Raw genomic sequence first — 144,179 nt, forward strand, 5'->3', positions numbered from 1 at the left:
GGAGTTTCAGACCGAGTCAAAGTTGGCTAAGTACCGCGTTGGGAATATTTTAGTTTTTCTTGCCTCAGTGGTTTACCGGATGTCAGAAAAAGTGAATAACTGTATTTCTTGTGGGAAGCAGATACCGCATAGAGATTATCATACTTTGTGTATTCCTTGTTTGGGGCCTGAGCACGACGTTGTTGGGTGTCGCTTTTGTGCTAGGTTCAATAAGCGCACTATTAGCGAAGGTTAGATTGTGCCAGGTTGGTCTTCGAAGCGGTGCAATTATAATATGCCGCCGGATGCTCCGGCCGCTTCTTCAAGAAGCGCAAAGACAAAGCAGCTAAACCCAGGCAAGAAGAGTCGTCCTGCATCGACGCCGGTTCTTTAGAGGTCAGTGGAACCGGTGGTTCCAGGGGAGGCTTCTCTGGAGTCCCAGGGGGGGACTTTGATATTGCAGGATGTGGCCTCTCAGGAAGCAGGTCAGGCTGAAGGGGCTTCTCAGGTTACTGTACTCCCTCCCTTCCTAGGGTGGTTAGGCCCTCTCCTTCTGTTTCCAAGGCTTCTCCCAGAGGCAGGCCAGGTTTAGCTTCTGTTGGTGTCACTCCTAGTTCAACAGGATCTGTGCCCAAGAAGCACATGCTTAAAATGGCAGAAGATTTAATTACTTTGATTAGAGGTTCTTTGCCCCTCCTGATAAGAGGCCTAGGGTGGAACCAGAGTTGGGGAGTTTTGAGCAGGCTTGATGTTTCAGAGTCTTGCTGAAGACTTGCAGGAGTACTCTCCTTATTCTGATTCTGATGCAGATGATTCCACTCCTTCTGCTTCTCCTCCAGAGGATTTTTCTTTTCAGAGACTCTTCATTCCATGAGGGAACATTTTAAGTGGGAAGGTCAGGACTTCTCTGATTCCAGGAAAAGGCTTAGGGAATTTTTGCTTTTACCCCAGCATAGGCCTTTGGCTATACCACCTGTTCTGGATGTTGTGGAAGATGTGTTTGCAGAGGCTTCACTTAATCCTGATTCTTTGCCTCCTGCTCCTGTTAAACCGGATAGGTATTACAGGGTGCCTGAGGCTCATAAATATCTTTATAAGAGTCCTAGGGCGGACCCAGAAACTGTTAGTCAGGGACCTAAGGGTGTCAAGGCCTCTGTTGTAAAAATCCGGTTCCTCCAGATAAAGAGGCCAGAGCTTTGGATAGATGGGGAAAGAAAGTCTATACTTCTTCCACCTTAGCTATGAGGGCTTTGAATTGCCAGTTTCACATGTTGAAATATCAAAACTGTCTTCTTTCTCAATTGAAGTCTAAGGTAGATGCTCTGGCGGAAGGCATTGAGTGTAAAGAATTACAAGATTTGGTGCATGTCTCGGAACAGGTGGGTAAGCATTCTTTGCAATGTGGTTTTGATGCTGTACAGGCCTCGTCTAGGGTGGCTGCCACTGGTTCAGTTCTTCGCAGGCACGCCTGGCTGAGGGATCAGAATTTATCTGACCATGTTAAGACAAGGATTTTGGATGCTCTTTTACAGTCTGATGTGTTGTTTGGTTCACCTGTGGAGTCAGTCTTGAAGAAAATGGAAGACAAGGCTAAGTCTATGCAGGCTGTTAAGGATTTTTGCAAGTTCAGCCTCCAAGTTTAGTAGGAATTGGCCTGCTAAGGGGTGGACGTATCCTTCTTATGATTCTCAGTCTAGGGGTAGATCTAGACGTGGTAGGGGCAGAGCTCAGGGTTCCTTCAGACCTAGAACTGGGAGTTCACCTGCACAGTCTTCGGGTGAGGGCAGGGGCCAGTCCTTTCGTAAACAGGCCCAATGACCTACCTTTTCAGCTGCCAGATCCTTCTTGCCTGGCAGCACCTTTGGGAGGAAGATTGGCACTCTTCAAGGAAAATTGGAGTTTGATTACTCAAGACAGATGGGTATTGGATATCATACATCAAGGTTACAAGTTTTATTTCCATACCTTGCCTCCTTTCAAAGGCATGCCAGACGTTCCTCCTCAGCAAAGACTAGAGGCTCACAAACAAATTTCTCTGCTACTTCAAATAGGGGCCATACAACCGGTCCCTCTATCAGAAGTGGGCCTAGGATTTTATTCTCGCCTGTTCCTAGTACCAAAGAAGGGGAACACGTGGAGACCAATTTTGGATTTATCTATCCTCAACACATATCTGGACATTCCCAAGTTCAAAATGTTGACGTTACAACAGCTTTTGCCTCTGCTGGGCAAAGATCACTGGATGGTGACTCTGGATCTCAAGGAGGCTTACCTTCATGTTCCTGTCAGGCCCAGTTGCAGGAAGTATCTGCGTTTTCGGGCTGGGACTTCTCATTATCAGTTCTCTGCATTGCCCTTTGGCTTATCTACTGCGCCCAGAGTGTTCACGAAAGTTCTGGCTCCAGTGATAGCTTTCTTCAGGCTAAAAGGAATACAGATCTATCCTTATTTGGACGATTGCCTGATTCTGGCCCAAGAAAAGGACGAACTTCTTCATCATTTACAGTATGTGATAGCAGTGCTAAGATGCCTGGGGTATTCTGTGAACGAAATAAAGTCCAGTCTAGTACCCTCTCAGGACATGTGCTTTCTGGGTGTGAGACTGAATACAGCATCCCAGATGGCCTTTTGACCCCGGACAAACAAAAGAATCTTTCTCTTTACTTCCATCAATTGTCTCATCAGTCCAGGCTGACTGCAAGGACAGTCCTTCAAGCCTTGGGGTTCATGGCATCTTGTATTCTGGTGCTTCCCAATGCCAAACTGCATATGAGGAAGCTACAATGGTATCTCAAAAATGTATGGACACAGCACTGCCAAGATATGGACACTGTCATTCAGATAATACCTTGCATTCAAAAGGAGTTTTTGTGGTGGGCTCAGGAATGTCACCAAAACAAGGGACTCTCTGTGACCCGACCAGAGGCGAGTCAGATTCTAACGACAGATGCCTCGGACAAAGCTTGGGGAGCTCATCTAAATGGAAAGTGGGTACAAGACACGTGGCCTGCCAGACTTCAACATCTACATATCAACTTGAAGGAGATGTTAGCAGTCCAATTTGCATTAATAGCTTTCAAGGATTTACTTCTTCCAGGGCAGGTGTTGGTTCTAACAGACAACACAACTGTCATGTGGTACATCAACAAGCAAGGGGGAACGCATTCTTATCCTCTATGCAGACAAGCAATGATTTTGTGGGAGACTGCTCTCAGTTTACAGCTGAATCTTCAGGCAAGGTTTCTGCCGGGAGCACAAAACTCCTTAGCAGATGTGTTGAGCAGACAAATTATGGATCCCCACGAGTGGAAATTGGATCCTCATGTATTTCAGAAACTGACAGTGTCATGGGGAACTCCAGACATAGATCTGTTCGCTTCTCCACTAAATTACCAGCTGCCAAAGTTTTGCACAAAAAGGTTTCATCCCACAGCTTGGAAAGTGGATGCTCTTTCATTCAATTGGAGCAATCTTCATGTATATGCCTTTCCACCTCTGCCTCTCCTCCCAAAGGTACTCCTGAAGGTCAGACAGGACAAGCCAAAGATGATTTTAATAGCTCCAGATTGGCCTCGACAGCACTGGTACCCATTACTGAGAAGTCTGTCACGGGAGCCTCCATGGCCTTTGCCTTCGATTCCACACCTGCTGTCTCAGGAGAACAGTCATTTACTCAATGTCAAACTTCACTCTCTTCACCTAACAGCCTGGCATATTCTGTTTTAAACCCTGGAGGGTCTCAGCTTCCACAGCAAGTTTTGAATGTTATTTTGGAGGCCAGAAGGCCTAGTACAAGGAAAGTGTACGCAGATAAATGGAAGAGATTTTTATTTTGGAGTACAGCAAAGGAATTTGATGTTTCTCAGCCTAATTTAAGTGTGGTTCTTCAATATCTTACTGAGTTACTGGACAAAGGTTTGTCCTTCTCTTCTATTAAGGTTCATGCTGCAGCAATTTCTGCTCACTATGACTGTGACCCACCATTGTTTTCTCATCCTTTGTTTAAGCAATTTCTTAGAGGGGCAAAGAATATAAGACCCCCACGTAGAGCTCCTACTCCTGTTTGGGATCTCAATTTTGTGTTGGAGAAACTCACTCTACAACCTTTTGAGCCTGCAGCTACTGCCGAGTTGAAATATTTATCATGGAAGACTGCTTTTTTGTTGGCCATTACCTCTGCGAGAAGGGTTTCTGAATTACAGGCCCTTATGGCGGTTGAGCCTTTCTTAATTTTCCATAAGGATAGGGTATCTTTGCGTACTAATCCTTCCTTTATGCCTAAAGTGGTTTCTAGTGTGGCTTTAAACCAAACTATTCATTTGCCTACTTTTTATGCAAACCCCAAAATAAAGGGAAAAGATTTTGCACACTTTGGATATACACAGGCAGTTGCGATATTATTTGAGCAGAACTAAAGGATTCAGGCAGTCTCAGCAGTTATTTGTTTCTTTTGCTTTGGGTTCTCAGGGCAAGCCTGTGTCAAAACAAACCATTTCTAAGTGGATTGGGTTTTGTATTGCTTTCTGTTATTCCCATCATGGTAAGGAGATTCCAGCTGGGATTAGGCCTCATTCCAGTAGGGCTACTGCCACTTCTACAGCTTTTTTGAGGGGGGTGGCAACTAAAGATATTTTGGAGGCAGCTACTTGGAGTTCAGTGCATACTTTCTCTAAGCATTACCACCTTCCACTTTACTCTAAATCTAGGGCTGGTTTTGCCACTGCAATTTTACAGGGCATTTTGGCAGCTCCTACTGCTTTATAGTTTTTGCCATCCTCCCTTACCTCTGCTTTGGGATTCTACCCAAGTATAAGGACTGCAGCAATGTGAGATGAAGAACATAGTACAGTTTTGTACCTACCATAAATGTAGATGTTCGAAGATCCACATTGCTGCAGTCCAATTTACCCTCCCTCCTTCCCCTCTGTAGTTAGAGGCAGTTGTGTGGATAGTGTATATTTTGTACATATGATTAGTGCAAGGGTGGTTGGTTGTTTTTTTGCTGTCTTTTGGTTTTGACCTTTCTTTTTAGGGTCTTCTGACATCTGGGGCAAGAAAAGACTGAGGATTTGACGTCGGTCATGCGCATTTGTACCCTGACGTCCTGATGTCAGTCTTAAGCGCCTTGACCGACGTCAGCCTAATACTTTGATATTCGGGCCGACCGAGGACAGCGGACTACCCAAGTGTAAGGACTGCAGCAATGTGGATCTTCGAACATCTACATTTATGGTAGGTACAAAACTGTACTCTACCATAACTCCTTCCGATATCTCTCTTTCCAAAAACGTTCAAGAGATCTTACTGGAAGCACGCAGACCTTCCACCAGAAAAACCTATTCAGCCAAGTGGAAGAGATTCATCATCTGGAATGCCAACAGGGGTCAGGATACAACAGTATTGAGTATACCTCAGATATTGGAATACTTGACAGAAATGTTTCATACTGGTCTCTCATATTCTTCCATAAAGATTCATGCCTCAGCAATCTCAGCAAACTACAATTGTGATCCACCTGTGTTTTCACATCCTTTGCTAAGACAGTTCCTAAGAGGGATAAAGAATATCAAACCTCCCAGGAAACCGCCAGTACCTGCATGGGACCTCAATTTCGTGTTAGAAAAATTAACTCTTCCTCCCTTTGAACCAGCAGCAACTTCAGAAATGCAATTTCTCTCATGGAAAACGGTTTTCCTATTGGCAGTGACATCAGCAAGAAGAGTCTCGGAGATACAGGCACTCATGGCAGTACCTCCTTTTCTCATTTTTCATCAGGACAGAGTCTCTGTAAGAACCAATCCTTCATTCATGCCAAAAGTAATTTCCAGGGTGTGTCTAAATCAAGCCATTCACCTGCCTACTTTCTTCCCCAATCCTCAAAACAGGGGGGAAAAACTGCTGCATACTTTGGACATACACAGGCAACTTCGCTACTACTTGGACAGAACTAAGGCCACCAAAAAGTCTGACCAGCTGTTTGTAGCATATGCTGCTGGAGTACAAGGAAAAGCAAACTCCAAACAAACAATTTCAAAATGGATTGGACACTGCATCAGATTCTGCTATTCTTTTCATGGAAAAGGTGTGCCAGCCAATATTAGGCCACACTCCACCAGAGCTATAGCCACATCCACAGCTTTCCTAAGAGGAGTGGCTACAAAGGACATTCTAGAGGCTGCTACATGGAGCTCCATGCATACATTTACCAAACACTACAACCTGCCTTTATACTCCAGATCCCGAGCAGGCTTTGCTTCAGCAGTCCTGCAGGGCATTTTAGCTACACCATCCCTTCCTTAGTTCCATCCACCCCCAGCTTGGCTATGGTATTCAACCCATATGTTATGACTGCAGTTGCATTCTTGAAGGACATAGTACAGTTTTGTACCTACCATAAATGTAGATGTCCGATAGATATACAACTGCAGTTGGATTTTCCCACCCTCCTACCCCTCTGCAACTTTCTTTATGGGTCCACTACCCCTATTCCTATTAGCTGGGGGTATCTCCTATGGTGTATCTGTTTATTACTGTTGTGCATGTCTGGAATTGTTTATCCATTCATCAACTTTAGCCTTCCTAGGAGGGCACCTGGCATCTGGGGCAAGAAACACTGAAGAAGATGGCGTCGGCCGATGCCTTTATACTCCAGCCGTTCTGACGTCGGAGAGGAGGCGACACCGGCCGACGCCGGACCCAGACTTTGGAATCCGGCCGACCGAGGACTGCCTGAGGCAGGACAGCCCATATGTTATGACTGCAGTTGCATATCTATCGAACATCTACATTTATGGTAGGTACAAAACTGTACTTTATCTGGAGCACTCAAGTGTACTCCAGTCAGATTTATTATTTTCTTTTTAATGTATAGATAGTGCCTTTAATGCAAGATGTGATAATGTCCTTTTCATTCTTCCTTACTATTGGGTTACGGATCTGAATTGGCCACATTTTTTAGACTGGGATTCCTAGACTCCAATAAGTAAGACGACTTTTTCTGTGTAAACAAACAGGAACCCATTCTTAATTATGCAGAGAGGCAGTGAGGCTGTGGAAATAGGTGATATATTCAGACCACTTTCTAGCTGCAACATATATACTAGGGAAAACCAACATTCTGGCAGGCAAGCTCAGCAGGTCCATTCTGACTCCTCATGAGTGGTCCCTCAATCAGTCAGTGGCAAATCTGATTTCCGGCCATTAGGGTCAACCTTGCTGCAAGCTCTTTGCTTCCCCCCCAAAAGAACAAGTGCAGTGAGTACTTCACTCTGATCCCTCCTCTGGGGGAGTCCCTGAGGGATGCTGTAGTTTACGATTTGCCCTCCGGTCTCCTTTATGCCTGTCCCCCTCTACCATTGATCCTGAAGTTTCTGCAGAAAGCTGAAAGAGTTCAGAAATCCTCATTGCCCCCTACTGTCCTCAACAGGTATGGTTCTCCTTTCTCTGGTCTCATCTCAAATATCCCCCATGGATTCTGGAGCCCAGACAGGACCGTCCTCTCTTATACATCAGGGAATCAACATCCCAATCTTCCCACCCTGAAACTGACTGCTTGGTATCTCCATTTCCACTAATCCTGCAAAGGTCCAGGCTTGATTCCCTTGTTTGAGACATTATTTAGCTTCCCAAAAAGCTCTTACTAAAAAAGGGTACCAAAGCAAATGGAAAAGATTTGCCATTTGGGCTTCCAAAGAGAATATCAATCCTTTCTCAACCCTGGTTTCAGCCATCCTTCTCTTTCTTACTTCTCTCTTCAGGGAAGGGGCTAGTTTTTCACTATAAAATTTCAGCTGGCAGCCATTTTCCAGTTTTCATGCTGGAGATGTTTCTGGCTCCCTTGCTACATCTAAATTATGTAAGGTTTTCATGAAAATGATTTTTCTGCTTAGACCCCCTATAAAAGATCCTGCTCCACCATGGGATCTGTTATTGTTCAAGGACTAACTCAAAAACCCTTTGAACCAGTGAATGTGAAATGAAATTCCTTTCTTAGAAAACCATTTTTTTTGGTAGCCATCACATCATGGAACTTCAGGCCTCATCGAAATTGCCTTACATCATTATTCATAAAGCTAGAGTTTCTCTCCGTACTAACCCATCTTTTATGCCTAAAGTAGCCATAGAGACTAATATAAACCAGTCTGTACAGTTGCCAGTATTCTTTCCAATTTTTTCTAACAAATGCAAATATACTTTGCATCTGCTTAATGTCCATAGACAACTGCAGTTCTACCTTCATAGAACAAAACAGTGTAGAAAGTCTGACCAGCTTTTTGTTTCTCTCTTACCAAACTGTCTAGGTTAAGTAGTCTGCACAATTACATTGGCTAAATGCATTACTGACTGTATTTCACTAATTTATTAAAAAATGGATTCATCTTGCCTCGCACTCTTAAAGCTCATTCTGCTAGATCTATGGGTACGTCATTAGTTTTCTCCTCCAGAGTGTCAATTGACAGTATTTGTACTGCAGCCACTTGGTTAAAGACTCCTATCTTTGTGTCACATTATAAATTAGACATTGTTTCCGGAAGTACAGCTTTTTTTAGTTCTACAGTGCATATCTTTCCTTGAGGCCACCCGAGAGTAATGTAGCTGGGGACTCTCTTCCAATAGTGAGGAAGATTGAAAAGGACATCAGATTTAGAAGTAATGCACTTACAATAACTTGAAATCTGTGTCGTTCATTTTCATTCTTCCTCACCTTACCTCCCAGCCATCCCTCCAACCTATTGTATCCTAAAGGATCTATTCAATTTATAGGAATCTTTGGGTTCCTGGTTTGAGTCTCTGATTTATTGCTGTTTAAACTGTCTCTCTTTATTCGGTAGGCAGTAAGGCAGCAAACTCGATCTGAGGAAGCTACAGAGTGTGTAGGGCATTATGGGTAGATGTAGCTTGAGACTAGGATCCAAGTCTAAAAACTGCAGCCAAGTCTGATCTGAGGGTCAGATCCATAACCCAGTAATGAGGAAGAATAAAAATGGACAACACAGATGCCAAGTTATGGTAAGCATATGACTTTTTTAATTTCACTCTCTTAGCTAGGTTTTGACTTTGCGCCACACTTGCCTCCTTTTGTTTTCTTTTATTTCTTACCTCTTTAACTTTTATGATTAGAATATCAGAAGCTTAACATGTTTCTTTCTGCACTTGGTACCTTTCTAGAAACCCATCACAGTCCTTTTGTGCCCTGTCGTAATCCTAACCATTCTTTAGACCACCCATCCAACTGTCTTTGAAAGCTTTGTCCCCTCAAGCGTACTGTGCTATAATTTCACAGATTTTATCCATGTGTCCCCCCCACTCTAAACCACAGTATGTTTCAGTTGTCATATTATGGAATGGTTAAATCTGGATACTGTTGAACCTTTTTAATATAAACCAAAAATTGCACAGAGCTGAACTAACTGAAAGCTATGCACAGTACTTGTATATTACATACTTGACAAAATTGTTTGAGTGAAACGCTTCTAACAAATGGAAAAATTCAAGTTTGTTTAGCCCAGTAGTATAGAATCAGTCGCATGGATAATGTATCCTTTGCACTCAGCAATTACATTCCAACTTCATTTTAGCACGTTTCAACTTCATTTTAGCTTTCTACTTAGTATGTAACATTTGGAATACCATTCAACACTTCATACAAAATAGTTGCACTGAGTGCAGATGAGCTTTCCTTTGATACATACATATATAAAAAAAAGTCCTCTGTAAACCCTTTCAGGGCTAGTTTCTGCATCATTAATGAAATCAAGGCAGAGCTCAAAGCAAAAGCAAAAATTGTAAATATATATATATAAACACTTTGCATGCCATTTGTCAAGTTGTTGATTGCTTGGTGAACTGAAAATGCATTTTCCCGTAACTGGTTCTTCCTTCCCTTAGTCTGTGCTCTGGCACAAGGACAGCAGTTCTAACAAGGCTTGGTGCAAGCATGCCCACATGTAGTTTTGCAGCACTTTTCCTCTCCAGGACACTGGCCATCATGGTAGCAAAATTCGGCACACATCAAAGTCCCTTTAGGAGGTGGACATCTTCCCAGCTTCACTACAAAAAAAAAAAAAAAAAAGTACATAAAACAGATAGTGATGTCTTGATGTGTCACTGTCTAGGCGATTAACTTGGTTCTAAAAAAAGTAATTGGATGAGAAAACAAATCACTGTCCATCTGTTTTCAGCAGGTATTCCAGAAAACAATGTGGTGAAACCCTGGGGAGATTAAGCTACAATAGAACCAGCCTGAGTGCATGGAGGAAAAGTGTCTTTCATTAGGTCACACTTTCAAACAGTTGTCACCCTTTAGGGATTACTAAACAAATGTCTTTTGTTAACTCTTAATGATTAACGTAACAGCATCTACTCTTCAAATAATTTTTAAGCAGTGGCGCTTTCACTGTTAATGTTCCACCCAAGATTCTGTGCTGTTGTACGAGAGAGATCCTGAAGCAGAGAAAGCTACTTATCGAAGATCCTTGCACAAACAAGGGGTACTTAGAAAAAAGGAATAATACAATGGAAGATGTAATAAGCCTATTACATTTTTATGTAGTTGTGCTGCTTCGCTGGTGAATATTTCATTCTTCAAGTCACATGTTTAATAAATCCTAAACACTATTACCTGAGTAAGGTGATGGATGTCAAAACATACCCATCCTGCTAAAGTCATTATCTAGAAAATTCCAGAAATGGGTTCAATAAATGAATTTGGAAAGATGAAACATGGCACTGTTACTGTGGAAAGGCTGGTACATGTCAAAAAAGGAAGCTCTAAAATTACTGTCTGCAAATCATGAAAATAAGATCAGAGTAATTACAGACAAAATAGTGCTTGATTACTTACCTTGAATGCCTTGACATAAAAGTACATCTTGAAAAAATGTGAGCAGACTGAGTGGAGATGTGGTCAGTTCCTCCCAACCTTAAGTGTTCAGGTTTTGAACCAAAGAGAAATAATGCAATTGGAATCCTCAAATGAATATATTGTGGAAAAGGAGGAGCTGGTTTCAGGTAGGTCACAAGGTAGTCTGTGACAAACATGGAATGTTGAGATAATTAACCGGATTCATAAATGCATATGTAATGCCCTTTGTATAGGCCATGGTCAATTTGCAACTGCTTGAAGAAAAAGTATTAAGACTTGTACTTATCACATTGGTCGAAGAAGACATTTTACATCACCTACCATATTGTTTATTTACTACTATAGGAATCTGTTGCGGTTTTAGATCACTGTGCCTTTCAATGATTCCTAAGATCCGCCCCATGGTATTAAGTGCTGAAATTATTACCTTGTGTAGAACCTTTTTTTTATCCAATATATAAAACAGATGTTCTTAGTGTTTCACTGTTGCAGTCCTGACTGTTGGGATTTCCTGCTGTGAAAGCCCTTGGCTGGCCCGACTACCAGAGAAAACTCTGTTGGCCTCCCAGGCTGGCAGACTCCCCCCACCAAGAGCCAGCCTGCGTCATCACTTCAATCTTTTCTTGCTTCAGGATCCCAAAGCAGTGTACAAGTGCATCTGTCGGTCCTCATCAGAGAAAAGTTATCAGAAAGATAAGGTCCCCATTGGGAACGCCTTTCTTTTTTCTTTAACCCATGTCAGATAAAGTAAATAATTGTCTCTGCTGTGGTAAACAGATCCCATACAGAGACTTCTATGCACTTTGTGTCACTTATTTAGGCCCAGACCACGACATCCCAAATTGCTGTTTCTGTGCTAGGTTTAAAACTGGAAGTATTAGGCATAGGGCCGAATTCCTAGCATGATGTTCATCGTGTTTCACTGTTGCAGTCATTACTCTTGGGTTATCCTGCTGACAGGCTACCCTCAGTCTGCCAGAATTCCAAAGTCTAGGTCTGGCGTCGGTTGCTGTCGCCTCTTCCCTGATGTTAGTGCACCAGCGGTATAAAAGATGCAGCCAACGCCATTTTCTTCAGTCTTTCTTGCCACGCGGTGCCTGAAGCAAAAGCAATTCGCAAGTGCCAGTCGTCCGACTCCTGAGATTTTCAAATCTGAATTTCAGAACCAAAGTCTTCATTAAAGCTAAGTACCCCATTGGGGAAACTTTTTTCTTCCTCCAGACCAATGTCAGAAAAAGTTAACAATTGTATTTCTTGTGGGAAGCAAATACCTCATAAGGATTTTCACTCTTACTGTATTCCTTGCCTAGGCCCTGATCACAACGTTGCTAGCTGTCGGTTTTGTGCTAGATTTAACCAATGCACTATTAAGCATCGGTACGATTTTGCATTTCATTACTTTGGCTAAAGATTTAACTATATAATGCCGTCGGTTTTGTGCTAGATTTAACCAACGCACTATTAAGCGTCGGTACGATTTTGCATTTCATTACTTTGGCCAAAGATTTAACTATATAATGCCGTCGGACCAGCCAGCAACCGGAGTTTACAACAAATGCAATGACAAAGATAAGGATAGGCATCCGAGGTCCAAAACCGACGACGAGGCCTCTGCTAGGCCAGTCGCCGGTTCTCAGTGAGGCGCTTTTGCAGCCCCTGGCGCCCGCTACCACAGAGCCACAGACCACTTCCGACTCCCACATGGAGCCGACTGGGCCTCTGGATACTCAAGGCATTGGACACTCTGAAATCATTCCCTCAGATGGGTCCGGAGCCGCTGAGCAGGCATCGGCTTCTGCGGGTGTCTTCAGACCTACACAACTATATATTAAGCCATCTTCAGCTTCAAAGACAAAGACTAAAGCAGCTCTAAAGACAAAGAAACAAGTACAGCATTCTCCTACTCAGACTTCCATGCCTAAAAAATAGATGCTCAAAATGGCTGAAGACCTAATTACTTTGATCAGGGGCTCCCATCCCCCTCCTGATAAGAGACCTAGGCAAGAGACAGAGTATGATTCTTCTGATCAGGTTTCTATTTCCTCTGATTCCTCTTCTGAACAGGATTACTCCATGCTTCCCTATGAGGATTCTGATGCTGAAGAATCCATTCCTTCAGTCTCTCCTCCTGAGGATTATTCTTTTGAGGAAACCCTGCATACCATGAGGGAGCACGTCCACTGGGTGAGCCAGGATTATTCTGAATCTAAGAAAAGGCTCAGAGACTTTCTGCTACTTCCTCAGCACAGACCCCTTGCTATTCCACCTGTTCTAGACATTGTAGATGATGTATTTTCATAGCCCGGCCTGTCCCCTGACTCTTTACCCCCTGCACCTGCTAAGCCAAACAGATACTACAGGGTTCCGGATTCTCATAAATTTCTATATAAAAACCCCGCTGCTGACCCAGAAACTATATCTCAGGGTCCCAAAGGGGTTAAAGCTTCCACTGCAAAAAAACCTGTCCCCTCTGATAGGGATTCTAGGGCTCTGGACAGATGGGGGAAAAAAAGTCTACACTTCTGCTACCCTGGCTGTAAGGGCTTTAAATTGTCAGTTTCATATGCTCAAATATCAGCAATATTTAATGTCACTGCTTAAACGGAAATTGTTAACAAATACTGAATGTTCAGAGAACAAGGAATTGCAGGATTTATTGCATGCAGCTGAACAAGTGGGAAAGCATACTTTGCAATATGGTTATGATTCACTGGAGGCCTCTTGCAGGACCGCTGTTACAGGTTCTGTTATTAGAAGGCATGCTTGGTTAAAGGAACAGAATCTGCCTGATCATGTTAAAGCAAAATTATTAGATGCACCATTACAGCATGATATTTTGGTACTAAAGCAGAAGAGGTGTTGAAAAAATGGAGGATAAAGCAAAATCCATGCAGACAGTCAAGGGTTTCTTACAGGTACAGCCACCCAGGTTTAGCAGGAACTGGCCTTCTAAAAATTGGTCCTTTCCAGTGTCAGATAGACCACAAAGAGGCAGATACAGGCGTCCCAGAGGCAGATCTCAGCCCCAAGGCTCATACAGGCCTAAACAATGGGGTGCTCCAACCTCCAAAAGCAGAGAAGACAGATCACAGCCTTACAGGAAACAGTCCGAATGACTTTCCTCTACCAGATGCAAGCACTTTTCTTTTGGCAGCCCCGTTAGGGGGAAAACTAGCACTTTTTTCATCAAATTGGCAAATGGTTACCCAAGACACATGGGTCCTGAACATAGTGTCCCAAGGCTACAGGTTCCATTTTCACACTCTACCAAGGTCAAAAGGTATGCCAGACCTGCCAAACAATCAATGGGCAGAGGCACAAAAACAAATTACAGCCCTCATGGACATGAGGGCCATTCAGCAGGTACCACAACGAGAGCAGGAGCAAGGATTTTACTCCAGACTTTTCCTAGTACCCAGAAAGGACAAAACCTGGAGACCAATACTGGACCTGTCTATACTAAATACATTTCTGGAAGTTCCAAAATTCAAGATGTTGACTCTACAGCAGCTACTGCCCATGCTGGGCAAGAAGGCTTGGCTTGTAACTTTGGACCTAAAAGAGGCATACCTGCATGTCCCAATCAGTCAGTCTTGCAGAAGATACCTCAGATTCATACCTGGCTCAATGCATTACCAATTCTCTGCACTGCCCTTTGGCTTATCTACTGCGCCCAGGGTCTTCACAAAATACCTGGCACCAGTAATTGCGTTTTGCAGACAAAAAGGAATTCAGATATATCCCTACTTGGACGACTGCCTAATTCAAGCAGAGAACAAAGACATTCTTCTAAAGCATCTGGCATTTGTAAAAAGATTACTAAATGGCATAAGGTACACAGTAAACGAAAATAAATCAAAACTAGTGCCCTCTCCAGAGATAATATTCCTGGGTGCAAGCTTAAATACAACTGCCCAGATGGCTTATCTCACACCAGACAAACAAAAGCAATTGTACTTACTTCAAGAAATTGGCAACAAAAACCCACTTATCTGCAAGGAAAATCCTGCAGGCCTTGGGTTTCATGGCATCCTGCATTCTACTAATTCCATATGCCAGACTGCATATGAGGAAACTACAATGGTATCTAAAAAGTGTTTGGACTCAGCATTGCTACAGCCTGGAGACAGTAATTGCACTCATTCCCTGCCTGCAACAGGAGTTTTGATGGTGGGCAGAAGCCTGTCACCACAACAAGGGTCTGCCATTCAGTTTACCCACAGCCAGACAGACACTGGCAACGGATGCATCAGGCTATGCCTGGGGGGCCCATATGGCAGGAAAATGTATTCAGGGCACATGGCCTGCAAACCAGATGCATCTTCACATCAATCAAAAAGATGCTAGCTGTTCAAAATGCCCTGACAGCTTTCAAGGACCTGCTTTATCCAGGACAGTTACTGATAAAGACAGACAACACTACGGTCATGTGGTACATAAACAAGCAGGGATGTACACACTCCTACCCCCTCTGCAGACAAGCAATGACCTTATGGGACACAGCATTGGCTTTTCAAGTTTACCTACAAGCACAATTCCTGCCAGGCAAAACAAATACTCTGGCAGACGAACTAAGCAGAAACCTCATGGATCCCCACGAATGGAAATTGGATCCACAAGTCTTCAGCTTGATAATAAGGAAATGGGGATGCCCAGACCTGGATCTATTTGCCTCCCCTCACAACTGCCAATTGCAGATATTTTGCACAAGGATTTATCACAAGCAAGCATGGAAAGTGGGTGCCCTATCCTTTAGCTGGAAAAATCTAACAGTATATGCCTTTCCTCCACTGCCTCTCCTTCCCAGGGTACTCCTAAAGGTCAGACAAGAAAAGCCAAAAATGATCCTGATTGCACCAGACTGGCCACGCCAGCACTGGTACCCAGTCCTAAAGAGCTTATCTCAAGGTCCAGCATGAATATTGCCTCAAACTTCTCACTTGCTGACCCAACAAAACAATCGGATCCTGCACAGCCAACTCAGGACCTTAAATCTGGCAGCATGGTGGATAATGTAGCCATTCAGAACACTCCTCTTTCAAAAGCTGTTATGGATGTTATCTTGGAGGCCAGGAGGCCCAGTACCATAAAATCTTATGCAGAAAAATGGAAGAGCTTCTGTGCTTGGAATCGGGAACAAGGCATGGACACGTGTGTACCACAATCGGATCCTGCACAGCCAACTCAGGACCTTAAATCTGGCAGCATGGTGGATAATGTAGCCATTCAGAACACTCCTCTTTCAAAAGCTGTTATGGATGTTATCTTGGAGGCCAGGAGGCCCAGTACCATAAAATCGTATGCAGAAAAATGGAAGAGATTCTGTGCTTGGAATCTGGAACAAGGCATGGACATGTGTGTACCAAATATCCCTCAGATTTTACAATACCTAACTGAGATGCTGAACAAAGGCCTTTCCTTCTCATCAATTAAGATTCATGTCTCTGCCATTTCAGCCCATTACAATACGGAACCACCTGTCTTATTTCATCCTTTAATAAGGCAGTACCTCAGAGGGGCCAAAAATATTAGGCCTCCAAGGAGAGCACCAATTCTGGCCTGGGACCTCAATTATGTTCTGGAAAAATTCACACCGTCTCCTTTCGAGCCAGCATCAACAGCAGATATAAAATTCTTATCCTGGAAAACCGCTCTGCTCCTAGCAATAACCTCTGTACGGCGAGTCTCAGAGTTACAAGCACTCATGGCTGTGGAATCTTTCATTTTTCATCCAGACAGGGTTTCTCTGAGGGCAAACTCTACATTTATGCCTAAGGTGGTGTCCAGTGTGGCCCTCAACCAAACCATTCACTTGCCTACCTTTTATCCAAATCCACAGAACAAGGGTGAGAAAATTCTGCATTCTTTGGACATACACAGGCAGTTACGCTTCTTCTTGGACAGAACTAAAGCTTTTAGAAAGACTGAGCAACTTTTAGTGTCATATGCTGCAGGATCACAAGGAAAGGCTTTCTCAAAACAGACTGTTTCTAAATGGATAGGCCATTGCATCCGTTTCTGCTATTCTCAACATGACAAATCAGTGCCTAAGGGCATTAGGCCTCATTCCACCAGAGCAGCAGCCACTTCAGCCTTCCTCAGAGGAGTACCAACCAAAGATATTTTAGAGGCTGCAACCTGGAGTTCAGTGCACACCTTCACAAAGCACTGCCACTTACCTCTTTACTCTAAGTCCAGAGCAGGCTTTGCCACTGCAGTTCTGCAGGGCCTCATAGCCTCTCCTAATCCTATTTAGCCCAGCCACCCAACCTCAGCTTTGGGATTCAACCCAAGAGTAATGACTGCAACAGTGAAAAACGATGAACATAGTACAGTTGTGTACCTCCCATAAATGTAGATATTCAAGTGTATTCACTGTTGCAGTACAGGTTACCCACCCACCATCCCCCTTTTCTTTGCTGGGACTTATCTGCACTTCTCTATCCTATACAATCTTTTTGGTGTATTTGCTTGTAGATGAAGGAAATTTTATTTTTGTGCATGCATTTTTATTGGCATATTTTTCAGCCTACTAATTTGGGGGCACCTGACATCTGGGGCAAGAAAAACTGAAGAAAATAGCGTCTGCTGCATCTTTTATACCCCTGGCACACTGATGTCAGGGAAGAGGTGACAGCAACCGACGCCGGACCTAGACTTTGGAATTCTGGCCGACTGAGGGTAGCCTGCCAGCAGGATAACCCAAGAGTAATGACTGCAACAGTGAATACACTCGAACATCTACATTTATGGTAGGTACACAACTGTACTTTTTCTGTGAGAAGAATCTGTGCAATCATGTCCGATGGTCATTTCGAACTCTAATTTCCTAATTGCCAAAAAGAAAAGAAACATAAGGTTAGGTCTTTGGATGACAGTCATTCACCCTGTGACTCTCCTACTAGACTTGTGATCATTGAGGAAGGTAAGGTGCTTTCGTAGCCCCCTTTGACCTTTGCTACAGTGACCAAAGCTTCCGTTAAAACCCATTCGGAGTCTGAAATGCCTTCGGTCCCTTCGACATCTACTGCATGTACCTTCAGCTCATCAGTTGGATCTGAGACCGTGGCTTCTGAGAAGCATTTACTGACTGATGACACAACAAGGCCTGGGTCTTCAACCCAGAGAGTCAGGCACCAGGACCTCAGATGCACCTAGGCATAAGGCCAAATCCACACCAAAGGAAGGCAGTGTGGCAGGGCCTTCGTCCAGGCCTATGGGCTCCCAGTTTCAGGGACCCCAGCAAGATTTGATCAAGACTGGTTGAAGATTTAATTAACATCTTCAGAGCTAGACAGACAACAGAAAAAGGGACGCCCCTCCTGAATTTTTTCCAGACCCATCACAATCAGAAGACGCAACTGATTTGGACGAATCTGGCTCAGAAGCAAGCCCTCTTACACATCCTATGAGGAATCTAATTCAGAGGAAAGTCTTTCTTCTGCTTCCCCACATGAAGATCTTACTTTTAGAGAGAGACTCCATGCTGTGAGACATTTTCTAGGGGCACAAGAATACCCTCAGGCCAAAAAGAGAGTTAGGGAGTTCTTGGACTTCCCTGAACACAAACATTTACACATTCTACCTGTTTTGGAAGTGGTGGAGGATGTTTTCCAGGATGCTCCCTTGAATCCTGACTTTCTCCCCCTACCCCTAGAAAACCAGACAGGTTCTACAGGGTACAAGACTCTCACACAAATATCTGTTCAAAAACCCTTTTGCTGACCCAGAAATGATCAGCCCAAGGCCTAAAGGGGCTAAAGCCAGTTCCTCCAGGAACCCTAGGCAGAGAGAGTAGGGCCCTCAATAGGCTCGGAAAGAATGTATTTCCGCCGCTGACTATGAGGGCCCTCAACTGTCAGTTCCATATGATCAACTCTTCTATATGCTTCACCCATATATACTAACCTAAAAAAAAGTAATCTGGTCAAACTAGCTAACTCCTATAATAATATAGCCAGCTTTGCCACTGGAAACCCTTTTAGAATACACCATTGTCAGAACTTACGGCAACTAGACTGGTTAGAATTAAACAACGTTTTGATACTATCCCAACTTAACATTGTTCATAAAATATTTTACCAACCTAACACCACCCCTATACTTTCCGACCTAATTACTCCCTATAGGAATCTCAACTCCTTACGATCCTCTAGCAAACTTCTTGCTAGCACAAGCAAATCAAACAACCTGACAGGGAACTCCCTGTTCTCCAATACTGCAGGAAAAAATTGGAATCTTCTGCCACCAGATCTAACTTTACAACCCTCCCTGCAACTCTTTAAACAAAGGCACAAAAAACATCTTAAAACTCACTGGGTATGTCCCTGTTGCAACCCTGACTAATTCCTCTGCTCTCTCTACTGCTATTCTCTGTACTGCCTCCTCATACCAATCTTTACTACTTCACCCCTCCAGAAGGAGTATTTATCTCTAGTAAATTAAACTACCTATGTTAGTAATGTAATTCTTCTGAATATACTGTTTCTTATCTCAGATATCATTTCTGCACAGTGACTAGCTTATTCTGTATGACTATAGGACATTAATGTCAGTTTTGTTCTCTCATTAATACTTATGAGTATGTATTCTTAATATCCTTTCTTTCTATAATTTGTACTGGTTATTTTTAAGTGTTATATTATCTCTGTGTTATTACTGGAGCTTTTCTTCCCGGGCCTCCACTGAAAATGGAAATATATCCAGCTGGACTAGCCCGGTTAACAAATGTAAAATAAAATAAAAATAAATAAATAAAATAAATCGAATACCAGCAAACCATTCTTGACTAACTTAAACAAAATGTCAACCCTAGAGATTAAAAATCTTTCCAAAGAACTTTCAGACCTGCAACCACGCCAGTTTCCAGGTAGCTAGACATTTCTTGCACTGTGGATATGATGCCATGGAGGCTTCCTGCAGGGCAGCTGCCAGTGGCTCAGTTATCAGAAGACATGCTTGGCTTAGGGAACAGTCTGTCCTTGATCATGTAAAGGCTAACCTCTTGGATGCACATCTTGACAAGGACCACCTTTCTGGCCCTAAAGAAGAAGCAGTCCTTAAAAAGATGGAGGACAAGGCTAAGCCTATGCAAACAGTCAAGGACTTTCTTCAATTGCAGCCTCCCAGGTTCAGCAGGAACTTCCCTGCTAAGCATTGGTCCTTTCCCACCCAACCTAGGAGTAAAGTGAGGAAGTCTCAGAGGGACAGAACCCACAGACAAAGGCCTCATCAGCAAAGATTAAGGCAATGGACCTCAGAACCCAAAGACAAGGGAGTTCTAGGCAACAAGCCCCTGCCAGAGAACAATTATGACTCACTCTATCTGCTCTACTCTCCCATCCACACACCAAAACTAGGAGGAAGGCTGTCCCTTTTCCATCAAAACTGGACCCACATCACTTCAGATCAGTGAGGTCTTGGCATTATTTCAAGAGCCTTTAAAATACTCCGGTTACCCAGATGTACCACAAAATAAAAAATCACAAGCCCTCGAACAAATTCAAATACTATGCTCCCAGGGAGCAGTGGTGCCATTTCCAGAAGAACAAAAAGGGAAAGGATTTTACTTGAGGCTTTTCCTAGTCCCCAAAAATTAAGGCTCTTGTCGTCCTATACAGGACCTTCTTCTTTCAGCTTTTCCCAGTTTGGGGTCGCCTCAGCGGATCACCCTCGAACAAATTCAAATACTATGCTCCCAGGGAGCAGTGGTGCCATTTCCAGAAGAACAAAAAGGGAAAGGATTTTACTCGAGGCTTTTCCTAGTCCCCAGAAAGGAAGGCTCTTGGCGTCCCATATTGGACCTTTTTCTTTTGGCTTTTCCCAGTTAGGGGTCGCCACAGCAGATCACCTGTCTGCTCATGATCGGCAGTGGAGTTTTATGGTGCCGAGTTGTCAGCCCGGCGCCCAGCCTTCCACAGAAGGCACACACACACGCACTCACACCTAGGGCCAATTGAGAGTGTCCCCCCACTCTAAACCACAGTATGTTTCAGTTGTCATATTATGGAATGGTTAAATCTGGATACTGTTGAACCTTTTTAATATAAACCAAAAACTGCACAGAGCTGAACTAACTGAAAGCTATGCACAGTACTTGTATATTACATACTTGACAAAATTGTTTGAGTGAAACGCTTCTAACAAATGGAAAAATTCAAGTTTGTTTAGCCCAGTAGTATAGAATCAGTCGCATGGATAATGTATCCTTTGCACTCTGCAATTACATTCCAACTTCATTTTAGCACGTTTCAACTTCATTTTAGCTTTCTACTGAGTATGTAGCATTTGGAATACCATTCAACACTTCATACAAAATAGTTGCACTGAGTGCAGATGAGCTTTCCTTTGATACATACATATATAAAAAAAAAAGTCCTCTGTAAACCCTTTCAGGGCTAGTTTCTGCATCATTAATGAAATCAAGGCAGAGCTCAAAGCAAAAGCAAAAATTGTAAATATATATAAACACTGCATGCCATTTGTCAAGTTGTTGATTGCTTGGTGAACTGAAAATGCATTTTCCCGTAACTGGTTCTTCCTTCCCTTAGTCTGTGCTCTGGCACAAGGACAGCAGTTCTAACAAGGCTTGGTGCAAGCATGCCCACATACAGTTTTGCAGCAGTTGTGTAAAATCTTACCATAAACAGTAGATGTCCTTCTCTTCACTGTTGCAGTATTGCTAACCAAAGGGATCTCCTGCCAAGGACAGCCCAACATCTGGCCAGTACATCAAAGCAAGAAATAAGAACAGAACAAATGAAGGCAGGGTACAGAGTAGAGAACAAAAGCCAAATAAGTAAAATACTGCACTAAGCCTGCAGGCTAGAAACATACTGTAAACTATTTATTCAGCAAAAATACACACAAAGTAAGTGCTTTTGTGACATCCAGTTGTTTCATCAGACAACATTCAAAGACAGTGCTCATCCTAAATAATCCTCTACAAAGTCAGCTGACTTAATCACATCTATTAAAGTGAACAAAGTAAAATGTGTGCTTATATAGTACATAACATATGATATAAAACACATACTCAAAAGCATTTGCATACATTTTAAAAACATTTAAGAACTGTGTATAAACTATATAAAAATCCTTCTTTATAAAAACAGCATTATTTATGCCCAAGAAAAGAAGGCATGCCTTCAGAAAAGGTTTTAATGAAGAAGTACTGTTAAGACCTGGAGATCTTTCAGCATTTAGCAGAAGAATCTACTTCTGTTCTGCTGCTTGTGTATGATTCTCCAGGTCCCCACCTCTAATATCTACATCTAATGCTTGTAAAGCAAAAAATCTAAAACTATGTGTAGGATCATTTTGTAGTACATGTACTGCTAATGCATTATTTTCTTTCTTGTTCTTCACATCACTGATGTGCTCAAGCACTCTGTCTTTAAGTTGTCTATTTGTTTTACCTACATAGTAGGCATGACATTTCTCACAGAAAGAAAAATAAACCAAATTTGACTGTTTTACAGTCTGCATATTACTGCATTCTCAGTGTGAATCTCAAAGAGGGATGTTGATAAAAGGAATTAGTATATAAATATTTGCATGCTGTACAGTTTCTTCACGGAAATGTTCCTATCCTAGTAGATTCATACAGGTTTTTGTTTACACTCTTCTTATGGCATAAGTGTTTTATGGATTTATTTCTAAAAGAGAAGGATGGTGTGTACCAATTATACTACTTAATTCTGGTGCATCTTGTAGAAGCCTCCAGTTATTCTTTATAATCTGACTTTGTAGAGGATTATTTAGGATGAGCACTGTCTTTGAATGTTGTCTGATGAAGCAACTGGATGTCGTGAAAGCGCTTACTTTGTGTGTATTTTTGTTGTTTTATTGAATAAAGAGTTTACAGTACGTTTCAAGCCTGCAGGCTTAGTGCAGTACACTAAAGGCCCCCGTACCCATAGGCGCCATACTTCAGATGTATGTTCCCCACACAAGGCATAGGGCAATAAAGGTTACATATGGACACAGACACTCAGAATTGTAAAAGCCCCAGGAGGAAGAGAATGTCCCTAGGGACAAGGAAAATATGTGCATACATTTGGAGAAAAAGGGGAAAAGCCCCTCTGCTAAGAGGGCAGTAAAGAATAAGTAGAAAAAAGGGGGCAGGAGGGAGGGAGTGAATACTGCAACAGTGAAGAGAAGCACATCTACTGTTATGGTAAGAGCTTACACAACTGTACTATATCACTGTTGCATTATTCATAACCAAAGAGAAAGCACAAAAGCTTAAGGGGAAGCTTGGGAGGTGGACTGCATGAAAGAGGCATACAGAAACCCATGCAGGATATCCCTAGCTTTGGAAAGAACATCCAACTTGTAATGTTTAGTGAAAGTATGAACAGAAGAACAAGTAGCAGCCACCTTAAGGATGGAATTTGGTTTCCAGCCCTCTGAAAAAAGCACCAGAAGAGGCAACAGCCCTGGTAGAATGAGCCTTTATTGAACAAGAAAGACTTTTACCATGAAAAGAATAACAAAAAGAAATGGCCTTAGAAATCCAGAAAGAGATGGCTTGTTTAGAAACAAACTTAAATCAATTTCTCAGGGTGCCAAAATTAAAAATGCTGACCTTTCAGAAATTGCTACCCATAATAACTCCTCAGGCCTTCATGGTCTCAGTAGACCTACATGACGCCTATTTGCACAAACGCATTCAAAAGTCACACACAAGCATTCTTTGCTTCAGAGCAACTCCAATCACTACCAGTCTTCAGCACTGCCCTTTGGATCATCTGCCACTCCAAGGGTTTTCACAAAGTGCTTGGCTCCTTTCATTGCATTCTACAGGACCAAAGGGCTTCAGATTTACCCCTGCCTGGATGATTTTCTGAAATAAGCCACAGGTCTTCCAAAGATCCACAAGGACCTGAAATTCGCACTTCCCTGGGTTTCACGCTAAACCTCAAGAAATCCATCACTGTCCCAACCAGATAGTTTTCCTAGGGGCACTCCTGGACTCTTCTGTTAAGAAGGTGACTTTGTCCAGGGAAGAAAGACCCTTTGGACAGCCTACGTCCAATAAATCCAGGAAATAAAATCATAGCCAAAGAATTCCTCAGGGTGCTCTGCTATATGGCATCCTGTATCCTCCTGTTGCCCCTAACCAGACTGCACATGAGTAAGCTTCAGTGGTACCTGAAGAATGTCTAGTGCCAGAGCTCAGTCCATGGACACCAAATACCTTGCCTCAGACAGGAGTTTGCATGGTGGGTACAAGCTTGCACCCAAAATCAGAGCCTACCCTTCAGATTCAGCCCCCCAGGGCCAAACCCTCACCACAGATGCTTCAGAGATAGCTGGGGGGGCATATCCTACAGATCCAAACCCAAGGAATATGAGGCACTCGGCACAAGAAGAAACACATAAATTGGAATGAACTTATGACAATGCAAAAAGGATTAATGGCCTTCAAAGAAAAAATGGACACAAGGGGTTCTGGTAGTACAAACAGTACCAAAGTTGTGGTACTTAAACAGTCAGGGAGGCATGCATTCCTATGCTCTCTGATGTCTAGCCATGCAAGTATGGGAGACTGCACACACTCTAGGGCTACTCCTCATGGCACAATATCTGCCAGTAGAACAAAATACTCTAGCAGACCACCTCAGCAGAAACTTGATAGACCGGCATGAATGGCATTTGTGTCGGGAAATATTTCTCAGCATAACTCAGAAATGGGGGGGGGGTCCCATAGGTGGATCCTTTTGCCAGCAAAGATGATGCACATTTGAAGAAATTCTGTTCCAGGACAAGGAAGACATCTGCATGAAGAACAGAAGCCTTCTCCTTCCCATGGAATCACATCTTCATATATGCCTTTCCCCCCTTCTGCCTCAAATAAGGGAAGAGGGTCCAAGGGCTACACTGATAGCACCAGAATGGCCCATACATCACTGGATTCCACTCCTCCTGGAGCTCACCAATCAGAACCCTTGGCTGTTACCACAGATGTTATACCTCCTCACCCAAAATAAAGGGAGGATTGTGCATCCCAACCATCAGACTCTTCAACCTAGATAATTCCACAGCACCCAACTCCAACATCAACTTAAGTCAGTAGGTGCAAAACATTCAAAGAGAGAGTCTAGAAAACCTAGCACTACAAAATCTTCCTCAGACAAATGGAAAAGATTCTCTACTTGGTGCCAGAAGCACTACCTTAAACCAAATTTGGCCAGTGGTGCAACTATCCTGGAGTACCAGGCCAGTCAGGTGGATAAAGGTCTATCTTATTCCTCTGTTAAAATACATGGCTTGGCCGTCTCTGCTGACATCCATATTATTCCTCCAATCTTTTCACACCCCCTGCTGAAACTATTTCTTTAGTGCATCATTCACACCAAGCCAACAGATATTGCCAGTATACTGGCCGACAGATTCAGTGTCAACCTTACCCCTCTCTCCCCCAAAAGGACCAATCACAATATCAGTAGATTGCCAGACACCCAGTATTACTGCTGCACAGGTCAAAACCGCACTATCCAAGTCCAAGAATACAGCTTCCATGGGACCTGACAATATCCCTGGCTGTGTTCTACATGAACTACAGAGTGAATTGGCACCTCACCTGTGTGCCCTGTTCAGTCACAGCCTCACCTCAGGCTTTGTCCCTACCAAATGGCGCACTGCTACAGTCATCCCTCTCCACAAAGGAGGAGCGACTACAGACCCTGGAAACTATCACCCCATTAGCCTGACGAGTCTGATATCCAAAGCTATGGAACACATCATCATGGACCTAATAAACAAGGATATAGGGAATCTCCAAACTCTGGACCCCACACAGTTTGGTTTTGTGAAAAGTAGATCATGCCTGCTGAACTTGGTCGACTTCTTTGAGTCAGTCACCAGAGCTGTGGATGAAGACAAGGTGGTACATACAGCCTACCTTGATCTGGCCAAGGCGTTTGATACCATTCCCCATTCAGGAATCATAGAAAAACTCACTAAGTTAGTCATCAACCCACCTATAACACTAGGTGGGTTGGAAACTGGCTCACAGAACCCACAGTGTGAAAGCAGACTCCAAATCAGACTGCTGACCAGTCATGAGTGGAGTCCCACAGGGTTTGGGGCTGGTCCTCTCCTGTTTGGTATCTACTTCTCTGAAGTCCAGGCCAACACAAAGGGTCTCTGGCTGATAAAGTTTGCAGATGATTGCAAGTTGGGAGCTATTATTAACTCCCCAAGTGATGTTGACATCCTACAGAAAGGCCTCACTGAGACCAACGACTGGTGTCAGAACCATGGCCTTAAGCTCAATGCCAAAAAATGTCGTCATCCCCTTGAATTACCAGATTGATAGTAGTCCACTGAACATAGAAGGTGTTATAAGACATCTGGGAACACAGGTTGACAGCAGCCTCTCTTTTGACCACCACATTGCCACTGTGGTCGCAAAGTCCTATGTGGCACATCTCATTACCAAGGGTTTTGCATCTAGGAAGAAAGAGGTCATTGTCTCCCTCTACTCTTCCCTCATTAGGCCAATCATCGAGTACAATGCCCCATTTGGCATGTACCTCACTAGACACCTGCAACAGCTGGAGAGGCTACAAATGTACCTCTCAGAGAGCATCCTAGGCCTTAAATACTTGTCCTATATGGACAGACTAACAATTCTCTGTCTCATATCGCCTACTTGGAGGCAATCTCTGCTTGACATATAAAGCCATGTCTAATTCAGCTCTGTTAGAAATTCTACATCTAAAGAAATCCCAGTCCCTCTTCACCACATGATCCGGTGACCTCAACCTCATTACCACAGTCAACAGATCATGCTGGAGGGACAGGTTCATAAACCAGAGACTGCCCTTGCTATGGAATAGACTTTTTATACATGTCAAACAGAGCACCTCACTGGCCCTCTTCAAGAGAAACCTTGATGACTGGATGGGAAATAGAAAATTCACCCCAGGGATCACTCCAGTGGCTCTACACGACAGAGGCACTAGGAACTAAGGTTGGGTGGCACGAGCACAATGTCAGGGTAATCCTATCGGCTAGGTTTGTAAAGGCTCCAGGGCCATTAGCCTAGTACACACCTATGAACCTATTACGCCTCCCAGGAGGAAACCCACCCCTCCATGGGACCTCAAGTATGTCCTAGAAAAATTGACTTTGCCTCCTTTTGAGCCTGCATCTAATGCTTCAGTAAAGTTTCTCACTTGGAAAGCTGCTCATCTATTGGCCATCACTTCAGCCAGGAGAGTATCAGAGTTGCAGGCCCTTAGAGCAGTGGAACATTTCATTATCTTCCATAAAGACAGGGTTTCCCTCAGAACTAATCATTACTTCATGCTTAACGTGGTCACAAATGTGTTTCTAAATTAGGCCATTCATCTTCCTACCTTCTTTCCCAACCCTCAAAACAGAGGGGGAAGAATACTTCACTCTTTAGATGTGCACAGAATGCTACGCTTCTACCTAGACAGGAGAAAATCATTGAGAAAGTCAGTCCATCTCTTTATAAGCTTCACACCTGGCTCTGAAGGAAAGCCATCTTGTAAACTATTTCCATGTGGATATCCCACTGCATTTCTTTTTATTACAGTCATCATGACAAAAATCTCCCTGAATTGATTAGGTCACACACTACTAGGGCCACAGCTAATTCTGCAGATTTCCTTAACTGAGTCCCCCACTAATGCCAGCCTTTTCTCTAAGTCCATAGAGGATTTGCATCTGCAGTCCTGCAGAGGACCCTCTTCTCTCCATGATTACCTTCCACCCTCAGTTAAGCTTAGGGAATCATCCCAACAGAACTGCAACAGTGAAACACAAAGAACATAGTACAGTTGTGTACACTTACCATAAATGTAGATGTTCAAGTGTATTCACTGTTGTAGACTAAATTCAGCTCAATTAGCCATGGGACACTTCCCCAGGCTATCCTGATTTAGGTTCCCCATACCTTGGTTCACCTGTAGTCCATTTTGGACTACTCCTAGAGGGGGTCAAGGAAATACTAAAGTGATGAAGCAGGCTGGCTCCCATTATACCTGAGTGTACTGATGGCGGTGGGGACATCCACCAGCCTGTAAGGTGAAAAGAGTTTTCTCAGGTAGCCAAGCCGGCCAAGGGCTTTCATGGCAGGAAATCACAACAGTCAGGACTGCAACAATGAATACAGTCATCTACATTTATGGTAAGTGTACACAATTGTACTTTTTATCTGCAGTTCTGTTTTGCTCTGAGACTAAGCAGAAGCATGACACTACCTCAGGCTACTTTCCAAATAATTACAATTTTACGAAAAAAAAAATATAGCTTATTGTCAGTTTGTATATACATCTTTTTGTCTTCCTGTGATCCTGTTCAACTTTTCATGTCCAAATATTCTTTTTTTCTGTTGTCTCAAGAGTTTTACAATTTGGAACTCTCCTTGGACCTTATTTCTTTCCCATTTTCTCACCTTCCTTTATTACAAATCTGCTTGCCCTGCTACTGTATCCCTATTGTCCTTTGAATGTTTTGACAAGTGATGGTGTAGTCATTCACTTTACTACTTTTTGCCTGACATGGTATGAGATGTGATATTAGTCTACAAGAGTGCTGCTGCCATATTGTAAGTCCATATAGCTACATCTGTAATGGTGGGTGGGGGGTACAGAGCATATAATCTAGTTGATTAATGTGGATCCTTATAAAGGAAGGATTCCTTATAAAAGAAGGATTCCTGGGATTTGTAGCCTGCTGTGCAATATTTGGATTGGGTATTTTTTTTTTAATTTTACCATTTTCATTTTATAGACTAAAGATGACTGGAATTGCATGGATGTGTTTGTATTTGTCTGCGATATACTCATACTTGGCATTATGTGTGCATGTGTGTGTTTTTAAGCACCTTTATTGAATTATCATTTGTGACACAGGCACATTTATATTTATATAAAAGTAATCAAACTGTATTAAATTAAAATTAACAATCTGATGTCTCTTTTCATTCCATCCTAAACCTATGGATTTGGTTCTGATCCTGTGAACCATCTCGGCTGCTACAATAGCTCATGGGAACCAAAAACCTCTAGAGCTCATCCCTTACCCACAATGCACCTATCTCAATTACCTCCGATCTTGTTTGCCCTTTTGCAAGTTAGACATGGTGCCATATCCTCTTGAGAAGATGTGTTTTTCAGTCATTTTCTTCTTTAATTCTAACTTTACTTTTCCTCTTAAAAAACTATCCCTTATCCATTTAGTTTCCTAATCCGAAAGTATTCTTAGATACTATCGTTAATATCACTTTCCCCTTTCTTCTTTCCTCTACTCTCTGTGTAGCCCTTAAATATCATTGTTGATATTTATTTTTTCTTCTCTAATTATATTTACATTATAAATAAAAAGAAAAATAACTTTCGACTTCTTATCTCTCTCTCACGTTTTTTCTACTAAGCTGTTGGCTGAGAGACCATGCTTTGTGCTTATGTGCTTAAGTGAAAATGGCAGATAAGGAAAAAGACCCAGTGGGGTTTAAATGCTGTAAGAAGTATGGTCATAAGATCCCTCATTCTGATGCACATTCTCTTTGCATGTATTGTTTGGGTCCCTTCCATCTTCCGGAGACTGTTCAGTTTGTCACTCCTTTAGTCATTGGGCATTTGTGGAGGGTTAAAAAAAATTAATCTTGAAAGGACTATTTCCCTTTTCTTTTGGAGAGGCAATATCTGGAATGACAATCTAAAGTAAAATCCTTAAGCAAATCGGGAATTACTACTCCTGCTTCTTCTTCCTCTAAAGTTTCAGAAAAGGCGCAGAAGAGAAGCTCTTTGGCTCCAACTTCCCCATCGGTTCCAAGCCTGAAGAAGGCAAAAGCATGGGTTCCTTCTACTCCCTTGGAACCGACTGCAGAATTGCCCAAACATTCAGTTCTGACATGCTCATCAAAACCACAGACTACTGCACCCAAAACTTTGGATCCAGCCTTGCCTTTGACTCTGAAGAGACATGTTAAGAGTCTCTTTCAGTACTGAACCAGGAATTTCTTCCAATTCCAAGAACTAAATTTTCTCATATAGACCCTTTTCAAGGTTCCTTTCTCTGTTTTTGGGAAGACCTAAGTCTCCTTCAGTCATGTCCACCCATTCTTCCAGAAGTCTTACTGAAGATGACGTGGAGAGTTTGGTGGGAAAGATCCTCCAAGTGCAAGGTGTGACAAGGGAGCACCTCAGTCCCTACCCCTTCAAGTCAGGGACTTCAGTCTGCAACTCCTCCTCTTTTGTTTCCTCCTCTAACTTCATCAGAAGCTTTAGAGATGGTTCTGAGCTGTCCAGTACTGACTGCATCGGATCCCAAGTTATCCTTGCCTTCATTTCTGGTGGTTGCTCTGAGTTCTCCATCTCACTCAGTATGGGAGACCTCTCGGAACAGTATCTGTCCTGGTGGTTTCAAGTGGGCTCAAGTCAACTAATAGTTTTTCAGAGTCTTCTCAGTACCTTGGAGCTTTGGTATGGATTAGCTTGGCTCTGGCTTCTGCCTCAGGATGCATTTCTTCGGGGTGGGGAGGGGCTACTGTACCAAGTTCCATTCTTTTGGATCCGGGGTCCCTTCCTTCCCTGGGCAGATCAGCTTTTAAGCCTATGGAGAGAACCTTGTCTACCTCAGTCAATCAGTCAGTCGGTTTCTTCCCTCTCAGATCAGCCTACCTTGTTGCATCATCATCTAATGTCTCCTTTGGAGACATCCTAGAAATCCTTAAGCAGAGAGGTGATTGGAAGCCCATTAATCCTTCATCTGAGGAATCCATCTACCTGCAGGCATTTACCAACCCATCTTCTTCCTGGCTAACTCCACCCACCAATGAACTCATTGAGTTGATCTCTCGGCGGGCATGGCAGGCTCCTGATGCCATTGAGCCAATTCCCCAGATACTAGATAAAATTATTAGTACCCCTGAAGATAAGCCATTCTGGACACAGGGTTTGCCTGTGGATGCCATGGTCATGGTGGCAGCCACAAAAAAGGAACTAGCAGAAGAAAGTTCCTCTATGCATGCTCCCAAAAAGGAGGCTCACATGATGGATAGATTTTGGAAGCGAGTTTATGCATCATTGACCTTTGTCTTAGAGTTCTCAAATTACCTGGCACAATTACCAGACTACAGAGGGATTTGATTAAAGAACTATCAGATACGCTCTCAGGAGCCATCCTTACCTCCATTTCTAACTCTTCTATGAGGCTCATTTCACAAGCAGCCAAGGGAATGACCAGAGCAGTGGGTTCAGGCATTGCCATAAGGAGACACGCTTGGATGCACTTGTATGATTTTGCATTGCCCTCCGTCTTCATTGATCAATGCCCCCTTTGATAGCATGTCCTTGTTTGGCCCTAAAGTTAGAGACAAATTAACCAGGTGTGAGAAGGATGGGAAAACCCTTTCTGTTGTGGGCTTGCCTTTTTTTTACTCTGCAGAGACCCTTTTCTAGGAATCAGTGCAGTAGTGAAAAAATGTGGTTCAGGAAGTCCCAAGGGTGTTCTCAGGATAGACGTGGTGGTCATTCTCCCAGGGGCAGAGGGGGGAATCTAACAAAAGACACCTCCCCCATGGCAGAGGTGGTCCACAAAACTAAAGGTACAGAGATTCCTTCTTTGGTAAACCCTTTCAGTACTCCTGAAAAAGAGGCCTGATTGTTTTACTCTGAAGGCAGTTGGGGGTCGTTGGTCCCTGCACCAGAGAGCCTGGCTTCAGATAATGCAATATTCTTTTTAGTGCCAGAAAAGAGAGGGGACTGGAGACCAGTTTTGGATCTCAGCAATCTAAACAAGTCAGTTCAGAAAAACAAATTCTAGATGGTTATGGGTCAGTCCATCCTCCCCTTTTTGGGACAGGATGACTGGATGTGCTCAATAGACATTCAGGATGCGTACTATCACATAAAGATGAACAGGCAATCCAGAAGGTTCTTACCCTTCTGGCTAGGAGTACTGCCCTTTGGCCTCAACACAGCCCCTAGGGTGTTCAACTTCATGTCAGTAGTAGCAGCTCACTTGAGACTGCAAGGCTTCTGGGTGTTTCCATATTTGGATGACTGGCTCATCACTGCTTCAACCAGGCATGGACTGTTTGAGGCAAGAGAAAAAGTTCTCCAAACGTGCTCTTAACTGGGGATAACCATAAATTACAAAAAATCTTATCTAGAACCGACACAAACTTTAGATGTCATAGAGACTCCCTTAAACAAAAAGACTGCACTAGCCTCCCTTCCCCCATCAAGACTGGAAGCAATCCATTTTCAAGTCATGAAGATAATTAACAGGAACAAGGTGCCAGTATGATTAGTTCTTCAGCTGCTGGGATCCATGATACTTGTTCCCTTGGCCAGATTTCACATGAGACTTTTACACTGGCTGCTTGCAGTACAATGGTGCATTCTTTACCAGCCAATGTCAACACACATTGTAACACCAGTGTCTGCAAAAGAGATCTTATGTGGCGGATTCAATTGAATCAAATTTTGCAGGGCCATCCATTCATTCCCCCTCTTTTCAAAGCCACTGTGACTAAGATGCTTCCCAGTAAGAGTAGAATTAGGGCATTGTCTGAGGAGGATTGTCCAAAGCACTTTTTCTTTTAGCATTGCAAGTCTTCCAAGATGCTGTCCTCTTGGGGCAATTGCAATTCAAACAGACAACATGTCATTAGTTTGGTATATCAACAGACAAGGAGGAAACAGATCCTACGTTATGTCGAGAAACTTTCAGTGTGTGTCAGTGGGCAATCGCATCCAATCACTTTCTCATAGCAACTCACGTTCCGGGGAAGTCCAGTGTGATAGCAGACAAATTGCACTGGTGCATACTTTTACCTCACGAGTGGTCCCTCAATCAAACGGTCTCAGAAAAGTTATTCCAAAAATGGTGTCAGTCTTGCTGTGACCTGTTTGCCTCTCACCTGTACAAGTGCAGCAGCTATTTTACTTGATTCCCCCACAGGGGGAGTTTCTGAGGGATGCTCTTCTTCATAGTTGGGCCTCCAATCTTCTTTATGCCTTTCCTCCAATTTCACTGATTCCAAAGTTCCTTCAGAAGACAATCAGGTTGAAGAGCACATTGCACCTTACTGGCCTTGACAGATTTTGTTCCCGTTTCTTTACCCTCACCTAATTTGACAGCCTTGGATACTGGATCAAAGTACAGATCTCCTGTCCCATCCAACAGGCATGATTCATCCAGACATTCCAAATCTCAAGCTAACAGCTTGGTTCCTCCAATTCCATTAGTAGCCAGACAACCCATGCTCTCTTCCCCTGTCTGATGCATTCTGCTATTATCTCATAAACCATCTACACAAAAGCTTTACATCAGTAAATGGAAGAGATTTGTGCATTGAGCACTCCAGAATAACACTGATCCTTTTTCAGCTCTGATTCATGATATTACTCACTTCTTAGCCTTATTTTTCAATGAAGGAGCTTCAGCTTCTGCGATCAGACTCCAGTTAGCAGCAGTATCCAACCTGGTTTTCATGACTCCTCTGTTGCTTCTCACAAGCTTTGTAAAGCCTTTTTGAGTGGTACTCTTCTTTTAAAAAGTGCACTTGTGTACACTTACCATAAATGTAAATGTTTGAGTGTATTCACACTTGCAGTCATCACATTTGGGTTATCCTGCCAGGGGTAACCCTCAGTCGGCCAATATCCCAGAGGCTTAGTATTTCTGCTTCAGTTGCTGTCGCTCCAGGAATGGCATCAGGCCATCAGTGGTGTAAAACCAGGCAGCTGACGCCATTACATCAGTTTTTTTGCCCTGTCAGGAGCCCCCAATAGGGAGCTACGTTATGGTGAAGGAGACACCACCAGTAGAAAGTAAATACCAAAATTTCCTTGTAAGGAGAAATAGAGAGAGAGACAAGGGGATTGAGGGAGGGAAACCAGGACTGCAACAGTAAATGCACTTGAACATCTACATTTATGGTAAGTGTACACAACTGTACTATGTTCTTCATGTTTCACTGTTGCAGTCATCATATTTGGGTTGATTCCTAAAGCTGAAGAAAGGGGTGGAGACAGTCAAGAAGACTGGGGGCTGGCTAGGATGCCCTGCAAGACTGCAATGGCAAAGCCTGCCCTGGATTTGGAGAAGATAGGCAGGTGGTAATGCTTGGTGAAGGTATGGACGGATGCCCATGTTGCAGCCTCCAGAATGTCCCTGGTGGGGACCCCTCTGAGAAAAGCTGCAGAGGTGGAGGTTGCTCTTGTGGAATGTGTCCTGACCCCCTTTGTGGTGGTTTCCCGTGCTGTCTGTAGCAGAAATGGATGCAGTGTGCTATCCCTTTGGAGATTGTTTGGATATGACCTTGCCCTCTGCTCCTGCAGCAAAGCTGACTAGCAATTGATCAGTTTTTCTAAAACATTTAGTCCTGTCCAGGTAGAATCTGAGTTGGCCGTGCACATCTAGAGAGTGCAGAATCCTTTCCCCCTTGTTTTGTGGGTCAGGGAAAAAGGTGGGCAAATGAATGGATTGGTTGAGAGCCACACTGGACACCACTTTAGGCATGAAGGATGTGTTAGTCCTGAGGGAGACCCTGTCAGCATGGAAAATGATGAAGGACTCCACAACCATAAGTGCTTATAGCTCTGATACTCTTGTAGCTGAAGTGATGGCCAGAAGCAAAGCTGTCTTCCAAGAAATAATTTTTAACTCTGCTGAAGCTGCAGGTTCAAAGGGGGGCAGGGTGAGCTTTTACAATGCAAAGTTAAGGTCCCAGGCTGGGATAGGAGCTCTTCTGGGTGGCTTTAAGCTGTTAGCCCCTCTTGGGAACTGTTTGATAAGAGGGTGTGAGAATAGCGGTGGCTCTGTGCTGAAATGAGCAGAGATGGCTGAGGCATGAATTTTAATATAAGTGAAGGATTAAACCCCTGTGTAGTAGGTCTGCCAGTAATCCAGGATGAGAAGTAGGGAGGGTTATGCTGTTCTGGCTCCCTTAGCCTGGATCCAGGTGCAAAACCTTTTCCACTTGTCAGCATAGGATTTTCTATTGCTGGGGCATCTGGCCTCATGTATAACATCTAAAACTTGTTTGCTTAGGCTGGCAGCTTGAGGAGGGGTCAGGGAATAAGCCAGGTTGAGGTTGTGCAATTGGGGATGCATGAATTCTCTATTTCTCTGGGTCAGGTGTGTTGGGATCTGAGGTAGGTGCCATGGTGGCAGGGATGACAGGCTGCACAGCAGTGGGTACCAGTGCTGGTGTGTGGCCAGTCTGGGCAATCAGGATTGCCCACATTTTTTCCTCCCTTATTTTGAGCAGTACCCTTGAAATGAGTGATAGAAAGGGAAATGCATAGACCGAGGTGTTTACCCACTGGAAAGATAGAGCATCCACTTTCCAGGCCTTGCTGTGAGGTTCCCTGGTGCAGAATTTACTGAGCTGATGATTGGAGTGGGAGGCAAAGAGGTCTTCTTTCGAGGTGCCCTATTTCTGGATTACAAGGGTGAAGGTTCTGAGGTCTAGCTGCCACTCGTGTGGGTCTAGCAAGTTTCTGCTTAAGTTGTCTGCCAGTGAGTTTAGAGAGCCTGGTAGGAATTGTGCTAACAAGTGTAGTTACATGGTTGAAGCCATGTGTCAAAGTGTCATGCAGAGCCTGCAGAGAGGATAAGAGTGAGTCCCTCCCTGCTTGTTGATATACCACATCAATGCAGTGTTGTCTGTTTTGATCAGTAGAGGCCTCAGGGAGAGTAGGGGTCTGAAAGCTGCCAGTGTATGCTGAACAGCTAACATCTCTTTTAGGTTGATGTGCAGATGTATTTGATTTGGGCTCCATTGGCCCTGAATGCACCTGCCATCCAGGTGAGCACCTCAGGCATAGTCTGATGCATCTGTGGTGAGGGTCTGGGTGGCGTGGTGTTGTGAGAAGGGAAGTCCCTTGTTGTGGCTGCATGCTGCTGCCCACCAAAGAAAATCTTTCCTTAGACAAGGTATCATTGGTATAAGAGTTTCCAGGTCTTGACAGTGCTGACACCAAAGGCTTTTTAGGTACCATTGTAGTTTCCTCATATGCAGTCTGGCATATGGAATGAATAGAATGCAAGAAGCCATGAACCCTAGAGCTTGCAGGATTTCCCTTGTGGATAACTGGATTCTGGTGGCTAGTTGAGAGAAGTAGCCTGTCAGGTAGGCTTGTTTTTCTGGAGTAAGGAATGCCATCTGGGATGCTGTGTTGAGGCTTCCTCCCAGGAATACAATGTTTTGTGTGGGGACTAGTTTTGATTTATTTTCATTGATAGTATACCTCAGGGAGGTCAGTAGGTCCTTTACAAAGGTCAGGTGCTGAAGCAGCTTTTCCTGACTGTCTGCCTGAATCAGGCAGTTGTCTAAGTATGGGTACATTTGAATATTTCCTTGTCTGCAAAAAGCAATGGCAGGAGCCAGACATTTTGTGAAAACTCTGGGAGCAGTAGATAAGCCAAAGGGAAGTGCAGAGAACTGAAAGTGCATAGATCCTGCTCTGAAACGAAGGTATTTCCTGCATGATTCCCTGTTTGGGATGTGTAGGTAGGCCTCTCTTAGGTCTAGGGTTGCTAACCAAGCATCCTTGGGAAGCATAGGTAGAAGCTGCTGGAGGGTGAGCATTTTGAATTTTGATATCACCATAAAGGTGTTTAGAATGGATAAATCGAGGATGGGTGCCATGTGCCCTCTTTTTTGGGTACCAGGAAGAGTCAAATAGAAAATTTGGCCTATCTGTTCTGCAGGAACATGCTCTATGGCCCTCATGGAGAGCAGGGAAAGGACTTGCTTTTTGGCCTCTGCCCACTGGTTTGGAGGAATATCTGGGAACCCTTTTGAGGTTGGTAGTGTGTGGAATAAAATTTGTATCCCTAGGACGCTATGTTGAGTATCCAGTGGTCATTGCTAATGGTGACCCAGTTGCCTATGTGGCAGGAGAGTTTTCCTCCTAGGGGCATGAGCAGGTGGGCAGAGGGAGGGGGAGGAAGTGTAGTCACTGTGAGTTCTTACCATAAGGGCGTGGCTTTGCACTCCCTGTTTTTGAAGAGGAGGAACTCCATTGCTTAGATCTCTCCATTCCCTGGGGCTGTTGTCTGGAGGGGTCTGCATCCCCCTAGGTCTGGGCTGTGTTAGCCTGGAGTGGGCAGGAAAGGACCAGTGCTTGGAGGGGCAATGCCTACTGAACCTCAGAGGCTGGACCTGTAAGAAGTCTAACTTTCTGCATAGATTTAGCTTTTTCTTCCATCTTTTTTAAGACCTCTTCTGCCTTGGTGCCAAATAAGTTGTCTTTGTTCAAGGGTGTGTCGAATAATTTGATTTGACATGGTCTGGCAAGGTCTGTTCCTTAAGCCAAACATGCCTTCTAATGAGAGAACCAGTGACTGCTGCCAGAATGCATTAACTCTTGTAACTCTTTATTTTCTGCACAAGCAGGAAAAGAAGATATTTTTTGTTTGAGAAGTTCCATGGTATGTTGCTGATATTTCAGCATGTGGAACTGACAATTTAATGCTCTAATAGCAAGAGTAGTAGAGGTGTATACTTTTTTACCCCATCTGTCTGATGCTCTGGAATCCCTATCTGAGGGAGTGGGATTCTTAGCTGAGGTTGCTTTGATTCCTTTAGATCCTTAAGAGATGAACTTGGGGTCAGAAGTAGGATTTTTGAAAAGGAATTTGTGAGAGTCAGGGACTCTATAATACCTGTCAGGTCTCCTGGGAGCAGGAGGGAGGGTGTTAGGAGTCAGGTTGTATTCCATAAAAACATCATACACAACATCCAGGGCAGGAGGAATGGCCAGAGGTCTGTGCTGTGGCAGATTAAGAATTCCCGGAGTCTCTTTTTAGACTAAGGATAGTCCTGACATTCCCATTGGAAATGCTCCCTTAAAGTATGTAAGGTTTCCCCAAAGGAAAATTCCTCTGGTGGAGAGGCTGAATGGATGGATTCCTCTACATCAGAATCCTCATAAGAAGAGAGGGGTTGCATAGATTCATATTCAGATGCATCAGTCTCAGACTCCTGTTCAAGTCTCTTTTTCTTTTGGAAGGGGTAGCCTTGCTTCCCCTAATAAGCATTATAAGGTCTTCTGCCATTTTAAACATTTGAGACTGAGGCAAGGAAGCAGGTGTCTGAGCTTGGGTTGTTGTTTTTTTGGGGTGTAGTTCGTATGCTGGGCCTTAGAAACTCGGTTGTTTTTGAAAGAACTGAAGACGTGAAAGAAGTCATCAGTTTGTGTCGAGTATCGGTAGTGTGAAGTACTTCCTCAGAAGCCAGTGCCTGCTCAGTGGATCTGGACCCATCCAAGGTAGAGACATCTACAGGATCCTTAGTTGAAGAAGAGTCTTGTGGCATACTGGACTCCGAAAGGGTCTCGGTAGCAGCCTGAAAATCCACAGAAGCGGGCATCAGGGGCTGCGAAAGTGTCTCATTGAGGACCAAAGAACTGATGACTAGCTTAATAGAAGTCTTGGCAGTTTTGGACCTGTGCGGTCTGTCTCTGTCTTTAGCCATACTTTTTTTGGAAGATCGGTAGTTATATGGCTTACCAAAGCCATATCGGAATTTGAGGACTGAGTGCAAAAATATCTAGCTACAATAAGGGCCCGACAACGTAAAGTTCTGGTGTTGAACAAAGCACAAAAGTGATAGCGGGGGACATTGTGGTCTGGGCCTAAACAGGTGACGCAGTAAGAATGGAAGTCTCGGTGTGGTATTTGCTTTCCACAGTCAAGAAAATTGTTAACTTTTTCTGTCATCGGTTAGAGCAAAAAAAAAAAGGATCCCCAACGGGGTACTTAGCTTTAGAAGACTTCAACTTCATTTCAGAAATGAAAACTCAGTGGCCGACCGGCACTCATGCAAACTGCTTCTGCTTCTGGCGCCTTGGCAAGAAAGACTGATGTAATGGTGTCAGCTGCCTGTTTTTATACCACCGATGACCTGTCGTTAGTCCTGGAGTGACAGTAACCGAAGTAGAAATACTAATCCTCTGGTATTCTGGCCAACTGAGGGCTACCCCTGGAAGGATAACCCAAATGTGATGCAACAGTGAAACACTAAAAACATCTCCCCTACATAGATCCTACTACTTCTTGGGACCTCAATTTGGTGTTGCAAGCAATCACTCAAATCCCCCTTTGAACCAGCTAATGATTGCGATCTCAAGTTCCTATCTTGGAAAACTATGTTTTTTTAGTAGCAGTATCTTCTGCTAGAAGGATCTCAGTGATTCAAGCCTTGTCCTTTAAACCACCATACCTGTTTTTTCATAAAGGTATAGTTTCACTCAGAACTAACCCCTCATTTCGTCCGTAGGTGGTTTCAGAGACCAGTATTAACCTGCCAATGTTTTTCCCCAACTTCTCTAACAAAGGTGAATATTGTTAACATTTGCTGGATGTTCACAGGCATTTGAGATTCTGTCCTCAGAACAAAAGAATTCAGGAAGTCGGACCAGTTCTTTTTTCCTTCTCGCATAGCAGATTGGGAAAACCTGTGAATAAAGTAACGTTAGCCAGATGGCTCACTGATTGTCTCTCATATTTTTATACTAAGTCACGAGCCCATTCAACTAGGGGTGTAGCAACCTCAGCTGTATTCCAGTCTAGAGCTTGCATGGATGATATTTGTGCAGCAGCAACTTCAGCTGCTCCTCATACCTTTGTAACTCATTACAAATTAGATTTTGTCTCCAGGGGTAGAGCATTATTCAGCTCAATGGTGCTCAGGAACATCCTTCATCAACTCCACCCAGGATATGTAAGTAGCTGGGGACTCTGTCCCAGAAGTTGAGGATAGAATGAAAATTGACAACATCAAATAAAGAAGTTATTTACTCGCTATAACATTCCATCTGTGTTGTCTATTTTCATTCTTTCTCAACTCCCCACCCTCCACCACCTTTCCTTTGGTTTTTGGAAGAATGAAGGATTGATGGATTGTTGCATTTTTTTGGTATAGTTTGCAGTTCCATATATAGTCTCTATAAAATTACTTTTTTGTCTCTTTCTATGAGCAAACTTGATTTGAGGTAGGTGCATTGTGGGTAAGGGATGAGCTTGAGAGGTTTTTGGTTCCCACGAGCTATTGTAGCGGCAGAGTCAGTTCTGAGGATCGGAACCAAACCCACAGGTTGAGTAAGAATGAAAATGGACAACACGGATGAACATTATGGTGAGTACATAACTTTCTTTTATCCTTCACATATATTGCTGTACATCATATGACCTAAGCAACATTACATAAATTATTCAGTTCCTGCCCCCCTCTTTTTTTAAAAATAGAAACATCTTTATTATACCATCATGTATGACATAAGCAATCATACATTTATATAAATGAAAACAAACCACACCGACACAATCCTAGTTGCAAGCATTTTACATCACAAATCATACTCTACAAACATTACACATCACTTATAATCTACTCAATCATTTTCAGTCAAACATTACATAGCTAATTTAAGTCCTGCCTTCTTTTAAACCTCATTCCTCCCCTGTATGTCCTGCTCCTGCAATTCTCATGTTTTCCTATGTAGTTTGCTCCTACCTTTTCTAAGGATCTCAATTCCAGTTTTATCTCTGTTACTATATTCACTATTTCTAATTTAGTTGGTTTAGGTTTTGATTTCCAGTTTCTAGTAATTGCTTTTTTGGCAACCGCCATAATTAGAGACAGCAAGACCTTACCTTCGTTTTTATTCTTTTAAGGGTTCTTTGTACCATATTTGAATTCATTGCTTTGCCATTTAATTTCCTTTTCTTTATATGATTTTAAATTCTGTTTTTTTTTTTTTTTGGCTCTGCGCTTTTCATTGTTTAAGTTCTTTATTGGTCTTTGAAGTTCCCCCTTTTTCATAGTATTAGAGCAGTGAACATTTTAATAAAATAAGTGGGTTCATCCTTATTCATGTCACGGATAATCTTATTGCATTTATGTAACTGGCTTATATTCAAAATATTTTTTTGGCTGTTAAATCATTGTAGAATTTATCATTTTCCAGTGCAGGAGCCTACCAGATAAAGCAAAATATTTCTTGCAATCATCATAAAAAAGGTTTTAAGGTTTTCAATTAAAATATAAACTTCATCAGGTCCACCAAAAATAATTAACATATAACAGCTTTTAAAACCATCTCCCCGACACAAGTTGGATGATGCAGTCTTATAGAATGAGCACAACTTTGAAAGGCATATTGGTTCCGATTACCAGGACTCTGTGGACTTCTAATAATGGGATGGAAGGAATTCCAAAAAGGGAATTCTGCAACTATAGATAATGATTCATTCATTCTCCACCTGTTTCACTGGAAAGGCTCACCCAGACTCTGCCACAGCTTGCTGTTTGAGAAAAGTTAGTTTGCTTTTGTTTTCTTGTATTTTGTATTACTTTAGTGACTTTTTCTATTTGTATACTATGATTTGTTTTCTTTACATTGTGTTTTACTTGTATTCTGCTTTTAATTGCATGCTAAAACTAAAAGATACCACAGCTCTGTTTTTCTCGAGTCAAACAGAATTTTCTCAACTTCCCACCATGTTATTGTTTGTTCTTAAACACCACTGTTTTTCGCATTGCCTGTCTCTTATGTTAATTTGACCATATATCTCCTTCCCTCTTTCCTTTCACTGGCTGGTGTGTGTAAGCAAAAATTATTTTGTTAAATCACTCCCCTTCAACTATTTAAATTTAATGGCCATCACACTTTATCCGATAGTACCAGAATACTAACGTGGCCACCCCCTTTCAATCTATCTTGCTCCTTTAAAAATAGTGGCGCTCCACTTAGACAGCTAAAACTTGTTACCCATTTTCATATATAACTGCTTAGTGCATAGCGCAATGTTTAGGATAAACAGATTTTTTCATCTTACCTTTAATCATCTATTGCAAGACCACCAGTTATTGGAGAGCCCACATTCTGCCTCTCAGTAGTCATCTTGGGATTAGTGCTTCTGTTTTCTCCTGGTAAGGGAAGGAGTACAGAGACATTATTTCCTGGAGACTGCTGATCACCAGAAAGCCTAATAACTGCTTTGTAGGTGACAGCTTGGAATCTCTGCTTATATTCTGGTCCTGGTGAGAGAAGGAGCAGAGTGCATTGATTCCTGACTGTTTCTGATTGGAGAGTGAGTGTCTGTGCTTAACATTCCTGATTGGTCTGGGTGCTATTCAAGGCATCTACCAGGAAAAGGCTACAAGCCTACATACCCTTGCATTATCTGGGACAAGACTGTAAATCACCAAACAGGCTGTGGCCTGCTTCTCTTCCTGGGATTGGTGCTAACATTTTACTTCTGGTGAGAGAAGAAGCAAAGGAGCATTGTATCCCAACAGAGTGAAGTTGTGGTGAGACCAGCATTAGTAGTAGCCATTCATACGACTCCCCTATTTTCATCATTCTTGACAAGCTAATTCCTTGTTTTCTGTAAGTACTGCTTGATTTGTTTTTAACTTTAGAATATCTGCCTAAATACTTCATCCTTAATTTTTCAGTGTCTCCGTATTAGTTTCCCCTCAAGTGTTTGTCAGTGCTCTGTACTGACTCAGACACCTTGAGTGACATTTGTACTGTAAAAGCACGAATGAAATAATTGAAATTCTCCAATACCTAGTTGTACACAGGACAACTAGTTTGCAATTACAAGCACTGTCCACATAGTTGCAAACCATATGCTCCTGACAGTGATTGATATTCTCATTCCAAGTGTCTAATCAATAACAAAGGTTCTGTTGCCATGGATATGAACTTTACTACTGTCTCTTTTACTGGCTTGGTGGATATGGGCATCCTGAGGCAATGTAGAAATTGCATCATGTTTCCTGACAACCAGTTAATTCTCAGACAGATATGGTATTTGAGAGATGTATTTACACAATGTCGCAAAGCTCTCACATAAAAGAATTCCTAATGTCAATAAGGTTGTCAGTAGTACACACCCTGTACCCATCACGCACAATTTAAAGCAGACATATCGACCCACATATGCAGAGGCACTTAGTAACCTTCCTAAACCATGAAGTCCTCCAAGACGAAGTACACAACAAATACCCTCAGCAGCCCCAAATGCATTCTTTCAAAAAAAAAAAAAAAAAACCACCCACATCAACACATCCACATCTCATGGAGCCTCTACCTCTAAGCCCATAAGGCAAGCCACCACACAATCCAACATTCTAGTCATTAGACTCCGTGAGACACACTGATGTCCCTGTCACCAGGCTGAATAAGATATCTCTCGACCTCTTAAAGCAAGAAACGTGGACAAAGCCATAAAAATGGTGGGAACAAAGGCCCAAAAATAGGTACACTTTTTAAATATTGCTCTTACAAACTTAGAAAACTGATGGAATGATAGACTGTGCATTAGCATGAATTTTTTGAGGGGTATGACGTCTGAAACTCAAATGTCTGTCATTATATTTTCACTTCAACCCTCAGTGATTTGCCAGAAAACCACAATTTTTTTTGAGACAAGGACCAAAAATGTGAGGCAAAAATCTGGACATTCTGTGAAACATCTGCACAGTTGAGAGGTATGCTGAGTAAGGAGAAAGCTATGGTCAGTTGGTTATCAGAGGCTAGGATCCGCTACATTATTCATGCACTCAGGTCATTGGACCACAATTACCAATATGACTAAGTCATAGTCCATGTTGGAGTAAATGACCTGAGATGTATCTCCCTAGACTATATGAAGAGGGACATCATGGAGCTCTCAGAATGTGTCTCTCAGGCTGGTATGAGCCTAGCATTGAGCAGCATTTTACCTTCTCCAGGGATGATGCCGCAATACGGACAAAACATAATTGACTTTAATAATTGGCTTAGTTTCTGGTGTCATTCTAAGGGGGTGCAATATTTGTCAGCATGGAAGGAGATGGTCAACAGATCATGCTGCTTTGCCAGGGATGGTCTTCACCTCTCACCTCTAAGCTTTCGTATATTAGTTAAACCATTGTCTTCCCCCATAGTGCCTTTTTTATGCAATGCCAAACTGACATTGTAATTCAAAACCAAGAAAAGCTAAAGGTATTACTGCTCAGTGCTAGGAGTCCAAAGAAAAAAAACTCCACTCCCTAGAAGCTCTTTTTGCCCTAGAGAATGCTGATGTCTGTGCACTCACTGAGACATGGTTTAAAGCCATGGAGAGCACACCAACAATGCAAGGTTATAATGCCTTCCACACATTTCGACCAGCTACTTCACAGGTAGGGATTAAAGGTGGAGGTGTCGCTATTTACGTCAAAAATAAACCTACTTCAATGCTGGTCAAACAGGACAATGCACTTGAGCTGCTCCATGTTCAAATCACCATAGGTAAAATCCAATACCACTTCCTTGCAAGCTATATGTCCCCCTCTATAACCCAGGAAACCCATACCATATATTTAAACTTATTAGAAACACTAACCATCCAACCCAATACCATATTCATGGGTAACTTTAATTACCCCACTATTAGCTGGGAATCCTATATGACACCAAATGTACATGCGCAGAGATTCATGGATTTTGTAAACACAAACTCCCTGCACCAGATAGTCAATACACCAACTAGGGGTGCAGCCATACTCAATCTGGTCCTCACTAATATGCAAGACTGCTGCACACTCTGGTCTCCTTTGAAGTAAAAATAAAACCTGAACCCCCAACTAAATCTGGAATATTCAAGAACTATTGTAAGGCTAACCTCTTGCTATTAAGTGAAAACCTGGCAAAATCGCTGCCTATGCAGAACTGTTCACAGAAACCCAGTACAATCATGTTAATACCTGCTTAGAGGCAGCTGTACCCACAAGGAAGTACAGAACTAACACAAAAAACAAGCCACCCTGGTGGACTCGCATAATCAATAGGCTGTATAACAGGGGGAAGAAAATCATGGCAAATATTAAGAGGTGCAGCACCCAGCAGGACAAAAGCACTCGTCAAACTAAACAAACAACTGAAAGGACAAATAAAGTCTACCAAAGCCAAATTTGAGGTAAGTTTGGCCTCCCAGGCCAAGGACAACTACAAAGCATTATTTAGCTATGGGCAGGATTCACGAAGGCTTGCACGGAGTGTAAGAGACGTGTAACACTCCATGCAAGCCTCGCGATCCAGGAACAGCCCTAAACTCCGTGTAAGAGACCAGCTAAAACGTCTCTTACACGGACTGGGCATGGACATGCTAAATACCTCACTTGCAGCCGAAAGGTATGCAAATGAGGTATATTAGCGATCCACGAAGCAGAAACCAGCCCGTGTAAGAGACGTTTTAGCTGCAGAAATGTACTCAGTTGACAACTGAGTACGTTTCTGCAAATTCCACAATGGAGCCATGTCAGCTCCAAATAAAGGGTGCATATGTCTCAGGCAGCATGCCAATGGCCAAATATGTGGCCATTGACAAGGTAACCCGATGCAAAAATAATAAAAATATATATTTTTTTTCAGCGATTGCCAATGTTTAAACCCAGCGCAGCCCTGCGCAAACAGGCTGCGCTGTATAAAACATAAAAATGAAGGTTATAAACCCACAAATGTGGGTTTCATGCAATACATGGAATGACAATGCAGAGACCAGCAGACCAAAAACAACATGGCCACCGTGTAGTGGTTGCTAAGGGGGGAAGCTGAGTCTAAGACATGTAACTAAGCATTAGTAGGCAATCTCATGTAAATGAGGGTTAGGATACTGAATCTCACAGTCACATAGCAAATGAGCACAGTCTGAGTAGTGTAAGAGATACATAAGGGGGAGGAATAGAGTAGGAGATAGGTGACATCACAGGGGGGAATGGTAGAAAGAAATGCAGTTCACTGGAGGTCAGTGTAACATGACAGATGACAGACACAGATCATGGAAAGAGGTGTGCCACAAGATAAGTCAGGGAAAGTCAAGAAATGGAAGGTGTACACTGTTACTTACACCAAAGTTTCTTGCTGGGCGTGCATGCGCACATGAAGCGCGAGTAGGGCAGTGTGCGCACGTGTAAGGCAGACTGAGCATGTGGGAGCTTGTTGGGAGATGTTTAACACTGTTTGCGCTGGTGTGCGCGGGTGTAGGGGAGGCTGAGCATGTTGGAGGCTGATGGCAGACGTGTAACAGTGTTTGCGCGGGTTTTAACCCGAATAAGTAGATTCTGTACCGTGTAAGCACGTGTGCGCGCGTGTAAGCCACTGTGAGCGTGTTTCTGCTAGTATGCACGTTGCCCCCCCCTGAGGAAACAGAAAGGAAAAAGGAAGCAACAGAATTAGTAGGAAACTAGCAGGGATAACTGCTGAAGCTAGCAGGTGAAAACAATTAGAAGCAGGCAATTACACAGGCAGAATAGTAGCCCAGCCCAGCACTTAAAACTCTGCAAACAGTAGTGCAGGACACTGCAAGACAGGAGTAAGCTAATAGAAGTGAAAACTGAAAAAGCTTCACTCAGAGCAGAAATGTTAGGGGCTGCCATAGCTGTCATAATGAGACATAGGTGACTTGCTGAGGGTGGTGACAATGCAGATGGTGCCAGACAACCCACAGTGAGGAGACGGAGAAGAGTGTACAGGCCCAGGGTCACCTACCACGGGTTACATGAGCTGGAGATAGTAGAGCACTATAGAGTGGACAGAGAGCTCCTGCAGCAAATTGTTGAGCTATGCAGGCCACGCCTCACACACAGAACCAACAGAGGGAACCCATCCCAGTGGAAACCAAGGTATGTGTTGGCCTAAGAATACTAGCAACAGGTACCTTCCAGAGACCAACTGGCGATATGATGGGGATATCACAGGCATCAGCCTCCAGGGTACTGCACCAGTTCCTGGATGCCATGTCAGCACATGTCGGTGATCATGTATATTTCCCCAATGCCCGTGAGGTATTGGCCAGCAATATGCATCTCTTCCAGCAAATAGCGGAATACCCTGAGGTAGTGGGTGCAATAGACTGCACGCACATATGCATCAAAGCACCAGCCGGTGAGCGGGGTAGGGCCTACATTAACCGCAAGGGCTTCCCCTCCATCAACTGTCAGGTCATGTGTGATGCCCAGAGCATAATAATGAATGTGTGTGCTGGCTGCCCTGGGAGTTACCATGATTCCCACATCTGGCATTTGAGGCAGCTGTACCAGACATTTGCCAATGGGGACATCCCACACAGACACCTAGTGGGGGATGCAGGTTATGCACTGGAGCCGTGGCTGATGACACCCATCAGAAATGCACACACACCTGAACACGAACGCCATAAAGAGGCACATGCACAAACGCGTAATGTAATAGATCGTGTGTTTGGGCTGCTCAAGTCACGGTTCCGGTGTCTGGACACATCTGGTGAAGCCTTGCAGTACACACCAACTACATGTACCCAAATTGTCATGGTATGTGCTATGCTACATAATATGATCTTGCGAAAACAGCTGCAGCAGGACCAGCATAGGGCTGGGCTAAACAGCCCCCCACCACTGCCAAGGCCATCACAGGCAGAGCGTGACTCGGAGGAGGAACAACCTGAGCCTGCCCCAGTAGGCAGAAGGAGGTGTGCCCAGTATGCCCTGGCCTTGGCAAAGAGGCAACGCATAGCACATACACTGGCTCAGTAGGAACCCTGGGAATGATACCCCCTCTGACTCACTCAAATAACATGGATGCCTAAACTGACATGACCTGCTCACAAACATGTATAGGGAAGTGTAATATGCGCATCCGACAGAGGCAGCCCTGCAGCACCACCTGAGGCATGAATGCCATTTGTTAAGTAATGTAACACCATGTACTATATGCACACCTAAGCACCCTGACTAACATCCACCTTCACCAAGCATGAAGCCACAAAATGACGATGGGATGATCAAGTGCAATAACTGGCTGAATTAATGCAGTTAGTCAAAGGGGAGCCAATGTGTTTCAGGCTGGGAAGACATGCGGAGCATGGCATGATGCACCACCTGCTAGGGGTGGCGTCCACCTATCATTCCATGCCCCATGGATACTGGCAAAGGCTGTCAGTACCCACAGCATGCCCTGAATAGGTAAGTCTCAAAACACAAACCCACCTTCATGGGGACCACAAGGGATAGGAACCTAGATGTAATGCTACCCAATGCCAGAAGTCTAAACAGCAAGATGTGTGCAGTGTAAACACACACAGTATGGAGAATGTAGATATCAGTCCTGTAATAGAGAACTGGGTCAAGGCTCACATCAGCACCCTAACACTACCAGGTCACACCTCATACTGTGCTGTACAGCCGCAAAACATGGAACAAGCTACAAAAGGAGGGTGACTAGCAATAAATGTCAAGGATAACCACACCCCCATGTTGGTACCACAACAAGAAGCAGCATGGATTAGCCATGGTCAAATACCAATGGCTAAAACCGCCTCCCAGTATATAGCCTGCTGCAGACTACTGTCCTAATACCAGGAACTGCACCTGGCCTATGTTGGAATACATGAATATATCAAGCCCCCAAAACAATATTATATTGCTTGAGTGAAAATACCCAGACATACACCGGGAGCATTATACTAGCACCAACACAGTTGGAGAAAAGTTCCCAGAATCCATAAACAAAAATGCCCAGGAACAACGTACCACTCCCACAAAAGGGGTAAGCATACTGGATGTGATAATCAGCAACATGTGTACTGGATGGCAAGATGAGAAGTGTATCCCTCACTGGTAAGACCAGACCATAGTGTAATCACACTGGATATACACATCCCGACCCCAGTCCCTGGCCAGAATACCACAGTGTAAAACATGTGTAAAGCATAGGTTGCAGCCCTCCATACTGATGTTGAATCCACGAAAGGCCCTGTGCAAGTGCAGAATATGGGACACACCGCAGAACATGTTATACAGGCATTCCATGAACACAGCCACGAATGCTTGGAGTATGCAATCACAAATAACAACACCACACAATGCCATACACGCAGGCATCTGGCATGCTGGACTCCAGACATTACCAAACCATGCAAGAGAATGAGGAAGCTACCACATGATAGAGCAAACATAAAAAGGGAAGTAATCACTGACCAGTAGTATGGCAATAACATATGTCCACACATACAATCCACTAAGTCCAGCCACAACAAGTAGAATCTGTGAATCCAGAGGCAATGTGACACCTGTCCCAAGTACACAGACAACCACAACTCCCCCCAATAAATACAAATATATGTGATAGATGCAACCATGTATCCAAACCAGAGGTTGAGCTCCCCCAACTCAGTACTGTCAAAACTAGTCAGGAGGAGAAGGTAACCACATACACCACAAACCCAGTCCCACATAGACCTACCACAACTGTAAACCAAACACATAAACACAGAAAAATATTCCCGGAGGCCCTAATTACAAACACACCACACCAACAGAAGCCTCCAAAGCAGATCACAAGCAACCACAACCTCCAAACATAGCACATGCAACGAATAGTACACAAAGCTGGTGTGCCAAACAGTCACAGGCCAGAAGGAGAAACAACATGTCTGATACAGTTGTAATAGGTGTCTGTATAGGCAGACACACTGCTGTCCCACTCACTAGACTGAACAAGGGAAAGGGTAGAGTAAGCTGCCTGTAGGCTGCCACAAAATGCCACATAACACAAGTACACAGGTCACCCCAAAGCAAGCAGAAATATGATGCACTCAATGTCCATGCTGGTATGAATGATGTGAGATGTACCTCCCTGGTCTACATGAAAAGAGACATGGATGATCTCTCTGAGTATGTACCCCAGGCTGGTATGACACTGGCTGTGTGCAGCATCCAACCCTCACCAAGAATGATGCCACAGTACAAACACAGAATGATCATGTTTAACAGCTGGCACAGTTACAGCTGTCAGTCCAAGAGGGTCGAATGTCTATCTACTTGAGATGTCAAGCATGACAAGCCATGCTGCTGTTCCAGGGATGGCTTGCACCTGTTACCCATGTGTGTCTGGATAAGGCCTTTGCCACCTCCATAGAGCCATATGTAGGCAAGGCCACAAAGACTACCCACCACCCTAGAAAACATGCATGGTAAGAAACATAAGGGTAATGCTGACCAATGCCAGATGTGTAAACTGCAATATGCATGCCCCTGAGGCACTTCCCATTATGGAGAACATCGATGTCTTTGCAGTGACAGAAGCCTACTGCAAGCCTAGTGATAGCACACCAGCACTACCAGGTTATACCACATATCATGCATTATGGCCCCAACACCTGGACCAAAACATCAAAGGAGGGGGAGTATCCATATGCAGCACAGACACCCATATGGCCAGGTAACTGACATTGCACAAAGCAGCGGAGACCACCCATGTGCACCTAAGTGTAGTCCAAACTGCTGTACAGTCTGTAGCATGCGACAGACCACACTCTCACACACAAGAACTCCACGCAGACATCCTGAAGACACTGGACAGTATGAATGTCCCACCAAGTACCAGACAAGGTACACACAAATTACCACATAGGTGGCAAACCATTATGTACGCAAGGAGTAATCAGGGACCTAGGGGCACAAGTCGACAGTAATCTGTCATGTGACAAAATGCCAATGTGGCTAGGAAGATTGTCGATATTGGACACTGTATCATGAAAGGATTCACATCTACATCAACAGAGGTCACTGTGCTGCTGTACTGTTCCCTTATCAGACCCATAATCTAGTACAATGACTCATATGGGATGTACCGTACGTGACACCTGCAGCCGTTCGGAAGACCTCATAGTTACCCCACCAAGAGGATAAAGGGTGTGAAATATATGTCATATGCTGCCTGGCTGTAGACACCCCAGCTGAATGCAGTCACAGACTGCCTACACAGAGGCATTGTATGTCTGTTGTACAAGGCCATGTCCAACACAGGAGTAATGGACATGCTCCACCACAAAAATCAAAGCCATTGGAGCTGTGAGAGTGACAGATGTCAGCCTCAACACATAATGAAATACAATGTGCTGGAGGGACAGATACATAACCCAGAGGCTCCCCACACCCAGAAACAGGATCCCAATCCATGTTAGGCAGAGCCCCTCACTGACACCCCTCAACAGGAATATTGCCAAGTGGATGGATAATCGTACCTGTATACTGGGGGTCTTCACTGTGTCACAACCAGACAGAGGCACAGTAAAGAAATTCATAAATGGCCATAATAGAAACATAGCAAGGGGTGGCGAAAGACACACACACTCTGGCTAGGCTTACTAATGCCCTAGGGTGGATAGCCTAGTATGAACCCATGAACCTATGAAGATACAAATTGTACAGGACACTAAGGATAATCACAAGGCTTACCTAACTGATGGTAGGAACCATGTTGGGCATCCACAGATATGCTCCGAATCACACAGATATTACAAACAGCATACCAAACACACACACATATTGCTAACGTACAACCTGACAGGTGCAGTGCAAACACCCCCCCCCCCAGAGTGCAAAAAATCTATCCCAGCAGACTGCTGGTCCCCTGACATTGCAGATGCTGAGGTAACAGCCATCATCTGCAAAGCAAAACACACAGCAGCAAAGGTATGTGATGGTGTCCTGGGCTGAGGCCAACATGGACTCCAAGAATAATGGAATGCCAAATCACACTACTGCCCAATGTTAGCCTTACCACAGGATATGTACCCAAAGAGCAGTGTACAACAACAGTGGTCCTTCACAACAAAGGTGTTGCCTGAATGGATACTGCAAACTACCACTCCAGGATCCTGACAAGCTTGGTCTGCACAGCTATGGAAAGGATCAGTATGTACCGCAGACAGAAGGCTATTGTGGACCTACTGATACTGGACCCTACACAGTGTGGCTGTCGTAACTGCAGATCCTGCCCCTAAACATGTTTGACCCATTTGAAGCAGTCATTAAGGTCATTGATGAGGGCAATGTGGTCCACACAGCGTAGCTGGACCGTGCATATGCTTCTAGACAATACCGTACGAGTTTAGTATGGATATGTTCACCAGCTTAAATATATACCCCTATGTCAGTAGAGGGGTTGCAAACCAGACCAAGGACAGAACTGACATGGTCAGACATGCCGCATCCATGTCAGACTACAAAGCAGATATGAGTGGCATCCCACAAGGCCTGGTCCTGCCCCCCCCCCCCGTTCTGTATATATGTCCCATAGGTATAGGCCAACATGGAAGGACTGTTACTGAACATGCATGCAGAGGAGTACAAACAGCCCACCATATCCTAACCCCAGCTGACACAAGCAACCCACAAAAGGGCCACCTACAAACAGACAACTGGAGCCATAGCCATGTCAGCAAGCTAATTGCAGAACTGTGTATAGACCACCACCATGGATATACAGTAAGTGCCCACAAATTACCACACAGGTGTTAACCCATGATGTACCTAACATGTAACGAGAGACCTGGGTACAAAAGGTGATAGATATCCTGCACTGGACAAACATGTGGCTGTAGTGTTCGCAGAAACATATACTATATACCCACCCAAACATGAAGGTTGGCAGATGTAGATAAGGGGATGTCACTGTGGCTCTGCAGTCATCCTCCATCAGCGTCACAATTGACTACAATAGCCCCTGTGGGATATACCTCAGCAGACACCTCCATCAACTGTAAAGTCCACAACAGTACCCCACCAGGAGTAGCAAAGAGCATGAACAGATGCCATGTGTTGCCTGAGTAAACAAACTGCAGCCCCACACACTGCCATACTGCCCAGCTACAGGCAAGCTGTACCTGATGTATGAAGCCATGTCCAACCTGGAATCAATGAACATGCCGCACCTTGTACAATCTGAATGGCAGTGAGCTATGCACATGAGAGACCTGAACCCCAGCACTGACATACATAGGACAAGCTGTACAGAATGATCCATAACACAGAAGGCACCCCCACTCTTCAGTAAACTCCCAGTACAGGTCAGCCAGAGAGTCACTTATCAACACCCCTCAAGAGGAATCCTGATGAGTGGATGGGAGATGGTAGGCTAACCCTGGGTATCACTGTTATGTCAGAGGTAGACGGAGGCACAGTATACTAACCATGACATATGTCATGGCAAACTCCAGTTACAATGTGTGTCCAAGGACAAACACACCCTGTGACTAGCATCAGAAATGGCCTAGGGAACATCGCTAGTGTTTGCCAATGTCCACCCATGTTGTGGAATACACTACCAATGTTGGACGAGCCTGGTGTAGGTAGTCCATATCTGAACATAATGCAACATGGTCATATGTGCACAACTGGCCCCTACACAGTCTGTTGTGCTCACTATGAAGATGTCAAGCAGTCATAGGACTAAAGCCCAGGATACTGTCCACCACAGTGAATGTACTGAACCAGTACACTATACGGTACTACATTGTTAGGTCATAATGAAAGTATGTTGAGAACTGTCTGCAAAGTATCCCATGCAATCCCTGCAGGCACAGTATAATCCCTGTTGTGGCAGACACGAAGCAGTTGGCCAGTTAGTACACAACATGACACCTAACACACAACCATAAACGTGAGATATTGTTGAAGTTCACACACACCCAAATATGTGGTGGACTTCAGAGAGCAACATATGGAAAGCTCACATTGGGCATGCTCGCACACTTTGATAAATGAGGCATATGTCAGACAACATGCCATGGAAAGGCTGAACTGGGCATGCTCACACACTTAGGCCATATCTCCATTTAGCAGTTGGCCACACATATCTGGTATTTGTACTTGTCAGTCCAGGAACCAACCACAACACAGCAATCTTTCCAGTGCACACAGTAAATGACTACAGAGACATAAGTGATATAGTGGATCGCCGTCATATGCAAACATCTTCCACAGATACACAAGTTGGTCATAGGAACAGGGAATGCTATGGCAATAAAGACCTGCAAACAGTAGAACAGCACAACAAATATTGTGCATCCGACAATTGAACATATGGTTATAGAGGTCAATACTAGGCTTGTTGCCCTAGGGAATGACAGCTCAGCCAGAGTGTGCTTGGCATCTGCATCCCCAGTACAGTAGGCTACTGTGCCACTGTAAAGTAGGTCACATAAGGCAACATGTGAGGCTAGTGAGCTGTGCCTCTGTCAAGCAGGGGCACTGTAGAGGTCCCAGGGATTGAATGTGCTAAGCCACAGCCATGTTGTCGGTGTGTGCTGGAAGAGGGTTGCTGAGGATCTCTAACAGTAAGTGTCCATCAATAACAGACTGAGGGGAGCCCTATCTGCATTCTCTGGACAATTCCACTGTCAACACTGTGTTGTGATGATTATGTGTGAATGAAGTGCCATGCTGGAACTGTTCACAGATGCCCTCCCTCTGTGGGCTACAGCTCTGCAATTTATTAGCTCACTCTGTTGTACGGCTCATATATGGCTGGTGTACACCTGACAGGTGTCTTGTTGTGGAGCAGTCATGGGTATATGTGGGATAGCATGATCAATGCAAATCGTGCACATGCTCAGAGAATGCAATTGTCAAGGATTATGCTGAGTGGCCAGTATAGTCCCCCAGCATGGGTCCTCTGAAGTCGTCCACCCCAGTCTTCACAAGTGTAGAGTCTGCTTGTGCTAAATACAGTTTGTGTGCAGTGACAACCTTGCCTGGGGGTGGAGATGGGATATGGATGTCCAGGGAAAGGTGGGTATGGTCAGATATCAACAATGGTGGTCTACCTCTGGTGTGGAACAGTGAGTACCCACTTTGCAGATGGACAGGTGCAATATGTATTCCCCCATGTGGCTGTGGTGGTTCTGCCATAGCACATGGACCCACAAATTGTAATGGCTGTAGGGTAAAGTGGTAGAGGCCTGAGTAGTTCTCACACACAATATGCCTGTACCTGATGTTAACAACTGGAATGGTGTATGTGAACACCTGCATATCCCGGCACTGTTCCCAGGGAAGCTAAGTGTGTGTCCTGGATGTGGGTCTGGTGTTCTGGACTGGATGTGTTGTGTGTTACAGGTCCTGTGGTCACAAAGCATGGTATAGAACATAACCTGCCAGTGCGATGTGCATATCTGACCCTGACGTAGGTGGCTGCAAATGCATATATATGCTATCCCCCACCTGACAGGTAGTACTACATGTACATACCTCTGTAGAAATAAAGATGTCAGCACCCTATAAATACTGCAGGTGCAGAACAGATGCCCAGTAATTCGGATAGTGCGCTCTGCTAATGCGTCTCCCTCAAGTGTCATAATATAGTTAGGTAGGGGTTTGAATCCTGCAAATGCTCAGTGTGTGTGTGTGTGTGTGTGTGTGTGTGTGTGTGTGTGTGTGTATATATATGTATGTGGGGTTTGTGTGTGTGAAAGTCTGTGAGAGGGAAATGTCCCTTTTGGCAACTGGGAAAACACACTACAGGATGCACATTCCCCTTTCTAAACACTGATGATGTCAGCACCCTATAAGTTCAGCAGGAGAAGGGAAACCTCCCAGTAATGTGAATAGCACGCTCTGCTAATGCGTCCATCTCCAGTGTCATAACATAGGTAGGGGTTTGAATCCTGCAAATGCTCAGTGTGTGTGGAGGGGTTAGTGTGTGTGCAAGTCTGTATGAAGGTAATGTCCCTTTTGGCAACTAGGAGAACACACTACAGGATGCACATTCCCCTTTCTAAACACTGATGATGTCAGCACCCTATAAGTACAGCAGGAGAAGGGAAACCTCCCAATAATTCGAATAGCGCGCTCCGCTAATGCGTCTGTCACGAGTGTCATAACATAGGTAGGGGTTTGAATCTTGTAAATGCTCAGTGTGTGTGCAAGTCTGTATGAAAGAAATATCCCTTTTGGCAACTAGGAGAACACACTACAGGATGCACATTCCCCTTTTTAAACACTGATGATGTCAGCACCCTATAAGTACAGCAGGAGAAGGGAAACCTCCCAGTAATGTGAATAGCGCACTCTGCTAATGTGTCCGTCTCGAGTGTCATAATATAGTTAGGTAGGGGTTTGAATCCTGCAACTGCCCATTGTGTGTGGAGGGGGGTTAGTGTGTGTGCAAGTCTGTGTGAGGGAGATGTCCCTTTTGGCATCTGTGAAAGCACTCTACAGGATGCACATTCCCCTATCTCAGCACGGATGATGTCAGCACCCTATAAATACAGCAGGAGAAGGGAAACCTCCCAGTAATTTGAATAGCGCACTCTGCTAATGCGTCTCTCCCGAGTGTCATAATATAGTTAGGTTGGAGTTTGAAACCTGTAAATGGCATGTGTGTGTGTTCGGATGTGGGGACTCTGTGTGTGTGCAATTCTGTATGAAAAACATGTGCTTTTTTGAAATCAGGAGATCACACTACATGACGCACATTACCCTTTCCAAACAGTGATGATGTCAGCACCCTATACATACAGCTAGAGAAGAGACATCTACCAGTAATCAGAATAGCGCAATCTGCTACAGTGTCACTCTCAAGTGTCATAACATATTTAGGTAGGGGTTTGAAACCTGCAAGTGGCAAGTGTGTGTGTGTGTTTGGATGTGGGGAGTTTGTGTGTGTGCATTTCTGTATGAAAAACATGTTAGTTTTGGCAATCAGGAGATCACACTACCTGATGCACATTACCCTTTCAAAACACTGATGATGTCAGCACCCTATAAGTACAGCCAGAGAAGAGGAACCATCTAGTAATCCGAATAGTGCGCTTTGCTAATGTGTCTCTCTCACGTGTCGTGACTTAGTTAGGTAGGGGTATGAATCCTGCAAATGGCAGGTGTGTGGGGGTAGTAGGGTGTGTGTAAATGCAAGTGTGAGAGAACAGATCCTTTTGGCAAATACTACAATACACCAGATGCTGCATATTCCCCCAGTAAACACAGGGGATGTCACCACACTATCAGCACAGCCAAACAGGGCTAGTTGGCCAGTAATGCCAATAGTGCGCTCTGCTACTGGGTCTATTACAATTGTCAGAGTACAGATAGGTATGTTTTGGTAACCCACACCTGCCACGTCTGGTTGTGTCACAATTATGACCTTGTGTGGGTCTTTGTGCATAACAATGCATGTCATTGCCTAAACCAGCAATGGCATTGCACACATGATGTATGTGTGTGACACATACACATAAATACCTGTGACCTGCAGTAGTTACCATGTCTGACACATGCCTCGAGTGGATAAATGGCATTTGCAATGTATAACAATATGACTGTGTCTTACTGTGCAGAGGCCGCACGCCGGTATGTGTCTATACAGTGTGGGTGTATATGGTAAAATACCTACAGCAGGGGATACACATCTGGTCTGGGCCATATAGTCGATGTACAGGTGCTGCATGTTCTCACCTGTTGTGGGAGTGGTAACATGTCATTCCACTGCAATTCAGTGACCACATGCTGTGAACCCTTCAACTAGTGTGTTGTAGCTACAGTAATGCTCACCAACAATGTTTGGCTGGATGCAGTCCAGCAATATAAAGACAGTTCTTGAGACTGTCATATTGCCAGTGTTGTTATGGAGGATAGCTGGTTTTCTTGTGTATGGGAGGGTTGTGTGTACCAGGCTATGAACCAGATGGCAGTCCAACACACTGTTAGCTGCACATGATTAGGCCCTGATGCTTTGTGCTGTGCCAACAACCTGGAGGTGTGTGTATCTGTGGTGCCTTGGGATACCACCCCCCTGTCCATGTGTGTTACATGTGTAGGGGACGACAGGCATGGTATGAGGCATAACCTGGCAGTGATGGGTTGCACCTGTGAGCCATGAATCAGGACTCTGGTACTGCACAGACATTGCAGTTCACCGTGCTGAGGACAGTGGCCAGTGCATGCATCTTGCGGTGTACACTGCTGGTGTTGTGTAGCAGCACTGTTAGTGTCCTAACCTGTGTGATACCCGCGGAGGTGGCTATGTAATCCGTGTCCTGCAACATAATGCAGTATGTGTGTATAAAGGAGCTTCGCCAATATACATCGGGCCATGGGTGTCACGTGCAAGCTGACCCTTGCACATCATTGTGGCTTCCCTAGCATGTAAGCACACATTGACAGCCAGCGGATACCCTATGAATGACATTGGAGACTGAGCAGAATGTAGACATACAACACCCTTCCTACATATAGTGGTAGCATACCTGGTGAGGGTATGTTGGCAACCAAGATCAGGCTCATACTGGCCCATGCCACATGCTGAGAGATCCATTCTATGTTCCCTATCATGTAGTCCAGGGAGGTATGTCTCAGGTCATCCATAGTGGCATGGTCAATGAGTGAGTCATATGTGTCCATGCCTCTGACTGACCTGTATGCATGTGTTCTGTGGTGGACCATAGTGCCCCTGAGGCATATCACTGTGACCTTCACCAGATACAGCCTGTTGAGCGGGACCCCAGTGCAGCACCCAAGACAGGTACCTGACACATCTGTAGCAGGTGTGTTGTGTAGCCCTACATGCTGTGAGTGTGTGGCACACGGGATGTGTTTGCCATGTGCTCTGTTCTGACGGAACATATGCCTGTGTGCCAGCTGCGGAGGTGTGTGATGCTCAGGCAGGATGCTATTCTGAGTCCCCACGTATGCCCCAGTGTGTTCAGCATACTGTCAGTGCATGTCTATGTCTGACTTGTATTGTAGTCACAGTAATATGACATGCCACCTGACAGGGTATGGAATTACTGGGTTCAGAGAGCTCATTCCCCAGATTGGCTATGTGGTGGCATCCCACACATGTGTTGTATGTTCCTGGCCAAGGGTGATGGCTGACTGCATACATGTGGCAGCTGTGACATTGCCACATGACTCACAAACACCACAACTGGACCATAGAGGTGATTCACAGGTTACCTTTGCACATGCTACCCTAGTAGTGTGATTGCCATGGTGAGTACCAACACATAGGGCCAATGGGGAACAACATACTGAAGGTGTGTATGTGTGGGTGTACTGCTACTGTTTCATAGCACTGGCATATATGACTGCACACGTGGGTAAATGCCAGGTAACACATGTGCAATGTGTCACAGGCAACGTACATGCGAACAGGACGGACAGTGACGTTCTGTCATGTGTAAACTTGACATATGTATCGTACGCTATGCAGATATCACTAGGAGTCCACAGAAGCACTGTAACTCTGCATTGCAGGTGTAAGAAGTGTTCCAGGGAACCCCAAGCGAACATGCATGCAAACAAAGCTACAGTAAGCAGGGCTGGAAGTAGTTCATTGTACAACAAAGAAGGGGTAACACTAACAGTAAGTAACAATGCAAATATGTAGACACTATCAACATGTACCCAGGAATACACAGCGCAGATGCCCATGGTAGAACTGATATTATGTCATAGTTAATTGTGATTTGGATTACATCGGTACTGCACACATATCAACATGCGCAAACATCCACATTGCATAGTCGTTGTGGGCAACTTGACACCATTACTGTACATGTCCATCATTGCATATCACTACTTGCATTAGCTTCCCCCCTGTGCTACCCATGTATGTGGCTATCTGTTGACATCCTTACCACCGGCATGCAATTATGTGCAGCTGTTACACTTTGGTATGTACTATGGGTGCAGATAACAATTCAGGACATTCATACGGTTACTGCATCAGGCATGCTGGGATATACACACAGTCATATCAGCACACTGTACTGTTACCAACATGATACTACTAATACACTTCTATGTAGTCACCCTGTGCATCAGCAACATGTTTACCTGTTCCCGCAATGATGTTGGAGATTGCAGGAGGTGGCACAGTGTCATCATATGCACAGGGTGTGAATTAGGTATGCCTGAGTCTGCCACTGATACCACCAATTGACATATGTGTGTGTATGTGTGTTGGTGAGGGGCAGTACAGGGTGGGGCACTGTTGGTGCAGTGTGTGCGTGTATGTGGTCACCCTAGGTGTTAACATTTTGCATGTGTGTATGCACACACACAGTTCCACCTCATGGCTGCCATATACAGGGGTTTGTAGACAGCCACAGACTGCACCTGGCAGGTCATACAGATCAGTGTCTGTGGGCACGGACACGGTACCTGTGCCTGGCAGGGGTGCTACGGACTGTATCCAATACTAAGCCAGACTGTGTACTGTCATCAGAAGTGGGAGTGTGTTGATTGGACACAGGTCCCTGTTGGGACTGTCCAGAGCCATGTGCACGTGGTGTCCTGGGGTATTCCGATGACAGCACAGACCCAGCATTGCTGGGGCTGCTGCTGGCACTATGGGGCGTGCGCGGGCCTGTTGTCCGTGCCGACTGCCAGCTGCTGCTGTTGCTGGCATACAGCCACGTCGACGCCGCAACCGCCCACCATTGCCCTGGCTCATGGACATTTGGTTGTGGAACTGCTGTAATATGTCCCCACAACATCTGTCTATGACATCGGTGAAATTACGGATAGCATCCGCGATTTCACGCATACTGTCAGTCATGGCTGTGCGACATGCTCTCAGCTCCCTCAGACCCTGTCTGGTGTACCTTTCCATACGCGACTGTGCCTGCATGACAGCCTGAAACATAGCTGAGGTTGACAGACCTCTTTGGGAACGTCTGCCAGAGGCAGTACGACCACGGATGCTCCCACGAGAACCCATGGGCAACTGTCTGTGTGGTAACATCGCAGGACCCTGCCCATGGCTGCTGTGTGGGGAAGCATGAGCCACAGATACCACATTACCCTGGTCAATGCCCACTGTATTCTGTCCATCACCTAGGGACAATGGTGACAAAGGATGTACTGGCAGGATGACTGTGCGCAATGATGGGGTTGACAGCTGTGTACTGTCAATTGGCTGACCAATGGCGGACCCTGACACACCTTCCTGTTCCATTACACAGATATCATCATTACCAGTACCTGTGGCACCAGATTCAGGTTCCCTGCTGCAGGACACCAGAGCAGCACCAGAACCTGTGGGAGGAAGACAGGAAACACAGTTTACAGTGTCCACACTATGTTACCAGTGATGCACATATGCACACATGGACACATGCACACATGGACACAGGCACACATGCACACATGGACACAGGTACACATGCAGACATGCACATGTGGACACATGCACACATGCGCACATGCACATATGCAGACATGCACACGTGGACAAATGCACATGTGGACACATGCACACATGGACACATGCACACGTGGTCACGTGTACACATGCACACGTGGACACAGGCACACATGCACACATGCACACGTGGACACAGGCACACATGCACACAGGCACACCTGCACACATGCACAGATGGGCACAGGCACACCTGCACACATGCACACATGCACACCCCGCAGTATACACACAGAGCACTACTGAGTTACACTAGTGTTACTAGCACTATCAGGACTATTATAGGTATTGTTAAACACACTCACCAGCATGGATGGCCTGCCTTGCTGTAACCCCGGAGGGACCTGCAGAAATGATGAGATTAATGTCAGTGGGCACAACTGTGCCATTGATACTGCATATGATACAGTGCAGTAGTACACCAGTTGCCTTTCACACGTCAGCTGCTGATATTGCCAATATCACACATGCACAATTACATACTATGATGACAGCTACATACCACAGACACACCTTACACATGCATAAACTAACAGTGTACAGAACAGTCAAGTGTACATATGGCATATTACCTGCATGCTCCATGTTGTGCTGCTGTGTGGATCCAGCCTCCATCATGATGCAGGTGTATTGCTGTTGCTGTTCCGGGGCTGGAGCCACAACACTTAGGAGTAGCCCCTCCAGTCTGGTGAGGGGGGATGTGTGGCCACCCCACCTCCTGTGGCCTGTGGATATCCGACGCACACTGACGGACATTTCTGATTAAATCACTGCAGTGATGTTGTACCTGCTCATATGTCCTATTATGCATGCCAATGTCATTTACCCTATGGACAAGGTCTTGCCACAGTGCAGCCCTCTCCTGCTGATTCTGACTGGTGCATGAAAACAGTATGTCATACTCCCGCACCAGGCTCTGGTGTATCTCCTCATCTTCCGCTGCAGAGTAGGTGGGATTACGCTGATGTGCCATCTCCCTGGAAGAGAACACAAACAGGATATCAGCAGACTATGTCAGCAATATATGGCACACATACTATACATGATACTCATGTGTAGTGATATACTACTACTCCCATATGTTGCATGTGTGTGTCTCGTGGTGGATACACAAGTACATGGCCAGATATCAGTGCTCAGCCAACACCTGTGCAACAATACCTGCCACATTCCACACAACATAGTAGCATGCCCCATCGGTCAGCACACACTGACAGGTCCAATGCACAACCTCACTCTGGGGGTTCATCCCAACGTACTGTATGTGGGACGACATCCACTAGTGTGATGTGGACACAAGTTACTCGGCCTGGATGTACATATCCCACCACCACCACCAGCACAGTAGACTACTTTGATATGTATGTGATTAGACAGTTATTCACTTGTTAGGACTGAGATGGTATCCATGCAGCACACTGGGCCAGTGGAAGCCACAACCCACACTGCTGACCCCTTTGCAAATGCTTACCATGGACATCCCACAGATTGCATGGAACTTGCACACACATTTCTAACCCAGACCCTGTGCACAAAGCTTAGGCATCCTGTCCGGTGGACCCCAGACAAAGGCAGATTGTATAACAATAGCAGGAGGCTACTGCAGGACAGAGCAGATTCACATTAAGGGAAGGCATCTGTGGTCAGCACTGGTACTACGCTACGGTCTCTCATAACAATGGCCACGGCCTACCCTGGGAGGGAAATGGCCACAAACACTATGGATAACCACAAGGCCTTCTTCAGTTATGTTACACATATGGACCAAATGCCTCAGATATGCTCTACGTTAATACACACCTACTTAACATTCACCAAACAAACAGATATTGGCAACATTATTGCAGACAGGTTCGGTGCACGTATCCCCCCTCCTTCTCCCCCACCATTTGAAATACTTATCACAGCTGTATGTAACCTCCCTATCATCTCACATGTCCAGGTGAGGGCTGCCCTCAGCAAAGCAGAACACACAGCATCACTGTGACCTGATGGTATCCCTGGATGTGTGCTACATGCACACCAAGAGGACATACAACCGTATATAAGACTGATAATTAATCTTGGCCATACTACAGGATATGTACCTGGACACTGGCATACAGCAACAGTGGTCCCACACCACTAAGGAGGCACCTCTACTGACCCTGGGAACTACCACATCATATGCATAACCGGCCTGGTCTGCTAAGCTATGGAATTATTCAGTATGGGACGCATATGCAGTGATATTGGGTACCTGCAGACACTTGTTCCCAGCCAGTTTGCCTTTGTGATGGGCTGATCCTGCCTTTTGAACCTGGCTGACCTTTCAAAACAGTCACTACAGCCATTGCTGAGGGCAACGCACAGACAACTGCTGCCAGGATCATGGCCTAACACTGATTGACGTGTAATGTATAGTCATCCCCTTTTGGTGGAACTACATACACACAACATATCACATGGACATACCTATAGATACAGACCCATGACACATTTGGAGGGTTCACAGTATGCAGACTATTAACCTGCTACTTTACATTACCTGTGTTTGTCGCAGCTGGTTGCGTTACCGCTGCTTCTGCTTCCTGCTGCTGCTGGCATGGCTTGCTACTGTCACTGCTGACAGCTTAGTCTCACAGTGTGTAGCGTGTGTTTTTTTTTCTTTCTCTCTGTCTCTGTCTTTCTCTCTCCCTCTGTCTGCTTCCAGACAGTGCAATGAACATATTGCATGTGTGGAGTGTTAGTACAGGATGCTTTTGTAGGTATCTGCATAGGTCCATGTGATGGCCTCTGCACCAATTGTAAGCCAGCATTTGCTAATTGCATGCAGCCAGTTGTGTACTGATTGCAGTTCTCACTCTGATTTCAGGACAGGGCTATAAAAGGGTATGTGAGATAGGCGTTGCCCTTTCAGATTGTAAGGGTGGGGACCATGCTGGTATGCTGTGGACACTGTTCTGTGAGTGTAATGGTTAGTATCTCTCTCATGATTCAGGCTGTGTTGTAGATTCACATGTCTCCATTCCTCTCTCCTGTTCCCTGTAGTAAGTGTGTATGCACAATGACACCTACAACTATATATATATATATATATATATATATATATATATATATATATATATGTAAATATACATACATTTATATATGTACATTAACTGACATTATTACCTACAAGCTACCAACTAGCATGGTTGTTTCTGTTCACACACTACTATTATGGGAATCCACTAGTTTTGACAGTAATTCTAAATGACACGCTTTGTGTACTACACATCCTATATTCCCTTTACATTCATCCCTACTATTACATGTTATATTTATTTTAGCACAATGATGTTATGTGATCCTATCTCGCCTACATTCTGACTGATGGGTTCGGAGCCGATCCCTCGGCTCCGACTCGGCACGCTTATGCCAAAGAGCGAAGTCTCTTATTGGCTGAGCTTACTATATCCCAGGATGCACCACTACCAGTCCCCCAGATCTCGTTTGCCGCTAATCTGCGAAGACGTGGTCTCGAGCTGGCTGAGCTGAGTAGTAAATTTACTAACTTTTTTCTGTCAGAATTTTGCTGGTCTTGTCATAAAAAGCTGTTTTAATGGCTATTCTTCACTTTTGTGTGTGTTTGGAGTTTGTAAAAAGACTTTGTTGTGTGATTGGGTTGAGTTTGGTTTGGGCCTCCTTCATCTTAGGGCCTTCCCGGTCATTCAACCTTACAGGGTTTCAAAGTACCCTTAGTATTTTGTGACGCTTTCTTTACCTAAGCGATAACTGTAAACCTATTAGTAAACAGAAAGTAAGTGTATTTTTCTGTCAAGGTTACTGATTTTTTGCCATAATGTCTCAAAATCCTAGGCCTTCGGGCTTTAAAAAATGCACCAAATGCAATTTCAAAATGTCTATCACAGACGATCACTCGCTCTGTGTGTATTGTTTGGGTGCAAAACACTTACAGGAGTCATGCAGTGTGTGTCACGCTTTTTCCTCAAGGGTCCTCCAGGAGAGGAAAAATAAACTGATTCTTAAAGGGTTAATAAAACCTTCCTTTGAAGAAGCCTTGGCATCCTCTCCTTCTCCGGCTAAAAGAAAGGCGTCGGCTCCGACCAGTCCGTCGGATCCGACCGCCAAAAGACATAGGCAGGCTTCTCCTTGGCTCCAAGGACTTGAGCCGAGGCGAACAGTCTGCCTCGATGCCACCAGTCTCGACTCCTCTGGTTTGAGCCGATGGCTGGGGCATCGAGGGGTCACCTTCGGCTCCACTGGTCTCGAGCCGACAAGGGTTGCCCGCTCAGACACTCCTCCTCGGCCAAGTCCACCTCGGCACCGATGGAATCTAGTGTGGGTATTCCTTGGCGCCGATAGTCATCGGGTCGCCTCGGCCGGTCCCCTAGCCCTTTGGGGCCGTTGGAGAGGCCATCTCGAACCCGTTCAGTATCCTCTCGGTCTTGAGGATGTCAGATTCAGATATAGACAGGGTGCTCCAAAGACTGTTCCAGTCCCCAGTCTTCCAAAATTTGTTTGGCTCCGACCCAGTTGGCTTCGGAGCCGATAGCCCAGGCCCATCCCATTGCTATTCCTCCTCCGACCGCCCGGCTCCGTCGGAGCAGGTGCTGTTGGAGCCGGTGGAGATCTTAGGGTCGGCTCCGACCCTTACTCAACCGGGCCGGGTCGAGTTTGGTACACGGACTTCTTCGGCTGGACCGGGGTGATGTTTGGGACCTATGCTTTCGGTTCGAGCCTCCCTCTCAGTGCTTCGCTGCGGGACTTCCGTCGGCTATCATGGCTCGGGACGGACACTCCCAGGATTCTGGGGTCCGGCTTTCAGAGCTATGAGGAGTGCCTTGGCCAAGTCTTCTTGCCATCTCTCCGGCTTTACCGGCACCTTCCTGGGCGTGGAGACTGGGTCTTTGGCAGTTCCCCTGTCCGTAGGCAGCGGAGCCCTGGGCCTGAGGTTACCCCATTGGGGTTCCCCTCCTCCTGAGGGTTCTTCGGAGTTGTCTTGAGGAACCCCAAGGAAGAGATCGTGCAGAGGAAGCACGTGGACTCCCCGAGTCTATTACATCGGACACTGATCTTGATGATGCAGAGGGGTCCCAGTCGTCCTCGGATGATGTCTCATTTGCAGACATCTTAGAGATCCTCAAACAACGAGGCGGCTGGATATCCAAACCCCTCTGCTGATGAGTCAGTGCTCCTCAAGGCCTTTGGGGCTCAGCCCTCCGCCTCCTGGGTGTCTCCGCCCTTCGAGCTTCTGGATTTAGTTTGTTGAAGGGTGGAACATCCAGATACCGTGGAACCAGTCCCTTCTCGTCCTAATAAATTTTTGTCTGCCCCACCGAGAAGGAGTTCCTCACTAAAGGCGTGGCTGTAGATGCCATGGTGGTGGCATCTGCTACACAACAGGGCGTGGCAGAGGCTTCAACGTCCGTCCATCCTCCTAATAAGGAGTCTAGGAGCATGGACAGGTACGGGAAGCGCACCCTGACTTCAGCGGCCTTTACTTTAAGGTCTCTGAATTATTTGGCACATTTTACCAGGCTTCAGAGGGATCTGGTCAAGGAGCTGTCAGATTCCCTCTCGGGTAACCTACCTGAGCAGCTAGCCCAGTCGGTTAGCTCTCAGTTGGCTATCCTTACGTCAATTTCTAACTTGTCCATGAGGCTCATTTCCTATGCGGCCGAAGGCGGGTAAGCGGCAGGCACAGGCGTGGCTCTCACGGAGACAAGCCTGGCTCCGCTTGTCAGTTCTTGGAGGCCTTCAAGTCTTCCTTTGCCGACGCTCCCTTTGATGGGTCCTCTTGTTTGGACCCAAGGTTAAAGACACCCTTACCCGCTGTGAGCAAGAGGGAAAAACTTTATCTGCCGTAGGTGCCCGTTATTCCACTCCCTTTCGGCCTTATCCCAAGGCTAAAGGAGGGGGGAAGATGTGGTTCCGTAAATCACGTAAGTTTTTCCCCCAACAGCAGGAAGATTCCCCTTCCAGAGGCAGAGGGCGGGAAATTTTTCTGGGAGACGCCGTCCCAGAGGCGGCAGAGGGCCCGCAATTCTGGAGACCCGAGTCCTTCGTGGCTCTTCAGCCTCCCACACATCATGAGGGATTGCCCGGCTGTGCTGCTCGAGCCAGTCGGGTGTCGTTGCCAAGCACCTAAAAGCCTGGGAGTCAATCACTCAGGACAGATGGGTGCCGGATCATTGCCGGAGGTTACACCATCCCATTCACATACTCACCCCCACCGTCCAAAAAAATCCCGGACCCACCACCCAGTCAAAGGGAAATTGCAGCCGCAGAAGCTTTAAAGCTGCTAGAAAAAGGAGTCATCCAACCGGTCCCCACAGACCAGATCGGATCCGAAATTACTCCAGGTTCTTTTAGTGCCAAAAGACAGGGGACCTGAGACCAATATTGGATCTCAGCAGACTGAACCAATCCGTCACGAAATCCAAATTCCGAATGGTCACGTTACAATCCATTCTCCCATTGTTGGAGAAGGATGTTTGGATGTGCTCCATAGACCTCAAGGACGCCTATTATCACATACCGATACATCAGGCGTCCAGGAGGTATCTGCGCTTCAGCCTGGGAGTCAGTCATTACCAATTTTGTGCACTGCCCTTTGGTCTCACCACAGCCCCCAGGGTGTTCACCAAGTATTTGGCAGTAGTGACGGCTCACCTGAGAAGTCTTGGATTCCAAGTGTTTCCATATCTGGACGACTGGCTCCTGACTGCCACCACCAGGCATCTACTAATGGACAACCTCAAAGCCACCATCTCCCTGGGTGCTACCCTGGGGATTACATTCAATTGGTCAAAGTCTGTCTTGCTGCCCTCTCAGCGCATAAGGTTCATAGGAGCAGAGATAGACTCAAAATTGATGCGCGTTTTTCTTCCTACCGAAAGGATCCAAACTTTACAGGGCCAAGTTCAAGCTCTGATTTCAAGATCCAAAGCCCCAGCCAGAATGGTTCTACAAGTTTTAGGTTCAATGTCTGCCACAGTTCTTTTAGTTCCTCTGGCAAGATTGCACATGAGGATTCTTCAGTGGCTATTGTCAACTCAATGGTCCTTTCAGGACCTTCCCCTCAATCATCCCATCATGATTACAGAAACATGCAAATGGGACCTTCGCTGGTGGCTTCAGACATCCAATCTAAATCAAGGAAGTCCTTTTGTTATTCCCTCTCCAGTGGTCACCCTGATGACAGATGCCTCCCAGACAGGGTGGGGGGGGCATTGTCTGGGCAGGTTAGTTCAGGGATCCTGGCTTCCAGATGAAACTCTTCTCCACATCAATGTATTGGAGATGAGGGCGTACTTCTATCCCTACAGGCCTTACACAGGTTTCTCCCTCAGGGCATAATCGCCATCCACACAGACAACATGTCGGTGGTCTGGTACCTAAACAAGCAAGGAGGGACCAGATCATACACCTTTGCAGAGAGGCCATGAGGGTGTGGGAATGGGCGTAGCTACCAGCCGCTTTCTTGGTAGCGACCCACATTCCGGGGAAATCGAATATACTGGCAGACAGATTAAGCAGGACAATTCTCTCTCCTCACGAGTGGTCCTTAAACAAAACAGTAGCAGATCAGGTTTTCGAAGATGGGGACACGGTGCTGCGAGCTATTTGCAACTCCACTAAACACCAAGTGCAGGAGGTGGTTCTGCTTGACTCCACATCAAGGAGTACCTGCGATGGATGCTCTAGCACAACCTTGGCCAACAGGGCTACTTTATGCCTTTCCTCCGATTCCACTTCTCCAAAGTCATTCAAAAGCTTCTCAATTGGGGTCCGCAATGATACTGATTGCCCCATACTGGCCTCGTCAGGTATGGTTTCCTTACCTGAAGAAACATGCGTGGACGATCCGTGGACTTTAGACCTAATTCGGACCTGTTAATTCATCAGTCGGGACAACAGCACCAGTCCCTTCACTCCTTGAAGTTGACAGCTTGGTTCCTCCACTTCCGACTTTAGTCAGAAGTCACACATTAGACCGGAAGTTATTCACATTTTATCTTCGCCCACAAACCCACCACTAAGAAATTGTACCTCAGTAAGTGGAAGAGGTTTGCTATCTGGGCTCAACTCAGGGCTTAGACCCTATCACTGCTCCTATCCCAGAGGTTTTGAAATTCTTAACATCCCTGTTTAATCAAGGATCTTCTGTCTCTACTATTAAAGTCCAACTAGCGGCTATCTCTAAATTTCACGAGTCCATGGATCCTCCATTGATGAGCAGCAGACTATGCAAAACTTTCATTAAAGGTGCGGGTCTGTTAAGACCCCAAGGTTTTCATCCTGCCCCTCCGTGGGATCTAGATTTAGTGCTTCGTGCATTGACATCTTCCCCTTTCGAACCGGCTGCTACATGTGAGTTAAAATATCTGTCTTGGAAAACTGCCTTCTTAGTTGCAATTACTTCTGCAAGAAGAGTTTCAGAGCTTCAAGCCCTGTCTATTAAACCACCGTACTTGATTTTCCACAAGGATAGAGTATCACTCAGGCCTAATCCATCCTTTGTCCCTAAGGTCTGTTCTAATCTCTGTCTCCAACAGTCTCTAGAGCTACCAGTTTTCTTCCCAAAATTCTCCAATGAAGCAGAATACACTCTCCATAAATTGGATGTTCACAGGCAATTGCGCTTCTATTTAAACAGGACTCAGCAACTTCGTAAGTCAGACCAGTTGTTTGTGTCCTTCTCAGACAATAAATTGGGTAAAACCATCACAAAAGCTACTATCTCCAAATGGATTAGAGATTGCATAACTCAGGCTTATTCTTCTTTGAATAAGCAACTTACAACATCTATCAAAGCTCACTCTACCAGAGCTATGGCTACTTCTATAGCTTTTCATTCCAAGCTCGCTATATCGGAGATTTGTGCTGCGGCTACTTGGTCCAATCCGCACACTTTCATTTCCCACTATAAATTGGATGTGGCATCTAAAGGACGAGCATCATTTGGTTCCACGGTACTCAGGAGTGTTTTCCAGTGAGCCACCCAGGATTCAGGTGCTAGGACGCTGTCCCATCAGTCAGAATGTAGGCGAGATAGGATCACATAACATCTTTTAGTTATGTACTCACCATAACTTCAGATGTTTGGGATCCATCTCCCCTACATTCTAATACCCACCCTCCTTCCCCCTGCCTTGGAGATCAGAAGAGATTGAACGGTTTGAGTTCTACTGTTTTTATCTTGTTCATCTGACGATGTTATATAATCAGAGCGTGCATGTGTGCATGTATGCGGACAAACTAGATCTGGGGGACTGGTAGTGGTGCATCCTGGGATATAGTAAGCTCAGCCAATAAGAGACTTCGCTCTTTGGCATAGCGTGCAGTCGGAGCCGAGGGATCGGCTCCGAACCCATCAGTCAGAATGTAGGCGAGATGGATCCCAAACATCTGAAGTTATGGTGAGTACATAACTAAAAGTTCTTGTATAAGAGTCATGGCTTAATGGTAGGTCATACAGACTACTGTTTCCAAAGTCCTGGGTTCGGGACTGACAGTGAGATTTTATTTTGCTTTTGAACTGACTACAGGACCTGTCAGTCAGAGTGACTAAGGCACGTTTAAGCAGTTGTAACCGGGTTAGTGCTGGTTTGCGCAGAGCTCTGGCGTTTAGCTCCACGCACACACGCGCACACCCGCTTACAACCGCTTAACAGTGCTTACTCTGGCGCACACCCGCGCTATTTTCTTTGAAAGAAATGAAAATGGGAAGACAGGAAAGGAAAAAGGGGTCACAAAGAGGGTAAGACAGTAGGGAAACAAGCTTGGGATTTGCAGGAGGGATGTAGGTAAGGCCCATAGCTGCCCATTTCTTCATCAGCAACAGCTGTGCATTTGTATGTAATTTGGTGTGACATTTGAAACCTTCCACCACTGAGGGAGGTGTCAGGACAACAATAATACTTGTTGTACAGCCAATTGTAATTGATAGTTTCCATGTCCAGCAGACATGTGTGCGGAATGGGCAGCTATGTATGGGGCGTAATTTTTTTGTGGGTACAGAGTGCCCTTTTTTTTTTTTTTTTTCAGGTGAGAGTGGTATGTCAGGTGAAGGAAGTCAGTATAGCTGGGGAGGTAGGTTGGGTAGGTCAACAGACAAGACAAACAAGATGCATACAGGGGCAGTGTATGACACATGTGGGGGGGGTTGCACAATTGACGGGGACAGAGGTTTGGATATCCAGAGCCCATGAGCCCACAGATGGCAACAGTGGAACTGATATCCCCACCCTTAGGCATTTGCCACTGTTCCTTCACTGCCCAGGATGGGGCTGTGCTGGGGGCTGTGCAGGCCGGGCAACAGGCATGCCCGTAAGGGTTGCCACCTGTGCCTCAAGCTGGCGTAGGGGCTCGAGAACAGAGTCTCGGATCTCCCTACGCACCACAGTCTGGACGCTACGGAGGGTGAGTGGTGGTTCTCCTCCGGCCACGCTTGCAGAGGGGGGATGAGTCCGATCCTCTGCAGCGCTTCCACCCGCAGGTGGCACAGGGCCACCGGAAGAGGGTCCAGACTGGGCACTAGTGCCAGGTGCACTCGCCAGCTGAGGTGGGAGAGGTGGGTCCACTGGAACCCGCCTTCCCTGTCGTCCTATGTTTTGCATTATGTCATGACAGTTTGGGTTAGTGACATATAATACCATTCACAATTAGTTGTAACAGCATGCATTAGTATTCCCATTAACCAAACACCCAGATATTCACACTATTGAACAGCGAGCATAACACATGCATAATTTGAACAGCAATACACAGTCCAACAACATGCAGGGTTGATTGATGGCAACAGGCCATCAGGTTTGGATGTATGAACAGGGCAGATGCATCAACGGACATGCAAATATATATGACCCAACATGACAAATGTCCAGGGGTGTTAATTGTGATTGCACATACCATTTTCACGTGGAATGCCAATACATATGCTGTACATTTCTAATAGCTGCACATATATACACACTACTGTTCTAACTACAGTTTCCTATATGATAACTACTTCAACTTGGTGATAGGACTGTTACTGCTACATCAATATACATTTTATTGTTCTTCATACACATTCATATCTAGCTTTGTTCAGCTACATCATCCTGCTACATTTGCTTTATATAGCTATAGACAAGTGTGGATGTTTGGTATCTGCATATTGCAGACTGAGAGCAACATATCCAGATTTTGGGATACACATTCCAGATGCAGCAACACTTTGAACAGATTTTGCTGTTTGGTTTTGCTTCTCACATGCATTTCATTCTGTACTGAGTGCAGCATACTTTATTCAGGGGTTATTACTACTGTATTGCTGGATTCATGACACTTTCTCACACTCTCTCACTTGTTTTCATTTTACTATTCAGGATAGTACTTACTTCTAGGCTTTATTGACATGTTTTACCTGTAGTTATTAAAATCCTTTCCAGCAGTCTCACTTCTGTCATGTTTCAGTATTTCAACAGGGATATATTTCACACATGTGATTTGATCATCTTCTGCAGCTATACTTTTCAGCCTGCTGCAGGTTGTGTACTATTTTCTTACAGGTGGGGCATCTTTATTTCAGAATTTATTTCAGACATTTTAATTTTTCTGTTTGGATTACAGACTGCAACACACTTTTGTAATCAAGCAATACTTGCAAACACTTTTACACTGTTACTTGCACATTTTATTACTTAGTGACTACACTGCACTCTTTTGCTAACTGTCATACTTTTATATTTCTTTACAGTTACTGGGTGTGGATTACTGACCTGCCTGGTGGCACAACCGCACCAGTCTATCGCCATAGGCTCTGCGGTTCGCAGAACGGACACCTGCAGCTGTAATATCAATGAAGTAATATTGGAATACACATCTCCATAATATCAGCTAGTTTAATTTCTTACATACATAATTAAATGTAACTTACTCAGTAGTGGGGCGTTGGGCATTTGCCGGACCTCCTGGATCCAAAGGTTCAATTGGTCCTGCTTGCGTCTCTTCAGGTCCGCATGGTGGTGACGGACCTGCTCACCAGTCCTTGGAATCCCTGTGGCACTGGTGAGATCATGAGCCAACCGGTCCCATGCCTCAGCTCTATATGCTCCCCACAGGACCTGGCCCTGCATGAGTTGGGCCTCATGATTGTGGACTAGGAGCCAGACCATGTACCTGGACTCCTCAACGCCCCACCTCTGTGCTCGAAAGCAACTACCCTCACCTACTCCTGTCATTCTGGCTGCAAGTCAGTTCTACATTCGTTTATGCTGTGTATTCCCGCCTATGGGGCTTATATAGGCCGTTTTTCCCGCACATATCTGTGACTGGCCATTTTGGAATTGTATCAACTTCACTAAACCTGCATTGTCATGCTCCAGTTTGTATTCATTCCTATATATTTGCTATTATTGCATTTATAGGTACTGCTGTCATGGCTTAGTGGTTCAGTACCTTGACTATGGTGTATAGTATCCTGGGTTCGAACCTGGCCACTACTTTTTATTTGTTATGACTGTCTAGACAAGCTGAGGGGTGTGTCTGTGTAAAGGCAGTTTTGATACGGCTTGCTCAACGTTGCCCGTCGGTTAGCTTGTTTGCGCGGTGCACAGCTCCGCACAAACGGGGTACGCTGGTTTAAGCCTCATTTGGCTATCAGCATGCATATTACGCTCAGCTCAGCTAGGGGCACATAGTTTCAGCATGTTAAACCACTGTTCAGCTACGGGCACTCATTTTGCACCTGTTAAACCACTGCTCACCTACGGGCAGATGCACTCACCTTGTTAAACTGTAGCTCAGCTATGGGCACATCTGGCATTTTTTTATTGTTTTGTTACCTCACATTTCTTCAAAATAAATGGACTAGTTCATTACATTTTACATAAAATGTGATTTTATATGTGTACATGTTTGTCAGGGACTTGTTTCGTGCTTATTTTTCTAATAATAAAAGTTGGTGTTGTGGGGGCTCGAACCATGAATGCCTGCTCTTCAGCTGACGTCTCTACCGCTACGCTATTGCTTCTTGGCTTACTTTGCATATTTAGTTCTTATATGCTTTCCCACTGACTGCTAACTGTTGCTGCGCTACGGGCACGCCCGTGCAAATGAGCGCACTCACGGTTAAACATCTTTACAATTTAAAAAAAATATATCACATGTTCATTTATATATTTTCTGTTCATAGTCTGTGGGGGCATGTGTTGTGTTGTGTTTATTCACATTTTCGTGGACTCTGTCGTGGGTGTTTACTTTGGGCACTTTTACTCTTCTGGGGGCATGTCAGCTTGCAGGTCTCGGCCTACGGACAGGCCCCCTACTGTCTTACATGGATCGTGTTAGACTTAGGTGTGATTCAGCATGCTCTCATGAATATGCAGAGCATGCTGACATCACTCCGTTTAACTGCAGCCTCCGTGTAAGAGTTATAACTCTTACACGGAGGCTTCGTGAATCCTGCCCTATGTCTGAAGGTAATACACAAATGTGTGCAGAGCTCATTGTAAATGAAGCCACTTGTACTGAGCCAGAAGATATAGCAATCCTCCTGGCTAATAAATTCAGCTCCACTGTTACCCCTCTCTCACCCTCAACTTTCCATCAGAAAATGTCATCAAATATAACTCCCCCTACAATCATTAGGGAACAGGTCCTTAATGCTCTTTCGAAGACCAAGAACACTGCATTAATGGGCCCAGACAATTTCCCAGGATGCCTTCTAAATAGCATGAGACATGATCTATCAGGGCTTCTGAGATTACTATTTAACTGTAGCCTCCAAACAGGTTTCTTGCCTCATGAATGGAGAAAGGCATCAGTCATCTGTCTGCATGATAGTGGGCCATGTACATACCCTGGAAACTACAAACCCATAAGTCTCACTTATCTTATATGTAAAGCCATGGAAAGAATTATCATGGAGATGATTAAACCTCCAGACACTGTACCCGACCCAGTTTGGTTTCATCAAGGGCAGATCATGCCTACTCAACCTGGCGGACTTCTTTGACAAGGTCACCAAAGCAATGGATGAGGGCAAAATTGTTCATACTGCCTACCTTGACCTGCCCAAATCATTTGGCACATACCCCACTCAGGCATTGTTGACAAACTCAAGAGATTAGGTACAAACCTGTATGTCACCCAGTGGATAGCCAACAGACAGGACCCAAGAAGTTAGAATTGGGGAGTCCATCTCTACAAAGAGGCCAGTCATAACTGGAGTCCCTCAGGGATTAGTCCTTGGACCGCTCCTTTTTGGCATTTACCTCTTAGAAGTCAAGGCCAATGTCAGTGATCTCTGGCTGACTAAATTTGCAGATTATTGCAAATTAGGAGCTACCATTTAACTCATTCACTCCAAAGCAGCTCAGGAAAAGCTGCCTGCTTAATTCCACCATAGGAACAACAGTGCAGCCTGAGCTCATTTTCAGAAAATCCATTTGTAATACCATACAGAAAACAAATGTTCATAACTCTTTAACTATAAGAGCTAGACTAAAAATGTAAACGTGAAAGTTGTTCAGCAGACACTGACCTTTCCAACAGTGTAAATGTTGATAGTGTATATCAAAGTCATTATTAAATATTTGGCAAGGAATGCTGATATTGTGCATATTTTTTACCTTTTTGGAAAAACAAAGCATATCTTGGTCAATGTACCATGCAGACGCAAGCAATTTGAATATAATTTGTTAGTATGAATGTCAGCTTTAAAATGATACCTTAACCATTACTGTGTGATGTTCCTTTCTTGAGATATTCACAGAAATATGATTAATATATTATTTTTCATAATTGATAAACAAGCAAATCATAATATCTCATCAGCTGTAAGAGACAGAGCCTACATATCAGTGTAGAAGTTGTGCATCTGAATGTCAGCTTCAAAGTGATGCATCATTTGTGTGATCACCATGCTCCCTTGCAAAGATATGGGCATAATAATGAAAAGTATTGTAATGATGTGATGTGATGTTCCTTTCTTGAGATATTCACAGAAATATGATTAATATATTATTTTTCATAATTGATAAACAAGCAAATCATAATATCTCATCAGCTGTAAGAGACAGAGCCTACATATCAGTGTAGAAGTTGTGCATCTGAATGTCAGCTTCAAAGTGATGCATCATTTGTGTGATCACCATGCTCCCTTGCAAAGATATGGGCATAATAATGAAAAGTATTGTAAATGTATAATTTTCATAATCGTACAAGACTAAACAAACTGTGATATCTGTACATGTGTAGAGTGAACAGATACAGTTCTTTTACCATGTTGTAAGGAGTAACACTGTCTTCAAAATTAGGTATTACTTGGCACACTGACATGCTCCCTTGCAAAGTTATTTACCAAAATATGAAAAAAAAATCATAATTTCCATAACCTAATTCCAAACAAACTTTGATATCTACACATGTGTCCAACATACAGGTACCATTCTTTTCCCATGTTTGAACTATCAATATTGTCTTCACAATGAGGTATTACATGGCACATTCAGATGCTCCCTTGTAAAGTTATTTACCAAAATATGAAAAAAAATCATACTTTTCATAACCCATGTCCGAAACAAACTTTGATATCTGCATATGAGTACAACGTACAGGCACCATTTTTTTACCATGTTAGAACTATCAATACTGTTTTCAAAATGAGGTATTACTTAGCACATTCAGATGCTCCCTTGCAAAGTTATTTACCAAAATATGAAAAAAAATCATAATTTCCATAACCTAAGTCCGAAACAAACTTTGATATCTGCACATGAGTACAACATACAGGCCCAATTATTTTACATGTTGGAACTATCAATACTATACATATACACATTCAATACATATTCGATTGTACATGCTAGCACTCTCCTGAAACAGTTGTTCTTTCTCAGCATCTTCACCAGCTTCTTACCACAGTTATTAGCCAAACTCATAAAAATATATTTTACACAACACATTTCATAATAGAGTTTTACTTACCATACTGGTCCCCACTTGGTCATGGGTGTTTTCCATTCTTCTCACAAGCTGCATATTGCCAATCCTGTATAGCTCTCCTCACGCCATTGTGGAGGTCAGTCAAGAACAAGGCAATGTCTTCCTCAGTTAGGTGAATGCCATCCCTTCTGAACAGGTGAACATCTTTTGTGGTGATGCTGTCAGGACAGATTGTAGATCCACCGACCCTGTGTATCAAGCCATGCATGAACCCATTCTGTAAACATCTGGCCTCGTGCACTGCCCATTGACAGTTTGCTGTTTTCCACACAAGAGAAGTTGTCATAAATCTCTGAAGAGGAACCTTCCTGACCTTGGTGCATAAGGGCTTGGACCTGACAAGGGGGCACAGAAAGGGAACATATAAATCCCCTCTAAATGAACTAAAGACAATGTATGCAGATGCATCACCCTATCTCCCAAGAGAGGCTACTGCCATACTGATATTCATGTGTGTATGTGTATATGTGGAAGTACATTATGTACATACATATATATCGATATACACACATATATGCACACATATATATATATATATATATATATATATATATATATATATATATATAAAAAAAAACATCAGAGGTTTTGGAGGATAGCTAGTTGATGAAGAATTGAAGAGGTGGCTTGCAATGACTACAAATAGAGAAAAAACACAATCTGGCTTGTGCATTCGTCAAAGTGATAACGACTTCTACTTATGTGAGTAACAGTGACAGCAGCTGAGACTTTTACCAGAAAAATGATAACTCACTGCTGTATTGTAACTGCACTTATTGCTAATGTGATAATGACCTTCCTTTCAGTACTGCAAAGTTATGCATGCTCAGACAAAGGTGATAATTGCTGCACATAACCTGTTGACTAGGCATTCATTATATTGCCTTGTGCAGCTGTTGTGTAACCCAGACTCATTATGAGTAAGGAGAACACCTGAGTAATTCAGTAAAATAGTATAACACTTACATATTACTGAGCCCTTCCTCCCACCTAAATTCCACACATGACTGACAAACCCAGGAAAAATGCACAAACAATATGGTAGCTCCATGTTGGCAGTTGTCAACAAGTGATAACTTTTATCTCACTCATGCAACTACTAATCACAAATAGAATAATACAAGCAGAAGTGATTTCTTGTCTGCTTATTTTACATTACACTATTAATTAGTCAGTGGTGTATCTGATGTCTCATATGCTGGTATATTACAGTATAATTACATTTCTGTGATGTATTCTAAATAATGTAACCATATGTAATTTTCAGACTTAATTTCTATGTTTCCCCAGTAACCCCTCCAGTTGTTTGCATTGTGTATGCACAAGCACCAAAATGGCACAATAAACTATTTTGCCCAGCGGTCACTTCAGCAGTCAGACCATGTATGCACAAGCACTTCCCTGAAACACAATTAATTATTTCCCCAAGCAACATCCTCATTAGTCCAGGTATACATGCATCTAAATAAAATGTTTCACCAAACAAGCCTTCAGTAACATTTCCTAGTATGTTTACCACCAGCATGAACACTTCACCCAAGCAACCCCTTCAGTAGAATGTTGAGGAATGCACAATCACCAAACTTAAATGCTTACCCAAACGAAACGCGTGTAACATTTCCTAATATGTACAACCACGAAAATGAAGCATTCACCCAAGTGAGCCCTTCAATTTAATGTATGCACAGGCACCAGAATGAAAGATTTTCCCTAAACAACCATATGTATGTGTGTGTGTGTTGTTTATCTTTCGGCTTTTCCCGGTTAGGGGTCTCCACAGCGGTACTCCGGTCAGCTAATGATTGGCAGTAGATTTTTACGTACCGAGTTGCCAGCCCTGCTGCACAACCTTCAACGAAGGTACGCCCATTCACACGTCTCCACACAGAAGACGCTTTAGCAGAGAATCGAACAAGACGTCTTACTGTGAGGCGACAACACTACCGCAGTGTGTGTGTATATATATATATATATATATATATATATATATATATATATATATATATATGTGTGTGTGTGTGTGTGTGTGTGTCTCTTACATTTTTCAACCTTGTACACTGATTAGGTAATAGACACAGTGTACTGATTTCATCTTTGTGTGACTCCCTCACTTAGTTTGCACAACGGGCCTTGTTTGTGTGTATGACACCAAAAGTCAAGTCTCATCTCAAAACAAAGATTTTTTTTATCTTCAAAATCAATATGCTGGTGAGAAAGGCTTGGAGCTAACTTGAATAAAGATTTGCCCTGGTTTGCTTTCTTGAATGCACTGTATCCTGCCTTCACCACATATAAATTGATTTACGGCTGTAGTACAGCTCATACTTGTATCAAAAATTTAGTTTTTGGTACAAGAGAAAATGGTTACTTTCTCATGGCATGAATTCAATTCAAACATAAAAGTAACTACATGTATTTTTCTTAATTCATTACTGCGCAGTTATCACAACCTTTTCTTATATTACAGATAAAAGAATCTTAAGTCACTGAAAAATAATGATATAAGCTGGAAACCTGTACACCTGCCTTTGAATTCTACATATAGAATGTGTAAACAGCATATTGGCTCAATATTGCTGGTGTAGTCCACATGTCCCCTTTATGTCGCTGTGGGGTTTCTTCAGGTACTCTGGTTTCCTTCCCTCCTCTGAAAAAAAAATGTACAGCTTGGTTGGCAACTCCAAACTGTCTCTGTACATTGCATTTTCCTGTAGCCGTTCAGTGGCCAAGAACGATTAGTTTACTTATCTGGTTAACAAAGCCCAAAGGTATGGATGTGGTTAGAAAATAAATTAAATAAAAGATGATCCTGAGCAACTCTCATTTATTCAGTAAGATTCTGGCTTCTCTGAAGAAATAAAGCTTAGGAATGTGACATATTATTAAGGTAAATAAAACAAAATAAAATCCAAAATGCAGCTAAATTAATGAATGCTCTTTACAGAATGCATGATTTGAATTACCTGGCATACCTCTTAGCAAAAAAAATCTATACAAAGCCAAAAATAATGGGTGGGGGGCAAAGCCCCAGAAATAGGGACAAATTTTAAATATTGCTCTCATAAGCTTAGACTGTGACTAGAGTAAAAGGTATTGTGTTAGCCTGCATTTTCTGAAGGATATAAAGATCAAAGCTGAAATGCGTGTCATTATTTAGTGACTTCAGTCTTCACAGATTTGCCACAAAAATCCAGAAAACCACACATTTTGTGAGGAACAGACTAAAACTAAGAGACAAAAATCAGGACATTCTGTGAAAGCCTGGATGGTTGAGAGGTATGACTGATTTGCTGCAAGGTCTCTATTGTTAACAAGCTTCCTGAACTATGCTTTCAGACCATGAAACTTTCAACATGACTTCTGACAGGGAAGGAATGAATATTGTTCTTAAATGTTATTTTATTTTGGAGTGTTACAAGGGAGTAGCCCAAAACAGGCACACACATACATGCCCAGGCTGACACAGTCTCTCTCTCTGCCTTTTTTTTTCTGAATTCTCCACCCCCACTGCTTCCAATACTGTATTAGTCTCACTGCTATTTTTATGCTATGTTAGTCCATATATCGGACTAGTTGCCTCCTCTTTCCCACAAATGCTGCAACCCCTGGTCATGCCAGTCAATACCTCCAACAGAGTGTGTATTACCAGAAAAAAAAAAGACAATGAACCTATCTACACTGTACTGCTAGCAAAACTACACTTTTACTGTGAAGTATATGGAATAAACTTTTTGTTTCAGTTATAAATCGCACACTGAAAACACCAAGCAAAATGAAAAATTACTTAAATTTCTACAAAATCTTTTGAACACAGTTTAAAAAAATCAACTACTTATTGAGCAAAACTCAAAGCCTGACTTTGGACACATTATGTAGGGCCATGGGGCACCTAGAACATGTTTGTGCAGTACTGATACATTTTAGGCTAAACATGTATTACGACTTCACCTCAGTTCAAAATACAAGACGCAACTTAATCAAGAGCCGGAGATATGCTAAAGTAATGATGTGACAGACTCCATTATTTGCCACTGTGATGAGATGCTTAAACTGCATTATAACAGTGTTATGGAAACCCTTGCATATCAGCCAAGTAAATATCACTGGGGAGATAAAGCATCTAAGCTAAAATCGCAAATCCTACTTTTCTATAAAATGATGGCAGTCTAAATTGACAGTACACAATACAGCTTCCACCACCCCCCCCAAAAAAATACATCTGCCTTAAAATTCAAAGCCAAAGCCATTACTTTAAAACAACAACGTGCCTCCAACAATCAAGGACTACTGTCCGCTCAGAAAAAAATATCCAAAGTGCTCCTAGTACACAGAATAGAACCCCTCATTTCTGTCTCCCTCCCCCACCCAGGCCAGCAGAGCAATAGCACAATAAGTAATACTTTACCGTTTCAGTGTACTCGGCCTTATTGTAAAGCATCTCACATAACTCCATACTGAAATATTTCCCTTTATAAGATGTCAGAAGCTACAGCGGGCGCTTGTCAAACCTCACACTTGCAGAAAACCACACCAACACTTCCGTGAATAAAGATAATGTCCGCCTAGCTGACAGACACAGTTAGTTCGCCCCAGTTGTAACGACCTTTGAAACTCCACAAAGAAAAAACTTCCAAAGTTGAAACAAGGACATTTGTTTTTGCTTGTATTTCTTGGTGTCCTTGCAGTATAAGCCTCCATGTAGCAGAAAGTGTTACTATTTCTGCGCAAGGCGTGTCACTTGGTTCAACTACATTTTTTTCTAATGAACTCCAATTAGAAGCAGTTTGAATGCTGCCATGCTAGCATCCCTCATTTACAGAAGTCCGTAACACAGCTTATTCCCTGCAAAGAATAAAATGGCACAGGAAAATAAAATAAAAAATAAAAAAGAATAAAAAGGCAAAGGAAAATAAAAGTCACAATAGCTTTCCAATAAACTTTCGACCTTGATCACAGACCTTGGAACGTTGATCATGGCTTCCAGTTTCCTTTGCCGATTTTCTTTAAAATCCTATGTAAGCTATACCTAACTCCACTGTGAAAATAAAGTTGAGAAGGTAGTTAAAGTTCAGGCACCTTTTCAATTTAATTTTCATCAGTGGAGTTAAGCTGTGCTTGTAAACATAGTCGCGTTGACAGACGGCACTCGGGTGTAATGCACAAGAATAGCTCTCGCCTCAGTGAGCACTTGGATGTAACCATAGATGCGTCCTGTGATGGTACTCGGGGTTAATGAGTTAATCTCACACTGACACAAATGTTCTCCAGGAGGGGCTGACACAGACAAACCACTGGTTTCAGAGCCCTGGACTAAAACTAAATGCCAAGAAATGCACAGTAGTATCCTTTGGGAAGTCAGCTATCCCTGGTAACTATCATATTGACAACACATCCCTTAGAGTTGACCCAGTTGTCAGGGACGTAGGGGCACCCATAGATAGTAATCTAGCCTTTGACCATCATGTGTCTACAGTGGTGAGGAAATCATTCTATGTTGTGCAACTTTATAAACAAAGGTATGACATCTAAGTCCAAATAAGTCATTGTTCCACTGTATTCGGCAGTCATTAGACCTATCAGTGAGTACAATGCCCCCTTGGTATGTACCTAACCAGCCATATTCAACAATTGAAATGTCCACAGAGGTTCCTCACTAAAACAATACAGGGTGAAAGTAAAATGTCCTATGCAGACTGCCTCAAGGCCCTATCTCTGTATTCTCTCTCCTACAGGCTTTTGAGGGGAGATTGCTAGATCCCCACTCTAATGGACCTCCTGCATATCCACAAAACAAGCAGCACCAGAATGACCCGTTCTAAAGATTTAAACCTCGCCTGTGATATAAATAGGACCTGCTGGAGAGATTGGTATGTATCCCAGAGACTACCCCATCTATGGAACAGGCTCCCCATCCATGTAAAGCAGAGTTCCCCCCTAACCCAGTTCAACTGCAGCTTGTACAATTGGATGGAAACCCGGAAGTTCATCCCTGGTTTGGCACCTATGTCTCTAATGGACAAAGGTAACCTGTAAGTGGTTCATCTCCCAGGCCTATGCTTACACTTATCAAGGGTATCTGAACTTATTTGGGATACATAGTTAGTCTTAAAAAGGCTCTTGTGGTCGTTTGCCTAGTAAGCACCTATGAACCTATCTACATAATCTATTTTAGGGTCACTGCATACAAGGCTGAGGAACTAATCCTGAATATACTGCAGGATGTGCATACTCATTGCACACATCTACCAGCAATTTGGAAAAATACCAGTTTCCATCACTCCATTTTTATACACACACACACACACATATATATACACACACACATATATACACACACACACACACACAAGAGCTAAATCATCTCTTTTTGTCAGAAGAGAAGTTGCTGTACTTGATGTTCTCCGGTATAATGTATTTTATATAATGCATGCTGCTAAATGCCTGTCATTTTCTTTTCTCTTAAGACTAAACATTCATTTTAGATTAGGATAGGTGAACATAAATGAGAGAGAAATAAGGAGGGACCCAAGAGGACTGCTGAGCAGCACCTATTTTGAGCTAAAACCTGACTGCCAAGTAACATGAAATGAGAGGGAAAAAGAAAATATTTTAGACAACTAGACTAAAGGGAAAGAAAATAATTTCCTGGCTTAGTTATTTTCGTATGAGGCCTAACTTGGATTGTAACAGCAAAAGACTTCTTCACATTCTCCATACAGAGAAATGTCACTAAAAAAACTTCTGACAAATGTTTTTCTATACAGGAACTTCCCTTGAAAATAGAAAATTTTCAAACTAAACTAGGCAATCTACAAACCAGCAGCATACATTGGCAATGCTAGAGTCCATAACTGAAAAGCAAAACATTCAAAATGCAGGATGTGGAAGATGCTGTAAATGACTTGATGGAAGAATGAAAGGATAAACTCCTATAGAATTTTTACTGAAAAAAAAAACACTTAGTTAACCAACAGAATTGAAGATTGGAAAACAAGGAAGGGAGAATGAACATAAGAATATTTGGAGTCCCTGAGAAATCTGAGGGAAATTATTTCATGTTAAAGACTTGGATTCAGCAGATTCTGAATTTACAAGGAGGATTATCTTGTGGTATAGAAGGAGCACAATGAACAATTGGGAAAACAATGTCCACAAATCCTTCATCTGCACCCAAATCAACAGTGGTGAAATTTCACTCAGGATAAAGAATTGGTGCTGAAGATTGCGTAGTTGAATACCTAAATAAAAATCTGATAGGATACCATAAGGTTTGACAGTGAGTATGCTGCAAAGATTCTTGAAAGAAGAGAATGTTGGTCTTCAGGGTGTTAAAAACTAACTATATTAACATTCATTTATTATATCTAGTAAGAGTGAATGTCTCTTCCATTTCTTTGTTTCAAGAGCCTTCAACAATCTAAAAGAATCCACTGCATTGTAAAATGCAGCAACCTTATCTCAACATCTAAATTCATGGACTAGTTCAATCTCCAGAAAGAATAACTGGTCAGAAGCTGTAAGAAAAAAAAAAAAGCTCAGAGTAAATGCTTTGACTTTATCAATTTCCAAGGATTAAAGAAAAACATGATTTTCTTTTCAAATTCAACACAGATTTTTTTCTAACAACTGAACAACTATTATTTAATAGGAAAATCATAAATATGGATTTAAATCAAAACAAGGTCAGTATGTGAAATGCTTTATGCGCTATAGTCAACACATTAGCTTCACATATATCTTCCTTTTTCATTAAAGGAATAATAAAACAGGGTACAGAAGTAATAATTTGTTTTTTCTAATTTTATTACCTCATTGTACAATTGGTATGTATTTTAGTACTGTAGTTTTTTTGTGTCTTTTATGAATGCTTTGGAGTTAAATGTTAGTACATGCAAAACATATAGAATCACACCTTAGCTGCCCTTTTGAAAACACTTGTTACTGAAATGTGATCATTTATACCTGCTGGTACCCCTGCTTTTAAATTGAACTGCCATACCAATTCTTTCTAAGACTTTTTCAAGGCCACCATCTCTATTATAATGTGTAACTTTTTCCAAAACAGAAAAATGCAAATTTCTGGAAAGACCCACAGACTAAAGAATGTTTATATAATGTGTTGTTTCAATTGGTTTAATATATAATGGCAGTCATGGGTAAAGCATTTTATTCTGGTGACAATTGTTCTTTCATTCATTTTGAATGAATAATCCCAAGAAGTAATTAGGTGGAGGTTTTGCTTTACTGTGGTGCTTCTCTGAATGTTGATCATTTTTTATTGTTGTTAGTGGTTTGAATTTGACCTTGACTTTGTATTTATTATTCAGTTGTGAATCTTGAGAAGTAAATTATCTGGGAGTAATCCTGAAAATGGATAGTGAAGAAGTGAGAATTATAATTAGAGTTATTGAGGAAATAAATATGACAACTGGAAAAAAATGCCTTTCAGCTGACTCCTAGAGCATCCCCAGGGACGGCCATTGCTATCCACAGAGTTTACAAAGCAAAATAGGGGGACAGAAATAGGTTGTCTGATCTTTCTTCCATGTCACACACAGGTTAGAGTCCCCATTTACCTAATGCATTTCTGAAGTGTGGTAGAAGCACCTGGAGAAAACCCACTTAAACGCAAGGTGGACATGCAAATTCCACACAAAAAGCACTCCAGCAGAGAATTGAACCAAATAAACTGTTGCTATGAAAATACAACTTATAAAAATGTTTTTTCTTGCCCAATAAGCTCTCTGTATATTAGAGTTTACAACATTAATCCCAAATAAACGTATAAATAGGTTATTTTTGACATTTCTTTGGCATCCAAACATCCTGTTAGACTTTGGGACAGGGAGAGGTATAAAAATGCCAGATAGAGACATATGTACAAGCCTCACCTTTTAAAGTCCTAATACATTGATTGGCGCATAGAAGGCCAATGGGAAAGATTTGAATATGGTCTTGTTAGATGCAAATAAACTTAAAATGTAATCTCAGTCTTTGGAGATAATTCAGGATTGTAGTATCTAACTTCTTTCAAATTCCCAATATGTAAACAGTATTCTCAAATTAAGAACGTTATGTACAGGCATACAGACAAAAAAAATGGCTGTTGTCTAAGAAGAGGCCTGATTGAAGGATAAAACAAACCTGAATTGGTCTCTTGGAAAAAAATCTTTTGGTTGGTATAATTGCTTTCATAAACAGAAATTCAGAATAGTTAATGATTAAAAATCTGAATTTGATTTAGTTATGGCAGACTGGAAGGATATGCATAAAATTAAGTGAGATAAATATGAAATCTGTCAATACATTATATCTCCTACTAAAACCCATTCTCTAGTAGGCAGCAACAATGGTGTAGAAGGATAAACTCCTATCTATGTGCAAGGTGATCCTAGAGTGCCTATCAGCTTAGATGCTTGCTTGGCTGAGATGATGGACAGGCCCATCTTGGAGAGAAGGACAGGCACAGCTGGCTACTGTCCATTGGTGGGGGGAGGGCATGTATTCAGAGGAGTGGCCAGGGGACCCAACAGGCATTAGGCTCAACAAGTCAGATATGACAAGGTGGAAGTGAGAACTCAAAGCACCTTTATGGTTATCCAAATGGCAGCCCCCCTCCCCCCTTTTTGGGCAGCTCTCTCCTCAGCTCCAGGTGGAATCCCTGAAAGAGTGGAACAAATCAGGACTGGGAGGCTTGATGACTGGCAGGCATTCAGGCAAAACTATCTTAATGAAGAGAAATGCCCTCTAATAGAGACTGCCATCTAATAGCTAGATTTTTACACCCTTTTTTGAGTAAATTTAAGTAATACAAGCTACCCTACTCCTAACCAGGACCACCTTACTATGCTTGTAGCTGTATTGCCCATACCTGAAGGAATGTGTAAATGAATAAATGAAATCAACTGTAAGTGAGTAGTCATGAAGGAAAGGGTGTGTGCTTTTATGAATGGATAGTAGAATATCTGTACTGTGGAGAAATAAATACTTGCTTGAGGATGTAGTCATTTAATGAATAAAGGTTAAATGTCTGATTTTTATGAAGTGATTATTATGTGAGAATTAATGAGTGGAAGCATACATTTTTAGGGAAGTAATGGATACAGTTGACAGCACTGCAACTTCAATGGATAATGAATTTCAAGTGCACATTATTAACACCCTCTGCAAGTTCATTGGTTATTACTAACCAGTTGCTCAAGCAGATCTTAGCCACTGCAGTCTCTATCTACTTACTACCTCTGACTTTAAGGAAGCTGCAAAATAGAGCAGCCAGAGTCTAACAGTTAACTGATGCCAAATGACCTCCGGATATGAAGGTCTATTACCAGTAAAAATCCTATCAAAATAGGTTTCCATTCCTACAATGCTGCATTTCAGAAATAATCCAGCCTAGAAGCTGATGTCATTCAATGTTTTTATTCATCCAAGATGAACACTTTTACCTTAAAGTAGATTTCTTCAGACGTATGTCTGAATTATATCTGAAGCTCAGCATTAGGAATGATAACCTTGTTTAGATGGTGGTAGATCGCCATATCCTCAAGTCAGCGGGCGTCAGTTAATTGTTGGACTCTCTGACTACTCCCTTTAGCAGTTTAATATTCATCCCATTTTCCTCCCCATGGGCTGAAACCAGGTTGGATTAGCAACTTGCTTCCTTTTCAAAGAGAAAAAAATGTTCTGATTTTCCTTCCATAAGGAACTGAGGAGGTAGTTCTGAGGTGAATTTGTTTCCCATCCACTTATCTAAGTTGTGTTTGAAGGGGGCTAGAGAGCTACTTTGTTTGATATAAAGGGGAAACTTGTTTTGGAGGAAAGAGATTTCTTTGAGAGATATCTATCCCACCAATAGGATTTTTTATTTCGCATTGACTGTTTAGGTATCTTGCGTGGGCATTACTTGTTTTGCAGACTTGTAGGAGGTCGTGTATTTCTGTGTCATTTGTTGCCATGTAGACTAAGCAAAGATCATTACCTGTTGGAATCTGTAAGACATGTAGAAGAGAGAGAGAGAGATTTTAGACAGTCTAAGATGTCATTTATATGGTAGGTGTATGGATGTTGGTGTTTTTCAAAGGACATGATGCTACATTTTTACATTTAGCTTTAGACTATGGTCCTTGCACCATAAGTTTGCTCATGTTAGGACCTCATAGAGGATCTGGATGTCCTCAGAGGAGTTGACGACCACTTCAAGTTTGCTGTCATCTGGAAGGTCCATCAGTCTTTGGCCTTTTCAAATTATCCTTGACATCATGGACGTAAATACCAAATAGGAGCAACCATAGTACTGTGCCCTGGGGGGCCCACTGGTAGCAAGCCTTTTAGAGGAGTGTGTGTCCCCAGTCATGATTTAAGAGATTCTGTCAGTGAGATAGTACTCTCTTCAGTAGCTTACACAAGGGTTTGCATTTAGTTAGATTCATTTGTTGATAATACCTAACAGAAGAATAGTATCAAATACATTTGCAAAGGTAATGGTGTTCAACATGTACAGATTTACCCTTGTCTAATGCCTCAGTGCCTTTTTCAGATATGTCTATTGGGTTAAGTAGGCAAGAATCCCTCCCCTTCCAAACCTAACCAAGCTGAGGCTGAGGGATTGTAGGCTACCAATATCTTTGTGTCTGAGTTCTATAGTGATACATTCCATTGCCTTACAAATGAGGCTAGTAAGGCTTGGTCTGTAGTTGACAAGATCAGTAGTGGGGTCATCCCTTTGGAAGGGGATAACCAGTGTTTTTCTCCATGCCTCAGAAATTAGTTGAGAGGTTGCAGTTGAACAGCTTCAGGAGCAGGAGAGTGGGCAGTGTTTCATACTAGCAAAGAAGCAGACCTGCACATTATCAAGAGCCAAAGAGCTAGTGTTTTAGTTATGGAGAGAGCCTACTCGACTTACTCCAAGGAGATCTCTGGGGGAGTACAGTCATGGTGGCTTGTGGGAGGAAGCTGGGGGCGTGGTGGGAAGATGTTTGAGATAAATTTACATTTGCTACTATGTATTGGCCATGTCCTCTGGGTTTAAGGATGTTACTGTGCATTGTTTGGTGCAGTGATGAGTAGTGTTCCTAACTTTTCTAAAATATCTGAAGAAGGCTTTGTGGTTTTCCTTGACAGAGAAGGTGATTTTCATTTCATACTTAACCTTACTAAACTTGATTTTGCACCTGTTCATCTTTGTTCTTTGTTTAGCTTCTTTTGTAGGAGGAATTTTTCACTGCCTTAATTCATCAGCTAGTTGTATTGCTTGCCATTGTGAAATTTTTGAAGACAGTAGGGTACATTGGTGGCTTTGGTTGGATCTTCATGGTCAGTACTACTAAGCTGTGATCAGTGTTGTGCTAGTTACTTATAAAAGCAATAAGTTACTATTACTTTTTACTTTTAAGTGAAAGTAATATGTTACTATTGCTTACTACTTTTCTAAAAAAGTAATATATTACTATTACTAGTTACTAAAGTAACTAGTTACTGTTGAGTTACTTTTACATAAATATAGTTTATCAAGTCTCATGTTCAGATTTACTCACATAGTACTTGTGTGTGAGGAATACATTCTTACTGCGCATGAATACGAGTGTATTAAAGTTGTATACACAGTGCTACAATAATGATGAATAGCATTTCACAGTTTACAAAGTCCCATACACTAGTCTTTATAGTCAGTCACAATGTAATACTTAAACCAAAGTATGCCCAGCTAGCAACACAAGACCCATAACAAGTTACAACCCATCAAATTTTTAACAATGTACATTAGGCTAATCTGCTAAAACAAATGCTGAGGACACAAAAATGCTTACAGAAAATGTCATACAAGTCTAAAAAGACTGTTAACACAACATCATCATCAACCAAAATATCACTTTATATAATTATTCACAATGACTACACATTTCTGTTGGCTCAAAGAAGGAGCAACATTTCAAAGTGTTCATTGGTGAGTCTATTTCTTCTTGCAGTCAGCACTTGTCCACCAAGACTGACTAGGCATTCAACAGATGCACTAGATGGCAGAGCTGTATTAGTGTTCAGAAATATCTTCTTGACTATAGGGTAATTGTTGAGAGAAATTATTTCTCTGGAAGGGTCAGCCAGATACATGTCCATCTGAGAAGATATGCTGACATTGGCTGGTGTTGAGTCTTTAAAGCTGAGGACGCTGTCTTCGGCAGTTAATGCAGATGCTTCAGATGACCCATGTGCAGGTTCACCCAGTTTTTGCATGACATCAAGGAGCAGAGCCTTGCCTCTGAGTTTCTGCTCTTCAGTGTCCATCCATCGCAAATAGAATTGTGGATGCACTATGCTAGCCAGAATGAGCTCTTCATGCTCCAGAAGATGATTGAACCGAGGCTCAATGTGACTGCCTGAGTTCGGACAACTTGTTTTTCAGGCATGTAAGGGTGGGGATCAGGATTCCCATGAAGGTTTTCAGCTCTGACTGCAGGATGTTCAGAGCAATTGCCAGGGGCTGCATTGCTTGCAGAAACTCAGCAATAAAGGTAATTTCTGCAGGCCTGAAGATGACAATTCCAATCTTTTCACATATCTCGTTCAGCAAGCCTTCACCCTGAGTTGCAATGAGATGAATTCTCTCCATTGCATAGAAAGTGGGATTCCATCGTGTTGCATTGGGAATAATCAATGCCAGATCAACACTTATTTTGAGCCACCTCAGCAGATTGGGTGCTGTAACTAGCCTTTCTTCCAAGCAGCATAGCATTTGGCCATGGTGCTTCACATGATCTTTTTATACTGTGCATCATTACAAGCAGATTCAGCATCTTGCATGGCAACTAGATTCAATGTGTTTGTTGCACATCTCAGATGGGGAGGCAGTGAATAGGTGTTCTTGCTTTGCCCTAACTGGTTCAGCACAGCTATCATGCTGTTGTAAATCACTTCACCATCATCATCCTCATCTTGGGGCAGAATGCTTGTAGTCTCAGATCTCTCACATTCTGAGAAGACAGTGAAAGCCTTTACAAAATTGCTGCCATTGTCAGTAATTGTTGCACACACCTTTTGATCTATCTTGTACTTGATGGGAATGCTCTCAAAAGTTGATGCTATGAGGTCATATGTATGTCTGCCCTGTAATCAGCAGCATGACAAAGCAGCTGACTTTCTTTGAAGTGTGTCACAATTGATCCAGTGGGTGGTGACACCAAAGAAACTATGATTCTGATGGGTCCAAATGTCAACCGTAGTGTGCTGCATACTGTCACCATTCATGCTGAAAGAAGCTACAAGCATGTTCTTATCATTCATATGCATATTCGTGTAATTTTCTACAAGATCATACATCTGCCAAATCTCTGTGTTTTTGCTGAAAGTTAAATCACTGTCTCAAAGCAAAAATCTTTCTCACTGGATCATTAACACCACACACAAGCTTGCTTTTATCAACTCATCTCTCAGATCACCAAATCTGCACATTTTTGACTTGTTTCTCAAGTCAACTTATATATGCTGCAAAAGTTTCACCAGGCTTTTGATCACTTGTGTAAAATAGTGCCTTTCTACTATAATATTCGTTTGAGGGTTGCACATTTCTCTAAATTATGTTTTAAGCACTCAGTCTTCCCGCGTTTCAGCCTGTATCACAATATGGCAGTCTTGCCCCTTCTCTGCATAAACAACAGGTGCTCTCTCAATGGCTTCTGAACCAGCTAAACTGAGCAGAATAAATACTTTTGTATGTGCGTCTTTATCAGAAAAAGCAGCCTGTATGAAAATATCATATTCTTGCTCAAACACTCTCCAGTTTTCAGCAATATTATTATCAAACACAAGTGGATCAGGTCTGTGAAATCCCCATGCCATGCCAAGTAAGTGTCAAACACACATCAAGTACTTATAATTATATTCAGCTGTACAACATACTCTTTGAAATAACTGTACACTTTGAAAAGACTGTACTGTAATACTGCACACTGCCAACACTTTGCACACTTTAGATACTTTGAATAGCTTTAGTTAATGTAAAAAATACAGCTGTTTTCTCTTTTTTGAACATTTTATATGATTTTGATATTGTTTCAAATGTTTTCGTAATTATTTCAAGTACTTTTTTTCAGTATGTCACAATTTTGAAAATTTTGTTTATTCAGTAATTTGTTTGGAATGCTTTAATAATTTAAATGAGTTTAAGAACCTGGAAATATTTTCTGACCTGTTTATGAGTCGTTTGCAGTTGTTTGAACCACTCTTGTATATTCCTCCATTTCTGACTGTTCCTTCATTTCTGACTGTGCGCCTCATGGTTTTATGAAGTTTTGACTTTGGATCCCATTCTGAGAATGTCACTTGTCTTGTGTATTCAAATAAGATGATGAGGCTTGGGTGTTTAAGATATTTATTACACACAAACACATCAGGATGGATGACTGGAACGTAAAACTTAAGCAAACTAGCTAACTGACTGACTGCTACACACATACATGCTTTCACTTCAGCTCCTTACACAAAATGGCACTTTGCTTGCACGTGCTCAGTACTTTCTGTGCATGTGCCCATGAACTACAGTGGCTTTAAAAGTACAACACACACACTGTGATCTACACTGCCTGTGTTCGAGTGGGTTTCCTCAGGGTGTCCCGGTTTCCTCCCACATTCCAAAGACATGCTGCAGGTGGATTAGACATTCTAAACTGGCCTTAGGTGTGAGTGTGTGCATATGTGTGCCTTCTGAAGAAGGCTGAATGCCGGGCTGGCCACTCAACAATGTAAAACTCCACTTCCACTTGTTCTGCAGACTGATGATCCACAGTGGTGATCCCTAATGGGCACAGCCAAAAGGAGAAGAAGACTAGTCTTTATAGCTAAAGAGTAACAGATAATAATTAAACCAAACCAGCCAACAGCACAAGACCTATAAAAAACTATCACATTTTGCCTATTTTCAGCAACTTAAAATCGAAACTTGAAAAGAATTTTAAATAGAACATAAAATATTGTCAGGGCAAATGTTGGTGGATCATAGATCCACTTGAAGCATCCTGCTTGGTGCAGTGGGTTGGGGCATCAGGTGCTCAACTGATGAGTTTGATTCCGACTGATGGTGCTATGAAGAATCAATGCCATTTACTTTACTGCAAGGTAAGGATATAATCTCTGGCAGGCTAGAATTGTCCAGTGTTAGGGGATGTTTAGTGGGTGAGAGTGCCACAGTACCAGGGCATCATTAGCTTTCACCTCCTTGCAGTGCTAAAAAAAATGAAGTAAATTTTGCTCCAGACTAATTCTAATGCTCTATTATGAATGCTACGTGCTATGAGTTGTGCCAACATTATGTTGTAATTTTTCTATCCAAATTGCCACTTCAAAGTCTCTATTACCTCCTAACATCTGATTACTGTTCATACTATATAGGGACCCCTGAAGTTTTGCATCCCTCTTTAGGAGGCTATATCGCCCACGTTGAGAGCCACTGGTTTAAGCAAACGTAACTCACATTTAAGTTACTAAAAAAAGTAATATATTACTATTACTAGTTACTATTTTGAAAAAGTAACCATTTATATTATTAGTTACTAGAAATTGTAATATATTACAGTAATATATTATTTATTGTAACAGATTACTCCCATCACTGGCTGTGATCAGATCTGACCAGTGATGTTGAAACTATAAGCAAACAGTGTGGTGGGACTATATTTGTGAGAAACAAATGTAGTTTGTTGGAGCCCATGAGAGGAACTTTCTGGTTTAGAAAGTTCGCACTGAAGAAGTGTAGAAAACATTGTGAATATCTGCCGTGGTGTAAGTATTTCATTTTATGGAAAGATGATTGAAGCCCCTGAAAATAATAGTGTTTAGCTCATTGGTGAGGGACTCAAATTTGTTAAAGTATGCCTCATGGGCTGTGGGTGTCTGTGGGAGTTCTGTATTTGCTCAAAATATGGTAAGAGGTCTTACAAATAATTAAGATATGAAGGAGTTCAAGGTCATTATCCAGCCAAATAAGTCTCTCTGTGATGGAATTTCAAATAAATGAGGACATCATGCCACTGGAAAGAGGGAAAACTTCAGTGGGAGTTCTAAACAACTGGTAGGGAGGGTATAAGTGCATTGGAAATAAGTTCCAGTCAAAATGCAAATGTCAATATTTCCTGTTTCAGAAGGGCAATTTCTTATTGAACCTTATAGTGTCTCCAAAGCTGATTACAGCCTCCTGAGGGATGGTATAAACAGTTTCACAACCCTCTTCCCCCTCTCTAGGAACTGGCACACTATCCAAAACTATATGAGCATTTATATAGATGCATGGAATCAGGAATACCCAACAGGACTAAATCATCCTCTGCAAAGACATCTGCAGTAAATAAACTCTATAACAAAACAAAAGAAAAAAGTGCTGTCCAGGACCAAGAAGGAGCAGGTGCCAACCTGGAAACAATCTCTCCTTAGCCTGATCAAGCAAATAAGAGTGCTAGTGAAATCCTCCAAAGCAAACTTCAAGTCCAAATTGGCCACATCTACTAGAAACCATCATAAGGCCTTCTTCACATATGTCGGCAATCTCAAAGGAAGCACCCAGATCTGTTCAGATCTGATGGTCAAGGACACCATGTATATGAATGCTGTAGATATAGCAAACTTGCTGGCTGACAGATTCAGTGAAAAGTTCACCCCTCTGTGCCCCCCATCAGTAAATCAGGACATTCCCAGTACCTGTTCTCTCAAAGGCAAAAAATACAGCCTCCATGGGACCCGATAACATCCCAGGCTGTATACTACATGAACTCAGGCAGGAACTTGCAACATCATTAGGCCCCCTATTCAACCATGGCCTGAATATTGGCTTTGTCCCAGCTGAGTGGAGGACAGCCACTGTCATCCCTTTGCACAAAGGTGGAGCGTCCACCAATCTGGGAAATTATAGGCCCATCAACCTAACTAGCCTGATCTGCAAGGCCATAGAATGGATTGTCACGGACCTCATTAACAAGGACATTGGAAACTGACATTTCCTAAAAAAGGTACTATGGGGGTAGAGAAAGTCTTCAACAATATATAAAAGCCATGAGAAGAGAGCCAGAGAAAGAGGGAGATATGCACTCCATCCTTTACAAAAGAGCTGAAACTGTCAACCATTTCCTTGTAGGCTGACACACATTAGACTACCTAGGAATGACACCAATAACTAAGCTATTTTTTGAAATCTGTGTTCTTTTGTTTATATTATGCAATCATCATTGACGGTAAGGGTGCTGCTGAAAACTAGCTGTATGCCAGCCCTAGACACATTTGTAAAGCTCTGTCCTGTCTCTTCATGTCAATCAAGGATGTATGTTTAAAGCCATTTATGCTCACATGAGCAACAAGCATGTTATAGGCATAACGGGCCAAGAGAGATGAGTGGTGTAATAAAACGACAAACTATGGCATTTAAGAGGCTGCATACCATCACCCTTTCCTTTCTCAGTGTAATGAATAGTGCATCTGTATGTTTCACTATGGAGTCATCTCTGACAAGGACATTTCCTCATGCAGTAGCCCTCCCAGGTGGCCTTAAAGCCTTAGGCACAATATACAGGTGACCCCCTCAGTAACTGTTGTGTTGGATGGTGCTATATGTGCAGTAAGTGGGGTGCCTGCCTGATTGTTGCTGAGGAATTACTGTGCTAGAACTATGCCTCTGGGGCCTTTGAGGCTTTGAGAGAGATTTCTTAAGCATCTTGGCATAGAAGACTTTGTTGAGTATCATTTTGATTTGAGGGTATTGACATCCTGGAGCATAGAGATGCTGGCCTCCAAGTTGAGTAAATATGTATACTTATCACACACAGATTCAGTGGGCAGAAAAATAGATGGCTGTCTATCAGTATAAGCCTGTTTCTACACTGCCTCATGTATACTGTTGCTCTGATTATGTAATTCATTTGTTACTTTTCTTTATCACATGTTATCTAATGTATTACTTTACCTGCGTTAAATTTCTTAACTTATCTATTACTGTTTAACATGTTTTTTTTTAATTGTGTACAGCACAGCTTTTCTCCCCGGTGCTTCACTTAAAAAGGTCTTCAGCTCAGTTGGACTATTCCAATTAACAAACCTAAATAAACAGATGATGTAAAATCAGACTGAGGTCTTATGGTTTCCATAAGTTTTAGACAGTGAGTGAGTTAAAATAATTCAGTGTACTCCGCTTCTTAACAGTCAGCCAAGCAGAGAGACACTGATAAAATAAGAATTTATTTTAAGTTAACTGTGTACCTTGCAGACATGTCAGATAAAGTGGGATTTGTAAAATGTTATCTGTTTATAATGTGCCTGGCTTAGTGCAAATAGACCTTGGTAATGGAAAAGGGAGTGTTACGGCTCACTAACGGGTTGGGGTGTAATTCTGCTATAACAGACGGGAGGAAACAGGGAAGGGCCACAGTATACTGTAAAAGGCATTCCTCTATATATCAGTACTATGATAGAGGGTGGGGGAGGTTACAGCCTGGTTCAACAAGATGTCACTGGGCTATGGCCTATTCAAGGTAGCAGGCGAAGGGGAGGTGTGTTAAGACAGCTGTAGAATACCTTGACCCTGTAGAAAATTGTGCTTAGTGCACCCTGGCCACTCTTCAGCTTCTGTGTGTATGCTACTGTACGTAGGTCCTCTCTGCCAAATAGAGCAGCAATCTGGGCAGCAGGAAATAATTTAACACAGTGGCTGGTTTTAACTGCCTGCAGCCAATTTTAGCACAATACACAGCCATTCAGTAGTCACCTGCTTCTCTGTACTGCAGCAAATCTTTTGCCTCACTTAGAGAAGTGCATAAATAAATAACAGGATAATATTTGTAGTGGCATAAGTTTAAAATTAGCTCAAGAGCAGTAGCAGGTAAACTGTAGTAGCAAACTCTCAAATTCAGCATTGGAAGCACTTCACACACTCTATAGGCAGCCTTGCCAAATAAGAGTGGCAACCTGTTAATTTAAAACTGTGGTTTTAGCAGTCTGCAGCACAATGCACAGCACACCACTAACCAGTAGTTGCATAATTCTCTGTACTGTGGCATATGACCCACCTTCAGTTAGGTACACACATGCAAACATGTGGGGCAAGGGGGGGATTAATGCCTAAGAGGAGAGAAAGATTTAGATACCATGGGTTCTGTACGAAGATACATATGTATTGATTTGTTTGTTGCATACTCCAGATGGTGACAGTAGGTTAAATATCTGGATTTTCAGTTAATTTAGGCCTGTATACAGTGATACAAACTCAAATATTTTGGGCTGTAAATATATTTCATAATAAACTGCAACTTAAACGATGTTGCTTCTCCATCATTTGGCATGGCAAACCCTATCACCCCCTTCAGCTCAATGCAAGTCTTTAGCTGTTTAGTTAAATGAGAGATAACAATGCTAGGTTTTAACAGGTGCATGACAGCAAAGATGGAATGATAATATTTTTCACCAACTTGAGAAAAACTGATATTATCGAAAGGCTTTTGTTTTTTCAGTAAATTTTAGATAAGCACTTCAGTGTTTCTTTTGTCTTGGTCTTGCAGACTTAGTAATTTACTTCTGTAAGCTAACTGTATGCCATAATGGATAGCCCAATGGTAAATAAAGATTGTTATTAAGACCCTGTACTCTGCCTTTGTATGATTATGGAAAATGTTAAACAATCGGAGAAAATTAAAACAACCCCATATCAACATTTTAAAATGTCTGATACTAATTGTCCCTTTAATTGTCATTTGTTGGAAATGGAGAACACTAACAGTATTGATATACTAAATATATTGCAGTAGAGAAAAAATTCTGACAATATAAATGAACAGCACAAAAATTGTCAACTGTCATGAAACTTTCTGTAGTGGCCCTGTTAAGTGACTTTGGGTTTTAGCACAGAGACTCATTAAAGACTATTGTGTGATCACTGTATTATGCTCTGCAGTGAGTATATACACTGTAAAGGGAGGTTGGTTTAACAGATGCTAAGTGCGTTTCTTTGAACTGGGGGTTATGTTTTAGACAAAAGTGTGACTTTTTCCACAGTAACACATTTGCTGCAGGTTTTGTTTTATTCTTGAGCTAAATTTCTTGCATATTATTTTTTATAATAGCTTGTATATTCTTCTGTTTCTTGTACCTTTTATCATGGACAGGGGATATATTTTGGCAAACATGATTATATAGTTCCACAACCCCAGATTATAATACAGAAATTTTGGTGGACTTGATGAGATGGGTAGAAAGTCAAGTGTACTGAGACTATTTCTAAACGGCAGCAGAAAAAGCAGCACATGCCCACTAACAGGGTAGACTCTTATAAAAGTATCTACAGCACGCTCTGTGAGCAGCAAATGTATGAAAAATAAAATCCAATATCAGTAGCAGAACATGTATGAAACTTGTTACATTATTCAAGCATTTTTGTAGGTAGGAAGCCCCCTGCAACCTCAACAGGGGGGGGGGGGTTACAACCCTACACTTCTGCTAAGTATACATACCAGCTTTTAGGTTGCTGTAACTCAGATCGGTGGCCACATTCCAGGGTTCAGCAACCTCAGAGTTCTGAGGATTGCAATTACTGTTCTCAACATTCCAACAGGAACCCAAGTTGCTGCTTCATGGAAATACTGACGGGATAATACAGGGCAATCGCTCAGCCTGGGCGCTGCTTGAGCAATATGTAAGGAGACTACAATATGGGTCACAACAACATACATTTCTGAAAAAAGGATGACAGTTGCTTGATAACAGAGTCCTGAAGCCAGCCTAATGATATAGAAGGGAGCAGCTATGACTGCAGTCTATGTTCATTTAGCAGTCTGTGTGCTGGAAGTGCTTGAGAGGAGATGGATATATTGTGGAACTATGGCTGCTTACCTCTTGCTAGGGGGAGGGGGGAATAGCATGCAGTGAGGGAGATTGTGGACTGCACCAAAAGTGTTTCCTTGCAAGTGGGGCTCAGATATGAAGTTAAATCACCCACAAATGTGACTGCCCCTACATTGCCTATTGCATGCTTAACCATTAAATACTAAGTGCCTAGGGGGAGGTTAGGGTATAATATGGAATACTTCACTTAGATACAGTATGCTGGACCAGCTTAACCCCCCCTCCCCTCCTCAGTGTGGGAAAAATCCAGGCCTCTGATAAGTCTTCAGACTTCCTGCTAGAAGTGGACCATCCTGGAAAATGAAGTTGTCAAGGTTTCACCACTACTAAGCAAAAGGAATGGAGGAGAAACAGAAATCTGGGGAAGTATACTAAGTTAGCTGAAGTCTGCAGCAGCTGAGAGGAAGAAAAACGTACCATCAAACAATATCAGAGTAGTTTAGAGGTGGTTGTGATCAACCCCCATCTCTGCAAATGATTTGTAAAGCAGTAAAGTTCAAAGTAGCAGTAGGAAGAAAGAAAAAAATCATTTATGCTGCACCCAGTGCACATAGTTGTATAAAAAATGCTATACTAAAGAGGCTTTATAGTACAATGTATTCTATAAGTAAACAGCAGTAATTACAGTTAACAGAATAATAAGTAATTAAATACACACGTTTTGTTACAACAAATAAGTACAGGCTATGTGAAAAATTGGTATCTATAAATAGCATGTTACAGCAATGGTATTGTTAGACCAAAATTGAGTTGAAGACAAAGTTACTATTTTTCAATAGTGACTTAACAGTGGTGCCAAATACTGTAAGAAAAGTGGGTTAAAGAAAGACAAAGCAGCAGTAGGAAATCAGGGAGAAAGAGGTAGTAGTAGGATAAAATACTTTTATGGTATAGGAAAGGAGGGATGAGGAAAATAGGAGGATTTAGCTGGGGTAAGACAGGAGCAGCACCAATTGTTAGGTCGTTTAGCAGTAGTAGTTTGAATTCATGATGGTGTGGATTTTTTGTAATTGCAGGAGGGAGAGAATTCCAAAGTTTGGTAACTTTATTGGAATAAAGAAAGTCCCCGTGATAGTTGTGGGATAGGTTGACTTTTAAGGTAAGTTTGTTGGAAGATCTGAGGGTTCTGGGGTTGAGAGTGGATTGGGCAAGATTGGAGAGGATCGGACAGTTTTTAGGTTGGTGAATTAACTTGTGGACCATTGAAAGTTGGTTGAGAGCTAGAAGGTTGGGGAGTTCTAGCCATTTTAGTTGAGAGAATACAGTACAATGATGAGACCTGTGAGGGGCTTTCAAGGCAAACTTGGCAATTTTGTGATAGCAAGATCCTAGATTATTTAGGTCAGATTTGCGAAGGTTGGTGAGAATGTGAGGGCTGTAGAGGAGGGAGGAAAGCAACTGTGAACAGGCAGTGGCAAGCCTGATGTTATGGGTAAGAAATGGAGTGGCCTTATATAAGGTGCCAAGCTTGATGTGCACTTCTTTAATTGACAGAAAGACATTTATTATTTATTTATTTACTTTTGTTTACCAGGATAGTCCAACTGGATACATATCCATTTTCAGTGGAGGCCCGGGGAGAAAAGCTCCAGTTATACAACATAATAAAATATAGAAAAACATTACATAGCATATGAACATTACATTTTAAGCACTTAACATTTAAAAAACAACATATTATGATATGGAAAGTAAAGCATCGTTAGACAGTGACATAATATAGAGTACAAGTTCTTGAGTTAACAGAAGTAGTAGTAAGACAGAAGGAAAAGGTTAATAGGATTGATGATTACAGGAGAAGGGAGTGTAGAGACTAAAGGAAGGGACTAGTAATAATAAATGAAAGTAGTAAAGATATAAGGTAGGGAGTAGAAAAATGTTAGCATCAGGTATTTTATAAAAGAAAAGAAAAGTAAAGATAGTTAGGCTGGGTTATTACAAGAGCATAACCAGTGATTAGAGAGAAAGAGTTTAAGTTTGGTTTTAAATAATGGGAGAGAGTAGAGGGTGGTCAGATCATTTGGTAGTTGATTCCATATTTTACCCACTGTGTTTGAAAATAGAGATTTGCCTGCTAAGTTATTTGAGAAGGAAATGTGTATCAACATTTTGTTGGCTGAGCGCAGATTCTTCAGGTTATTATAAGGTCTTATAAGGGTCGAGAGTATTGGGGTGTTACTAGGCTAGTAAAGGGCTTTATGGGCAATTGTGAGTTGATTAAATTGTAATAGTAGTGGTAATTCAAGCCAGCCTAGCTGTTTTAGATTCTGACAGTGATGGGTCCTAAAAGGAGAGTTGGTGGCAAATCTTGCAATATTATTGTATGATCTGGTCAGATTGTTAAGATTATGTTTGGAAAGATTTGTGTATATGGGGGAAGCATATAACAGGGTAGAGATTGAGTTCTGGCTATAGTGATTCTAGTTGTTGGTGTCAGGAAGGGTTTAATGTGGTAGAGGGAACCGAGTTTTTTATTAGTAGATTTAATTGTAGAATTTATGTGATAATCAAACTTAAGTTGATTATCAATAGTAATTCCTAGTAGTTTGGTAGTGGGGTCTGGAGATATAATGGTACCATCTTCAGATGCAAGTGTGAAATGGCGAGGGGGTGATAGGTGAGATGGGTTAAAGAGCACCAATTTAGTTTTTTTAGGGTTAAGGAGAAGACAGTGGTTAGAGAACCATTTTTCTATAGTAGAGAAGGCTTTTTGTGTGTGAGAATGAAGATCAGTTTGAGATGAGGCAGAACAAATGATAGTGGAGTCATCAGCATATTGGATACAGATAGACTGCGGAATCGAGAGATGGAGGTCATTTATGAAGATGGAAAACAATAGTGGCCCTAAAATAGAGCCTTGTGGGACACCTAGAGAGGTAGAAAGATGGTTTTGCCAAAGAACGGCTTGTTTTCGGTTGTCCAGATAGGATGTGAACCAGTTCATGGTAGGATGTTCGAAGGAGAGGGACTTCAGTATGTAGAGGAGAAGTTGATGATTAACCATGTCAAAGGCTTTAGATAGATCCACGAAGAAAGCAGAGGATAAAATATTATTATTACGATTATTGTTGATGCAGTTAGTAAAGGATAGTAAGGCTGTGGTGGTACTATGAAATGGCCGAAAGCCATGTTGACAGTTAGCCAGGAGCTGATGTTGAAGTAGATGGGTAATAAGTTGTTTATGGATACATTTTTCCATAATTTTGGCTAGTGGGGAGAGTAGAGCAATGGGACGGAAGTTAGAGAATTCAGTAGAGTTTCCACCTTTGTGGAGAGGAATAATATAGGAGATTTTCCAAATTAATGGGATTAGGCCTTCTGTTAAGGATCTATTGATTAATATAGAGACTGGGTAGGCAATGGCTTTGGCTCCTATTTTGAGGTATTCGGCTGGTAGTTGGTCAGCTGAGGGAGTGTTAGGTTTTAGTTTTTGAAGTAGAGAGGAGATATAAGAGGTAGGTATTGGTTCTAGGTGAAAAGGAGGAGGTGTGAAGTTAGGTTTGGGCAGGTTAGATGTATATGGATTTTGCTGATTAGCTAAATTAAGTATAGTGGTAGTAAAGAAAGAGTTGAAGGCATTGGCTGTTTGAATTGGACATTCTGGGTTAGAGCCTAATGGGTTGGTTGATTCAACTCTGCCTGGGGATAGAAGTGAGTTAATAGTAGACCAGAATTTTTGTGATTGTTTGAGTGATGTTTGCTGAAGTTGTATATAAAAGTTCTTTTTGTCTTGTAGGATAGCTTTTTTGGTAATATTTCTTTGTTGTCTAAAGTTTTGGTGATCAAATGAGTTCTTTGTGGACCGCCATTTAGTCCAAGATTTGTTTCTATTGTGGATACGTTTCCTAGTATGATTTGAGAGCCAAGGGGCTGGTTTATTTTTCATTCTTATGGAACGGGTTGGGGCATGTTGGCCTAGGATTGCTAGGAAGGTGCTATTAAAGTAATTAACAGCTTCATCTTTAGGGAGAGACTTTAGGAGAGACCAGTTACAATGGTAGAGTTCAGTTAGAAAGAGTTCTTGGTTAAATTGTTTTTTGCAGATGGTCCTAACTATATAGGGAATGTTAAAGCAAGTTTTATTTCTAATAATATATATGAGAGAGTGGTCACTAAGGTCACTATATGAGCCTGACAATTAAAAATTATGAAAATCAGAGTATACACTTTTTCCCCATACCTATCAATAGTTTTTCCATCCTTTTAGAAAGAGTAGGATTGGAATTAACTAAGTGCTCAGCAGCAGTGGACTCAACTAAGACTGTAGGTTTTGGTATAGTGTATAAAAATTTAAAAGACTGAGGAACTTTATACCTCCTATTTGCATTTTTATTTGCATGTTTATCAAAAGTTAGATTCTCATCAATAGTGACCCCCTAGGAGTTTAGTGTGAGTTGTGGGTTTTATGTTTGTTCCGTTTGAGGAGTCTATTGACAGAGGGGCATGACAAGGTTTGGATTTTTTGTTTTTGAAGATTATTAATTTGGTTTTGTTAGGATTGAGAATTAGTTGATGTTCTGATAGGTATTTTTCTATACTTTGGAAAGATGACTGTGTACTTAATTGAAGATCATGGGGTAAGGGGGCAGTGCATATAAGGGTAGCATCGTCAGCGTATTGGACAATTGTGGCTTGGTTTGTTGCCGAGCTGAGGTCGTTAGTGAATAAGATGAAGAGTAGGGGCCAAGTATAGAACCTTGAGGGACACCAACAGAGATGGGGAGTAGAGGGGAGACAGTGTTTTGCCATTTGGTGGCCTGCTGCTGGTTGGAAAGATAACTGAGGAACCAAGACAGAGAGGGGGAGCTGATGCCATAGGTAGAGAGCTTATTGAGTAAAAGTTGATGGGAAATGGTGTCAGGCTTTTGACATGTCCAAAAAGATGGAGGAGACTGCCTGGCCTTCATTTAGGAGCTGATGAATGGTGTTATTAAAAGAGATTAGAGAAGTGGAAGTGCTGTGTTTGGGTCTGAAACCATGTTGTGAATTGTATAAGAGATTGTTTGAGAGAAGATGGTTAAGGAGCTGTTTGTGGATGCATTTCTGTAAGATTTTTGCTAGGGGAAAAGAATGGCAATGGGGCAGAAGTTGGTAAGCTCTTTGGAAGAACCACCTTTGTGGAGTGGAATGATGTGGAATATTTTCCAGAGTGTTGGGACATAATGTTCAGTAATTGAGCACTTGACCAGGATAGATATGGGGTAAGCAATAGATGGGGCTGCTACTTTCAAAAATTCATTAGGGAGCTGGTCAGCAGCCAGACAGCAGGGTTTAAGTTTAGCTAGGAGAGATCTTGTGCAGCTTGTTTGAATGGAAGCAAAGCAGAATGGGTTAGGATTATCTGGAGTAGAGGTAGGGAATGTAAGAAGATTATTGGGTTGGTAGCCTAGTAGGGAGGTTATGGAATTTATGAAGTGAGAGTTGATTTGGATTGCTATGGGAACTGTGTTGTTAGTGGTTGTTGGGGTGGGGGTGGGTCAGTGGCCTGGGCTAAGGTGGTAATTTATGTTTTCCCAGAATGTATGGGGTTGTTTAGGTGTTTTTGTTGGCAGGATTGGAAATACTTCTGCTTGTCTGCTTTGATTTGTTTTTTTTTTCTTGATTCCTTAAGTGTTTATAGATAGCTAGGTTTGTTCTATTTTTGGTGGTATGGTAGTCTGACCAGGCTCTGTCCCTTTGCATGAGTAAGAGTTTAGTTTCTTTGGTTAACCGGGACAGTGGCTTGGCGTTTGGGCAGACTTTTCTTACTGGGGCAAGATTGTTGAGTATATTAAGGAAGGTAGTGTTGAAATATTGTACTGCTAGGTCTAGCTGAATGTGTTTTAGGGGTGACTAATCATGTTGTTGCAGAATCTGGCTAAAAATTGAGGGGAAGAAATGCTTTTTGTAATGGATGTATTTGTAGGAGATATGTTGGGTTTGTATATGTTTTCTGTAAAGAAAGGTGGGGAATGGTCACTGAGTGAGTCAGGGAGGCAGCCTGCTATGTAACTTAGGTTGGGATTGTTTGTTAGAATCCAATCTAATGTAGACTATCTGTTGGTGTGTTTGTTAATTTGAGTTGGACAATTTATGATCTGGGTGGAGTTGTAGAGATTGAGAAAATTGGAAGGATTATTGGAGGTACAGGTTAGTCAGTCGAGGTTGAAGTCACCAAGAATGATAGTTTCTTGGTTGAAATTTAGAGAAGCCCGTTAAAGAAGAGTTTCAATGATATGAAGGTTGTTTCCAGGAGGGAGGTAGGAAGCTATGATAATTATTGTTTTGCTAGGGTTTATTTCTAGGCATGTTGTTAGAATCTCTGTGTTGGGAAGGTCTGGTGGGGAGCATTGCATTTGTTCAAGTTTAAGGTTTTCTTTAAATAGAACAGCAACACCATCATCTATTTTGTTTATTCTGTCTAGTCTAATAATGTGATAACCATTTGGGGTGATTTCATTGTCCCTGCTGTGTGGTTTTAACCAGGTTTCAGTTATAACCGCTATGTCAGGGGAGTAGGTGGCTAAGGTGGCATGGAATTCACTAGCTTTGTTAACTATACTGCAAAGGTTGAAATTGGTGAATAGCAGGTCAGAGTTGGATGTTTTGGGGACTGGGGGTAGGGATGGGAGCTTGTGTGGGAGTGAGAGGGGAGAGATGAGATTTGTGGGGGAGAGGGGGTGTTGTTGGTGCCTGGATTGGGGGTGGATGTCACCTTGCAGTTTAATTTTTGCGATCAAGTGTAATATGAGGTGTCTTAGCTTGCAAGTGAACTTTGGATGTTTGTACTCAGGGGGATGTGGGAAGAATGTTTTTAGTAGTTTGAAGGAGGCAAGTAAGTAGGTGGATTTATTATATAGCTGTGGGCAGATGTCAGAGATGGAGTGGGATAGTGGATTTGTGGCAGTTATTACTAGTGTTGGAGAATGGATGTGTATTATGTGGTATGTATGTATTGATGTGTAACTGTAGGTGAAATAGAGTGAAAGGAGTAAAAAAGTATTTGTTACTATGCAGTTATGGTAGTGCATGATGAGATCTACTGGGGTATAAGAGCTGTGAGGTAGTGCATGTGTGAGTGGGGAGAGGATGGGGTGGTGGTTGTAGAGTGTGATGTGAGGAGGTGGTGTAGAGGAGAGGGTTAGTGGGTGTGTGAATTAGCACTGGATAGGAGGAAATGGGAAAAGGATGTAGTTGACTTAGCTATAAATTGCAGGATATGAGGTGGGTGGGAAATTTGGGTAGGGTAGGGGAGAGGAGTGAGCCCGAGCACAGTGAGAGCGAACGGAGCAAATTTAGCCAAGCACTGAGACAACAATCAGTTTGCTGATGGTGTGAACAGGTAAGTTATTGTCCTTTTAAAGGTGGCTGAGTGCAAAAAAGGGGGAGTAAAAAAGGGGATGTTGCAGGCACGTATATGGGTCTTGGTTTATTGGATGCTATGATAATAAAGCTTCTGGTAGACACAACCTTAAGGGAAAAATAACAGCAGACAAACTCTTTATGAAACTGCAGTATTTAATTGAACATTATTAGAGCAGCTACCTTTAACCAGTTGCTCAGAAGACACTGGGTAAGTCATCTTGGGGACTGCTAGGACCAAGTGAAATGCTGAAAACTAGGAAATGATGCCCTCTAGTGGTGAAAAGGGGAGAAAAAACAGTTGGGTCAAATTCAGGGGAAGGAAAAAATGTGTGTTTGTCTGCATACGAGAGAATGCATATACATATTTGTACCTGCATGACGTGACATGCAGTGCTGAAACCTGTATTATGTATGAGAGAGGTGCATATGCCCCTGTCTAATAGATTGGTTCCTAAATTTGTACCTGTGTGTGGGGCTGTGCACTGATGGCCACACCCATTGCTGCAGCACTTCTCCTTGCCTGGGCAGTCACTGTCATCTGAGCAGTATTCGGCGCAGATTCCTGCTCCCCATTTTATTGATGGGCACACACCTGGCTTTCCTAGAATATAGATAAAAAAGCAATAAAGATATGTACTTTTAAGTCCTGGAAACAAAAGAAAATGATATTTGATATTTACATCAAATTTCTTCTTAAACATCACCATATTAGAAGACTCTACATTTGGTGCTAGGGAAGAAATAGCTATGTGCCTCCAGGAATCAGATAAACCATCTCAAAATATTGTAAAATAACATTTTAAAATTCACATTCATACTCAGCTTGAGGTGGCATTGTAGCAAGAAGAAAGGCCTCACACCATTTTTTTTTCTTAGAGGATGACTTTCATTTTAACAATCCACCTAAATGCTTTGAGGTACTTCATGCCAAATTCACAGCTAGCTACTGCCTCTGTTTATTAGCAATTTCTTCTATTCTGAGATACCTGGCTGGTGCAATTTATTGTTTTTCATTTACATGTTTCCCTAGTATAGTTTTCAGTCATTACAAAAGCCCCTTGTAATAGTCAAAAACATTAATATAGTATCAGAACAAAGCTTACCTCTATTTCTTTTGCATGATTTTTACCCAGGGAAATGCAGCATCCTAATTGGTCTGAGCTCCAAGAGGCATGTCACTTCAAATCATTTTTAACATCATCTTCTTACCATCACACCTACAATGCATCATATCAGCACCAGATGTCTTGATTAGTCACTGAAGTTATTATGTAGCACTTCCTGTCACAGCCAGACTTGTGTTTCCTAATCTAGGATCAGCAGTTACCAGTACTAACAATGCATCTGTCAAGCTGCTAGGGATGGCTGATATTTCCTTCACATGCTGCTGGTACAGGTTTGCAGAACAGTAACTTGTTAAAGGTGTTATCTAGCACTAAATAAACCACTGCTTGCAGTTTACTGTATTTATTTCATCAATAAATTAATGTGTACTCCTTTTCCCTTTCATTCTACTGTGCATGAACTGAAGTTACCTGATAATGAAGCAAATTAAGCTGTTATTGCCATGTAGTGGTGCACTTAATAATTACTAAGTGAACCACATAACTGATCTGTCTGACACACACCACAAGTAGTATTAATACTGTGCTGTTCTGTTGCAGTCAAGCAAGAGCTTTGACCATTTAGGACACCAAGGCATCCAGCTTGTATCTAACCATAAGGAACACAGAACCTGATATCACAGACTGCACTACTTACGTTTTGCTTCCTCCACCTCGGCACACAGTTTTTAATTCCTCCTGCTGTTTTTTTTTTTTTTTCGTTTTTATGAAATACTGATTCTGATTTTACCTGCCCTTAGCTCTTCCATTCATCTTCCCTTTCCATTGCAAGAGTGTGATATGCAAGATGGCATTTCACTAAGGAAAATGGCTTCTTGATTAGGATCATAGGATTCCAAGTAAGTACTAGGTCATTGGTCTGCAGATCATTCCCTTAGCTAAAAACTTTTATTCAGATGCCTCCCCGCTATTCTCAAGAAGGGCAAGACAGGCTCAGGTAGAATTTCAGGCTGCCCATCCAAATATCTAGGTGTACCTTAAAGGTGGCAAAGGTGCTACTTTGCTAAACATGTAAAAACATGTAACAGAAGTTTGTTGTAGAGGTGAGGGATATATTGGGATATGAAAAGCATTAGGATTAAACTTCCAGACCTTTTATTGTTACACAAAGATAAATTGGTTCAATGGGATCAGTGCTCTACCCCAGTTATCAAACTTAATAAATGTAAATAAATCCTAAGCTACTGAACTTCTAGTGAATTGGTCACGCACATAATATGCTGAACGCAAATTGTCATTTGAAGTACTATCTAACTGCGTTTGTGCTTTTAATTCCCTGAAGCAAGTATGCAGTGATAGAATTTGCATCAGCATGCTTCCTTGCATGAATATTAAGGTGGTATGGTCCTCCTGATCTCTATTAAGGTGTGACTGACGCTACAAAAGTAGTTGAAATGGACAAGGTTACATATACCTAATACTTAAATTTAGAAGCTCTATTATTCACCTTATGTACATATATCTTCACCATCGTTGTCACCAGAAAGAAATGATTTGATCCCTTTTCTCACATACTGGCTATAAATTAAACAAGCTTACTACCAGTGCAAGATTTAATACGTGATGGTGCAACATTACCATAGTAGCCTGCAATTTGTAAAAGGTGTCATCCTTCAACATTGGTGACAAATGACTTGTGATTAGTCATGAACATTCAAGACTCTAATGTCCATGATTTGGTCCTATGGTGCTTACTAGGTGTAGGCTGTTCTCACAAATCTGGATTCTTGGATTATAAATGAAGGATCATTCCTCAAATAAAACAACCCTAAAATCCTTTTTCTTAAGGACTATTCACACTAAGTCCACATTTAGGTTCTTCACATGTTGTGGGTTTTACACCTTCTTTCCAGCCGGAGTCCAAATCCCTTCATCCTCTTCCATATAAATATTCTACATCCAAGGTCGTACTAGTTCTCAATGGCAAACGTCTCTCTCTCTTGCAACAACCCTTATACCCCAAAGTGCTAAAACAAGCACCTTTTTGTCTGAAGAAGAGAGAACCTTCTTCTCACCACTATGTTCAGCTGCAGAGTAAAATGTATAAAAACAAGCATGTGTCTGATACTGGACAACACTGTAGATGTGTTCTGTAATGCCAGTCCATAACACAGAGAGTCCCTTTTTTATGGATTTTGGGCAGTGTTCTGAAAAACATGCAGAGATATAATACCTATGGGATTACATCAGTAGTGAAGGATATGGCTTAAAGTGACAGTATAATATGGTAGTAAAGAGCTTAACTTACTGAAAGCTGGGGGGACACAAACAGCTCCACAGTCATATACACAGCATTTGTCTGCACCTGGACAGTCTTCATCACACAGACAGCCCCTCTTTGAAGGATTCACCTTTAACTTTCGAGGACAATGACCTGCTTTAAAAGCTGACACAAAAAAAAGAGCAGAGAAGATATTTTCAAATGCATGCAGCTAGTATATTTCACATAGCAATTAACAGAACAGTACACTAAAGTACAATCTGGTAGTACTCTGTTTTGAGAAGATGTTTTTCATGTCAAACCTGTGAACCTATATCCTCATATAAATTAGACAGTTTCAGCTGTGGTGTAGTACTACAAACTGCACATCCATGTACTATATGCAGTAAATAGGGCAATGTAAACTTCTGAAAGTTGGACTTTGGCAAATGTCGTAGATCAAACCTCAAATGTCTAGCACTTTACCACTTTCAGTTTTTGATTAACTTCATCCTTTAACCATTAAAAAAAGATATTGTCTTCAAATAATGATAAGTGAGTCATGATTCACCTCAGTGTCCTAGTGCAAAGGCTGCTGCAGCACAAAATATTCTACAGAAAAAGCCACTACAAATCATTAGGACTTGATCACTTTTTTAATTTCTTCTCCCTCACTCTTTTGAGCCTTTTTGCTGATTTTAACCATTTGCACATAAGCAGAAAAACATAAAGTATGTTAGTAGAAACCAGTAATTAAAATACCTTAGAGGAGCTTTTATATCATTGACAGTTGTGCTGGCTATTCCAGCTGCCAGTATTAAGAGACTAATCTACTGCTCTCCCCTAGACTGAGTGAGCTGGCAGTGGTCACTCACTGCCCCCCCTTTGCCAACTGGCTCCTCCAGCACTCAAGACTATTAGCTGAGCCCAGATCATCAGGGCAGTAGTCAAAGTTTAATATCTCTGTACATTGATTTTGTATCAAACTTATTTATTATAATTTCAAAGTGTCATTGTTATCTAGAAGTGTCAAATTTTGGTATCACACTTGTTAAATGATGAAGGTTTCTGCCTCACAACCCAGCATCTAAGATTCATCACTGACCTCTATTAAGCCACTGAATGCCTTAGCTGCTGGACTTCATCTAGCTAGGAACCGACTGGGAAACTAATGAGCTACTTTGCATCCTTGTAACTGATCAAGGGTAACGTGATCAGTTTCTGACTTTTTCCTTGTTATTAGTATTCCTAGAAGATTGTATCACTGTAAGCTGAATAATGTACTGTTGTAGTTTGTACAAGATGATTGTGTGCTGGGTTGACATTTTTTTCCTTTCCTACTGTTCTGTATTTGAGGAGTTAATACTAAGAGGGAGAGTGAGACAAAGCCTCTAGATTGCTTTATCCATCTGCAAAAATCATTGTTTTCAATGAGTTCAAGAGTTATATAGGTTGAGTTTTTAGTCAGCTGTATTGAGGAATTGCTTCCCAGTTGCTCATATGTCAATCAATCAATCATAGGGGATGCAAGATATACTGTACCTCAGTAGCAGCATTACAGAATTGCTACCAGCTAAATACTTTATAGCTGTGAACCAATAAAGTAATGTGTAATGGATGAGAATTGTTTGACCTAAGAAAAAAAAGGGCAGATGGTAATCAGAAAGAAACAGCACGCAGCATTGTGAATTAGTGTGGTGAGCACTGATACACAGGGAGGAGGTGATTCAAAGACATGTGGTGAGGTCTTCCTACTCAAAAGTTTGTTGTATGCACTGTATGCAAATGACTGCATAATTGCTTGCAAATGGGTGTTGATGTCAAGGAGAAGCATCACATAGGCGACTGACAAAATCAGACATGATGGAGATTCACAAATATATAAAACTAGTATGAGAAGGCATGGGAATAACCCATTCTGAACACCAGGATTTTCTGGGGACAGAAGCACCACTCACATTATAATAGCATTAGTGTCAGTATTAGCAGGGCATGATGTGCTAGAAGCCATCTTAGGTGTCAATATACACAATGTTCTGTGTCATCTCCCTCTGTGTCAGAGACAGGTTTGCTAGTGACTTAACATACCATGATCAGGACATTGTCAACAGCTACCATGTGGACATGAACACCATACTGGAGATATTACATGTATCACAGAGATTCAAGGGGGACTGTCTACCCCAATGGATACAAATGTTTGTGTATTATTAACCATCCTGAGAGGGGATATATTAGAAGTTTTGCGGGTGTCACCCTTGTGAATACTTCATCAGTTCCTTGATGTGATGCTGCAGCATGTGGAGGAGCACATTTGGTTTTCAGAGACAGCAGCAGCACCTCTGTGCATATGGTATCAAAATATTACTAGACAAAGTAATAAGAAAACAATTGACTTTTAAAGTTGAGATACTTTACTACACACATTTCCCTTAACAAAGTAATGGACTGGTAAAAGGGAAAATTGGTACATCATTACTCATGTCATTTTGTTTTTATTTCACTTCTACTGTGGCTAGGCAGCCATCAGGAATTGCATGCTAAGGGCGAGGACACCTCGTCCAAAAAAAAAAATGGTCACATTATTGGTCACACAGACATCAATACTTAGGAATTCACATGTATTCTGTAAATATTACTGTTTGGTGTTTTTTTTTTGCCAAGCAGAACTAGATGAAGCATAGACATCTATTTTTTGGCTTATTCAATATTTAACAGTTCTGAACTTCTCACTGATACCAGGATTTGCTCTGTTTGAAATAAATTTTTAATCACTGGGATTTTTTTTTTTGCAGTTTATTTAAAAACCACTGTATAATCCACAATATTATGAGGGCTCCTACAGAGGAAGATTTTGGGTAAGTCGGACTTTCCATTGCATATGATCTTTAAGCATGAGTGACCATGGCTACTTCTGATGCTGTGGAATGCAGGGCTGCAGTGCAGTATTCCAAGCAGAGCAAGATTTCCTTGTTCTTTTTGCACTGGAACTTTAAGAAATGCCTACTGATCCAGTATAATGACCCATTGCAGAAGGTGAATGACTAGCATGAGTTTGACAGGATGCTGAGTGATCACACGTTCTGATTATTAGTGCCTACATCAGTGTAGTGATCTGAGATGTTTCCACCTTGGCATGCTTCATCACTGAGAAGCATAGGTTAGGGAGACAGACAGACAGACATATACTCTAAGGATTGTTTCTGTACCTTTTTCTTCTTGTCTTAACTTTTTGTACATGTATACTCAGGAATGCATACTTTGTTTCTCAATAGAACAGATGCTGCAGCTTAACATAGTAGGATATCACAGGAATCAGGAGGTAATCTTCTGGTAGAAGAGCTGTGTGTGTGTCTGGAATTTATGTGCCAGTCCACTGTGCAACAGTGATTTATGTATGTTATCATTTCTTCCATTCTATTGTCCTTTTGCAGGTCCAGTTATGAAGGAGGAAGAGGTGAGATCATGCTCTCCCTTAGTCTGTGCCAAATTATTTCTCTGGCACTGGATCACTAGTGGCCACTGGGTGTGCTTTTCTGTAAAGGCATGATAGCTTCCTTGTTTGGAGTGTGCTGTAAGGGTCACTCATTCCCTCTGTGGCTGCTTCTCCAGAGAGGGTGGTTCAGAGGGGCCTGATGTGGTCTCTTGACATCAATTGCAGAGGCTAATAGCTGCTAAGGTTTAGCAGTAACTATATGCCTGCCTTGGCAATGTGGTGAATCCTCTGGTGTAGCTTGCAGAGTTTCATAGCCTTCAGACTCCTCCCATCATGCCAGCATGACAGCAGCTAACCCATAACATTGGCCACCCATGCTGGTGATGCCTGGTTTTGTTGCCCTATGGAACAGCTTTGCATTCAGCAATTCATGGCCTTACCCTATCACTACCCTGTTCTTTTCTCTCCCTTATGTATTTTTTCTTATTCCTTGTTCATTGCCCAGCCCTTTCTAATACCAGTTGTCCACCTTCTGTACGTCTGTGTCTACTTACTGTCCCGCTAACCTTTTGGGCGTCTACCATCCCTGTCTGTCTGAATCTGTGTTTTATGTTTGTCTTCCTCTGCTAACTTCTGTTCTTCCCCTTATTTTCCACCCACAACCACACCTTACTACTTTCCCCACTTACCTTTATTTTCTATAGATATTACAAAAAGGGGTCAGTCCCTTGGGAAAAAGTACCCTCCCTTCCCCCACCTATCATACATTATGGTCATCTTTGTGTATTTCACTCTGGTTGCTGTTCTTCCCTTTCTTAGATTCCAATCTGCCCAATTTCCTCCACATGTCTATGATGAATAGGGTTGGTGCTTTGCTGTACACACTTCCTGTGGTCTATCTGATTGTCACTCTGCTGCCCTTCTTGCTCTGGATGAGAGAGAAGTTTATCCATGTGGTGCTCCACTGCATGCATGAACATTCATTTACTAAGTTGCTACACCTCCTCCATTAAGCTCACCTGCCTTCATTGCAATGTCTATCATGTTGGTCACATACCTTACTGTAGCACTGCTCCAGACCCAGAGCAACCTAGTGCTGCTTCCCCCATTAGCATGATGCTTCTTTTTAATTATGTCACCCTTTTATACTTGGACTGAAAGCACTATTCAATACCTAATACTTCCCTCATTAATTGTGCAGCCCTTCATACAGTGACCTCAAAAATTATTTACTGTGGAGGCATACAGTATTTGTGTAAGAATCCTAGCCACAGTTTAAGGATGTGAGCTTGTGAGTGGTGACAAAATAGTAAAAATTACAAAAAAGTGCATCTAGGCTATATCATGCAGATCCTAGGTAAATACTAAGCTAAATGTCCCAAAGGGCCATTTACCTTGTGTCTGTGAGGTGAAGACCTTCATAATTATGCCAAATCTACCCATTTTTTCTAAAACAATGTGAAATTTAAATAGGGGAAACATGGTGAGACCTTCATGATCTAGGACATAAAATGAAGAAACTGAAAGGTGTTAAAGGTGTCTTGGACACTAAACCATAGCTAGATGATAATGTAGAGAGAAAAAATAACTTTGGCATAAAGTTGACTGTATTGGAGGGTGACAGTTTATTTTAACAAGCAGCTTACATAGTTCTGTATGGAGAAAGGCACTCTCCACACTCCCATAACACATATTAGCCATATGTGGATTCCTAGGAAATATTGAATGAAATCAAAGGAAACCCATAGCTATGCACAGAACCAAAAAGTATCATACTTTGTTTTCTAGAGGAAAGTTTTTGTATCTGTTCACCATTGCTTACTTATATTTTATTGACTGGGCTGTTCACCTGACCAGAGCCCATTTTCAGGAAAGACTGTGGTAGAACACCTACCTACCTACATATTTTAGTAATAAAGAGTGTGAAATGCAACTCATTAAAAACATGTTGGTTCTCCAGTTCATTTGGATAGTCAGAGGAGGTGCAAGCAGATCATCCATAGCAGAGGGTGTGCAGGTAGTAGGATTTGTACACAAGCCTCATTGCAGTGTGTGTGTGTGTGTGTGGGGGGGGGGGGGCTTAAGAGTAGAATATTGAGGGAAAGTATTCCCTGCTTTCCAGATAGCAGACCACCAATTGATTTCTCTGGCCTGTCAGACTCTGACTCACTATGGAGATTTAGGAACAATACTGGAACATAGCAGATGTGAATACCAGAAACTCACATTTCAGCACACGTCAGATGTGAAAAAATAGTGCATTGCACATAGCTGATAATAACAAAGTAGATATATTAGCCAATGAAAAGGTAAGCTCAAGCTAAATTGTACAGTCTACATAACAGCAAACTACATCTGAACAATCTAAGAAAACGTGACAAAGTCTCAGTTTATTCTAAAAATGGCATTTAAGAATGAATGCAGACAGAAATCAAAAAGTGCTGCAAAATTAGAATTTAGCAAATGAAGTGTAACAAAGGTTAATTTGTTAAAGGGATATAACAAACAGGTTGAAGTTAAGTGACCTGATCACTCACATTCTTACCAGAGTGTTCTATCATCTTACTAAGTGGAAAAATGCACTTTATCAGGGTTAAGTGAGTTACTCACATCTATATGCTATGTAAATAGATATTGTCGGAACCATTCAGACATGCAATCTGTAATAATTCACTCACACTGTGACTAATCTTGCAACACTGCATTACTGCCAACTCGGCTGTGTGCACTCTATCTGTAAGCAAGCTCTTATTCTTTGCTTTCAGGGTATACTTTTCTTTAGCAGCTGTGTTTACAATATACAGATGTAAGTCTAGCTCACATATTCAGACAAGTAGCTTGAATCCACTGAATTCCTGCTTCTCATCTGTGCACGTCCTTCTACGAGGTCTTTCATGTGTGAACTTAAAATACTGCCTGACCTTTATAGTGTTTACAGAGAGCTGAGAAAATCCATTCAACTCCAGGCTGCAACAAACATCTGTCTGGGTTACAGTACTGTACTGACTGTGTGAATGGAAGTTTATCCACAAGTAACTGCTCTTGAATTACAGCATTACTTTTACTGTACCGTTGGGTAAGTGAACATACTTGCTTATGAATAACGCATAAAACCACAGTATTTTTTGGTCTATGAACACCCTACTTATGTTACAGAAACTAAGATTCATGAAATTGTGTGACAGCAGTAAACAGAGCTAAGAAGCCTAAAATTATGTATCATACATGTATCTCCTTTGAATAACCTCAGCTGCAGAAGGCAGCCTTTCTCTGATAACTGCTGCCTTCAAGTCTGCAACTAAGTACTGATAGTTCTGAGGTATTGATAGAGTAACTAAGGCTCTATCTCTTTATAAGTTCTCTGTAAGTTTTTGGACTTTGTAACCAGCTCTTTAACTACAGTCGCCTGCATGTTCTGACTGTACAGCTATTATGAGTCATAACACTGCTACCAGCCACTTTATATATTTCATCAATACCCCACAGCTAGTCCGCAGCTCTATGCATTTTAAAACAAAGCCCCCCCACCACACATACACACACACACACACACAATATGAGATGTGGTATGACCAACATTAATATATATCACATAGGTTGTACCACCTAGAACTGCTGCTGGCTTAAATAAGGATCTTTACATCATTTTGCTTGCATTTCAGCATGCAGGTTAAGAGCTCACCTGCAGTTGTAGGCTGTCAGGAAGCGGTACTTGATGTTTTGATGGCCTTCACTTCTGCAACATATACACATTGCATGACTACCAGTGTACTGAGTACAGTTTACATACTTTTCACTCGGCAGGTCTCCTACGTTCCAGATTAACCTATTCAGGGCTACAGATAAATTTGTTCAGCACTCTGTCTGCATCAGTCAGTGAATGGTCGTTTTGATATTTTCTAACAAAGTTCATCACATAGTATGGGAAACACTAAAACTAGAGAAAGCAAAGGACAAATCAGTCAGTGGAGCCACACATTTCATTATATGTGGACTGTGAACTACAGTCTCAATCATTTCATAGTTTTTTTGTTAGCAAGTCATCTATCTACGTACCACAGTCATATTGTTGCACTAGAGTTGTAAAATGCATTATTGTAAGGCAGTACAATTTATTCAGGCTTAGCTTAATCTGAACACACAAATCTAGAGGTCTGAATCTGCTCCATGTTAGAATACAATAAACTTACAGTGGGGCATACTAATATTTATTCATACAATTACAAGTTTTATGCATTAAAAATGTGATTGCTAAATGTCAGTGAGCCCCAGTTCATTGAAAGCCAGATTCTTTAACAGTGCTAACTCACCCTGATGTTCTATAACTTTGGAGTTTGTTATATTAAGGATGTATGGGTTGGGGTCTTGTCTCCCCACATAAAAAGAATGTTGCGATTTAGTCCCTTCTTTCATCAGTTTCAATGATAGATTTTTATGCACTGGTGAAGATTAAGAATAAAATACTCGTAAAACTATACATACTGGGTTATCTCTCAACTGTCCCCCTTTTTTGCAGAGTGTTCCTGCTTTTCCCATTATATTTTACCTTGTCTCTTGCAAAACATTTTTATTTTATGGTGAATTGCTGAGGATTGCAATCTGTCATTAATGCCAGGTATTAGAGTTTCATATTTCTTACTGTTCAGAAAATGCATGTTGATGCAAAACCTGATGTTTTCTTACCTTTTTAAGCAAATTACTGTAATATTTAAAAATTGTCCCTGATTTTCGACCTTTGTCCCCCTCCCCCATTACTTTTGGCTTTGTCCAGAATTCTTCAGCAAAGCAGTTAAGACATATGTATACCGATAAAAAGACGCAAACACAGTTTTTCTACATTTCAGGACAAGTTGATAAAACTTGCAGACTCTTAATGAAAGATGCATTTTGCTTGGAAGTATACACACTTTTTCTATTCCTTTTATTTGCTCTCCAGTTCTATTTCCTTGGCTGGTAGATTTAAAGCTTCTTTACTCACCAGAGGATTTTTGTTGACTAGCCTCCACAAATCCAAACAAGGCCGTATCCCAAAGGAACAGAATTAGAAGCAGCAAACCTGCAGTCGTTGTCTTCATGACAGTACCGGAGCTATACTGGCAGTGTCTGCAGGCTGGTGGCTGGCTGGAACTGGACTAGAGAGTTTGAATGGAATGCTGAGGGAAAGCTGGCTCAGTAATAACACCACCCACAAGGGCCAGTGAGTTTCCAAATGATTTCATGTAGAAGCACTGGATAGGTGGAATGAATGTTTTCCTTCTGTTTCCTGCCTCTGTTTCTATGTAGTGAAAGAGACTGCTAAGAATAACACTCATTCATGTAGAATGAGAAGGAAACATTGGCAAATGGTACTGTAACATACAATGTTTTCCTACTCCCAGCTGGAATGCAATTTGAGGAGACTTAGCAGAACTCTCTATCCCCAACCCCCTAAGGTAATGACTTGGTATTTTGCACTTCAGCTGAACAGCAAAGGAATGCATCATATTAAAAACACATGCAGGAAGACATTAGCCAACTCTCTCTGAAGCAGGGTATTTTGCTTTATTGTGGTTCTTTGCAACTCATTTACTTCCGACATCATTCACAAAATGCTTCTTGTATGCTTAATTCAACCCAGACTTAATAAGATCAGTGACTTTCCAGTTTTACCCTATACTTTCAAACAGAATCCTATCCCATAGCCCATTTACTTATAAATATTTGTACAAGAAGAGGTAAGTTTACTTTTTCTTTGCCTATCAAGATGTATCACAACAATGAATTATTGCAAATTCAAACAAAAGGAGTGACAAGGCAAGGGTTAAGCCATAAATCAGTTTCCTACTATCAAGGGTGAAACACAGATAAATAAGGGACATCTCTAAAAATAAATAGGTATCTGCAAACAAATAAAACAAAGCAGTTCATGCTGCAAACAACTGAAGTTTATTAAAGCAGAACAAGCTGCTTCCATCTTAACAGAGGCTTTCTCAGCATATAAACTTTGTTAAAAATATATTAAATGCAGACATAAATGGATTAGATGATCTTTCTTTAAACAGCATAATTATGAACTATTTGCATTTTGAAGCACCCTAAACACTAACCACTCAGTTATTGTAAAGGGTAAAGTTAAGAATGTGTGTTACAGTTTCATAGTTTGATCACTGTATTTTTCAGTTTCCTCATTAGTTTATTGGTAAAGTAGTTGAAATGAGTGAATTACTTTTGTAACTTTCTCAAGATTTTGTAGCACAGCACTAAAACAAATGAGAGAAGTCACATTATGGTCATATTTTAGGAAAGCAGTATTGTTACAAATGGGTTTTGCATGTTAAGTTAAAATTCATCATCAGTTCCAGTCACTCATCCTATGAACATATAAATACACAAAAGTGTACCAGTGAAAACAAATAAATCCTTATGTAGTCCACCAGAATATCACCATATCCTTATTAGTATCCAGATGACCCCACTCCGTTAGAGGCTAGGGAGTTTCACAGTCCTGGAAGAGAAGGATAGTCATGCCTATTTTGGGGGCATGGGGGAAGCAAGATGTACATAGCTGAAGTCCCACAAAGAAGATATAGCATTGCACTGAATATCCTGGAAACAGGCTTGAGGTTCAGTAAGCCACTGTCTGGTGGTAACCCTCATTACAGAATACATGGCATTAGAGTGTGGTCGTGGTCAAATGGAGCCCTAGGCAGGGTAATAGACCAGGGTCCTCCCAACCATGCCACTGTCCTTTTATTTAGCCAGTTCTCCCCAATTACCGTTACAGGTCCTGAAAGCAATCATCTGAAAAGCAGCCATCAGATATCAAACAGAAGTGGTCAATAGACTACACTGCAGGCAGATAAACTGGACTACAGTTTATATTATCATCAACTACCCAAATGGGTGTGGTAAACTGTCTGTGGACAACATTTAATTTCTGTAAGATTTCTTCAAATGTTTCTATTTCTCATAAATGAGTTTAAATCTACAGATTAAGGTAAGGATAAAATTATAGCCATAATGGAAGAGAAGTTTTTCAGAGAGTAATGCTGTTTCATACCTGGAATTAGCTTAACAGTTTTCTTTCCACATTGGTTTTTCCAACCAACCTTACTTTTTTCTTCAAAACAGTCAAGATGAGTCTGATTTGGCCACTCAGTTATGTACATAATATTACTATGCCTAGTTGTATTAATTATTGTCTCATGCCCCTCCAAACTGATGTTCTGTAATGCACGGCCAGTGACCTGTTTACCTAAACCAAACCATAAAGAGGACCAGAAACTGTCAGTGTGTGGACTTTGGTCCATGCCCCCCACCCCCACCCAAAAATATGTAAGGTCCTGGGAAACTCTCAACAAAAGAGATTAGAAGTTAACAGCATTAGTAATACCTGCTCATAGAAAATATGTTACTTTTGACAAGATATAATATATCTATGAGACGTGCAAGTATACTTTCTAGCATAATTGTTTATAAAACATCCTTCAACTAGGTTCTTAACCTCAAAGACAAAGAAGCAGCTACAGCTTTAATTTTTTAATGTTATTTTCATAGTTTCATGCCCTGGGGCATTTATAAGCCTAGCCATAGTGATGTGGCTTTCGCCACCCCATGTAATGGTACAAAAGTGTACAGAATAGATTTAGAATACTGTGCCTCTGTCTAGTAGTGACACAGTGAAGACCCCCTTACATAACAGAATTAGTTTACTGTGCCTCTGTCTAGTAGTGACACAGAGATGACCCCCGGGGTAAACCTACGATCTCCCATGCACTCGTCAAGATTTCTCTTGAAGAGAGTCAGTGAGGGGCTCTGCCTAACATGAACTGGGATTCTGTTCCAGAGTATGGGAAGCCTCTGAGTTATGAATCTGTCCCTCCAGCATGTCCTATTCATATTTGTGCTGAGGTTTAAATCTTTAGCTCTTGTGGTTCTGATGGATTTGGATTTTTTGAGGTGGAGCATGTCCATCAATTCCTGATTGGACATGGCCTTGTACGTCAGGCACAGATCACCTCTGAGTAGGTGGTATGCTACTGAATAGAGCTGGAGTTTCTTTAGTCTGGCAGCATATGACATATGTTGGAGACCCTTGATCCTCTTGGTGAGGTACTTTTGGGGTCTCTCCAGCTGTTGCAAGTGCCGGGTGAGGTACATACCAAATGGGGCATTGTACTCAATCATGGGCCTGATAAGGGAGGAGTATAGGGATACAATGACCTCCTTTGATCTGGATGTGAATCCCTTCATGATAAGGTGGGCAAGGTAAAAAGTCTTTCTAACCACTTTCGCAACGTGGGTGTCAAATGAGAGGTCACTATCGACTTGGGTCCCCAGGTCTCTGATTACTTTTTCCGTACTCAGTGGGTTACTGTCTATGTGATAATTTGTGGGTACTTTGTTTTTCCCAAAGGGGATGACTATACATTTTTTGGCATTTAGTTTAAGGCCATGACTCCGGCACCAGTTGTCTGTTTCAGTGAGGCCTTTCTGTAGGATGTATGTGTCAGCTGGTGTATCGACTATGGCGCCCAGTTTGCAGTCATCTGCGAACTTTGTCAGCCACAACCCTCCCATGTTTGCTTTCACATCTGAGCAATAAATGCCGAACAAGAGGGGTCCCAGGACAAAGCCCTGTGGGACACCACTTGTGACTGGCTTTGAGTCTGACATGGCTCCAGCGATTTTGACTTTATGGGTTCTATCCTTTAGCCAGTTTGCAACCCATCTTGTGACATATGGATTTACATTTAAGCTGTTGAGCTTGCCTATGATGCCTGAGTGGGGTATTGTGTTGAAGACTTTAGCCAAGTCCAGGTAGGCTGTATGGACTGCTTTGCCCTCGTCAATGGCTCTAGTGACTGTTTCGAAAAAGTCAACCAGGTTCAAAAGGCAGGATCTGCCCTTTACAAAGCCGAACTGGGTGGTATCAAGTGTCTGTAGGTCCCCAATGTCTCTGTTTATGAGTTCCATAATGATTCTTTCCATAGCTTTGCAGACCAGGGTGGTTAAGCTTATGGGGCAGTAGTTACCAGGGTCTGTAGAGGTGCCTCCTTTGTGGAGTGGGACCACTGTTGCTGTACGCCAGTGTTCAGGTACATATCCTGTAGTAAGGCTAAGGTTAAATAGCATTTTTATGTGCGGGTTTAGCTCCTCTTGGAGTTCACGTAGCACGCAGCCTGGGATACCGTCAGGTCCCATTGATGCTGTGTTTTTAGCTTTGCTGAGGGCGGTTCTCACCTGGACATCTGAGATGACAGGGAGGTTACATTCGGTTGGGATAAGTATTTCTTCTGTTGGGGGTGAGGGAGGGGAGAAATTTGCACTGAACCTGTCTGCCAGAATGTTGCCAATATCTGTGGGTTCAGTGTATTTTTTGTCATTGTGAACTAACTCTGAGCATATCTGAGGGTTTCTGCCCAGATTTCTAACATAGCAGAAGAAGGCCTTGTGGTTATCTTTAGTGTCCATAGCAATTTTTCTCTCAGAGTTGGCCTTGGATGTTTGTATGAGAGAACGTAGCTTTCTACTAGTGCTGATCAAAGATGCCTTCTCTTTATGGGATTTTGCTCTGTCGTGCAATAGCTTCCTTCTTTTGTTATACAATTTGTTTATGGCTGGGGTCCACCAGACAGGACACCTGCCCTTGGTGGAGGGGGTCTTGGTTTTATTTGGGATTGCATGATCCATGCCTTCTTAGAGATGTCCGTAGAAAGCATTTGTGAAGGATTCAGCATTGTGGGATGTGGTTTCCACTGGCCCAGTGGGCTTAAAAGATACCATCTCAGTCTTAAGAAGTGTAAAGTCGGCTTTTGAGAAGTTTTTCACTGTAGTCTTTTGTGTTGGGGGTGGAGGTGGGATATGTATATCCAGGGTGATTAGTTTGTGGTCAGATCTCACTAGTGAGGGGTATACTTCCAGTGTGGAGCACTTTGTCCCCATGTTTGTGATGATCAGGTCTAGTATATTATTTCCCCTTGTGGGAGAGGTGACTAGCTGTTCACTTTTGTACAGAAATGTATAATCATTTGGTTTGAAATCATACCAGCTTTATTTATTTATGTTTTTAATAGCCATTACTTAATTTACTCTGTTGAAAACTCAAGGCTACACATTGGTTTTCAGCTAACTGTTTTGTAACCCTGTCAGTTTAAAAAGGCCTTTCTGGCGTGAATTCCACCCTAACTTCAAATTACAATGATCATATAATCCCTGAAGATATACTTATTACCTTTCAGGACAAGACCCCTTTATTATTCCACTTTCATTTTTGTTTAGCACAATGTGATCCCTTTTAGGGAAGGTAAACAACAGAATCTCAAATATGTCTATGCCTGTCAGAACATATAAAATATGCATATTTTGCTGTAACCAGAAAATGTTAATTTTACTCGAAAGAAGAGTATTTGTTGCTTTTATATGTCATGTGAACACAATAATGGTAATATTAGGTGCATACTACGATTATCAGCCTGAAAAATGCTAATTATTACTTTTTTATATCCTGAATGGCAAAAACAGAGCACCCACATGGCTGTATAAGACTATGGTTGTACCCAGAGATAAAGGATATTTTTTTCTGTAAACATAAGTGGGGGTGATTCAATAAACCCTATACCATCATTTTCTACCATGATGCACAAATGGTAGCAACTAGCTTTAGATTCAGTAAGCGCTGTGTAGAGGTACTGTGCAAACAAAGTAAACACTGTGTCATGCTAATTACAGCATAAGTTGAATTGCATGCTAATCAACCAATCCAACATGGTAGACCTATTCAACAAGCTATAAAGTAACTGTGTAGACTCCATGCTGGTGTTTCCTGCACATTCCAAAACATTTTGGAATACAGTCATGGAAAGGACTGTGCACTGAAGAAGGGGAAACCCGAAAGCTTTGTCTAGTTGTTTTATTAAAACTGTGAATGTTCCTATTGTTCATGTTATTTCTGAAGTCATGTGTAATGCTAAGGGAATCATCTTGAATGTGTGTGCTGGCAACCTGGATAGTTACCATGACTCACATATCTGGCACACCTCCCAACTGTAGCAGATGCTTGCTAGAGGGGATATCCCACAGGGTCATTTACTGGTGGATGCAGGCTATGCACTGGAACCATAGCTGATGACAACCATCATAAATGCACACATACCCATGGAAGAATGCCATAATGAGCGACATCTTCAAACCAGAAATATCACAGAGCATGTGTTTGGGCTGTTAACGTCACGGTTCTGGTGCCTAGATACATCTAGGGAAGCCCTGCAGTACAATCCATGGACATGTACAGAAATATTCACAGTATGTGCCATGCTACACAACATCATCCTGAGAAAACAGCTTCAGCAGGATCAGTAAGGGGAGGGGGCACACATCCCACCACCAATACCAAAGTCACCACAGCTACATGCAGATGAGGAGTCCGGGGGGAACCACCAGCTTCTGTGGGTGCAGGCAGATGTAGACATGCTCAGTATGCCCTTGAATTGGCTGAGAGATAATGCATAGCACACACACTCACCATCTAAGGGACTAAAACCTTCCTCCTATGCACATACATATAGTAACATTGATGCCAGGCAATGCTTAAAACCTTTACCTCCCTATGTATTGGCTGTGTACTGCTTGTATCAGACAGAGTCAGCCCAGAACTAAAACCGTGTCAACTGTTGCATTTACAAGGTAAGTCTTGAACCTGGAGTGTATTGTGTAATAACTTGAATGAGTGGCATATCCTTGTATTTCACTAATTGGTACTGTAAGCAAGTAAAAGGTGGAAGATTATTATAGAAATGATCTTAAAATGTGACAGCAGTGACTTACATGTGTCCATTCTTAAGTAGTAGGCCTCAGGCATCAATGATTCACACAGTCATACCTTGCAAAATTATTGATAATCATTGCATGCCCTCAGTTTAGCATCATACATTTGTACTGGAAAATCATTAAACAGAGAAGTTAGAAAGTAATTACACACATTGCAGTTTCTGACTTCACAACCCTCATAAGATCATTCACAATAAAGTTGGGAAATGTTGATGCTATCAGCTGTCTAACTTTCCAAGGCCAATATAAGCCAAAGGCAAAATTACCAGTTCAACACCACAAATGCAGATATACTAAGCACTAAACCAGCTATGCACCCTGAGCATCAGATACAAAGCTTATGTATCTGTGAATCCAAAAGAAAGAAAACAGGGATATGGTATGGTTATCATTACTTGCAAAGGATGTTGTGTTGGGGGCAGGAAGCCTAGGCTGACACAAAAGGTTGGTGAGTGTATGTGAGTAAGAAAGAGAAGCAGGCAGACATTTGGATAAACTAACAAATGGCCAGTGAGACAAAATGAGTTTTAAGCTGCACAGCTGAACCATGTAACTGGTGTGAGTTTGTCTGTAAGGGTCTCCCAGGTGAAACTGGTGTGTGAGTGTCTGCATGAACACAGCCAAGCACTGTGCTGGCTCTACATCTTGGTATGTCAGACAGGTTTGTGTCTTGCATGATAGAGGTGGCAGTTCATCGTTGTCATTCCAGAACATGAGAACTGGCTCTACCAGGAGTTACACTGGCATTTCCATGTCCACAGTGAGAAGCACTGTTGCTACCTGAATGTGACTGATATCTGCTGGATGAGCTCCCTTCATGAGGATGCCCAAGACTATGACCCCAATGGCCTATCATGTCTGGGTGTGGACAGCACACTCACGTTTAGAGCAGTGGAAGTACTGCCAGTATTGGAGCTTGATCAGGCATGGCCACATTGGTTAACAGCAGATGATGTGGCTGACCTACACCCACGAGGATGCCATTCCCCTCCCAGCAGACATTCCATCACAGACAACACTTGTTCCATGACAGACACCCCTTGTTCCAACATATCATTCATCCAATCTATTGAATTGACAACAAGGTGGAGGCCATCACACATGTCAGCCTGTACCACATCTACAACCCTGAGCATTTGTCTGGCGCACCTGTGAGAACATATCTGTGCCTCCATGATGGCCCTAAACATATGTTGAGTGGCACAGCAAGAGACACCTGGACTAGGTGGAGGAGGGACAGCAAGCCTCCCCTGAGTATCCCTATCAACCCTCCTGCATGGCACCTTGCTCACACTTCGGCTACGGTCAGACTCAGCAAGCACTAAAGCTTCAGTAATCACACTTCCCTGATTAATGGCCTCGCCCTCCACCTGTCCAATATCTGTGGGGTCACTGGAATGGGTAGACATAGGCCTACTGGCTATGTCTGATGGAATTGCAGGGGATGGCTGTATATCAACCTCAGTGTCAAATTCACTCCCTGCACCCCCCCAAATGTGCCTCGGTTTGGCCACCATCATCATCATCATCATCAGAGTCTGTTGATGCACTGACATCAGGTGGCAGAGGGCCCACACTTCCACTGTCATGATCACTTGTGATAAAAAGCAACAAACCCAGGAAAAATGTAATACCTACACTGCTGTAGTCCAGTATATGCTAACAATCTAACAGTGGTACCACTATTACAGACAGTGCAGCAATACACACAACAGGCCTGACATCAACAACACACACTAAAATATTTCTTTAAATTGCTCAGCAGTATTGACATAATGATTTGGCTTACCATCTGCAGGTGAGATTCTCCTCTGCAATCCAGATGGTCCTGGAGGAAGTTAAGCAAAAGGTAAGGGCAACATCATCGCAATTAACAGTAAAATGGGGGATACTTTTACCCCTTTATATGTCCATTAACTATACTTTCAACAAGAATGTGGTTGACAGCTCCAACCTAAGCTAATAACTATAGCAATCTTCAATCTGCCCCCCAAAAAGAATTCATGTGACACAGAAGTAACATATTGATTTCAATTGCGTTACCATACAACGGTATTCAACTGTTGTGATACCAAAGCCTATCTGGAAACTCCTCCTGGGATTTGCTGTCTGGCACCAACACCCAGGGCATGCTGTACTGCACTTTCTGGGAGATGTCTGGATCCTTGATATTGGTGAGGAACCCTTCATTCGGTGTTAGTGGTGGCTCCATAGCAGGTTGTCTCCTGGTAACCATTTGGTCATGGCTACTGCAGCTGTTCTCCTCCATGCAGATGTGATCATGTCAATGGCCCTGTGGTGCACCTGCTCATATGTCCTGCTGTGACCACCCATGACATTCACATCATCCACAATCTTGTGCCAAATTTGCATTCTACATGCCATATCTCCACGTCCCCTTTCAAGCAGGAAGACACCTGGTTGCCTAAAGGCATCCACTATGATCTGATTCTCAGCATCGGTGAAGGGCTTCTCTGAGAATTGACACGCTCGGGTGGCATACTCCTAGGTGTCCTAAAAGACAACAGAAGGATAATACACATAAGCATCATGTAACTACAAAATAACTGTTTCCAGATAAAACAGAAAAGGTGACCACTCAGTACTACCAACTGGAGAAACATAAAATAGTCTAGAGATGTGACATATGAACAACAGACAGGATGCCAAAAAAGGAGATTAACAATAGCAGCATATCTTTCTTTGTGCTAGAACAGTAACTCAGCCTTGACACCCCTCCAAAAAAGAACTGGCAACTGACACATTTTGCTAAAAAAAATCTTTGAAATGCTAAAACTGCTAGCAAAGTAACTGTCTCTGAAAAATGTGTACATATTTAACATAGAGCATTCCATTTCCAAGAACTGACCATCATGTATACCTGTGAAATGGCTTGACAAACATGCCTATGACATCAGTACACTTCTAAGTAATGCATACAGATAAATGTGTAAAAGCCTTTGCTCAGATGCATTCCATCATATGCAGTATGTAGCTGACAAAATCCAAGCATACCATTTGAAGTGCAGTGATCCCCTGTGCAGAAATATCCCAAAGAAATAGTTTATGTTGAGTCCTCTCTACATAAACACGTCTCACCATCAATTTGTCTAGCTACATGGTTGCCTTTTTATATGGTGTAGATTTAGGGCCATTAGTACAGTGAAGATGCAAGTGACGTGTGAACTGATTAGAGTTACTGAATCTGAAATACTCAGATCTGTGTAGGAGATGTAAACATAGTGCAGGCACTCCCTCAGTGTTTTTAATGGATTGAAACTGTGAGTGATTACTGGTTGGGAGAAGGAAAACATGACAGCAATGCAGGCTGCCTTACATCTAGTGGGTATGTCAGATTAGATCTACAAAGTTTTAGATGTAAGGTTGGAAATGTAGTAAGTAGCACACAATTTACATGTGTGCCTTAACATCCAACCTGCCCTTCATTTGTTGGTAATATATTATTATTGCATATATGTTGCATATTGCATATATTATTATTTCCAGTTAATATCTTCACACATTTTAAGGCTAATGATCTAGAATGGCTTACAGACTGCATGTCTCAGATTACTGGTCAGATAACAGAAGAATGACCAACAAACACAGAGAGGTAAGACAGAGCTGTATATTTGCAAGCAATAATCATAACAGGTTGTGTGATCACTAAGTGCACTACATCCAAAAATAGTAAATGTACTAATAGCAGTTGTATGGTTTTACATTACTGTAGATGATGTTTCAGTTGGTTTCTGTGCAGAATGATTTCATTTCCTTACTGCAAAGCTGTTTGTGTGGCAAAGAGGAATAAGGCACTCATCCTGTGTTGTGAAGGTTCAATGGAGTGAGATTTCAATTCCAGATCTGTGTAGACATAGCTCATGTGAACCATCATTTTCTAGTGTGTATGTCCTAGATTAAGTTTTCCTCATTTCAACTACTTGTCCATTTTTTCCTTTTTCTGTCCTATTTTTTTAATGTTTTTCTTTTTTTGGGGGCAGTGTTTGCCCGATGCGGCACTTAGAACAATCATAGGATTGGAGGAAATTAATGTTAGGTTTGGCTGTGCTTATCTCATTTGCGTGAAGCACAGCAGTGTGCAAACTGGACATCTTGATCACCCAGGGAGCCGACAGAACCCAAACACCTAAAAATAGAAACCAGATACATGCAATTAATTCTGTTGGGCACTGCACAAACCTACTAAGTAGTGTTGTGTGGCAGTTCCCCAGCAGCTGCAGCCATCTCCTGCAGACAGGACCCAGACAGCCAAAACCAGAATCTGGATACATTCAATTAATTTTGTTTGGCACCTTGCAAACCTGCTAAGTGGCATTGCATGGAAGTTCCCCAGCAGCTGCAGCCATCAAACACCTGCAGACAGGACCCAGACAGCCAAAAACAGAAACTGGATACATTCAATTAATTCTGTTGTGCACAGCTCAAACCTGCTAAGCAGCATTGTATGATGGTTAACACAGAGACCTTAAGAATGATTAGTAAATTAGGGAATGTCATGTAACTAGTCCTGTGGCAGCAGGTGTATGTGTAGGGCTGGATTACTAATGGTCCTGGGTTCTAGTGCAGGGTGTGCAACCTTTTTTACTGTTGTGACATTGCAGTTTATAGCAATGAACTGAAACATGAGCAGATGTTATTTTAACTGTCTTGTGGCAACAAGTCCATGGCAGGACTAGCCATCCGGTGGTGTAAACATTGGCTCAAGGTGATTGTCACTGTTGAAGTGACACCCCAACCCCATGTGCAAAATGGGAAAAAGGGGTTGCGGATGGAAGAATGGATGGATTGTGGCAACAGGTGTAAGTGTAGGACTGCCATACACGCAGTCCTGGGTTCTAATATAGGATATTCCAAACACTTTTACTGTTATTCCACTTCCCATTATATTCACTCACAGTTATAACACTTTAGATAGTGGAGCTGATGTTAAGTATGTGTATGAGAGGGTGACACACTATTATTTTGTTTTTTATTTATTCATTTATTTATGTATTATCAGATTTATTATCAGATGTATGCTTGAGTGTATACTGTGTACTATATTTCTGTAAGTATAACTCTGCTATCTGGACTTACATAGCCTTCACAGTTGCCTAACTCTGCTATCTGGACTTACATGGCTTTCTCAGTTGCCTAAGACACATACATGACTGCCTCTATATCCAATAACCTTGCCAGGTCACACAAGTACATGTGTAACAGCTCATACTGTCACCTGCATTTATGTATGATGCCTGACTTTATTTGAGCAGCACGTCTTGTGTCCAAGATGGAAAATCAACACTGTGGAAGTAAAAGTTTTGTCTCTTATGCCTAAGCTTGAATCCCACAGTGTAAAAGTCAGTTTTCTCATTCCTCACTGCTTGTCACTACTGCTCTCCACGCACCATCTCACTAATGTGTAGCATGGTTGTGCACACTCCATTAAACATGATAATTGGAATTGGCAGGAAAGCATCAGTCTCCATTGCTCTGGATTCACTGGTAGATAGACATAGCAGGCATTAGTGAGGAAGGTGCCAGAAATAGGGCACAAAGGTGGGGTGTCCAGGAATCCAGGATATTCATTGGACTCCTAGTAAAATACCACATAGCTTCTGCAGGGGGACTATTCTGGCTTTCAGTAGAAGTCTAAGACTTGGGATAGTTTAGCCCAGGCTGTATCCAGTGCCACTGCTATCTCACATACTGGAAAGCAATGTAGGCATACTTTCAATGATCTACAGAGAAGGAAAAGGGATACACACAACCACTGGATTGAGGAATTTAGGACTGAGCACATTCCATATCTGTGTAAGTATCAGCTCAAGAGAGTACTGGTAAGACTTAGAATGCTGAATATAAGCAAGACTGGTATACATAATGATCTTCTGTCTTGTTCTGTTTTATTTTTCAGCTGTCAGTGATTAGGAATGCAATGTCTGAACCCACAGGGATAGACTGTTGAGACTGAGGGAAGCAAGTGTTATGTATGCAGAAGAAGAATAGTGTTATGGTAGTATTAAAAGTTAAAGATAGCATTTTTGGTATATTATGGAGTTGTATCAACTTGAGTATGCATATCTCAACTGTAAAAGCAATTATGCATGCATTAGTCTGTAGCACAAAGAAATTGTAAAAGTCCAATATTAGACTTTAGTCAGAGGTTGTGGGTTCAAATACCACATTTCACAACTGTACAATACTGTTATTTCTTCAGTAATATTTACATGAACTTATAATCTCTATACCAATGGCACAAACTCCTGCTGTAAACTGTTATCTCTATAACTGGAGCAAGCATCTGTGCAATATATGCACATTTCAAGGATTACTTGCTTCAATCTGTAGTGCACTATGCATCTGTTAGGAGGTGGTAGACTTAGATGTAAAAGTTAAGATAAAATAGAGTTGTATAATTGTATTAATGCATTGAATGTCACATAAGGTTATACTATTTTTTCTCTCACCCGAAGCCTTCTGTCTCTTTTTTTAATTTCTTTATTTTTATTTCATTTTTTTTAAATATGTTATTATTTTATTATTTTATTTTATTGTATAAATATTTTTTTATTTTATTTATATTTCATTTTATTTTTTATGTTATTTTTATTTTAATATTTTTTCTTTTATTTATTTTTTTTTGTTATTATGTGGCATCAAAATATGTCCATGGCATCCATATGGACATCACAAAATGCTGCACAGCGAGGTACGCCAGCCCCACTGGATCAGCCTGCCCCCGGTCCAATGGCTGCAGCACCAATTCCCAGCATGTCTGGGAGCCAGTCTGGCAACACTGCCTCTGGTGGCCTTGCACTACCTGCATTCTCAGGTAGTCCTGCCCCAGAAGCTGGTCCAGAGGTACCCTTTGGGAGCAGGGTGAAAGTGATTTCATCACCCGCAGTAAGTTGCTAGGGATGGTATGTAGGGTAGTGTAACACACTTTTGGTGCACACCTATGCCGGCTGGAGATGCTGCTTTCCCTCATTTTGAATAGTACTTGGAGGAGGAGAAAGAGATGTCAAGCACTCTATCCACCAGTGGAGTGAGGTGACAGGGACGACAGTCCAGTGGGTGAGGACTCGATTCTCACTGTCCCAGCTTGATGACAGTGGGTTTGGGATGTCCCCACCCCCACCCCAATTATGGTGACCCCCCAGTCTTTTGTGTTCATCACCATCCCTGTCTCTTGTCTTGTTTGTCTTGTCTGTCTGCAATTGCTTTCTCTCCTACCAAACTTACCTGACCTAGAAATACCTGTCCACCCGTCCCACAAAAAAATTGCCCCCTACATAACTCATTTCATACACGTGGCTTCTTGACACACTTGATTCGGTACAGTTGGCTATACAGCATGATTGCATTGTGATCACCCCCTTTCTCTGGAGGTGGCAGTCCAAATTCAGTTAATATTTTGCACAGATGTTCAGTTTACCCTGGTAAAGAAATGGATAGCTACGATTCTTTCCTACCACCCTCCTGCACATTCCTGTCCTGCTTTCCCTTTGTTCTTCCCCTTGCTTGCTCCTCATTTTGCCACTTTCCTATCTACCCCATTTCACCACTATAATCTGGTCAAAAAATAGAATCACACACAACACATATAAGTTGCTGGAAAAGCAATGGAACCCTTCATTTTTTGGGCTCCATGTTTGCATGGAGATGCGCCTAGTACACCAACATGCAGCAACGGTGCAAATTGCTGCGTTTACCTCTGCGCAATGCCTCTTAACACGGCTGCCCTATGCCAACACACAGCAACACATGTGCTATAAAGAATTCATGTCATTGCATTACCACTCTGTAATTTAAAGTATTTAAAAGTATTAGATACATCTGGATTTGAAAGAAGTATCATCTGGCCCCAAAAATGACTGTATCAATGCATTAACACATGCTGCCCCAAAGTCAGTTAAGCAGCAGGTGTGTTTCATAAACTCAATACTAACTATCAGATTTTAGCAGTGCGGCTCGCATTTACACAGTGCTGAGCTACATGCTAACATGTGTATCTCACAAGCATATACACTTTGCCAACCATCATGCAAACCCACTGCTCACCACACTATGGAAATGTAGGTATTATTCTGTATTACTGCTGTTTATTGTCCATTTCCTGTTTATGACATGAAATTACATGTGGAAACATTACTAACTGGGACCCTATGTAACAATATGTCACGTATTTACATTACATCCATGTGTTACCCCTCCTCCCCGCACTGCAACCCTGGTGTCTCAGTAGTTTTTACACACATATATCACCTACACTACAAAATGTAATATCAAATGTTGTGTGATATGTTATGCACATCAATCTGGTAACATGCAGAACTACAACTATTGATCCATATGTCTAAAAACCCTTATCTGCAAGACTAGGGAAGGAATCAGCATGGACCTTATCCACAGGGACATAGCTGACCTTCACCACACTTCACCCAACCCATTTTGCTTTTGTCAAGAGTAGATTGTATTTATTGAACCTTGTAGACTTCTTTGATACTGACCCCAAAGTACTGGATGAGGGATAACAGGACATACCACCTATGTGGAGTTATCCAAGACCTTTGACACTATCCCTTATTCATGTCTCAAAGTGAAGCTCTCCCATGTAGGAATTAAGCCATACAGTAGTAGATGGACAGCCAAATGTCTCACTGAACACACACTCTCAAAGTTGGGGACTGCACCTCCACCACTAGACACTTACCATTAGAATACCACAAAAATCTCTGCTGGGCCCACAACTGTTTGCAAACTACTTCTCAGCAGTGCAGGCAACAGTAGATGGCATGTGGTTTACCAAGACTGCAGATGACTGTTAACTGGATGCACTCATATGGAGTCCCCCAAAGATAGTAACATATGACAGAAGGGGCTGATATACACAAATGTTTGGTGCTAAACTCAAGGATGGAACCTTAAAGCATACAATACCTCATTTTCCCCTATGGCAATGAACTACCTCTGCTGATTATGATATACATAGTACCACTCTAAGCTCAAACACAGTGTTGTTAGAGTTGGGAAAATATGTTGATAGCAATCTCATCACTGTGTCCATAGTGGTGACACACACATTCTGCATTGTGCACATCATACATATGGACATCACATCCAAGACCAGGGTGGTCATACCTCTGCTGTATTCTACCCTTATCAGACCACTAATTGAGTACAATGTTCCCTTCTCTCTGTACCTCACCAGACACCTGCAACAATTGGAGAAAACACAGGTTTGTGCTTGGGATAATCCAGAGTCTCCAAACATGACATAAATGGAAAGACTGACAGACCTGTCACTATGCTTAGTATCATGCAGGCTGCTCAGAGGTGACCTATGCCTGGCCTACAAAACAGTCTCAGACCATGCCCTATTGGAAATGCTGGACATCTGCACATTAAATGGGACAATAATAACTTGCCCCAGGGTTCTCAACCTAATCTGTGATATAAACAGAACATACTGTGGAGACAAATATATCACCCAGTGATTCACACTCCTCTGTAATATGTTCCCACTGCATGTGAAGCAGTGCTTGTCAATTACCCAGTTCAAATGCAACCTTGAATACTGGTTGGGTGATTGTAAAGTCACCTCTGGGGTGGCACCTAATGTCCATCATGGACAGGATCAGCTGGTGCTGCTCACAAAACCACTCAAACAGTGACCATCTAACTATGCTGAATAAGGTACTTGTGTTTTTACACACCTAGGCTTCTAAACACCCTAGGGCCATTAGGCTAATACCGTCCTATGAAGCTATGAACTTATGCAGGCCTTCCAAAATCTTGTCTCTCACATGGCCTGCTGTCATCTACTATAGGTTGACCTGCACTCTTGTAAATGTCAGACGTGTGCCGTGGCACTTGTGTAAAGTACTGCATTCTGTACTCTGTGTACTTAGGTAAGGGTTCTGTTATCACTGCAGTTAACTTGGTGCGTGTGCGTGTCTAGACAGAAGAACAGAAGTGTGCATCCTACAGTTACTGCTCCAATGCCATGGATTGCCAGTATTTTGATACTTGTACATGCCTACACATCCATTTCATGCAGGCCTCCCAAACCCTTGTCTCCCACATGGCCTGCTGATGTCATCTACTATAATTTGACCAGCACTGTTATAAAAATCAGACTTGTGCCATCATACTTGCATAAAGTACTGTGTTCTGTAGTCTGTGTACTTAGGTAGGAGTTCTCACTGCAGTCAACTTGGTGTTTGTGTGTGTGTGTGTGTGTGTGTGTGTGTGTGTGTGTGTATGTATGCGCATTCTTGCTTGACATTACAGAGAGCATTTTACGTCAGCATGTAGATTATTGTTATTAGCATATTCTCCTCAACAGACACAGCTGATGCCATCAGCTATATCAGATTTGTGGATATGCAGTACTCCCACCAGGGCAGGGTCAGAGACTGGCCTGGAGGCCAGGCAGATGTCACCTTATCCTATGCGAGACAGATTACAGTGACATAACTTTTAATCTATCCACATATGTCATGGCATGGTTTGTAGGCCCTGTGCTCTGTGGTCTGTCTAGCTGCTCCATGTATCTGGTGTGGTACATGCAAAAGAGACAATTATACTTTATTAGTGTTCCGATGAGGTTTGAGTACAGTGCTGTCATATAGTCTTAAGATTTGAATATGATGGCATGACTTATGATGTGCACAACATAGGCTTTCAATACCAGTGTGGACACTCGGCGGTTGAAGTTCAGATTGCTATCTACATGTGTTCCCAGTGCTTGCATCACTGGGTTTCAGCATAGCGGAAGTGTTGGTAATGCTGTGAATAACATGGAATTCCACTTTTCAGTTCGACGGCATAAAAAAGTGTTAGAAAAATATGGAATAGTGTAAGCATTCGAGGTTTAAAAGGGTTAATACATTTATTTTGTTCACTCTGCATGAATCTGCACAGCTATTAGAAACTTAACAAGAAGCATTTCATTTCTGCTAATGTCATGAAAATAACAAGAGACATTTCATTTCTGCTAATGCCATGAAACTTAACAAAGAGATATTCATTTCTGCTTATGCTATGAGAAAGTATGCAGCTGCTAGAAGCATTGATAAAGAAAACAATAGATGCTTGAAGGTTTAAACCATAGTCAGCATTATTTGTACCAAAGCTAGAAATGTACCTTGAATCTAGACAAAATGTAACACGTATTAGAACAGTACAATTAAAGAATTGAAAAGTTAAAATGGGCTAAAATAAGCCCAAGGCCAGGTTGTTTTTCTCAAAATGTTTTGCAAAACAGCAGATAATCTAACTTAGTCAGCAATAAGGCTAGTAACATTTTCTGTAGAACATACAGAAAGCTGTGTCTAACTAAGTTAGCAATAGAATAGTAACATTTTCTGTGTGACAGGAAGAGAACTGTATAAGAATAACATACTAATCACCAGTAATTCAGACAAACCTTGTGCCTACATGCTTTGTCTCCTTGCTGCAAGTAATAAAGGGTGCCTTGCTTGAACCTAACGTGAATTGGTCTTTGAAGTTTTTTCCTTTGACAGATTGGTCCTTTGGACTGGAACTCTCTCTTCACCTCGGATCAGACCGCCAGGTGGTTGAAACGTTATGGGGAAGAAACCAAATCGGTTCTTCTTATATGGAAAGTCCTCCGACTGAATTGTCGTTCAAAAGAGGCCAGCCACTTTCTGATCTGTGACTGAAGGATGGGTTTCCGTGAATTGGTGATCAATCACGTAGGCTCAGGTAAGGTGAATCTACTTTTTTCTGTTTTCTGTTTTAGATCAGGGACTAGATGTGTATTGTTTTTGTCAGACTGTATTTTTCTTACAAGTCAGGGACAAAAAAGATTGCTGTCTTGTCATAGATCAGGAGATACAGAATAAGTAGGCAGTCATTCTGAAGAGACAATAACAAAATCCATGGTACCACGTTAAAAAAATTAAGAGAAGTTACATAACGATCAAAGGGTAGAACAAAATGGGTAATAATTGCACAAAAAGACCCCAAAATCCACCTTTAACAGAAGACGCAAAATATATGCAGTCGCAGCACACCGACAATATTAGATATTATTCAAAATGGGTTAATAAATATGAATTTGACGGAAAATTTGAAAAATCCTCACTTATCAAACTTATCAAGCATCTCAAAACCGATTCCAAAGGTTGGGTAAAAAAGCAACGTTGATTAGGAATTCCTCAGGCACACAGGTGGCTTGAGGAAGTAAACCGTAGGGAACAAAAGAACAAAAATTCAAAAGCAATGTTTTTAGATAAGGAGGACAATAACTTAGTAATAGCATCAGCACCTCCGCCTCCCTTACCAGAATATGAAGCAAGTGAACAGGTTAGTCCACCCCCACGATATCCTGTAGTCAATGAAGATAGAGATATTATGAAACTAAAACTGACTAAAATTAGAGATCCCATCGGGACCAGGTTCCGAACAAAGGCAGGTAATTCAGAAGAAGGCATTGAGTTATGGCAAATGGTTAAGAATTCACAATCTATAAGTGAAGAAGTGAAGAAAAAATATGCCCACTTATAGAAGTACCCAATCCTCAGGCGGGTCAAGACAATCAGGACCCAACTATCTTAGTGTATAAACCTTGGGCTCCGGAAGATATCCGGAAAGCCACTGAGGGAATTCCCCATCCAAAGGTTAATTTTAGAAAATTCTCAGAAGATTTACAAGAATGAGGTTGAGTTATAACTTAAATGGAGAAGAGATAGAAAAAGTAGTTAGACAGATTGTAAGGCCAGATGGTACATGATTAGTGGGAACTGGAATCCCTGTGACGCTGCACAAAGACCCCTCCCACATAGCAGCGCAGAATTAGACACCAGAGTAAAAGGTCTTACAGACCGCATCTCTGAAAAATGGAAACCTAGGGCAGACTGGACTTGCATTAATCAATGCATCCAACAAGAAAGTGAAACAATTGACTGGTACTATGCCAGATTATTAGAGTCTTTTAATAACCACTGTGGAATGCAGGTTCCTGAAGATCAAACACAAGATTCCCCATATGAACAGCAGTTAAAGAATGCATTTTTAAAGGGCAGTTTTGCACCTATAAGCAGTTTTATTATAAAACATATGGTAGACCATCGTACAAGCAGGTTACAATCATTACTTGAATATGCTAGGCATGCCAAAAGGCATTTTAATAGCAAAAAGAAAAAGAAAGCTCAAGTATTTTCTGTAGAAGATGGAGCAGAAGTTTATGTAGTACAGTCCGGGAAAAAAGGCAAGAAAAACGCACAGGGAAACCAACAATCTGATCAACGATCAGAGGACTTTGAAGGGGTGGAAGAAAAGGGGAGAGTGTTTTAAATGCGGTAAAAAGGGACATTTGGCAAGGGATTGCAAGAAAAATAAGAAGGCAACAACGGAAGACAAGGAGGGTGAGGACTGACTATTTGATAGTCAGGAATCACTAGAAGGGGCTAGCGAGGAAAGGACAAATGAGAATGTGATAGATGGAGTAGAGGAAGTGCAGGAAGTTAGTGACAATAAAGAAAATGAAATATTAGACCTAGCTTTATTGAGCTCGGAGCTCTATTTAGCGGACACGAAACCAGAAGTTACACTCTTGGTAGAAGGGAGGGAAGTCAAATTCTTGTGTGACTCAGGGGCATCACGAACCCTGATACATCCCTCCAAACTGCCAGAAAACACAGAGTCACCTGATTACATACTGGTCAAAGCAGCTAATGGACAGCTGTATAAGGAGCCTCTCTCCCATAACATTGCAATAACTGATCCAGTTTCAGGATTGACACAAAAAAGCAAAATTGTTGTTTCTAAAAAATGCCCAGTAAACCTCTTGGGCAGAGACCTCATGCAGCTATTTGGTATAGCAGTAGTCCCAACCATGCAGGGTATGGAAGCACAGTGACAAATTGATACCTTTACAGTGCAATCGGAGGGTGAAATGTTTTACTGGTACAGCCAGGACTTGGCGACAACTGGTCCAGGGACTGTGACCAAAGAGTTAATGAATGTAGCCATCAGCAAGTTCCCCTCCCTTGACATTGATAAGCAACACCTGTTGCACTGTACCCAGTATTATTGTAACACACCAGGACCTGATAAAGAATATGAGCAAGAATTATTTAAAAATCATGCAAACAGATTGGTATTGCGTAACCTGTACTGGGACACAGAAGGGAACAGTGTAGCCAGCTGGTCATTGCCCCAGGAGTTCTTTGCAGTTTATAAATCTGATCGATTACCACATGTTAGCATAACAAAAAACAGAAATATAGAATGGGCAGACCTAGGAGAAAAAGTCACGAGATGGGAGAAACAAACATAACTAGAACTGTCAGAACAGGGAATACAAATACAGAAGTTGAATTGGATAACTCAGGCCAACCCAGCTGTACACTTGCAGTCTAGCAAGGACAGCTGATTGACACTCCTGTTAAAGGAGGAAGAAAATGCCTTATGAAATATACCAGAGACCCTCTGGTCAACAGGAAAATCAGATGTAGGACTCATTCGTACAGCGGGACCAGTTACTATCACGCCAAAGTCAGCATTCAGACCACAAAAAAGACAGTATCCCTTAAGAAAAGATGCAGAGGCAGGGATAAAGCCTATTATAGCAGCCTTACTTAAAGGAGGGATACTAGTAGAATCTTCTGATTCACCATGTAACACACCCTTATTTCCAGTTAAAAAGGCCAATGGAGAATGGCGTATGGTCCAAGATTTACAAGATGTAAATGATGCAGTAACACCAAGAGCACCTACGGTGCCAGACCCACACACCCTGTTGAATGATTTGAAACCTCAACAGAAGTATTTTTCTGTGGTAGACATCAGCAATGTGTTCTTTTCAATACCGATACACCCTGATAGCCAGTATTGGTTTGCATTCACATTTCATGGGAAAAGGTATACATATACGTAACTACCACAAGGATATTGTGAAAGTCCAACAATATTCTCACAAGAAATGGCAAGTAACTTGGCGGGATTCACCCCACCAAGAGGCAGTCAGATTTTACTTTATGTTGATGACATCTTGCTGGCAGCCCCCACCCAGCAGGAATGTAGAGAAGATACCATAGCACTTCTATGATTTTTAGCCGCTGAAGGACATAAGGTAAATAAAAGTAAACTGCAGCTTTGGAAAAAAAACAAGTCAAATACCTGGGATATGTAATATCCAAGGAAGATAGAACATTAGATGAGGACAGAAAAATAGCAATTTTGCAAGCACCAAAACCCACTAACAAGAAGGAAATTATTTCCTTCCTGGGTACAACCAATTTTTGCCGGAGCTGGATTCCAAACTATGCCTTGGAATCTGCACCTCTGACTGACCTTATATATAAGAAGCCTATGGCAGCGCAGGATTTGTTACAATGGACACCAGAGGCAGTATCTGCTTTCTGTAAACTAAAGCAGTTAATAGTGTCCTCATTAGTTCTGGGATTGCCAAACTACCATAAACATTTTTTTCCAAACTGTAGATTGTAAGCAGGGTTACATGACATCAGTATTAACACAACAGCATGGGGATAAGCAATGCCCCATTGCTTACTATTCATCACAACTAGTGGCATGATCCTTACCTCACTGTGTACAAGCAGTAGTTGCAGCTGCAATGACAGTACAGGCTTCAGCCTCAGTAGTTTTGTTCCACCCTCTCACTTTGAGACTACCTCATGCAGTCACGATTATTTTACTACAAGAAAAGGTGGCATATCTTTCCCCTGCTAGGCATCTTTCCTGTATGAATATATTGTTGAGCCAACCTCATATGACAATTGAGCGCTGCACGACTTTAAACCTTTCTACTCTGCTCCAGACCCCTGCAGACGGCACACCACACCGCTGCCTGCAGGCAATTAAGCAAAAGACACTACCTAGAAAAGATCTCACGGATGTCCTCTTGGATGATGCTGAGGTGACACTATGTGGATGGCTCATGCAGAAGGGGTCCTGCAGGACAGAACCTAGTAGGATATGCAGTAGTTTCTGACACTGGGATTATAGAAGCAAGACCTTTACCACACAACTTATCTGCACAGGCAGCAGAATTGATTGCCCTGACATGGGCATGTACCTTAGCAAAGGGTAAATGTGTTAACATTTTTACTGATACCCAGTACGCTTTTTCTACTGTACATGTTTTTGCACAACAGTGGAAAAAACGGGGAATTATGACATCTACTGGCAAACCTATAAATCATGCACAGTTTATTTCAGATCTTTTAGAATCTATTCGGTTACCTCAGAAAGTAGCCATTTGTAAATGCACAGCTCACACCAAGCAACAAGATAGGATTTCAAAAGGTAATGCGAGAGCTGATACAGCTGCAAAACAAGCAGCCACAGAAGTATTTCTTTTAAATGAGGAATTACAACCCTCTGAGATTTTAGATTTAGATATGTTAAAAACAATGCAGACACTCACTACACATGTTGAAAAGCAATGATGGATAAAACGAGGAGCAATCCTCAAAAAGGGGCTGTACATCTCTAGAGAAGGAAAACTGATACTACCCTCTAATTTGTTTTGATATGCAGCTTTGTTGAGCCATGGGCAGTGCCATGTCTCAACAGGGGGGATGGTACAGCTGGTGAACCAGGTGTTCACAACGTATGGATTTACAAACTACTCTAAAAAATGTTGTTTGATGTGTCAGATTTGTAACAAACATCATGCACAAGGGGCGATAAAGCCCAAGCAAGGGAGTTTCCCTACACCACCATATCCATTTCACACTATCTGTATGGATTTCATAGAATTGAACAAATGTGAAAATAAGAAGTATTGTCTTGTCATTGTAGATATGTTTTCCAGATGGGTGGAAGCCTTTCCAACCAAAAATCCAGATGCAGCTACGGTGGCAATGGTACTTGTCAAGGAAATCATTCCTAGGTTTGGTATTCCGGAAAGGATCTACAGTGACAATGGTACACACTTTGTCAATCAAACCATACAGCAGTTGAGTAAGCATTTTGGTATTTCTTTAAAAAATCATTGTGCATACTATCCACAATCTGCAGGGCTAGTTGAAAGGCATAATGCTATACTAAAAAACAAATTGACAAAATTAATAGCTGAGCAGGAAAAAAACTGGTTATACTGTTTGCACCTGGCACTGTTGAGCATGAGAACTGTCCCTACAGCAAAAGTATTGACTCCTTTTGAAAAATTATTTGGAAGGGCTTATTATACACCCCAGTGGAAACTTCTCATGTCATCAGACTAAGAAGCTGATTTCATACTAGCTGAATATATGAAAAAGTTGTTGAGTTCTAAACATCTGTTGCAGTCAAATTCTGTTTCAGATAGAATACAAACCGAGACATCAGACGTGGCAGTGACACCCAGAGTTTGGGTGTGAATCAAAAACATCAAGAGGAAGAATTGGTCATCACCAAGGTGGGAAGGTCCCTATCAGGTGCTTCTTTCAACACCCACTGCAGTCAAGATAGCAGAATGAGCTTCATGGATACACCTGATGCACTGCAAGCTGGTTAAGAACTTTGAGTTGGACAAAAATCTTACCTCACCATCGGGGCCCTCAGCACAAAATCTGGCTACAAAGGGAGGTCAGATCAATAGGACTGATCCGTCTCAACCCCAGAGAAGAAACCATCGGTGCTGAAGGTCCTATTAGGGCAGAGAGTAAGAGCACATGTCCAAGATGACGGAATCCAGTAAGATCCAAATACACCTACTTGGAAGAGTCGGAGAAAACAGAAATGCAGAGCAACCGTTTCCTCAAAAGTATTGCATAATTATCCTGTTGACTGTACTAGTGACAATAATCTTTTTGTTGTGGCCATTCCTTTTCCCAGCCGCACAAATTGAACTAAACAAGAGTGCAGAGTGGCACGCAGAGTGGCACCCGAATGTTAACACTTACCAGGCAATCAAATATGTGTATGCTGAGACCTTCAATGTTTCAAATTGCTGGATTTGCACAGCTTTGCCAACAGCATATGGGGGGTTACTGTTAACTTCAGTTCCCCTAGGAGCCAACAAGACCTGGGAAAACTTAATTTATGATACATCAGATGTCACATCACAAGATAAAGTAGCATTGCACTTGTCTGTTCGACAGAAGGGAACTGTGTGTTTTTACAAGAATGATACAGTTCAGGTGGGTTGGAGCAATTGCAATGTGACTGTTCCCTATAGATGCTACACTAAACCTGATAACATTGGATCCTATTGCAACACAAGCTATGATTCATTTGTTGAACTGATGCATAGGACAATTGGTGAAGTAAAACATAATGCTGACCTCTATGGACAACTGTCTATAATTGACAAAAAAATGTTTCATGCAGAGCCAGGGCATAGTAAAGTTACTACCAAAGTAGAAGATTGTTACTTTGTATGTGGTAGGAAAGCATATAAATGGTTACCTGAGAATTGGTCCGGCAGTTGTTTTTTGGGGTATCTGGTTCCGGCCATACGACACACAGCAGTTTTACCTCAAGGGAAAATTCGGAATGTTCGAAAAATCAAGAAGCCTGTCAATCCAGTGGGGCAAATCAATGCGCGCTGGAAAAACCATCATGCTGTGGGCTTAGGGAAAAATGGACTGTCACATATGGACTTGAGTGATGCTGTTATATCGTGGGCAGGTGTACTGCCAGCACATGGAGCAACGAAATCAATCTGGGAACTGAGACAATTGTCTAAGCTTCTCGAAATAATGAGCAGTACAACCTTTTCTGCCCTAGAACTAGTGACTGATGAACTGACTGCCATGAGAACAGTGATGCTTCAAAATTGCATGGCTCTTGGCTTCACCCTAGCGGTGAGAGGAGGTACATGCGCTTTAATCCAGGAGGAGTGCTATTCGTATATTCCTGACCACAAACATGAGATAGACAGCCATCTTGAGGTAATTCAGCAGGTGTCAGCCATGACCAAACCAGGACCAAATCCATTGATGGACTTTTCCCAGAAATTGTTTGGGGGGTGGGGCAGTATCCTGATGAACATTCTGATTGCCATCTGTGTAGGAATAATCCTACTGGTGGTATGTGTGTGCTGCTGCATCCCCTGCATAAAAAAAATGATTAAAGACTTTATAGACATTTCAGTTTCAGAAACCTTATACCAAGGTGCTGAACTTGAAGAATTGCTAAAAAACTGAAAATGCTTTTATAAGTTTAAACTGAATAACTCTTTTAACTGCAAATCCTGAGTAGGAAGAGGTTAGGGGAAGAAAAAACTGTTTATGCTTATCTTGAAAGTAGAATAAATGTATTAAAAGGGGGAAATGTTAGAAAAATGGGTAATAGTATAAGCATTCGAGGTTTAAAAGGGTTAATACATTTATTCTGTTCACACTGCATGAATCTGCACAGCTATTAGAAACTTAACAAGAAGCATTTGATTTCTGCTAATGTCATGAAACTTAAATAAATATTCACTTCTGCTTATGCTATGAGAAAGTATGCAGCTGCTAGAAGCATTGATAAAGAAAACAATAGATACTTGAAAGTTTAAACCATAGTCAGCATTACTTGTACCAAAGCTAGACATGTACCTTGAATCTAGACAAAATGTAACACATGTATTAGAACAGTACAATTG

The 144,179-nt window shown here is 42.3% G+C and overlaps 1 protein-coding gene across 1 annotated transcript; it reads right to left on the reverse strand.

Annotated features, from left to right (window-relative positions):
- Nucleotides 1-9,338: 9,338 nt before the first annotated feature.
- On the reverse strand, nt 9,339-118,145 carry LOC122817010 (perlwapin-like). The gene is made up of 4 exons (XM_044090120.1): nt 117,777-118,145; nt 109,411-109,548; nt 106,502-106,639; nt 9,339-10,029 (listed from the first exon to the last, which is right to left on the reverse strand). Exons 1-4 carry the CDS (start codon nt 117,871-117,873, stop codon nt 9,896-9,898), a joined length of 507 nt encoding a protein of 168 aa, XP_043946055.1. The 5' UTR covers nt 117,874-118,145; the 3' UTR covers nt 9,339-9,895.
- Nucleotides 118,146-144,179: the final 26,034 nt, after the last annotated feature.

This window comes from Protopterus annectens, chromosome 12.part0, assembly GCF_019279795.1.
Source record: "Protopterus annectens isolate FY-2018-M chromosome 12.part0, PAN1.0, whole genome shotgun sequence".
Taxonomy (NCBI): domain Eukaryota; kingdom Metazoa; phylum Chordata; order Ceratodontiformes; family Protopteridae; genus Protopterus; species Protopterus annectens.

What these genes read in the sequence shown, in the direction of transcription:
- LOC122817010 (XM_044090120.1), bottom strand. Translation starts at nt 117,873, where the DNA reads ATGAAGACAACGACTGCAGGTTTGCTGCTTCTAATTCTGTTCCTTTGG. An exon ending in TAGTCAACAAAAATCCTCTG is followed by an intron (nt 109,549 to 117,776) that starts GTGAGTAAAGAA and finishes TTTTTGTGTCAG; the next exon opens with CTTTTAAAGCAGGTCATTGT. An exon ending in GTGCACAGCCCCACACACAG is followed by an intron (nt 10,030 to 106,501) that starts GTACAAATTTAG and finishes TTTTTTTTGTAG; the next exon opens with TGAAGCTGGGAAGATGTCCA.